This window comes from Brachypodium distachyon, chromosome 2 (assembly GCF_000005505.3).
Source record: "Brachypodium distachyon strain Bd21 chromosome 2, Brachypodium_distachyon_v3.0, whole genome shotgun sequence".
Classification (NCBI taxonomy): domain Eukaryota; kingdom Viridiplantae; phylum Streptophyta; class Magnoliopsida; order Poales; family Poaceae; genus Brachypodium; species Brachypodium distachyon.
This window is the reverse complement of record NC_016132.3, coordinates 8023193-8157036: the sequence shown is the minus strand read 5'-3', so window position 1 is coordinate 8157036 and position 133844 is coordinate 8023193. Positions and strand designations below refer to the sequence as shown.

General features: G+C 45.5%; 23 protein-coding genes and 1 long non-coding RNA gene across 47 annotated transcripts; 12 read left to right on the top strand and 12 right to left on the bottom strand.

Moving 5' to 3' along the window:
• Positions 1 to 12487: 12487 nt before the first annotated feature.
• Positions 12488 to 15136, bottom strand: LOC100824278. The gene is made up of 2 exons (XM_024458189.1): positions 12690 to 15136; positions 12488 to 12644 (listed from the first exon to the last, which is right to left on the bottom strand). The coding sequence occupies exon 1, from the start codon at positions 15023 to 15025 to the stop codon at positions 12719 to 12721; it is 2307 nt and encodes a 768-aa protein (XP_024313957.1). The 5' UTR covers positions 15026 to 15136; the 3' UTR covers positions 12488 to 12644; positions 12690 to 12718.
• Positions 15137 to 18790: 3654 nt separating this feature from the next.
• On the bottom strand, positions 18791 to 22155 carry LOC100838466 (26S proteasome non-ATPase regulatory subunit 14 homolog). Its single transcript, XM_003566757.3, has 6 exons — positions 21926 to 22155; positions 21654 to 21831; positions 19845 to 19926; positions 19554 to 19730; positions 19303 to 19470; positions 18791 to 19187 (listed from the first exon to the last, which is right to left on the bottom strand). Exons 1-6 carry the CDS (start codon positions 22050 to 22052, stop codon positions 18996 to 18998), a joined length of 924 nt encoding a protein of 307 aa, XP_003566805.1. The 5' UTR covers positions 22053 to 22155; the 3' UTR covers positions 18791 to 18995.
• A 3625-nt stretch (positions 22156 to 25780) lies between these two features.
• On the top strand, positions 25781 to 32641 carry LOC100836633. Its single transcript, XM_003566752.4, has 14 exons — positions 25781 to 26067; positions 27050 to 27322; positions 27445 to 27487; positions 28026 to 28052; positions 28136 to 28234; positions 28411 to 28601; positions 28867 to 29038; positions 29116 to 29235; positions 29357 to 29473; positions 29769 to 29789; positions 30771 to 30829; positions 31129 to 31219; positions 31674 to 31795; positions 32190 to 32641. Exons 2-13 carry the CDS (start codon positions 27084 to 27086, stop codon positions 31749 to 31751), a joined length of 1257 nt encoding a protein of 418 aa, XP_003566800.1. The 5' UTR covers positions 25781 to 26067; positions 27050 to 27083; the 3' UTR covers positions 31752 to 31795; positions 32190 to 32641.
• A 1839-nt stretch (positions 32642 to 34480) lies between these two features.
• On the top strand, positions 34481 to 36632 carry LOC100823973 (FBD-associated F-box protein At4g10400). The gene is made up of 3 exons (XM_003565582.4): positions 34481 to 35605; positions 35740 to 35901; positions 35979 to 36632. The coding sequence occupies exons 1-3, from the start codon at positions 34604 to 34606 to the stop codon at positions 36375 to 36377; spliced, it is 1563 nt and encodes a 520-aa protein (XP_003565630.1). The 5' UTR covers positions 34481 to 34603; the 3' UTR covers positions 36378 to 36632.
• Positions 36633 to 40001: 3369 nt separating this feature from the next.
• LOC100823669 (putative F-box protein At3g29830) lies at positions 40002 to 41963 on the top strand. Its single transcript, XM_014898803.2, has 3 exons — positions 40002 to 41084; positions 41168 to 41335; positions 41424 to 41963. Exons 1-3 carry the CDS (start codon positions 40098 to 40100, stop codon positions 41823 to 41825), a joined length of 1557 nt encoding a protein of 518 aa, XP_014754289.1. The 5' UTR covers positions 40002 to 40097; the 3' UTR covers positions 41826 to 41963.
• An 825-nt stretch (positions 41964 to 42788) lies between these two features.
• LOC112271153 lies at positions 42789 to 43515 on the bottom strand. Its single transcript, XR_002964079.1, has 2 exons — positions 43093 to 43515; positions 42789 to 43026 (listed from the first exon to the last, which is right to left on the bottom strand). It is a non-coding gene; the product is annotated as an uncharacterized LOC112271153 (long non-coding RNA).
• Positions 43516 to 47097: 3582 nt separating this feature from the next.
• LOC100832637 (peroxiredoxin-2F, mitochondrial) lies at positions 47098 to 50529 on the top strand. Its single transcript, XM_003566744.4, has 5 exons — positions 47098 to 47372; positions 47493 to 47522; positions 48155 to 48313; positions 48881 to 48975; positions 50179 to 50529. Exons 1-5 carry the CDS (start codon positions 47178 to 47180, stop codon positions 50282 to 50284), a joined length of 585 nt encoding a protein of 194 aa, XP_003566792.1. The 5' UTR covers positions 47098 to 47177; the 3' UTR covers positions 50285 to 50529.
• Positions 50530 to 50711: 182 nt separating this feature from the next.
• LOC100830617 (uncharacterized isomerase BH0283) lies at positions 50712 to 53223 on the top strand. Its single transcript, XM_003566739.4, has 6 exons — positions 50712 to 51281; positions 51391 to 51603; positions 51706 to 51996; positions 52288 to 52449; positions 52567 to 52650; positions 52777 to 53223. Exons 1-6 carry the CDS (start codon positions 51252 to 51254, stop codon positions 52882 to 52884), a joined length of 888 nt encoding a protein of 295 aa, XP_003566787.1. The 5' UTR covers positions 50712 to 51251; the 3' UTR covers positions 52885 to 53223.
• Positions 53224 to 53775: 552 nt separating this feature from the next.
• Positions 53776 to 56749, top strand: LOC100829388 (uncharacterized isomerase BH0283). Of its 16 annotated transcripts, none has more exons than XR_002962865.1 (6): positions 53776 to 53916; positions 54010 to 54225; positions 54355 to 54657; positions 54854 to 55032; positions 55789 to 56279; positions 56406 to 56471. XR_002962865.1 is itself a non-coding variant. In XM_010232451.2 (6 exons), the coding sequence occupies exons 1-5, from the start codon at positions 53887 to 53889 to the stop codon at positions 55864 to 55866; spliced, it is 789 nt and encodes a 262-aa protein (XP_010230753.1). In that variant the 5' UTR covers positions 53781 to 53886; the 3' UTR covers positions 55867 to 55910; positions 56196 to 56242. The 16 variants fall into 16 exon arrangements, 4 of the variants coding, with proteins under 4 accessions (XP_024314114.1, XP_010230753.1, XP_003566783.1 ...); XR_002962866.1 differs by having other exon boundaries at positions 55781 to 56279; XR_002962868.1 differs by having other exon boundaries at positions 56196 to 56279; positions 56406 to 56456.
• A 266-nt stretch (positions 56750 to 57015) lies between these two features.
• On the bottom strand, positions 57016 to 66462 carry LOC100824489. 3 transcript variants are annotated; one of them, XM_024458348.1, is made up of 3 exons: positions 66279 to 66462; positions 57826 to 57940; positions 57016 to 57725 (listed from the first exon to the last, which is right to left on the bottom strand). In XM_024458348.1, exons 1-3 carry the CDS (start codon positions 66397 to 66399, stop codon positions 57644 to 57646), a joined length of 318 nt encoding a protein of 105 aa, XP_024314116.1. In that variant the 5' UTR covers positions 66400 to 66462; the 3' UTR covers positions 57016 to 57643. The 3 variants fall into 3 exon arrangements, 1 of the variants encoding a protein (XP_024314116.1); XR_002962869.1 differs by lacking the exons at positions 57016 to 57725; positions 57826 to 57940 and adding exons at positions 64244 to 65302; positions 65380 to 65480; XR_002962870.1 differs by lacking the exon at positions 66279 to 66462 and adding an exon at positions 58208 to 59244 and having other exon boundaries at positions 57016 to 57940.
• Positions 59262 to 61979, top strand: LOC100827266 (uncharacterized isomerase BH0283). The gene is made up of 6 exons (XM_003566730.4): positions 59262 to 59429; positions 59501 to 59716; positions 59845 to 60147; positions 60342 to 60503; positions 61511 to 61594; positions 61705 to 61979. Exons 1-6 carry the CDS (start codon positions 59400 to 59402, stop codon positions 61810 to 61812), a joined length of 903 nt encoding a protein of 300 aa, XP_003566778.1. The 5' UTR covers positions 59262 to 59399; the 3' UTR covers positions 61813 to 61979.
• On the bottom strand, positions 62444 to 63079 carry LOC100826026. Its single transcript, XM_014899677.2, has one exon. It carries the CDS (start codon positions 62904 to 62906, stop codon positions 62637 to 62639), a length of 270 nt encoding a protein of 89 aa, XP_014755163.1. The 5' UTR covers positions 62907 to 63079; the 3' UTR covers positions 62444 to 62636.
• Positions 66463 to 69629: 3167 nt separating the features above from the next.
• On the bottom strand, positions 69630 to 70940 carry LOC100823364 (E3 ubiquitin-protein ligase EL5). Its single transcript, XM_003565580.4, has one exon. The coding sequence runs from the start codon at positions 70660 to 70662 to the stop codon at positions 70009 to 70011; it is 654 nt and encodes a 217-aa protein (XP_003565628.1). The 5' UTR covers positions 70663 to 70940; the 3' UTR covers positions 69630 to 70008.
• A 2242-nt stretch (positions 70941 to 73182) lies between these two features.
• LOC100821192 (la-related protein 1A) lies at positions 73183 to 82566 on the bottom strand. Its single transcript, XM_003566715.4, has 14 exons — positions 81895 to 82566; positions 79318 to 79885; positions 79067 to 79229; positions 78643 to 78733; positions 78477 to 78548; positions 77842 to 78386; positions 77342 to 77411; positions 76391 to 76492; positions 75117 to 75430; positions 74857 to 75018; positions 74661 to 74724; positions 74219 to 74364; positions 74014 to 74118; positions 73183 to 73630 (listed from the first exon to the last, which is right to left on the bottom strand). The coding sequence occupies exons 1-14, from the start codon at positions 82180 to 82182 to the stop codon at positions 73438 to 73440; spliced, it is 2883 nt and encodes a 960-aa protein (XP_003566763.1). The 5' UTR covers positions 82183 to 82566; the 3' UTR covers positions 73183 to 73437.
• A 456-nt stretch (positions 82567 to 83022) lies between these two features.
• Positions 83023 to 86425, top strand: LOC106865979. The gene is made up of 3 exons (XM_024458203.1): positions 83023 to 83568; positions 83823 to 84026; positions 84754 to 86425. The coding sequence occupies exons 1-3, from the start codon at positions 83275 to 83277 to the stop codon at positions 84850 to 84852; spliced, it is 597 nt and encodes a 198-aa protein (XP_024313971.1). The 5' UTR covers positions 83023 to 83274; the 3' UTR covers positions 84853 to 86425.
• A 4153-nt stretch (positions 86426 to 90578) lies between these two features.
• Positions 90579 to 93871, bottom strand: LOC100845178 (probable splicing factor 3A subunit 1). 3 transcript variants are annotated; one of them, XM_024459084.1, is made up of 4 exons: positions 91663 to 93871; positions 90993 to 91574; positions 90878 to 90902; positions 90579 to 90764 (listed from the first exon to the last, which is right to left on the bottom strand). In XM_024459084.1, the coding sequence occupies exons 1-2, from the start codon at positions 93754 to 93756 to the stop codon at positions 91305 to 91307; spliced, it is 2364 nt and encodes a 787-aa protein (XP_024314852.1). In that variant the 5' UTR covers positions 93757 to 93871; the 3' UTR covers positions 90579 to 90764; positions 90878 to 90902; positions 90993 to 91304. The 3 variants fall into 3 exon arrangements, with proteins under 3 accessions (XP_024314852.1, XP_024314853.1, XP_003566756.1); XM_024459085.1 differs by having other exon boundaries at positions 91024 to 91574; positions 91663 to 93756; XM_003566708.4 differs by lacking the exons at positions 90579 to 90764; positions 90878 to 90902 and having other exon boundaries at positions 90950 to 91574; positions 91663 to 93756.
• A 2947-nt stretch (positions 93872 to 96818) lies between these two features.
• Positions 96819 to 97712, bottom strand: LOC104582540 (probable splicing factor 3A subunit 1). Its single transcript, XM_010232449.3, has one exon. It carries the CDS (start codon positions 97553 to 97555, stop codon positions 97112 to 97114), a length of 444 nt encoding a protein of 147 aa, XP_010230751.1. The 5' UTR covers positions 97556 to 97712; the 3' UTR covers positions 96819 to 97111.
• A 2204-nt stretch (positions 97713 to 99916) lies between these two features.
• On the top strand, positions 99917 to 104923 carry LOC100843762 (translin-associated protein X). Its single transcript, XM_003566704.4, has 7 exons — positions 99917 to 100123; positions 100217 to 100347; positions 101308 to 101387; positions 102049 to 102190; positions 102261 to 102410; positions 102508 to 102709; positions 104566 to 104923. The coding sequence occupies exons 1-7, from the start codon at positions 99988 to 99990 to the stop codon at positions 104667 to 104669; spliced, it is 945 nt and encodes a 314-aa protein (XP_003566752.1). The 5' UTR covers positions 99917 to 99987; the 3' UTR covers positions 104670 to 104923.
• Positions 104924 to 106670: 1747 nt separating this feature from the next.
• LOC100823047 (UBP1-associated protein 2B) lies at positions 106671 to 111112 on the top strand. Of its 4 annotated transcripts, XR_730294.3 has the most exons (3): positions 106671 to 108259; positions 109923 to 110266; positions 110548 to 111112. XR_730294.3 is itself a non-coding variant. In XM_010232447.3 (2 exons), the coding sequence occupies exon 1, from the start codon at positions 106823 to 106825 to the stop codon at positions 108257 to 108259; it is 1437 nt and encodes a 478-aa protein (XP_010230749.1). In that variant the 5' UTR covers positions 106671 to 106822; the 3' UTR covers positions 109952 to 110469. The 4 variants fall into 4 exon arrangements, 3 of the variants coding, with proteins under 3 accessions (XP_010230749.1, XP_010230747.1, XP_010230750.1); XM_010232447.3 differs by lacking the exon at positions 110548 to 111112 and having other exon boundaries at positions 109952 to 110469; XM_010232445.3 differs by lacking the exons at positions 109923 to 110266; positions 110548 to 111112 and adding an exon at positions 109225 to 109546.
• A 1499-nt stretch (positions 111113 to 112611) lies between these two features.
• On the bottom strand, positions 112612 to 114575 carry LOC100822422 (phosphoglycerate mutase-like protein AT74H). Its single transcript, XM_003565578.4, has 2 exons — positions 113676 to 114575; positions 112612 to 113517 (listed from the first exon to the last, which is right to left on the bottom strand). The coding sequence occupies exons 1-2, from the start codon at positions 114223 to 114225 to the stop codon at positions 113054 to 113056; spliced, it is 1014 nt and encodes a 337-aa protein (XP_003565626.2). The 5' UTR covers positions 114226 to 114575; the 3' UTR covers positions 112612 to 113053.
• Positions 114576 to 115753: 1178 nt separating this feature from the next.
• On the top strand, positions 115754 to 119986 carry LOC100822108. The gene is made up of 5 exons (XM_024458719.1): positions 115754 to 115907; positions 116056 to 116344; positions 118342 to 118435; positions 118532 to 118636; positions 119456 to 119986. Exons 1-5 carry the CDS (start codon positions 115754 to 115756, stop codon positions 119780 to 119782), a joined length of 969 nt encoding a protein of 322 aa, XP_024314487.1. The 3' UTR covers positions 119783 to 119986.
• Positions 119987 to 122210: 2224 nt separating this feature from the next.
• Positions 122211 to 126321, top strand: LOC100838581 (probable envelope ADP,ATP carrier protein, chloroplastic). Its single transcript, XM_003566694.4, has 10 exons — positions 122211 to 122764; positions 122864 to 122920; positions 123766 to 123828; positions 123932 to 123988; positions 124112 to 124195; positions 124367 to 124435; positions 124506 to 124618; positions 124731 to 124900; positions 125282 to 125360; positions 125480 to 126321. The coding sequence occupies exons 1-10, from the start codon at positions 122375 to 122377 to the stop codon at positions 125577 to 125579; spliced, it is 1182 nt and encodes a 393-aa protein (XP_003566742.1). The 5' UTR covers positions 122211 to 122374; the 3' UTR covers positions 125580 to 126321.
• A 626-nt stretch (positions 126322 to 126947) lies between these two features.
• Positions 126948 to 128573, bottom strand: LOC100821798 (geranylgeranyl diphosphate reductase). Its single transcript, XM_003565576.4, has one exon. The coding sequence runs from the start codon at positions 128556 to 128558 to the stop codon at positions 127152 to 127154; it is 1407 nt and encodes a 468-aa protein (XP_003565624.2). The 5' UTR covers positions 128559 to 128573; the 3' UTR covers positions 126948 to 127151.
• Positions 128574 to 129134: 561 nt separating this feature from the next.
• On the bottom strand, positions 129135 to 133449 carry LOC100836755 (pre-mRNA-splicing factor SPF27 homolog). 2 transcript variants are annotated; one of them, XM_010232444.2, is made up of 7 exons: positions 133027 to 133449; positions 131034 to 131209; positions 130302 to 130385; positions 129945 to 130014; positions 129731 to 129864; positions 129575 to 129644; positions 129135 to 129491 (listed from the first exon to the last, which is right to left on the bottom strand). In XM_010232444.2, exons 1-6 carry the CDS (start codon positions 133273 to 133275, stop codon positions 129584 to 129586), a joined length of 774 nt encoding a protein of 257 aa, XP_010230746.1. In that variant the 5' UTR covers positions 133276 to 133449; the 3' UTR covers positions 129135 to 129491; positions 129575 to 129583. The 2 variants fall into 2 exon arrangements, with proteins under 2 accessions (XP_010230746.1, XP_003566740.1); XM_003566692.3 differs by having other exon boundaries at positions 129135 to 129479.
• Between the last annotated feature and the right edge of the window lie 395 nt (positions 133450 to 133844).

The following is a 133844-nucleotide window of genomic DNA, read 5'->3' as shown; positions in this document are numbered from 1 at the left end:
CTCGGCAAAGTTGCTATTTCTAAGGAAAATGACCTGTCTATCAATGAAGTATTTCTTGTTGAATCACTTGAATATAATCTTTTATCAGTTGCTCAACTATGTGATAATGGACTAATCGTTTGTTTCACAAGACCATATGTGTATGTTACTTCAGAAAAGGATAACTCTTTTGTCTTCAGAGGGCAAAGAAAGGGTAACCTCTATTTTGTGAATTTTGAAGACTCCTCATACTCACCCCCTACGTGTCTAGTTGCAAAATCCTCACTAGGGTGGCTCTGGCATAGAAGACTCGGTCATGTGGGCATGAAGAATTTGAACAAGCTTGTCAAAGGCGACCACATCCGAGGCTTGAAGAACGTTTCTTTTGAAAAAGATCGTTTTTGCAGTGCGTGCCAACCTCGGAAGCAAATCAGAGCGTCTCATCCCGTGAAGAACGTCATGTCTACTTCAAGACCTCTCGAGCTGCTCACATGGATCTTTTTGGTCCTACAACTTACATGAGCATAGGAGGTAACTCATATGGCTTTGTGATTGTTGATGATTATTCACGTTTCAGTTGAGTGTTCTTTTTAGATGATAAGAGCACAGTAGTTGAGATCTTCAAGAAGTTTGCACGAAGAGCCCAAAATGAGTTTGAAGTATCCATCAAAGGCATGCGGAGTGACAACGGAACAGAATTCAAGAACTTGCAAATGGAAGAATTCCTCGATGAGTACGGCGTGAAGCACGAGTTCTCTGCACCTCATGTTCCTCAACAAAATGGGGTGGTAGAGAGGAAGAACCGTACGTTGATCGAAATGGCCAGGACGATGCTGAACGAGTACAAGACTCCTGACCATTTCTGGGCTGAAGCCATCAACACTTGTCGCACCAGTGGCTCCCGGGGTACCACCGTTGTGCGACGCGTGGGTCGCATCGCTGAGTTCCCGGGAAGGCATTATCCCGGGAAGCAGTTAGCGTGCTGCCCGGCAAGCCACCAGCCCGGAAGGGCTAGCGGGGCTTCGGGGAATATTCTCGCCTGGCCACCTCCCGGGAAGTCGCTTCGCAGGAGGGGGCTTCCTGGGCGCAAGCCCCCATCGCGAGGGCGGGGCCGAGCAGGCAGAGCACGGCGCCACGTGGGGGCACGTCGCGCATCCAGTGCACAGTTCCGCCAGGGCGAGGAGTGAAGCGCACGACTCGTTTAATGAGCCGACAGGAGGGAAATTACCCATCTACTCAGGTAAACAGTGGCTGTCCAGGGCTAATTCTTAGGCCTTAGACCCCTAGCTGAGGAGTTGGCGCCCATGCATGCCACCAGCGCACCGAGAGAGAGTTGCCCTATTTCCCTGCTCGCCACTTGTAATCCATGCACCGTGGCACCTGTGGCATCCCCTTGGCTATAAAAGGAGGACCCTCGCCAATGGTCAAAGGGTTGGTTGGTGAAGGTAGGGTTGGGTTTTTGGTTCATTGGAGTTAGCTTCAATCGACTCACAGTTAGCCTGTAGCATTAGCGGAGAGTAGTAAGGAGCACTTAGCCCAAAAGAGAGCGCACGGGGATCCTTCCCCGTCAACTTGTAAACACTCAGTCTTTCGTTTAATGCAAGCTCAGACAAGCAGGACGTAGGGTTTTACACCTCCGGGTGGCCCGAACCTGGGTAAAAGCGCTCGTACATTTGTTCTTGGTTTGCACGTACCTCTCTTCAGGCTGCATACGCCATCAGCCACGCCGGCGATCGCCGGAGCGATCCCCGACGCCCCTGCCGAACCTAAAAGGGGGTGTGCCAGCACGCCCCTGGCGTCGGAGCCCCGTGGGACGACATCTGGCGCACCAGGTAGGGGGCGCGAGAGGAGAGCTCGCCGGTGACCGCCGGCGGCAGTATCTGCATTGGCGTCAGCTTCGTCTTCTTCACCGACTGAGCTTGACACCATGCCCCCCAAGCGGGTTGGTGATCCTCGGATAGACGCGCGTGAGACCCCAGCGGCACACACGCGGTCGCACGACGCGCTTGAACTTGGGCAGCAAATCGCGCAGCTCCTAGGCGATCTTGAGCAGCTTCGCGGTCTCCATCTTCCGCTGCCCGATTAGCGTGCCATGGTGGAGCCGAGCGGTGACGGCGGCCTTCTTGGCTTTGCTGAGGCGACCCGCCAGCATTGCGAGCTCTGTGGCCTTGGCTGCATTGTCCTCGCCGGTCTTGACGAGCTCTTCCCGGGCAGTGGCTAGCTCGGTCTCGAGCTTGGCCACCTTGTCCTTGGCGGAGCCGAGTTGGAGCTCGTGCCGGGCCGCCACACCCACCGCGTCCTCGGTGGCCTTGACCTACACCTCCAGCTTGACGCGGAGCCCCTGGATCTCGCCGCAGTAGTTTGCGATCAGGTTGCTCTTCTCGTCTAGCCGGGCCTGGCGAGGCGCGTCTCGTCACGCAGCCGGGAGAGCTCTTGCCGCTCCTTCTCCACGGCTTCCCGCACCTCGCCAAGTTGGTTCTTGGCGATGGCGTTGTGCTCCCTCACCTCGTTGAATGAGGTGACGAAGGCCAGCTGCTGTTCCTTGACGGCGTCCAGGAACCGGTGCCCTCGCTCGAAGACGCTTGGATCCCAGGTAAGGGGATTCCAAGCCACCCCGGCAAGAGTGCCGAGGTCGGTGTTGGGGAAGGCCATCGATGATGACGATGCCCCCGCTGCCATCGTAGAGCCGTGCGGGGGGTCATCTGCTTGCTCCGGGGCGTCCGTTCGCCCTCCCCCGGCAACCTCGCCTTTACCCGCGCCCGGGGACTCCCGGGCTGGAGAAGCCACCGCGCCCCCCGCAGGTGCCGTACCCTATTGGCCGGCGGGCAGGCCCTCGCCGGCTGCATCTGCGGGAGCCGGCGCGTCGCCAAGCGCCGTCTCGACAGTGGCGGTGCTCACCGCTGTCGCCGAGGACGGCGCAGCCGGACTTGGTGCGGGAGCCGATGCCGGCTCCCCCGCCGCCTCTGTGATCTCGACATCGGGGTCGAGATTAACCACGGTGGTGCCTGCTCCCGGTGCGGGCGCACTTAGGCCTGCGGCAGCGAGAAGTGTGAGGATTCACAAGTGGAAGAGTTGCCGAGAACAGGCAACGATGACCGGGATAGTTACCGTGCGAGGCCGTCGGGCTTGCGTGGGGAGCTTCCACCGCGTCGCCCGTCCCCGCGGGAGCCTCCGAGAGGCTTGCCGCGGGCGAGGTGCTGCGCACTGAAAAAGAAGGTACGTCTGTGTGGTTAACGGTTAACTGACAACCGAAAAATGCAGCAAAAAAAGAAGGAAGGAGCAGTACCTGGCGCCGGCCCCGCCCCCGTTGTGGGTGGGTCATCGGCGGGTGCGATGACGGCGCTACCGGGTCCCGCGTTCGCGGGGTCAGCGGCGCTGCTGTCATCTGCGCGCGGCCTCTTGCTTGGTGCATCCAGCGGGGAGTCGTCCCTCCCCCTCTTGCTGGCACTCGCCGGTGAGCCGGCCCTCAGGGGGTTTCGCCGGAGCGCGAAGCCCCGGAATACCCCCCAGGCGGGCGGCGCCGTGGGTGCCCGCGGGGTTGCCGCGACCTGGGGCGTCGCGGGAGTTGATGATGAAGCCGCCGTCGGGTCACGGGCGGCCGCCACCGGGGTGGCTGCCGCCGTGGCCCCGGTGACCCCCAAGGACATGGGCGCCGCCGGAGGACCGGCAGGCGCCCCTGCGGCGGTTGCCGCCACGGTGCTGGCAGCCACCGCTGGGGCGGATGTCGCCGCTGGGCCTCCGACGACCCCTACGGGCGTGGTGGCCGCCGAGGTACCGGCAGGCGTCGCTGAGGTGGCTGCCGCCACCTCGCTGGCGGCCGCTGTCGGGGTGGATGTCGCCACTGGGGAAGGTGCTGCCGCGGCTACTGCAGAGGTGGCCCCGGCCATTGTGTGCGCCCTTGACCTCCGCGCTACCAGGGGACCCCGCAGGGTGGCCCGTCTCGTCGTCCATGGACTGGAAGGAGGGCCAACTGATCTCTGACTCGCCTCCGCTCTCCTCGAGCACCTGCTTCCCGCGAGGCATTGGCAGGGGAGCGCGGGGGGCCTGGGTGGGGGTATCGTCCATCAACCCCCACTCGTTGCAGGGAGGAAAGGCGCCAACAATGTCATTGAGCCCCGCAACGCTGGCGTGGAGGGAAATGACTCTCGGCGGGAACTTCGTTGACTGGAAGGTCTCGCCAGAGATCCCCTTCACCGACACCTTGAGGGATTCCAAGTCCGCGCCGTCCTGGCTGAGGCGTGTCCTGTCCCCGGGCCCCGTGTACATCCACGCGGGCCGGGAGCGCAACTGGAGCGGCGCGATGCGCCGGTTGATGAAGGTGCGCGCCACGTCCACGTCGGTGAGCCCCGCCAACCGGAGCGCCTTGATCTTCTCCACGATGGGGAGGAGATCGGCGTCGCGGTGGTACCGGTCCTGCGAACCGTCGTGGGGAACCCGGACCTAGCACCAGTCACCTTGCCGCTCCTTCTCGATCTTCTTCTCCTACCGGACGATGAACTCGGACTTCAACCAGTCGCGGGCCCGGAACACCACCCCCGACGACATCGCTTTCGCGTTGTCCAGCCGGGGGTAGAAGAAGTGGCGGAAGAGCACCACCGACGGTATCACCCCCGCGAACGCCTCGCAGAGGAATTGGAAGGTGGCAAGGAGGAAGAGCGAGGTGGGGTGGAGCTGCGCCACCCGCAGCTGGTACGACTCCATCAACGCGTGGAGGAACAGCGAAAACGGTGGCACCAGCTCGGTGAGGATAAAGTGCCCGAACACCCGAAAGTCATTATCCTGGTGCTCGGCCCGGCAGGGAAGATCCAGGTCTCCCCGTGCTCGTTAAACCCGGAGGCGACGGCGTGCTGGATCTTGGCCAGCGCCTCGCCATTGTAGTCGGGTTGGTAGAAAGCGAGCGATGCCTCATCACCCGATTCTTCTGATCCTTGTCGGCGGCCTTGGCGGCCGCCCCGCTCTTGCTGGCCGCTGGGGCCTTTCCCTTCCTTTTGGTGGGAGGAGACATGGGAGGCAGAAACAGGGGGCTAGCAGAGCTTCTGAGCGCAAGATGCAGAGGAGGTGAAAGACGAAGACTGTGGGGGCAAAGTGTTTTCCCCTTGGAACGGCAGCAAAAATCTTTATAACACCCGGCCGTTTGGTAACGGCCGGTTCCGCACCCTACGGGTGCGCGGGGATAATTCCTAATCAGGGGAAGTAATTCGGAAATTAGGGCGGTTAGGGCGGAAATCACGCACCCACTACTCCCTCCGTAACGGTGGGGAACGTGGGATGGCGAAGAGACACGGGCCCAGGGCAAGTTGGGACCCACGCGTCGGTTGTGGGCGTACCCCGGCAACCGACCAGGGAAAAACTCGTCTGGGAGCGGGTGTTGCCGGCCCACGTCCGGGGGCTACTGTCGCACCAGTGGCTCCCGGGGTACCACCGTTGCGCGACGCGTGGGTCGCATCGCCGAGTTCCCGGGAAGGCATTATCCCAGGAAGCAGTTAGCGTGCTGCCCGGCAAGCCACCAGCCCGGAAGGGCTAGCGGGACTTCGGGGAATATTCCTGCCTGGCCAACTCCCGGGAAGTCGCTTCCCGGGAGGGAGGTTTCCCCCGTCGTGAGGGTAGGGCCGAGCAGGCAGAGCCACGGCGCCATGTGGGGGCACGTCGCGCATCCAGTGCGCAGTTCCGCTAGGGCGAGGAGTGAAGCGCACGGCGCGTTTAATGAGCCGACAGGAGGGAAGTTACCTGTCTAGTCAGGTAAACAGTGGCTGTCCAGGGCTAATTCTTAGGCCTTAGACCCCTAGCTGAGGAGTTGGCACCCGTGCATGCCACCAGCGCACCGAGGGGGAGTTGCCCTGTTTCCCTGCTCGCCACTTGTAATCCATGCACTGTGGCACCTGTGGCATCCCCTTGGCTATAAAAGGAGGACCCTCGCCAATGGTCAAAGGGTTGGTTGGTGAAGGTAGGGTTGGGTTTTTGGTTCATTGGAGTTAGCTTCAGTCAACTCACAGTTAGCCTCTAGCATTAGCAGAGAGTAGTAAGGAGCACTTAGCCCAAAAGAGAGTGCACGGGGATCCTTCCCCGTCAACTTGTAAACACTCAGTCTTTCGTTTAATACAAGCTCAGACAAGCACGACGTAGGGTTTTTCACCTCCGGGTGGCCCGAACCTGGGTAAAAGCGCTCGTGCATGTGTTCTTGGTTTGCATGTACCTCTCTTCAGGCTGCGTACGCCATCGGCCACGCCGGTGATCGCCGGAGCGATCCCCGACGCCCCTGCCGAACCTAAAAGGGGGTGTGCCAGCACGCCCCCGGTGTCGGAGCCCCGTGCGACGACAACACTGCTTGTCATGATTCAAATCGCTTGTATCTTCATCGACTTTTGAAGAAAACTCCATACGATCTCATCTCCAACCGCATGCCCGATGTATCATACTTCAGAGTCTTCGGAAGCAAATGCTAGATCCTCAGTAAGAAGAATAGACGAGCTAAGTTTGTTTCTAAATGTGACGAATGTTTCTTCTTGGGTTATCCCTCGAATGCACATGCTTATCTGCTCTTCAACAACACTACCAAAGTTGTTGAAATTGCTAAGAATGTGCAGTTCGATGAAGCTAACGGCTCCCAAGAAGAGCAATTGCCAATGTCTGTAGATATTGAAGAAATTTCAGGAAATATCCAAAAGATGGCCATTGGCGATATTCGTCCAAAAGAAATCAAGAAAAGTGAATCCGGAAACAACAATGAAGAAGGCGTTTCACAAGCTGAAGAACCTAACCAAACCGGAACTTCTACCCCAGTTGAAGAACGACCTGCTGCTTCAAATGAAGCACAACCTAGCGTCGCTAGTGGTGAAGTACATCATCCGAAGATTTGCAAAAGAATCCAGCAGGATCATCCCGTCGATCAAATTCTTGGAGACATCAGAAGAGGTACTCAAACTCGCTCACGTGTTTCAAATTTTTGTGAGCACTTCTCTTTTGTGTCTTTAGTTGAGCCGAAGACGACGGATGAAGCATTGTCGGATCCGGATTGGGTAATGGCTATGCATGAAAAACTGAATAACTTCAAGAGAAATAAAATCTGGACCCTTATGGAAAGGCCAAGACAAAATGTCATCGGCACCAAGTGGGTGTTCAGGAATAAGCAAGATGAAGACGGAATCGTCGTGAGGAACAAAACACGACTGGTTGCACAGGGCTTCACTCGGGTTGATGGTTGGATTTCGGTGAAACCTATGCCCCTGTTGCACGTCTTGAATCCATTAGAATTCTTCTTGCATATGCTAATCATCATGACATAACTTTATATCAAATGGATGTGAAAAGTGCATTCTTAAATGGTGAAATTAAAGAACTTGTCTATGTTGAACAACCTCCTGGTTTTGAAGATCCAGAATATTCTAATCATGTCTATAAACTGGATAAGGCACTCTACGGCTTGAAGCAAGCACCTCGAGCCTGGTATGAATGCCTCAGAAAGTTCTTAGTCAAAAAAGGTTTCAAAATTGGTAAAATTGACCCAACACTTTTTACAAAGAAATTGAATGATGATCTCTTTGTGTGTCAAATATATGTGGACGATATTGTGTTTGGTTCCACTAACCCTGATTTCATCGAAGAATTTGGGAAGATGATGATGGAGAAGTTGAGATGTCTATGATGGGAGAATTGAAGTTCTTCCTCGGTCTTCAAATCAAGCAAATGAAGAATGGAATCTTCATCTCTCAAACGAAGTACATCAGGGACATGCTGAAGAAATTTGTGATGGAATCTGCTAAGAAAATTGAAACTCTAATGCCCACAAACGGTCATCTAGACCTCAACACCACTGGTAAACCTGTAGATCAAAAGGTTTTTCGTTTCATGATTGGCTCATTGCTTTATCTTTGTGCATCTAGGCTAGATATCATGTTGAGTGTTTGCATGTGTGCAAGGTTTCAAGCAGATCCCCGAGACTGTCATCTCATGGCTGTGAACAGAATCTTCAAATATTTAGTTCACACCCCATTCTTCAGTCTCTGGTATCCCAAAGGAGCTTCAATTGATCTTGTTGGCTATTCTGACTCAGATTATGCCAGTTGCAAGGTTGACAGAAAATCCACTTCCGGCACTTGCCAATTCCTCGGAAGATCCTTAGTGAGTTGGTCTTCAAAGAAGCATAACTCTGTTGCTTTGCCGACGGCTAAAGCAGAATATGTTTCAGCAAGCAGTTGTTGTGCCCAACTTCTTTGGATGAGACAAACTCTCAAACACTTCGGTATCTCAGTGGATGTCATTCCTCTTCTGTGTGACAATGAGAGTGCCATAAAGATTGCCAATAATCCCGTCCAACATTCTCGCACGAAGCACATCGATATTCGACACCATTTCCTTAGAGATCATGTGTCCAAAGGAGAAATTAGCCTAAACCATGTGAGGACAGACAAACAACTCGTAGATATCTGCACTAAACCACTTGACAAAATCAGATTCTGTGAGCTGAGGAGTGAATTAAACATCTTGGATTCCCGGAATGTCTCTTGAAGACTTGCGTACTTGTGAATACTCTTGCATTCATGTTTACTTCACCTGCATTATCTTCAGTCTTTCTGTTCCTCAGTTTGTGTTATCTGTTCTTCGTTGCCGTTTGTCTTCAGTAGGTTTAGAAGCCTGTTATTTGCCTTTTTTTTCAAATTCATCTGCGCAGTTGTTCTTCACTGTTTTTGCCTCTTACTGCCAGATGAAAATGACACTTAAGGACACCTTTTTTCAGTAAAACCGTCAGTCTTCAAAGTTCTGAAGAATACAACTTTAACGGAATCTCCGTTTTAGCCGTAGTCTTCACGAATCTTTCCGAATGGTAAAATCTTATCCCTAAGGAAATTTAAACCGTACGGGGAAATCCTAACGGAAATTTTGGGATAAAAAGATACCGGTGAGATCCTCCTTTTTCACCTCCCTATATAAGGACAACTACCCCTCCTCAGAAAAATCACCTCAGCCCCCAAAATCCACCGCTCTCTCGCGCTCAAAGGTCTTGCGATCTCCTCGCCGCGAACGCCTGGACTCATTCTTCAAGCTCGGATCTTCAGCGCCGCCGCTGTTTCTGCATCGATTCAAGTCGGGAATTCCAGGCAAGCGTCGTTTTCCCCCTCTTAGATCGAGTCCGCGTAGCAAACGCATCTAAAATCCTTGTTTGCTGCAGTAGATTGACTGCTCTCGCCGAGTTAGGGCTTTGCGGTTAGGGTTCGGTGATTCCTCTGATTCTTCACCAAGCTCATCCTAGGTACACTTCAAATCTTCATTAGATGATCCTCACTTCTGTAGATTGCTAAGTTTGCGTAGATTGATGTGCTCCGTATTTCCGAAGTTCTGGCTAAATAGTTCTAGGTTGAAGCTCTCTAGTAAGTTTTTCAGTTTAGATCTGTGTAGCTGTCTTCGTTGAAGAACAGAGCCGTCATTCTTCACAAACGCAGTTAATCTGCTTCAACTAAAAACTCTTTGTCAAAATCGCTTTGTTGCTGAGAATTTGTGTACTTCTTGCCTATTCTTCGTATCCTCTACTTCACAGGTGTCACCATGTCTGACTCAACCCGCTCCAACAATGACTCAGACAGAGAAGAACGGTATTAGTATGACTCAACGCCTGAGCCCTCACCGCCGGTTTCTCCCAGAGTAAACATTGAAGACTCAGACGAAGAAATTGAAGACCCCGTGCCTCTAAGAGTGACACCCTCTCCTGGTGTGCGGCTGAAGTATGCCATAAACTCCCCACGGCCCCGTGAAGTATTGCCCAGCCATGGAAAGAAAGTGGCGTCTAAGCTCAAGGCTAAGAAGAAGGAGAAGGTGAAGAAGTTCAAGGATGTGCCTACTCCCACTACTGAAGAAATATTTGTCTTCTATTCTTCAGAAGAAGATGTGGAAGGGAGACAAGGATGAAGAGAATGCACTGTCTCCAGCACATAATCCGCAAGCACTCCCATGCGCTAGCTGCTGAGATTTGCCGAAGAACGAAAGAAGCAGAGAGTGCCAACTTGTACTTTCCGGCTCCCAAGCTAGGAAACTTCAAGATTGCCCGCAAGGAAGGCGGACCTCACCGTGAGGAATTCAATAAAAGAGCCCTGCAGATCATCAGGGATATCAACTATATTGACCTCTCCAAGAAGCCCAAGTCCAGGAAGACTTCAGACGCTGAAGACAACGATATATTCCTGTTTGAACCAGCCGTTGAATTGCGCGGTCCTGCCAGAGCATCTAGGATCAGAGGTTCTTCACTGCCTCCTCTTGCGCCTCGCAACAAGCCCAGTGAAGACTCTAAGGGCAAGGCCAAGATGCCTGAGAAGAGGAAAGCCGCTGAAGATGCAGAGAAACAGTTCCAGAAGGATCTGAAGAAAGCTAGAAAGGCCTCTGCTGTTGGACCCGGTTCCTCATTCAAGGATGCTGCTGCTGCCACGGCTGCCGCCATGGCCTCTGGAAAAGTTCCATATCCCCCTCAAGTTGTGCACATTGATCCAGTTCTGCTTGCTTCTTACAATGAAGGAATGCTCCCGAATTCCCTTATGAGCCATGTCGAAGGCCTGATCGTTGCCAAGAGTCAGGCTGAGGAATGGGAGAGGAACCACAGCGAGCGTGTTGCCAGGCGGTTAGAAGAAGAAGACCATGCTGAGAAGAAACGTGTTGAGAAGGAGAAGGCAGAAACTGCCTTGAAGGAGAAGAAAGCTGCTGAACTGCAGAAGAAGAAGGCTGAGAAGGAAGCCGAAGAGAAGAAAAGGGCTAACCTCATCGCCCTGAAGAAAGAGAAGGAACTTGCGTTGAAAACTCAAGCTGAGCTTGAGAAGAAGAAAGCTCTGCTCGCTGAGCAGATGAAACAAGCAGCCGAAAGCCTGAAGCTTGACAAGGCTAAGAGTGAAGCAAGGAAGAAAGCTGCCGAGAAAACGCCTGAAGTACAGGGCGGAAATGAAGAAGTTGATCGGGAGAAGACAGAGTATGAGAAGACAAGGGATGCAGCTCGTGAGACCCGTCGTGAGATTGGTCTCAAGGCCAGACATGATCCAGCTACCCCCTCTGACACTGAAGAAAGTCAGGATGTGTGTTGATGAGTCCTCGATGAGGTAATACCCCTACCTCCTGTTTGTCGGATCTGTATTGATGAGTCGATTACAATGGGGTGCCGCAGAGTCTAGATGCACCGAGTCGTCGGGTGCGTCTAGGCGACTTGTATCTAAGTTGGGGTGTCCTCTTGGCTCCCTCTCCTGGTCCTTTATATATGCAGGAACTCAGGTCTCAGGTAGAGTCCAAGTCGATTACAATGAAGAGATACACTCTAATTAATCTTCCTTATCTTGAATCGCAAGACTTGGCATGTAGACTCCTGAAGTCGAAGTAGGCTTTCTTGTGGGCCCCCAGCTGGGCTGTACCAGGTATACTCGAGTCGAGTACGTGGTTAGTCATAACCACGTCAGTAGCCCCAAATACCTGGTTGAGTTGAGGACTCGACTATGGACTTTTCCCCGTAAAGAATGAGCTTATTCTGTTGTTGAGCCAGTTGCATAGTGTTGTAGACTTCGGCATGTTACCGACTCGTACTTCGAAGGAGAAGTATTTTGACTCAGAGGATGTCCGAGCTGATGCTTTAGTGTTTAACTGTTAAATAACAGTTTCACAATAATATCTGATGGTGGATCAATGCGGTGAGTAGGAGTCATAGGGATATATGCTTAATGCGCCCAGATACTCGAGAAATCGAGTCTAGTTAATCGCTCTAGAGCAAATACAACACTAGTTTTCATCAGCATTCGAGTTCCCCGGGCTCGAACCTGGCGACTGGCAAATTTTGACTTAGCCTGCTGGGGTCTTATAAGTCAAATTCTAGTTTTTAAGAACTCGACTCGTTCGTCAAGATTGCTCGAACTGGAAATACGCAGCTGGTACGTTTCCAGGCCCTATAGGAAGCCTACGGGCCTTATCTTCATGTAATGAACATTGTTGCAGGGAGCGACCCTTAAGTAAAAATTGTTACTGGAGGGATGCAGCCGATGCATATCAAGGCCTAATTTTTAGGACTTACCTTCATACAATGAGTATGGATTTGACTGGAAATAACGTAGCTGGCACGATTCCAGCCCCGTAAGAGAACTTTCGGGTTTTATCTTCATGCGATGAGCATGAATTTACTGAAATACGCAACTGGTACGATTTCAGACTCGATGGAATGATCCATGAGGCTTATCTTCATGCAATGAGCATGGGGTTTACTAGAGCAGCGCAGCTGGTGCGGTTCCAGGCTCTTTGGACAAAACCCAAGAAGTTTACTGTTTATGCGAATGAGCATAAACAACTGAGATGACGCAGCTGGTGCGACTCACTTGAGTCGATTATATGAAATCGATTGTTTTGTGTCATGACCATTACCCTGTTTCACCGACAAGTGAATCTCATCTCTTAGAAACGCTACGAAATGTCGAAATAAGCAGATTTGGGTTAATTGAGACACGGCGAGGATTCAGAAAGATGGCATGACCGTACACATACAGAATAACATCAGATATTTCAAAAAGTTTTTTTACAGCAAAGCACCTCTTTATTTCTTAGTAATGATAGTTACATCTTCAATTAAGAGAATTCGGATACTAAAGTACTTGCTTATAATTACGAGAAGAAATGGAGGAAAAAAAAGAAAATGCTTCCCAACTAAGAGATGGGCAGGCTTGCTTCTACCCGCCGTAGTTTCCTTAACCAAGAGAGGGGCATGGAACGGAAAGAAAATTACATTCCCAGATTACGGGATACTGTGAGGTGCCTGGGGCCGATCCGTGACGCCGGCGTGCAGCAGCAGCGCCCAGACGAGCGTGAGGAACTCCCCTCCGCGACCCAAGGCCTCGACGTGGCCCTTGACGTTCTCCGACGGCGCGACGAACACCACCATCTCCGACCAGAAGTCCGCCAGGAACCGCCACGCCGCCGCCTCGTCCTCCTCATACGCCTCCACCAGGGACTTCCCGAGATCTGCTCCACGCCACAACACCTCGTCGCGGGACCTCTTGAGCTCCTTCAAATACCGACCGTACCTCTGCGCCGTCGACTCGCTGGTGGGGCCACCGTCGTCCTTCCCAAGCGCCGCCTTCACGCCCTCCGCCACCTCCTCGTACCGTTTCTCCGTCCACGCCGTGTTGTCCGGCAGCAAGCCCGGCTCCGCCGCCACCAGGTACGCGCAGTAGAACGACAGCTGGCTGGCGGCGGCCATGTCCGCCGCCGCGGCCGCCCCCGCGACGTGCGAGTACCTCATCTCGAACAGCCTCGTGCCGATGTGGCAAGCCAGGATATGCTCCGTCGTGCTGCTGCTTCCGAGCGCAGAGGAGCCTTTCTCGGCCAAGGAATTGCTGGGCCTGGGCCAGGCCCAATCGACCTTGCCGCCGAGCCCGACCCGCCGCGCCCCGGTGCTGATCCCTTTGTTCATCCCGCCGTAGCTGCTCTTCACGGACCTCAGCACGGCGTCCTTCGCGGCTGCCGAGATCTGGACCGACCTCATGAGCCCCGCGCGCCCGTAGAACTTCTCCGAGAAGAGCCCCGACCGCCTCCCGAACCGGCGTGGCTCCAGCACCGAGTTCTGCCCGATCTTGTCGCTCCAGCGGCTCGCCGGCCTGAACCGCAGCACCGCCTCCAGCGCCTTCTGGCCGCTGGGGGAGTATTCGCGTGTGATGTAGTCGCCCAGCAAGGCCATCTTCGTCCAGTTGGAGCACAGGCCGACGATGATCTCCCAGGTCTCGGTCAGCACGGTGGCAAGCAGCAGGAACCACGTGATAACAAAGTAAGCCTGTTGCGCCGGTGTCGGCACCGGGAGATTCGGCTTGCCCGGAACTTCGGGAGCTTCGGTGAAAACGATCACTCTGTGGACTGTAAAAACCCATCCTACGCCGATAGCTACGGCGACGACCAGGACGGAGAGGATGTAGTTGAGGACGGCGCACCACCCGCGGAACGAGCACAACGGGAGCGGGGAATAGTAGAAGTCACTTGCAAACCAGAGCTCGTCCACGAGGACTCTGAACACCCGGTCGGCATCCGCGGCATTTCCTTTGCTGCCGTCGGCGGCAACGGCAGATGATGAGTCCATGCCTCTGAGCACGAAGTCGAGCGCGTTGCTTGACCCTTCCTCGGCCAGGGGGTAACCCGAGAGCCGCCGCCGGAGATTCTTGAACAGGGCGAAGGAGAGGCAGAGGTCCCTCAGCTCCCGCCGCTTGGCGAGGAGTCCGCCGCCGTGATCCGACAGCTGCCACACGCGGCTGAGCGTCACGAGGGAGCTGAGCTTGTCCTTCAGAGCTTCGCCCTTGACGCGAAACCCGTGAGGTTTTTCCTCCACGTGTTCCTTGCTCTCCCCCGTGACGAGGTAAGGAGGCACATGCCCGTAGCCTTCCTCAGCGCCGTCTTCGACGAGCTGGGCCATGTAACCGGAGACGAGCCGGGCGTTCTTGCCGACCGCGTACGAGCCTCTCGCCATAAAGAAGACGGCCACCTTGAGCACGAACTTGGCAAAGCCGAGCACGCAGAGCACGAGGAAGATGCCTTTTCCTGTAACGCCCAGCCAACCGGCTTCCGGAAAGCAGAGGACGATAAGGCCACCCAGGATTACGTACGTGACGACGAGCTCCACGGGGGTCCGGACATTCTGGCCGTCGACGCCGGTGTCGCTGGAAGAAGGGGATACGGAGGTCGCGGCGGAGGTGGCCGCGGCGGTGTCGGCGTTGCCCTTGATGATGAGGATGAGGAGCGTCCACAGGATGAGCGTCCACATGGTCTGGACCTCCGGGCTCCCCTTGCCGGAGGCCACTTCCGGGCACTGCTCTTTGGTTTTGCACAGACTGTCTTTTAGCGCATCCCTCCTCGACAGCAAGGAGGAGATGACGGTGGAGGTGAGGGGGATGAAGGCGGTGGAGGCGCCCCAAAGGATTAGGCGCAGCACCGGGTGGCGGCACCGGCGGCCGTACGTGCTAAGCGCCACCAGCAGAACGGCCAGCGCCGCGGATGCCACCGGCCCGGCAACCTGGGTGAGAAGTTCTTTTGTGGATTGCATTTGTGGCTCCTCCATCTGTGCAGTATGGACTATGGAGTGTGCTTGTTTTCTTTCTCTGTGTATATTTTCTACGCAAGGCCTGTGATCACTGATCAGTAGGCGATCGATGGGACTGAAGGGTGGTGGGAGTGCTCTGAACTGAATTGCTTGCGGCCTATTTATAGGGGGGAAACGGGACGGATGCCACCGTTTCCATGTTCCACACCACACGAGTGCATCCGTTGTGGCCGTTGGATCTCAATAGGAGCCGATCGAGCTTGCTATACTGGAGTTGTTACTACCTTGCATACAAGTTGACTTGGCCTTCCGTGATACTGGAAGACTACACAAGTACACAGCATTCGTACTATATCTGTATACTTTCTCCGTCTCAAAATAAGTGACGTGAATTTGTACGAGAAGCTATATAAATCCTCGTCATTTAGTAGGGACCAGGTTTTGCCTAACCCCGTTAATCAATTGGGGTTAGCAAACTGTCAACGAGATAAGCGAAACTAGTACTCCCTCCATTCAGCAAAGGATGTCTCAAGTTTGTCAAAATTTGGATGTATCTAGACGTGTTTTAGTGTATAGATGCACACGTCTAGATACATCCAAATTTGATCAAAATTGAGACATCCTTTGTTGCACGGAAGGAGCAGTAATAGTCATGCGCGTGAGCATGCACATATGAATGCATGGTAAAGTCAAAACGTAGGGCAAGTCGGCATGCATGAGATTGATGGGACTGCAAACGGACTCATTTTTTAATTGACCCGTACACATCACACTGATGAAATATGTATACAGTAATTAAGTTATGGATTTAAAATCTCTGGCTAGGTCAGACATGTTTCTCTATAGGAGATACATATATGCTGGCAGATACAAGGCAAGTACGTGCGGAGTAGTAATTGAATAACCCAAATCCAGTCATGCTAATGCACGTGTTCGTATTCTTTAAGATCATCTAGAGCTGCTACTTGTTTTTTCATCTGGATACAAGGCAAAGGCATCTTGGTTTTCAGTTTTGTGGTAAGGTGGCCGACTTCGCGGTTGCAAGTGGATATGATGCGCCGAGTGCGCATAGTCAGGACTCACGAGACCTTGACTCATGAGACACACGTGATTGAGCAGGCTCATGAGAGACCTTGTCTCATATTAGCACTGCCAGTAATACATGTGCCTGCCATAACTCAGTTAGTAGTCCAAATTCTTTTGAACGGCAATTAGTAGTCCACATGTGCCTGCCATAATAACTCCGTGGTTTAGCAGGCTCATGAGATACACTCTCTCGCCAAGGAAATCGAGCAGTCCAACTTCTGAAAACCACCTTTATATAGTAAAAACTCTGTAAAAACTATTGTAACATTTACAAAAATCTCCAAAAATTGATATATATTAGAGAAGTGATGTTTTTATACATGTGTAAAACTTCAACTCCAAACTCAATTGCGTTTGAGTAACAACGAAAAAACAAATTTAGCGTGAATAGTGGTTCTTCACTGTTTGGTATTATTTATTTGTATATTTTTCTTTTTAATCCTTTTCAAATGCCTTTTAGTTTTGACTTGAAAGTTTGCAAGTTTGCAGACCATCACAACTTCAACATATGTAATTTTCTCGAATTCTTAAAAAAGTTCCAAGCATCTTTTGTCCTGATTTTTGTCTTTTAACATTATTAGACGGCAAGGAGAGAGAAACATAACGACGTGTTTAATACATGCTGGCCGTTTCTCTTCAATTACAAGCATGGATTTAAGAGATAGTGCTTTCGGGTGGCCAAATTCACTTGAGAAGTTGGGCAGTGTTTTGAGGAGTAATTAACTACGCTGACGTGCGAACACAATCTGCCCGTCAGTGCTTGTTGTGGTCTGTACCGGCGGGTGTTTCGTCCGTAGCAAATACCGTACAATTGAGCTGATAGACAACGAACAAGTTCATACCGATTCGGCCGGGGGTGCTTTCACGTACGCGTGCTTGTTTTTGTAATCGGCGGTTGACTGAACTGGCGAATTGAGCTTGAGGCAGAGGAATCCAACCTGCAGCAACCTGACGACCAACTTGAACCAAAACCTTCTTTAGTTACTACTACTTGCCAGAGGAAGGCAGTACGTGCATGCTGCAAGCAAACGATTGTTTCTGAAGTGATCAGTCACTTAGGTTGTAGAATATTTCTTTGCGAACCCATTGCGACTGATGAATTGTCGCTTGGCTTGTCCGATTAGTTGCTACTACATGCTTAATTACACACACCCCACGTCCTGCATCTTCCATTGGATAAGGATTCGGTCCAACTCTGTTCTCTCCGGCAACTCTTTCTTTCGGCTCCGGTGGAGGCAGATGCATTGCATGCTTGCTTCCTTACTCTGCATAGTAAAATACAGTTAGCGAAGTGCATATACAACGCCCTGGACCCCTGGAGGCCTGGACGGGGCTTTCCTATTTTCTTGGCCAATGACACCGTGGGTTCTCCCCTTGTCAAATGTGTTGAACTGTCGACGCTGTCATACTATCATTACGGTTGTTGGACAGAATAATTTCTTCCGATTATTTCAGTATTGTAAGCTGACACTTGACCGTAATGAGAGCGATTACATAAGATAGGAGTAAGCGTGCGTCACATATAAATGGAGTATATGGTCAAAATTCAGCCGGGTCGACATGACATGGACGGAACTAAAAGTATACCCATTTGTGACGACGCATACACATAAAACTGAGTAAGGATTATGGCCGTCAGTCTTTGGCCGACTTCGCGGACGCAACAACAGCGCCAACGAGCGTCAGCATGCTAACTCAACCCCCGCACGGGAAGAAAAGCATCATCAGCGTGGTAAGTAAATAATAACTAAGCACTCGACGTACGACCGCTTGTCGTTGGTTGACCTTGACTCCAACATAACGTTTGCAGTCATGTCCCAGGTCCGATAAGAGTCCTGCTCCGTTCTGCATAGCAAGATGTGCCTGGTGCATGTTGGTCATTTTCTTGAGTGAGGTTCTGTACACGGCCATCTTTTGAAGAGAGATTTTGCCTCTCTTTTTTGCAGAGAGCAACATTTTTTTTTAAGAGAGCAAGCTTTTGGGAGCCATGGCTCCACTCCTTCCTACCATTAGATGAACAAAACAGCCAGAGTGTTTGAGCGATAAGGTACGAGCACGAGTTTTCCTCGTGTAAGACTGGCTATCAGAAAGTAGTACACCGCGGCGGAGGAGCAGAACTGCACAGGCTAGAGTACTCTTTGGACGCCGGAACAAATCTGCACTAAGAGGAGTAAAATACACTCACGGTAACTGAACTTTAGATTCTCAATTATTTCGTGCATGTATTTTTTGTCTCTAGGAACAGAACTGCACAGGCTAGAGCACTCTTTCTAGAGACATGTCTTTTTTGTCTCTCGACTATTTCGTGCAGGCTAACTTTATCCCTCAACTTATCCTCGGTGTGAACTCAGTCCCTCAACCTGTATTACCTGCTTAATCTTGTCGTCGTAAAACCCGGTTTGGACCACACTTGGCAGGTTACCACTTCAATGAACAGATTTTAATTTCTATGATACGGCAAGTTCCTACTGGCTAGTGCTCCGGCGCAGCATATACCACCACCGACTAAGATGAGTAAACTAGAGCCACTGACTGGGTTATCTTATCAATGATACTAGGACTAGTCTACTAAAAGTTCATGGTTAATTGGTGATACATTGTCAATGACATATCAAGCACGACAGACCTCCCAAGGAAAATAAGATCCCACTGACTCTCAGCAACCACGATAACTCCAGCAATAGCCACAACTGACAATGGACCAAAAGATGCAGCCAAATTAACAACTGGTTAACAACATACAGAAGATAGTGCTACAGGAAAAATAATTAAGTTCATGCAGTAAACTGTTAGTACACGAATGTACCTCACATCAACCTCACTGCATTATGGCAGGCCGGGATAACACGACTGATAAACTGGGTTGGTCTGTATATAGGGTTGGAACAACAGTAGTAGTAGACTAAAAGACAACCGTGTCGAGCATGGTCCCTAGGGTCTGAACTATGTTTGACGACATCAAATTTGAGACGTGCTCTTCTAGATGCTTCTTTGCATCTTGACGTCCCACATTGGCTATCGCTAGTTTCTCAGGTGACAGCTCATCCTCCTCTTGCACTGCTTTGTTGTACTTGATGGCTAGGCTCAGCATTTCCTGCATGTAAGAACATAATTAAACTAAGAAACCACATAGAATTCAGCTTTGCATTATCCACTACAAAAGGATCTTTGATACTCCAAGAAGAAGTAGGAATTTGAATGCTACAAACCTGAACAGTCTGCTCGTTAGTAGTTGAATGTGTGTCAAACCTCTTCAAAATTAATCCATCAGTCCATTTCTTTTTGTGCAAGTTCAATAACATCTTTTCCTCGAGCTCATTTTTGCGGTAATTAATTGCAATGGAGTAGTAGTGTCTGTTCAGCCCATGAATAAGAGCCTGGGCAAGAAACATTTGCATAATTATGTATAAGAATGAAGAGAACAATTTGTAAATGCCTCTCGTGGTAATTAGTGTTTTACCTGAATAGAGGGCTTATTTAGGTGCCCAACATTGGATGTTGTTTGTCGCGGCTCCTGCCCAAGCATCATAGTCTGAGGATTGATGAGACGAAATGCATCAATGACCACCTTCCCCTTGACACTCTGGATGGGATCTATCACAACAGCAACTGCCCTGGGATTTAAAGCTTCGAAACTCTGCAGGTTCAATTTGGAAAATGATAAGACATTCAAGCTTTATTACATATATGTTTGTCGCAAGACAACGGATTCCTGGTAAGCTTATAAAAGATTGCTGGAGCATGCATGCACCTGTTGAGTATTTATGTCAACACCAGATAGCCAGCAACCAAAACCAGGATGTGAATGATACCACCCTACCACCATTTCTGGTCTGTAAAAGTAAATGCACGTGTCAGAAATGTTTGCCTATCAAACAACTGTGTGGAAAACAAAGCTATCATCAAACGAGTATTCACCAAAGAAAAATATGTAATTTCTAAAGCTATGGCCAACATTTTAAACAAAATTCTGGCAGGATAATGGAACTTGATGAGAATTTCTTGCAAAGAATAGCTCTTCTTCTAATCCACATGCAGCTTCCCGAGACTCAAACATAACATTCAGAAGCTAAAAAATAAACATTGTCCTATTGATTTGTTTATTATCCATTTAAATATGCAGAATTAGCACGTAAAGAGTGCACAAGATGTTCATACACAGAAGAGCCACATAGCTGAAATTTGCACAACACTTTGTTGTTCATAAAAGATAACATGTCAAAACTTAATAGACATATGCACAGCTTATCTGAATCGTAAACAAAATTATTAATCTACATGCATCAAGAAATATTGAGTCCTGCACAAGACAATTGCAGGGCTATCAAAAAACATTTGGACAGGACTATCAATAATTTTACCATAAAAACACATGAAGACATACTCCGTATCATACATTCAACTGATCGTACACTTCGATTAATTGATAAAGAACAGTACCATATCCCAAAACTACCAAATGAGTTAAGCCAACCGCACGATGTTGAATAAACAAAGCAACACTAGGTATATGATAAAACTATATATTCACATGCAGAAAATAGTATCCACACTGCAGATTTTGGAGAATGTAATTAAGATGACACTATATGAATTTTCTACAATCACCCAATTATCCATTTGCACAATTATCAATTCATCATGGGAGCAGGAACAAGGGGAAAGACCAAAGCTTCTTTAGTGCCCGAGTCTGCAATCAACCTGCCATCTCCAGAAAAATTCTTTATGAATTCCTTAATGTGCCAATTGTATAAGCCAATACTAAACTATTCCTATTTCCAAAGGAGAGTGCTGAGTAGTACTCAGATCTTGATCAAGAGTTTGATTCTCTTGGATTACGGTTTTGCTCTTGGAACCAAGGTACTCTCTAACTTCTCGTTAGAATACTCCCAGATACTTAAGTTGAAGTACGAGCTCATTTTACCCATTGGATTGGAATGAATGATGATGCATATTCAATTGGGTTGCCATAATATTAACACCTCCTATATGCTATGAAAGAAAATAAATTCCTACTGCTGGTGATCCTGGCAAGTCTGTGAGAAGTATATCAACTAGCCACAAAATTGTTTGCGTGGGTACACAACACACTGCAAGGAAGGAGTCAAATGAACAATCCTCCACTAGACCATTGCCAACTTTCAACTAGACACAGAAAAAGAGTTATGAGATATGCTCCTACCAAGAACACATCCTTCTCATCAAGCATTAATTCCGATATGCTATTGTTTTCTAACTTCATTCTCTGCTCTAGCGAGTAACTAAGTCCTCAGAAAATATGAACCAGTGATCAAAGTATTGAAAGCACTAAATAAATGGAGGTGTAAAACAAGTATGGGATAAGCAAATGAAGTACTGACAATCCCAATAACCTTATGGGGACTGTAGCAACTAAACAGTAATCAAGAATACACGGCTTGCTACAAACTTGCAGCTTGACGACGATCTATTTCAGCTTTATGAACTACAGTAGCATAAGCGAATCACGGGTACCAAATCTGAAGCCAGAGAATGGAAAAACGCGGAACAACAGATCTAAAATCCGGATCGGCGGCCGTACCTGCCGGTCTGCTTGAGCATGTCGAGCATGTTGGTCTGGAAGACGTGGTCGACGGCCTCGACGCTGACCCCGGTCCCGCTCTGCGGCATGGCGAATACGTCAACCACCCTGACCGTGTAGTCGTCGACGAACTCGCCGAGCATGAGGCCCATGACCTCCATAGGCACGCCGGCCCTCCCTGCAGTCCTCCGGCGGAGTTAACCCCAGTTCCAGGGAGAAGGAGGAGGCCACAGATTTGGGGCCGAAAAGGGGGGCTAAGATTAGGGACCGACCGTGCTTGAGCATCTTGAGGAGCGCGAGGGAGGAGATGTAGACCTGCTCGGAGGAATCGAGCAGCGGTGAGTCAGACGGCGGCTGCCCCATCCCGCCGGCGCCGAAGATCCGCTGCAGCCGCTCCATGGCCTCTCTTCTATTTGGTCGGGAAGAGCTTTGGGGGAGACGGCTTCTCTTCTCTGCTGTGCGTGCCCTGGTGTTGCTTGCGGCTTGTTCCTTTCGCTTCTGGCTTCTTTCTTTCTTCGAGGGCACGAAGCTCTCACGCCTATACCACCTGGGCCGGGCCGGTCCAAAAAGCCCACGGACAAAGAGGCCCGGGGAAAAACGTTCGGGGCCGGCTGTGTGAATCTGCATGGGCCGAACTGGAAAATCTCAACTCCTTGGCTGCACTCAGCCTGTTTGTTATATGGGCTGTAGAAACCGTGAAGTGGACCGAAACATGCTCGCAAAGCGCAGCCAGCCATGATGTAAAAAAGAGGCCAAAAATCTACGTGTGCAATCGTCGACGCAACTTTCGGGAGGAAAAAGCAACAAAGTCCCATGATCATAGCCTGAGACAGCTGCTTTTGGTTACGCGACATGGCATTATTGCCCAAGACGGCCACGTTATTAATCCCCAACAAACGAATTGTCAACCAATTCCATATGGGTATGTTTGTTTCCCCCCCTTTACACCACAGCAGGTGCGTTTCTTTATGTTATCCGATCTATCTCCCCTCCGAAAAGAAAGCGGACAGCACTAGCTTTTTTTTTTTCTTTTCTTTCAGGGAAACAGCACTAGCTTCTTATTTATTTAGCCTAGCGTTGCGACACTGGACTTGGCATCACTGAGCATATATCGAGTAGTCCGGAGCGGATATGCTCTGGGTGATTCATCCCTCCGGGCTCTCCGGCGCGCCGTTGCCACCCTTTCCGTTTCGTCCTCATCCATCATTGTCCCCGTCAAATCGTTGTCTCGACTCGAAGGCAGTGCCTACTCCGCTAACTCTCCAAATCGCAGGTGCAACCGATCCATATCGATGGGGCCCGGGATGGAGGCGTAGGCAGCACATGAGAAATCAGGTCTGTGTTCGCTAGTGATTTGTCCTTGTCATGTGGAGCCAGCTTGGTGATGGACATTTCTCATGTGCTAGAGGTAGCTGCCAACGTGCACGAACAAATCGAATTAGGCTAGCTCGACTCGACCCCGGCCCGCTGCAGTGGACGGAGGGCCGCGAATTTCCGGTGGCGCGCCCGGGAGAAAAGCCTGAAGGCTGACACGTAACAGCACGTACGTGCGGTTCTTCCAGGCTTCCAGCCGAGCGTGCAGACAAATTGGCGGCCCAGCCTTGCTGCCGACGTACGTAGTCTAGTCGGTGCTGAACGGTTCTTTCTGAGCCTCTCCTGCCTGCTAGTCCTTCCAGTACCGTTGGGAGACGCGGCGACACGACGCTGCGTGCGCGCCGCGGCGATAAAGCACCGGGGCATGGGGTTGCGTTGGATGACATTTCCGTTCTGAACTAAAGAGGATCAATGTGTACATTGAGAGTCACAAACTTGCAGCTCTACATTTCCGTGTGCGGCCGTGGGCAGGAGATAAGACCAAATCAAGAAATGGGGCTGTGTTTTGAGCTTACGTCGTCGTCTCTAAACATCTCGGTGCAGGATTTTAGTTAATCTAGGTCGCGATCACGTTCAAGATTTTTGATAGTCTGTCGATCGGATCGTACAAGAGAGAGGATAGCTGGCTGGCCACGCTTGGTCACGTACGTGGTACAGCTTTAATAACCTGACAATCCAGCTAGATTAGCTTAACCACACGTTTTTTGTTTCGTTCGTAGTTGACTTAACCATGTTAGTGACCTTATATACGAATATATTAGCTCAGTTACCACGTTTTTTGTTTACTTAGAAGTTGACTTTACAAGACGTACGTACTCTTAGCCGGCGAGAGAGTCAATTCCGTTATGTCCCCTCTTCTCTCTTTTTCACAGTTTTTTTTCCGTTTTGCTATTTCTTAAGCGACTGATAAATAACTATTTCTTAATCGATGATAACAATTTTTTAATTTAATTATTGAGATTTGTGTTAGATTAATGTAGGTCCGATGGATAAAAATTTTTCATTGGATGACTACGATTGTCGATTGAGAAATACTAGTAACTACTCCCTCCGTTTCTAAATACTTGTCGTGGTTTTAGTGCAAAGGAGAGGTATTTCCTATACGACTTAGAAATAAACGCTCTTTTTTTGTTTGGTTTGCTAACTTGATTAATCCAAATCAGCTCTGGGTTCGCTAGCGATATGTCGTTGTCATGTGGAGCCAGCTTGGTTATGACACACTCGTGTGCCAGAGGAAGAAGCTACCAAGTACGCGAACGTGCATGAACCCCGTAGAGGCAGATCAAAACGAATTAGGCTTAGCTCAGACCAAGCTGCAGTTGACGGACGGGACGGCCGCGAGTTTCCGGTGGCGCCCGGGAGAAAGCCCAGAAGGCTGACACGTAACAGCTCGTACGTACGGTTCCTTCTTCCAGACGAGCGTGCAGACAAATTGGCTGCGGCCCAGGCTGCTGTCTTACGGAGTCGGCGTTGAACGGCACTACGTGCTTTGTGAGCCTAGCTCAATCTTGTCATGCCTGCCTGTGCGTGCTGGCACTACTAGTCCTTCCGGTGCGTGCTGGGACTCGGCGACACGCCGCGGCGATAAAGTACGTAATGGGTGTCTCTGTGCGCTGCTGTGGGCGCAGGAGATCAGTAGGCATGGGGTTCCGTTTTGAGCTTACCTTGTCTCGAAGGAGATCGGCGGTGTTATATTTGGGTTATCTAGGACTCTAGGTCGCGATCATCACGCTGGAGATTTACAAGAGCTTCGGCCATCTATCAAATCACATAGTACTATAACCACACTTGTCACGTGTTAGAGTTTTGACAATCTGATTTTGAGCCTAGCTCGATCTTTCACATGCCTGCCTGTGCCATCCTTTTCGGTGCTGGGACGCAGCGACACGACGCTGCGTGCGCGCCGCGGCGATAAACTACCGGATGTCTGTATGCGGCTGTGGGCAGGTTGATCGGTCCAAATTGAAGGCAGGCATGGGGGGTTCCGTTTTGAGCTTTACCTCCTCTCGAAAGATACCGGTGCTGGGATCTGAGTTAATCTAGGTCAACATCACGCTGGAGATTTTAATTTACAAGGTAACAAAGAGTTTTAATAATCTATATATCGAATCACATGAGGGGATTCTTCGCCAGTCGCCACACGATTGTCATGCGGTAGAGCGCTCGAATAAATCTGATTTTGAAGTGGATCTGAAATGGGTGCTAACATGGATGAACGTCTATGAAAAGTCTAACATGCCCTTGTCACGTACTCCGTAGAGTATATACCGAGATTACCTTTTTTTCCTTGCTGGAAATAGGAGAGCTTCAGTAGTACTCACTCCAGATTATTACAGGGTCACTCACAATCAGCAGCAACGTACACACTCCGGCGAGCCATGGAGGCTGTAGCCTGTAGCAATAAAGTTTGAACTACGACTCGATCACTCGCCTTATTACCTACGTCCTGTTCTACAGAGTACTACTTCTGTTCCTAAATTTTCAATGGTTTAATACAAATTTGAATTAAAACTTAGGAACAAAAGAAGTATGTAGTATCTGGAACTGGAAGACACTTTGTATTGATTTGTCGTGATCAATAAAGCAGCGTGTGGTCTTTTCCGTAGAGAAAAGGAAAACGGTCTCAACCTGGGGCGGCTGCACGCAGTATAGCTGCGGCGTGCTCGTCTTGACCACTGCTTGACCACTGCCGCATCCTGACCCGACGCGCCTCGTAAATACTCACCTGCCAACGTACGTGCTACGGTTGAGGAGTCCAGAGGCCGCACGCGCCGGATCGTACACGTTGTCCGGGCAAAGCCGTGCCACGGCTTACGAGTGGAGGAGGCCACAGGGCCGACGAGGGCCCTAAAAAAAAAAACACTCGCGAGAACCAAAGCCATCCGCTCCGCACCGCACCGCACCACAGCAAGCGGCGGCGCAGGTGCGAGCGGAGGAGAGCGGGCCATAAAAGCGCGCCCTCTCTCGCGGCTTCGATTCCCATCTTCGCCACCTCCCCGTCTCTTCTCCTCCGACTCCAAGAGAAGGAAGAACAACTCTGGTACGAACTCGTTTCCCTCCCTCCCTCCTCCTCCTCCCCCGCCGCATCGCGAACGAATTTCCCGGCATTGCCGTGCGTTGGTTTCTCCGGCGCCGGCCTGGCGAGATTGGTTAGCAGCCTCTCGGTTTAAGGTTTCTTCTCGGCGTTCGATTCCGCTAAGGTTGGTTGTTCTCGGCGGCCACGGACGCCGGTTAGTCTGCCAGGTTTGAGACGCGAGCCGTGAGACGTACGTGTCTGTCTCGATTGGGCTCGGGTGCGTCCTCCCTCGATTGGGGCGAAGCGCCGTGGTTATAATTCCCATCTTCTTCAAGTTTCACGTAGTGCCCCTGGATCCCTACATGTTGGTGTGGTCGAAGCTGTGGTGGAGTCAGGATAGGAGGAGTTTGATTTTGTTCACGTTGTTTAGCTGTTTGTGTGGTGTGTGTGTCTTTCGTGTGGACATAGGAGGTCATTAATATCAGTAGGGAGTTTCAAGATTCCGCCAAATCTTTTCCTAAAAAAAAAAACTAATTCAATTCATGTTTGTACTGTTTGCATGCTTGCAGAAAGCAAGCTGCAACATGCGATCAGCGAATCTTCTCTCTGCTCCTCGATCTTTTCTTACCCTCTGTTCCTTTTCTCTTGAATATTCTCTGCCATACTTTTCCCTTTTATATCTTCCCCTGTTCTCTTCGTTTTAGCTCTTCATTACTCCTCTTGATTCTACATGGATGGTGATCAAGTTGCATTGCTTTTGTTCCCTATTTGAGTCAAATTCAAGATACCAGTTCAGTTTTCCTGTAGGCGTTTCAAGTAAAAAAAAAGGAATTCTTTTCTTAGCAGACGCCGGTATGGCAATATTTCATAACGGAAATAAGAAGATGCTAATTCGACCCCCTACAATTCTGGTTGTTATTCAAAATAATTCTCTTCTTATTCAAAAGTGAAGATCAAACTGACAGTCTGTTTACACTTCCCATGTTTTCTGCAATTTGTGCCTCAGGCTTGAAGGCTCAAGCGCGCACACACACACACAAATGGGTATCTTCAGTGGAACGCCTCCTCCAAGCTGCCCCTCGTCTCCACGTTGCGCACAATGGGCCCAAACCTACCTGAAGTACTGTCTGTGCAGCACGAAGGATGGTGTTGCCTTGGGTCTTGGACTGGCTAGTGTCATCAGCTGGGGTGTCGCCGAGGTGCCGCAGATCATAACAAATTACAAACAGAAGTCAACAGAAGGGCTTTCTATTGCCTTCCTAATGACCTGGATAGTTGGGTATGAAGTTTGGCATTTCCCATGTTCCTTTTTTATTACTATCACATCATGACTGTACTGGCAAATGAATATCATGTGCGATGCTCTGTCTGATGTTCTATGTTATTCTTCTGTTCATGCAGGGATTTGTTTAACCTTGCTGGCTGCTTCCTCGAACCTGCTACTGTAAGATTTATTTATTCCATAGTTTCCGAATCATTCTCAACATGATTTTTTCGCGAGGCACATGCAACAGTTAGCCACGTCATTATCCTAGGACACTAGTACTTTTCTCTCTGATTTAATGAACTATCTCACGGACACTTTATTTGGACAATTTAATGAGGTGATATTCGTGGCCATAACAAGCATCCCCACTCATTTCTGCCAGCCTGTACTATACCCTGAACCAGCAGCAAGAGCTAGAATGTTATGTTATATGTATCAAACCACCTGCTGGCACAAAATAGTTGGACATGGACATTCATACAAGAATTGCAGATTTAGTAGTTCAGGGAGAGTTCCAAATATATTTAGATAAGTTGTGTAACGATTTGATATCAGCTGTAGATAAGTCTGAGTTATGCTTGCCAATATATTACTCTAGCATTTATGTATACAACTTAATGTTCAACTGTGACAGTAGAAATTTACTCATGGGAATACATACGAACCTTTCTTTTATATGTGTCATTTAATATTTTTTGTTCTTTTTATATTGCAGCTGCCGACACAGTTCTACATGGCATTGGTAAGAGCACCATTTCCTGGATTCTTTGTTATTCAAATGTATCAGTGGTTTCTTCTAACTGAAAGCTTGACTTTGCAATGCAGCTATATACCATCACAACTGTAATTCTCACTGGACAGACACTATACTATAGCCACATCTACCACCATGTGAAGGCAACCAAAACCAGGGCAACTGGCAAGGTGATTGCTTAAAAATATGACAGATTATTATCATGTTTGCATGAATCACGTGCTGAATATGTAGGAAATAAATAATTGCTGCAGATTCAATTACAATTGTTTGGCACCTTTATCTCCTACCATTTTTCTAGACTATTTTGTCTCACTTCCTTTCGGATGATCACTTACATTTCCAGCCTCAGAAGCATCTACGTAGGGATGCTTCATTGCGTGACAAGCTTCTGGGACATAGGGATGATGAGGCACCCAGAAACAACAGTCAATCAGGTGTAACTATTCCTATTCCAAGCTCACCAATCCAGGTGAGCACAGAGGTATTCCGGCAGCGTCATGGTTCAATCAGCCCCAGCTCAGACTACTACTATGTGTAATGTTTTTGAGCTTCTTAATTTTCATTTTCGTTCAATAAATTTATTGTTCTCTTCTATTTGAATAAATATCATTGGTTTACTTATTCACATGGACTGATAGGACAATGGACTGCAGCCTAGACAATTATCTTATATTTCGAGAATAATGTACTTCTGGAATCTGAATGATGCAGTTTATACTTTTATTTTTATTTGCTGACAAAATACTGTAGCAAGCAGATAGAAGTTCAGGAGAATCTAAATCTTTGGTTGATTTTACAGGTCAGCAAGATCTCTATCAAGGAGCCCAGTTCCGATTGGAGGTGCATGGCTGGGCAACAATCGACAGACAACAAAAACTCCCCAAACGAATGACCAAAATGAATCTTTAGTGGGTGAGTTTGCTCCAGCACAATCTGCACCAGCTACTATAACAAAAAATTCCCTCTCAGTGGTACGTTAACTATTAATCCCTTTGATACTTTGTTTCCTGAGGTTGAAACTGCAAACATATTTATTGATTGAATTCAGGTACCATGGATTTCTGTTCTCTTGGGTATGTGTGTCTTGCATATTTTGGTTGGAACTGCACACAAGGAGGTTTCCAATGGAATTATCATACCTGTTGGAAGGAAGCTCTTGGCTTTAGCGGTAAGCTGTAATCGCTTAAAAGTTTCAGACCTTCGGCAGAGCATCTGGTTTACTAGGCAGTTTGCTTCTATGTTTTTTTTTGTGTTACATACTGACCTGATTAGTTCTTGTCGCACTATAGGATGATCATGCAGATTCATCCCTCAGGCATGGCAGTGGAAGTGAAATTGGGAGCTTTCTTGGTTGGGCCATGGCAATAATCTATATGGGCGGACGACTTCCCCAGATTTTCTTGAATGTAAGACAGCGAACAATTAATTTGTTTTCATCATTCTTTTGGTTACCAGATACTTGTCTGATACTTTATACTCGGTGCTTAGAACGGTACAAATAGTATTGTTTGGTGGGATGTGTTTTGACTTGTGATAGATAGGAAAGGTTTTTGTAAAATGCATTGAAGAAACATCAGTACCGTAGTTACCTAATATTACGAAACAATAGATATTGAGGTTAACCTTGAGAAATTCTTGACAGCAGTAGTGCAATATGTCATGTTCATGGTATATCTAACCTTTCTCTACTATACTATGCAGATGCAAAGAGGCCATGCTGAGGCAAGTTCGTTTCCATCATCGAAGATATTTTCCTATCTCATTTACTGCGTTAACATATTCATTCTGAAAGTTCGTTTTTTGTCTACATTTATTTTTTCACTATTAAAAAAATGCAGAAGTAGGCATTTTGCCACTGAGAGGACACTACACCTTCCATGTTAATATTTCATGAGTTTGCATCCAGTTTACATGGATACAGCTGTTAAAGCTACCACCGATATTTGTTTTCTTCGAGAAAACACAAAACGTTTTGTGTCTCAATTCATTGATAAAAGAAGAAAGAGTTATGCACAAGCCCTAAGAACTGAAACACCCCAATATACCTAAGTGCAAAACACCTCCGGGAGCAGCAACCCGAGACCCGCGCCCCTGCCTTCATGAATTTTGAAATTAATGTTCTGTGAGGTTTGAATTATATTTAGCACTAAGCCAACATCATGAATGTAGTTCAATAGTTCATATACTTAGTGAAAACATAAAAGAAATATTGGCAGTGGTCTAGTTGTTGATTGCCATATGGGAGTATGTAACTCGTGATTATTATGCAACACTTTTTTTTCCCGGGAAAACGCAATAGCATTCGTCTCGTTGTATCTCGTTGTATTGAAAAGGTGACGAGTCCAACTTAATTCTTGCATAAGACGGTTGTGTTAGTATCTTGTATTTATGCCTTAACTGAAGTTTTAATCAAGTTGGTCATTCCACGGCACAGCATTGCTGCGCCCCACTAGTTTGGAGTGTTTGGACAGACAATAACCCTGGCACCCTGCTATCCTATTTTCTGATTAGAGAGGGACGCACTATGTTAGTTTTTCACTAAACAAAAGCATTTTATTCATGTAATGAGTTAAATTTATGTGAATTGTATTTAATCGTTTGCTGTATCACATTTGCATTTACTGCATTGATCACTGTTATCTTTGATCGCTTAAATTATTGTCATATTCTGGCTAACATTTTCTGACTTGTGACTTTATTCAGGGGCTCAGTCCACTAATGTTTACCTTTGCTTTAGTGGGAAATTCAACATATGTAGGGAGGTAACCATGAACCTAACTTCATTTGCTTCATAATATTCTGTAAATTTTAGAGGCATTGGTTGTATAACAATGATTATCTTGTTTCTTTAAGGCATAAAATTTCACACAAACTTGTAGACGTGTTTGGCAGCAAAAGTTTGCAATATAATCTTGCCGTAGCAAGTGCATTCCTCCTTGCTACCTTTTGAAATTTCACACAACCAAGGACACCATCACTGTTTTTTTAAAACTTGAAACCCAACTTTAGAGTCTGTATTTTACTGTTCTCATTCTCATATATACCTTCTTTTCCAATGCAGTATACTTGTGAATAGTATGGACTGGTCAAGACTTAGACCAAATCTCCCGTGGCTTGTGGATGCTGGAGGATGTGTTTTGCTCGATTCTTTCGTATCCTTTGCAACATTTTGTACGTTGAGCATTACTGATTCATAATTATTTTTTAGAAAATGGAAGCTTTATTACCCCTGGCCTCTGCATCTAGGATGCATACAGCCTAATGTCTTACATTATTCATGACAATTTGAAACACATGACACCATGTTCTTGTTCTACAACTTAAAATAGTGTCTTCTGTGCTAACCTGGAGTCGGGAAAAAAAATGTTTGGACTGATTTTATTTTCAGATTCCTTTCTAGCCACCGTCACAGATAGCGTTAATGATTTATGAGTAAAAAAAACTTAGATACTTTAGGATGATGTGTCCTGAGATCATATGTTACTTAATTTAAAATGACTGAGACCCTTGAGTACCATAATGCCATATCACAAACTATTAATGTTCACTGAAGTTACTGAGTTGGATCAACTGTAGCACTGGGGGATCCTTAACCATATTTTACAGATTATTCTTCAGTTCCTTTATTTCCATTATCGGAAGCAAAGCGAGCCTGCTGAACTTGACAATGTGGATAAAGCTTAATGAATGGCAGAGAGAGAATATTATTTTCTTCTTCGATGAAAAAGGTTTGTTTTGCTGCCCCTGTTCTGTTCAGTTTATTAGTACATCACGTTGCACTGCCTTTGTTTTATGTGGTAAGATGAATGAAACAAAACCTGGAATGTAAGGAGACCCTGCAAGTTTTGCCTTTCTAAAGTAATTCTTCGCCCTCAGAATGCTCCTACGATGTACAAGGAAATCTGTCACTGAATTGATAGATTCTTGCAGGTCTTTGAAAAATCGTACTGCGGTTACGTAGAAATAGGATCGCGAACTTGAACCAAGTTCCTTGTTTCGGGAATTCAAAATGCCAATCTGAGAATTGGACTATGAAGGAACTTAATTGGTTTTTTTCTTCTCTTATGGACTGGCGACAGGACATGGCTTGTTGATCAATTCTGTAACATATCTATATTTCAGGCTAGCAGTCACCTCCTATTATCGTGCTCCCTCGTCTTGAAACTGCAACGGCGCATTTTTCTTGGAAGGCCATCTTACCAGGGAGCCCCTCCCTGTGCGCCGCTACAGAGATGAGGACCACACATTTTAATTGGCGTTGGACGGGCAGCAGCACCACATGGAGGAGGGCTTGTCGCCATCTTCTGTGCTAGAGAATACCGGAATGTGTTGCTTCACACTATATCCGTATATCATATGGTGAAATTGTCTTTTCATTCGTGGCATTTCTATTTTTTGGTCTTGTGTACAATCTGTTCTTGTCGTTGTATGCCGAGGTTTGAGTATATGTTGATTCTTGTCTCGATCCCGTCTTCCTGGGCTCATCTTGGCTCTGAATCTTCTTTTTGGAAGACTGAAAGATAAAATGTCCATGCTCAGTTATTTGCAGAGCAGGTATGAAGAGGACAATGCTATAGTACATGTACTCTTTTCATTTCATTTACCAAAACGTCGCACGACGTTGATGTGATGTTTACAGTGGTGAAGCACAGCCTCAGTCCCTCGGTCTCCCCGATCGTGTAAGCATGGTCTTCTTGCAATTCATTTAAAAATAGAAAATAGAGTGGGTCTGATTATAAACAAACGAGCCGAATAAAATCATACAATGCACAGCTTATTCAAAAAAAGTTGCACGAAAATCCTGACTACGAGAGTACAAAGCAAAGCCGACAAGCAATTTGCAAACGCAAAAACAAACCGCCGTCCGCTCCAACAACACCAAACAAGAAGCAACTCCTAACAGTAGAAGAAAGTAGGCAGAATTGGACTTCTTCGGCAACCGGAGCAAAGGTACAGCTCGCGCACCATGAGCCCGCGCTATTCGAAGCCGCAATCCCTGTCCAAGCCTTATCCAGCCAGATCGCAGCACATCCACCGCTGGCAAACAAGGGTTCCAAAGACAACACCTCCAAGGAGAGAACGGCTTCCGAAGCTGCCGTCGTTGCCCGGTCCAGGAAACCATATCCGAGCTTTCGCTCGGAGACACCTTGACTGCCAAGGATGGGTTGTAATGGGGATGCATGACGACGCCTTCAAGAAGGGAAATGACGTCTGTAGACGACGTCGTCGGCGCACCGGCATAATCACCGCTGAGTTTTCACCTGCAATCACCAATAACCCATCGTGAGCGGAAGGAAGCCACACAATGAGCCCAAGAAAGGACAGTTTACCAGAGCCCCCTCCACCACCGCTCCATGGCGCCAACACGACCTGCCACACGCCACAGAGTCAGATACCGACCGACCGGAATGCCACAACACCAGCAGCCACGGATCCCGGTCGTGTAAATTGCATGCATGTGTTGATGTGATCCTCAGCCTCTGTGCCTCACTTGGTCATGCTAGCAGGAGCATAGAATCTCAGGGAGAGCATAGCGCTCTTTGGACAGATGCTAGTCGAAAGTATTAGATCTGTGAAATAATTTCGTGTGAAGTTTATTATAATGAAGTGTAGCTATATCTCGGTCGCTTGATTTTTAAGCAAATGGCTTAAATCGCAATTGATGTATCAGAACCGTTGGATCATCATTATACTTTTTTTCTGTCATCGTTAGTTTTCAATCTTAAAGCACAAACATATCAAATGGTTGAGGAATCAACTTATCTTTAACTAAAAGTCATGCAACTTAGATATAGCAAAACCGTTATTTAATTCGGTTTTGCTATTGATGAGTCACCTGTTTTTTAGTTAGAGATCAATCGACATGTTAGCCATCGGATCTTAATCCACGAATAGCAAGTGGAAGATGAAAGAATATGAGCGACCCTCAGATTTTAATTCAAATGGCTATGAAACGTCGGCTGATATTTAAAACTCATTTCTTAAAAAACAGTCGACCTAGAAACAGCGACACCCTATTTTTTTTTTCTTCAGAAAGTTGCATCCGAGGCATCTTGTCTTGGAAGTAACCGCAATATATATGTCACTCTCTCGATCGAGAGTCATTCCACTTTGTGGGTGTACGGGCTACGGCTGATTGAGTGATTCAGTCACACCTTAGTCCCAATCTTGCAAGAGAAGAAGTCAAGGTGAGTGCGTATTTAGTAAGCTTTGCAATAAAATTGGACGTATAGCACGAATCCTTGCCTTGGAAGTAACCGCAATATTTCACTCTGGACACTCGTCCCACTTTGGCTGATCCTGTCAAACTTTAGATCAATCTTGCAAGAGAAGGAGACAAGGCGAGCATTTTCACGCGGCACAGGCGCACAGCTGGCTAGTAATCGCACGAGTCGTTAAGTATAAACGTCCTATGACAGCGCTCGCACAATTCCACAGCTCGCACTACTGCTACCGTGCTACGCCACTAGAGCGTCGAGACTCTGAACAATTCCACAGCGTCTACGCCCAGAGAGAAGCGAAGCGTGGACTAGTTCATGGCCGCCGGAGCGGCCGAAGATCCGCAGGACCGGCTGAGCGGGCTCCCCGACGACGTCCTCCACTCCATCATCGGCCGCGTCCCGTTCAAGCAGGCCGTCCGCACCAACGCCCTCTCCAGGAGGTGGCCACGCCTATGGCTCCACGCGCTCGCCGCCTCGGGAGTCCTCGACTTCACTGACCGCGGCTTCGTCCGATCCCAGTCGCGAGCGCATATCGTGGCCACGGTGAACCGCTGCCTCAGGGTCCGCGGCGGCGGGGCGCCCATCGACGTGCTCCGGGTGTCCCTGTGCCCTTTCGGCGCGTTCGAGCGGGACGTCGTCGGCTGGATCGCGGCCGCCTTGCGGAGGGGCGCCAGGGAGGTCGATGTGAACCTGACCCAGGGACGTGTGGAGCTTGGCGCGGCGTTCGTCAACTGCCGAACGGAGCTTGAGCTTCCAGGGGACTTGTTCTGTGCCGAGAGCTCGCTGGCCCGGCTCAGCCTCGGCCGGTGCAGCCTCTCCAACGTCCCGCCTGGCGCTCCAGGGCTCGCCGGCCTGACGTCGCTCTCCCTGACCCACGTCGACATCACGGATGACGCTGTCCGGGACACGGTCGCCTGCTGCCGGCTGCTCGAATTCCTGAGCCTGAGGAATTGCCACCTGCTGAAGTTCGTGAGGATCGCCGGCGAGAACCTTCGTGGCCTGGAGGTCGTAGGGTGCCTGGACGTGCGCCAGCTTCAGGTGGCCGCGCCCGCGCTCGAATCGTTCGCCTTCCACGGCGACATCCTCTACTTCAAATACAGAGAGGACGAGAGCCTCGAGTTCGAGCCCGTCGAGTTCATCGGCAAAGGCAACAACACCCAGACGCCGTCGGAAGCCACGCCCCTGCTGCGGGACGCGTACCTGTCCCACATTGGCTTCGGCGTATACGACGATCCTCTTCACGAGTTCGCATTCTCAAACTTGATGGAGAAGGTTGCGCATGCCAAGATTTTGACAATTTGCTCCGTGGGGTTGCTGGTACGTTCCGAGTACCCATCGATCTCATCAATTATTGTGATAAAGATTAATGGCGAATACAATCTTGCCTAATTAACAGTGTAATTAAATTTACAACGCAATGTATTGATCAGTAAGTGCTAATCATCTGTCAGCACATTGAAGAAACGTGCAATTTCTATGAGCTCATGATAGATACTCCGAACCTACAAGAGCTGCAGCTGCTCATGGACTCCATGGACGACGACGATGTCACTCGCATCTCCGGCTTCTTCCATCCCACCCCTCCGCCGCTCCTCGAGCGCCTCTTCATCCGGGTAATTAAGAATCCTGATGTTATAACCCACTTCTTTTTCCACCTCATGACCGGCCAATTCCCGAATCAAACCTGCAGCTCCCAGCTGCCGCTTGCGAGCACACAAACAGCGGCGGCGCGACGGCCATTGGCAATGACGAAGACATTGTTCTGGACTTCGAGATCGCTCTCGACCACCTGACGTTCATCAAGCTGGTCAACTTCCGGGGGACGAGGCGCGAGATGCGGCTTCTCAGGTTCGTCCTGCGGCGAGCTCCTATCCTGGAGCACGTAGTGCTCCTCACTCCAGAAGAAGAGGGAAGAGCTTTGCGTCCAGGAGACGACGACCAGAATCAGCAACTCCTTAAGATCGTCCAAGAGCATGTGTCGGAGATTGGAAAGGCGTTTCTCTGGCGGGAAGCCCACGTCGTGGTGTGCCGGCCGCGAGAGGACTGCAGCCGGAGCCCTGCACACACCAAGTACTACCACGATGACTAGGCAGTCATTTTGAACTTTGAAGGAGATTCTACTGGTCGCAAGAATAACATAACGTCGTGATGCTGCCACGCTGGTAGCGGATCTTCTAACTGATACAGACGTCTAAGTATTGTACTCCTCTGATTCTAAATTCTTGATTTAAATTTGTCCAAATACGGATGTATCTATTCTTAAAAAGCGTCTAGATACATGTAACATTTCGACAACAATTTAAGATCGAAGGGAGCAGTTTTTAAGTCTTGCCCCATTTTGTTAGCTGGTTTGTACATCTAAGCTTTTGAACGTCGCCTAAATAAAATTTGAAATCAAATTAAGGTATGGTGTCACCAAAGTTTGTTAATTAATGAGAAAAGTATATGTTTTAGTCCCCCAACTTGTCAAAAAGTATGCAAATTAATGGTATCTCAACTGCTTTCCGTATAAGTTTTGCCCCTCGTATATCTAAATCGGACAACAATGGTCCCTCCCCATGCAAAGTGGTTATAGTACTGCTGATGTATCATAGTTTTGGCCTCAAAATATCGCACTATTTAGGTTTTTTCTTTCTTTTAGCGGAAACAAATTGAGTCGAGGGATAACACGAAAATTTGGCAGCCTAACATGAGAAATGCTAGAACCATAACCATTATATGATGGCACTAATACTGTTTTGGATGGAGCCATAGACCATTGGTGTCCGATTTCAACAGTTAAGGGATAAAAAGTATACGGAAAAAAGTTGATGGATTATTTGCGTATTTTTCGACAAGTCGAGGGACTAAAAATATACTTTTTCTCTTAATTGTATATAATTCTCATCAATTGAGAAGCACCTCTGTTGAAGTTGTGATCCAAATTCATTGAGAAGGCATTCTCAGGACAGGAACTTCCAGGCTTCCAGCCTACTTCTGGTTGCACGGAACTTCCGCCCAACATCCGGCAATTGCGGAAGTTGGTCCGGAACAAGGCCGGAACTTCCGGTGTCCCCGATACGGATCTATTTTGACATAATTTTCCTATTTTATGTACCCCTTGTAAGCCCCCGTTTTGGGATGAGTTGCATCTGTGAAATATCACCGTCGTTGTGTAAACACTCCCCATATAGTTAAGTTTCGATGGCTAACGCCCGTGGTTTTTCCACTCGTTGTTTGAGAGGTTTTTTCACATTAAATCTGTGTGTCCTTGTGCTGTGATTTCTTTTTGTTTTGCTTGCCGCGTTTATAACAACCTCTTGGTGTGATGGTCGAGTTGTGGGTGAATGACTCCACTCACCATAGTTGAAATCTTGTGCTCACATTTATGTTGTAAGAATTTTGCTTACAGTCTCTCCATAAAAAAAACAATTCTCATCAATTCGTGAATTTTGTAGTGCCATAGGCTGTAGGGGTGGGCCCAAATCAAAGGCAAGGAAAAAGCTCACACTGTGTTTGGATGTAGATATTGAAGCACATAACTGGGAATTGGAATTGTCATGGCTTCAATTCTGATGTTCGGGAATTCGATCTCAATTCCGAACGGCATCGACGCAGTGCGCCCGCTTCGTTAGGCAATTCAGATCTCTCTCCCTCTGTATTCGGCAGAATTCATTCCGGGCTCAATCCCGCAAGTCACTTACCGGTTCAGCCTACCGCAAGAAAATAAAACATAGAGCACATCGGGAGGACGCGCGAGCAGGTGGATCTCCGGCGCCACTCCTTCCCCTGCATGCGGCTCAATTCAGCCCGACATCTGCATCTTCTTAGTTATTGTTGCGTGATGATGCATGCTATTTGCTGCAGAATTCATCCGATTCATCTTGTGGTTCACAGTGTAGTTAGGCGTGCGGTGATTTGTGAACCATGTACACTAGGTAGCCGCAGATCGACACAACAACATTGTCCTGTGCCGCTGCGGCGCCCAACTCCTCCACATCTCTCGATCAAATGTGTTGTTGTTGTTGCTGCTGCTGTTGTTCTATTACATCGTATTGTTTTATGATTTGCGTGTCGCACTAAATTCTAAGTGGGACAAATTGATTGTTGAGGAATGCTGACTATATGAAACTGTAGAGATGCGTGTATAAAAGGATAGTATGTACGACAAACTGTCAAGTAGGCGTAATTAACTTGACAAGTAGACACAGTTAACCCGGCAAGTAGGCACGGTTAATCCGACAAGTAGGTTTAGTTATCCTGCCAAGTAAGCACAATTAATCTGGCAAGTAACCATAAATAATGCCTACTTGTTATTGAATGTCGATCGATAAGTGAGTGAACTCAAAACTAGACATAGCTAACCTCACAAGTAGACATGGCAAGTAGGTATAATTAACCTGTCAATTATGTCAAGTAGGCAAGGCTAACCTAGCAAGTAGGCATGCTTAACCTGGCAACTATGCATGGCTAACATGGCAAGTAGGCATGATTAACCTAGCAAGTAGGCATTGCTAACCTGGCAATTATGCATAGTTAATCTGGCAAGTAAGCACTGCTAACCTGACAATTATGCATAGTTAACCTGACAATTATGCATATCAAATAGGCATAGGTAAACCTGGCAAGTAGGCATAGTTAACCTGGCAATTATGCATAGTTAATCTGGCAAATAGGTATTGCTCATTGGCAAGTAGGCATAACAAACCTAGCGAGTAGACATAGCTAACCTGGCAATTACGCATGTCAAGTAGACATAGTTAGCTTGGCAAGTAGACACAATTAACATGGCAGATGGGCGTAGATAAACTGGCAACTAGGTATGAATAAGCCGGTAAGTACGCCCGTGCAATCTGGCAAGTAGGTACAACTAACATGGCAAGTATACACAATTAACTTGGCAAGTTGGTGTGGACATGCCGATAAGTAGGTCTGGATACACTGACAAATAGTATTGCTATAGGTATGAACAACTAAACTGGCGCGTAGGCATCATAAGCTGACAAGTCGGTACGTAAGCATGTATAAATGGTAGTATATATAAATAAACCGACAAAAAGACGCTGCTTTTTTCGAAGGTCTCCTGTGTCATGGTTAATTATCTACTTCTGCATATTAGAACCGGTCAAATCTTTTAGTAGAAAAAAAAAGAAACACCGAGCGGTTGGGACATGGGCTGGTGGCGCTTGCCGGCTCTCAGATGGGCTTGACCGTTTGATGGGTTGGCGAGCTCCTCCTGCTCACGTAGAGCTTAGATACCGTAGGAAACGTGGGCGCGCGAGAGAAGCGGAGACGCGGGACGCACTGCGCGTGCACGGGCAGCAAGCGGGGCGCCGCTGGGACGTCTTGCGTGGGAACGCCGCTGTGTAGTTTAGTCCTAGAATACTCGATGCATAGACTTGTTATGTTAGGGTTTTTTTTCGGTGCCTGGTTTTTGATTGTACAATACGTGAGTTTGAATTTGTAAACTCCCGCTAGTACTAAACTTTGTAATAAAATTGGACGTATAGATCGCTGGATGAGGAAATAGCACGCATCCTTGCCTTGGAAGTAACCGCAATATTTCACTCTGGACACTCGTCCCGCTTTGGCTGATCCTGTCGAACTTTAGGATCAATCTTGCAAGAGAAGGAGACAAGGCGAGTAAGCATTTTCAGGCGGCACAGCTGGCTAGTCATCGCGCGAATCGTCAAGTATAAACTTCCTATGACAGCGCTCGCACAATTCCACAGCTCGCACTACTGCTACCGTGCTACGCCACTAGAGCGTCGAGACTCTGAAAAGTCAAACCTCGTCTACGCCCAGAGAGAAGCGAAGCGTGGACTAGTTCATGGCCGCCGGAGCGGCCGAAGAGCCGCAGGACCGGCTGAGCGGGCTCCCCGACGACGTCCTCCACTCCATCATCGGCCGCGTCCCGTTCAAGCAGGCCGTCCGCACCAACGCCCTCTCCAGGAGGTGGCCACGCCTATGGCTCCACGCGCTCGCCGCCTCCGGGGTTCTCGACTTCACCGACCGCGGCTTCGTCCGCTCCAAGTCGCGGGGGCAGATCGTGGCCATGGTGAACCGCTGCCTCAGGGTCCGCGGCGGCGGGGCGCCCATCGACGTGCTCCGCGTGTCCCTGTGCCCGTTCGGTGCGTTCGAGCGCGACGTCGTCGGCTGGATCGCGGCCGCCATCCGGAGAGGCGCCAGGGAGGTCGATGTGAACCTGACTCTTGATGCCGCGTTGACCGTTGTCAACTGCCGCGCGGATCAGCTGGAGCTTCCAGGGGACCTCTTCTATGGCGAGAGCTCGCTGGCGCGGCTCAGCCTCGGCCGCTGCAGCCTCCGCAACGTCCCGGCCGGCGGTCCGGCGCTCGTCGGCCTGACGTCGCTCTCCCTCACCCGTGTCGACATCACGGACGACGCTGTCCGGGACACGGTCGCCTGCTGCCGGCTGCTTGAGTTCTTGAGCCTGAGGAATTGCCACGTGCTGAAGTTCGTGAGGATCGCCGGCGAGAAGCTGCGTGGCCTGGAGGTCGTGGGATGCCTGGACGTGCGCCAGCTGCAGGTGGCCGCGCCCGCGCTCGAATCGTTCGCCTTCCACGGCGATATCCTCTGCTTCGGAGAAGACGACGGATTTGAGTTCGAGCCCGTCGAGTTCATCGGCAAAGGCAACACCAGGACGCCGTCGGAGGCCACGCCCGAGCTGCGGGACGCCTACCTGTCCCACATTGGCTTCGGCGAATACGACGAACTTATTCACCAGTACGCTTACTCAACCTTGATGCAGATGGTCGCGCATGCCAAGATTTTGACAATTTGCTCCGTGGGCTTGCTGGTACGTACGAGTGTACGACATATAATCCAAACTTGTTCCAAGTACCTACCGATCGACCTCCGTACTAATTAATTATTCGTCAGCACATCGAAGAAGAGCGCGGTTTCATTGAACACATGATGGACCCTCCTAACCTACAACTACAAGAGCTGCAGCTGCTCATGGACTCCATGGGCGACGACGTTGTCACCGGCTTCTCCAGCTTCTTCCAGCTCACTGCTCCGCCACTCCTCGAGCGGCTCTTCATCCGGGTAACTAAGCATCCTGCATGATGTTATGACTCTCTACTTCCACCTCATGCATGATGCTGCCCCTAAATTCCTGAATCGAACTTTGCAGTTCCCAGCCGCTTGCAACGATACAGAGGAATCCAGCGGCGGCATGATGTCCATTGGCGAGGACGAAGACATTGTTCTGGACTTCGAGATCGCTCTCGACCACCTGACGTTCTTCAAGATGGTGAACTTCCGGGGGATGAGGCATGAGATGCGGCTGCTCAGGTTCGTCCTGCGGCGGGCTCCAGTCCTGGAGCAGCTAGTGCTCGTTGTCCCAAAAGAAGAGGGAAGAACGAATCTGGGTCTGGGTCACGATGACCAGAAGCAGCTCCTTAAGATCGTTCAAGAGAATGTGTCGGAGATTGGAAAGGCCTTTCTCTGGCGGGAACCCCACGTCGTGGTGTGCCGGCCAAGAGAGGACTGCAGCCGGAGCCCTGCACACACCAAGTACTATCACGATGACTAGGCAATTAGGCATTAGTCATTTTGAACTTGTCTTTTGAAAAGTGGTCATATGTTACTCAGCTAAAGTTGTTTTAAGGTTACGCATAATCTGGTACATCGATAAAATATGGTTGTGTGCATAATTTTGATGCAGATGACAGGGATTGAACAAGTTTTTCGAAGAAAAAGAAAACATAATCCGGTACATCGCACAGAAGTTAGTTCGCAGCCTTATTACTAGAATCGGCCGATTTTGTTAAGCTTTAAGGGTTTGCCTACCTCTAAGTGGACTGAGAAAGAGAGTTTCTCAGTCGATGGATGTATGCAGCCGGTGTTGTGTGCGCGCGTATTGTGTATTTTTTCTTTGATCACCATTTGTTGGGGAATTATCGTCTGAAAATTTGCATATAAAACTTCACTTGCAATTTATAAATTTAAAAATTGCAAGTGAAATCTGGTAGTTGTTCCTTTTGTTGCCTTTTTCCTTCCTCACTTTTAAAAGTAAATTATGGTGTAATTGTAAAAAATTAAAGTCGCAATCCCATGCGACGGAGAAAATTGCAGTTGCAATACCATGCGAAGGATTGCAACCCCATGCGATAGGAAAATATACGGGCGCAACTGAAAAAAATTGCAGTTGCAACCCGCACGCTGCCGGAAAAAGATTAGGTTAGTGCAAAAGTATATATTTTGTGTAATATTAATTTAGCATGCAACTTACTCTCTTAACTAGTGTTACATATGAAAAAAAGAAGACAAAATAGAAGGTATAATGAAACAAAAAATAAAACAAAAATCAACACTACTACAAAAACGGTTATCAGTAACGGTCGAAAAAGTATATTAGTAACGGGCCGCCCGCCCGTCACTACTACCCGTGACTGATGTGTACCACATCAGTGGCGGGCATCCCACCCGTTACTGATGTTAGACACATCAGTGGCGGGCAGCAAGTGAGCAACCGACACTGATATGAGTTTTGCCAAAATAAAAAAAAAGCAGGCCACAAGCCTGCATCTTCTATTCAATAATCACAAATCAAACAAATTAATCTAATGAAACAACAAATCCGGCTGCGTACAATCACAGTACAATCTAAAACAACAAATCACAATACAATCTAAATCAGCAAATCACTAGAACCCGTGGCTTTGGCGGCTCATCTCCATAGCGGCAGCGGGAACCCGCGGGCTTTGTCTCCTCGGCGGCGGCGCCCTCGGCGACTGCAGTAGGAGGGGAGAGAGTGAGAGGGAGAGATCGAGAGAAGGGAGCGAGGGAGAGAGACATACCTTAACCCGTGAGTTTACCGACGACGAGCTCCTCCTCTCCACCCGCGAGTTCACCGACGACAAGCTCCTCCTCTCCACCGGCGGTTGGTGGCCACCATATGTGTGTGAGAGAGAGAGAGTGAGGGAGGGAGAGAACAGAGGGGAAAGGGAGAGCAGAGAGCAGGGAGAACGTACCTGCGGTGTGCAGCGGCGATTTGGTCGCCGGATCCGGCGACGAGCTGACGGGAGGCTGCACCCGCGCCCTCCTCCGCGGCGGCTGCGGCAAGAACCGGGGGCTGCACCGACGCCCTCCTGCCCGGCGGCGTCGGCCGGGACCCGAGGTGGCGCCCTATCCCTCGGGATGGAGGCACGCACAAAAGAGAGAAGAGAGGGAGGAGGGAGAAGGAGAGGCAGAGATGGATCCGGCGGCGGCGGCCCGACGGGGCGCGGTCATGGGAGACTGGATCTGCCACCTTCGGTTCAGGGAGGAAGCCGGGGAGGGACGGAGGACTCGTGGTCGGCTGGATGGAGAGGTTGCAGCAGGCTAGGGGCTAGGGGCGGCCTGATCCGCGGCAGCGGGGCAGTTGCTAGCGGGGATGGATCCAGCTGGATGGAGTTGGAGGAGGGCGGTGCAGCGGCTGCTCCTTGGCGGCATGGCGGGGTCCGACATTGGAGGAGGCCGGTGCAGAGGCGGGCTGCAGATCCTTGGCGGCGGCTCCTTGGTGGCATGGACATCGGGCCAGAGGAGATCAGGTGGAGATGGTGCTGTGCTGTATAGGGGGGTGAGAGAGAGGAAAGGAGGAGGAGAGAAAGAAGCCACAGGCAGGATTGGGATGGAAGGAAGGAGATAAGGAGAGAGAGAGAGAGGGGATGGTGCTGTACATGTCATCGATCCGTGACTGTTGCCTTTCCATCAATAACGTGCGAGCCCTCGGATCAATCGTTTTTTCTTTCAGTTTCCAGCGAGCACACATTAGTAACAGGTGATGCTGTTAAAACCGCCACTGGTGCCCCACTTTTGCATTTAGAAAATAGAAAAATATTTGTTTAAACAAAAACGTTGTACACCTATTTGACAACATTGTTTGATACGGAGAGATGCACCTATGTGCAAAAAATTGATTCATTATCGTGATCTATGACGTCCAAATGGAAATGACGTACAAATCATTTTTATAACCAAAATTTTGTAAACCTCTATGCCAATATAGTTTGTCATGACAAGATGCACATATTTTGAACCTAACAATTGTAAGGATTTTTGTTAATATTATTTGTCATGGAAATACGCACCTTTGTGCAAAATATGGACACATTACCATGAACTGTGGCATAGAAATAGACACACTTTGGTCATTTGGCTTAAATAAAACATAAAGTTCAACTATGGGAAATAACAAGATATAATGAAGAATACTTTTTTTAATAAATTTATTTGGCAACCCTTTTTGGCATGGTAATATACACCTATATGCAAAAAATAGATACATTATCATGAATTAGGACATGGAAATGGACAAAACTTTGATTATTTGGCTTAAACCATACACTCAACTGTGGAAAACTACAAAATTGTACTAACAAGTCATTCTTCAAATGTTAACATATGATATTATTATTATACCATCATGTTAATCAAGAAAAACTAAGACTATAGCAAAAAGAATCACATTTTTCCGATTTTTTATGAATTAGTTATGATTTTTTTCTAGGCCCGCCACTAATGTGTGGTTTTCTGAATTTTGTTATTTTTCGCATTGAACAATTAGTGACGGGCCTTCCGGGGCACGGTGGAAGCGACCGTCACTGATGTTGGTCATCAGTGACGGGCACGAAAGGCCCGTCACTGATGTCTCGTCACATATACACCGTTTTGTAGTAGTGCAAGCAAAAGAAGAAAATCAGTGACGGGCACGAAAGGTCCGTCACTGATGTCTCGTCACATATGCACCGTTTTGTAGTAGTGCAAGCAAAAGAAGAAAAATGAAAAAAAAAACAGATAAAAGGACTGCGACGCACGTAGTCGAACCCAGGACCTCTGAAAATGGCTGCCCGCGCTGGACCACTAGCCAGCCAAGAAAAAGTTTGAAGGGCCGGTTGTTTCTTTATTTAACGTCGGACGTCTTTGCACGAATCTTGACGCAGATCTGACGGACCACGCCGTCGACTGAGAAAATCAAATTATCAGGCGACTGCTCCTTAGCAAATCCGTTTTATTTTCTAGGAAAGATGGATATTATTATATCAGAAATGTTACCAGTGTTGACAAAGCTCCGTGAGAAGAAAACTTCCCAATTCTGAATTTACTATTTCTTCCGTTTCATATTAAGTTTCGCTACTTTATCTAAATACACATATATCTAGACAAAGTTTTAGTGCGTATATGCATGCTTATCTAGATAAAGTTGCGATGCTCAATATGAGATGAAAGAAGGAGCACTAAAGAGCGTCACGTACTATGTCGTTTTGAACTGACTTAATTATTTTCTACGTGAAGTACTTTTATATGAACGAGCACGGTGTCCAAACACAAATGTGCAACTTCCAATAGTTTGTTAGTTTATAGGTACATCAAACACTCCATTGACTTTATTATGGGGTTTGCACTATTTTCTCTGTCAGATATTATCTTTTTTTTTCAACACAATGCAACAGGTGACTACCGAAGATACAGTAGACAAAACATATGTGAAAAAAGTAAATAAACATGAACATTTTAACTGGTTATTTTGCAGACACACGAGCATCGTGTGGTCAAATGTTTAAAAGTTACATTGACGCTAACCGTTGGATGGTTATTTTTCAGCTTAGAAATACTACTTGATTTTTCTTACCCAAATCTCTTTGGCCCATTTCCCTTCTCTTTCATGTCTAGCGTGGCGAACCAGAGTAGAGTTGGTGGTACCGCGGAGGCGGAGACAAGGTGAAAAGCTAGGGTGGAGGGTTTCACTAGATTGGAGGGTTTAGAGGAACCACCTATAGTTCAACGACAACGAGGAAATGGAGAAGGGTGACGAGATAGGAGTCATGAGATATGGGGTCTAGAGAAAAATGCCTAATCCGACGGCATATGGAGGCACGTGTAAGATATGGGTGTATTGTTTTACAATCCGAGCCTGTAGAAGAAATGTCTAATTTACTGACAATGTGGAGACGGTTACGAGCTAGGAGTTATGAGTTGAGTTAGGGTGGGATGTTTCACTGGAGAAGGAAGTGGTAGAGGATATGCTTAATTCGCCGACGACATAGAGGTAGATATGAGTTAGGAGTTATGAGTTAACAGTGAGAGATTGCATCGAAGTTGATGGTTCAGAGGAAATGCCTAATTCGACAACATTGTGGAGGTGGAGACAAGATGAGTTAAAGCTAGTGGTTATGAGTTAGAGCAAGGGGTTTCATCGTAGTTGAGAGGATAGATGCAATGATTAATTAAACCGACTTCGTTGCGGATAAAGAGACGAGTTAGGAGTTACGTAAGGATTTGAAGTCAGGGGAGAGACAGAAAACAAGGGCAAGAGACTTTATCCAAGTTAATGCACTTGCTAGGAAACGGTTCATCCAATGACCATGACATGACCATGCTGCTAAAATCAGATACCAAATTTCTCCGCTGTCGTCATTTTAGTTCACGACAACGAATCGGAGGTATTCCCTCTGATTCTAAATTCTTGACTCAAATTTGTCCAAATATGGATGTATCTATTCTTAAAAGACGTCTAGATACATGTCATATTTTGACAATAATATAGGATAGGAAGGAGTAGTATTTTATATTGACAGATGGGAAAACAGTTGATCTATATGGTCTATTTCGGTTGCACCATTCCCGACAGGTAATGGAGTGGATGGGTTGGAAATTAAAGTAAATTTGATCCATTCCCCGTTGATCCCCGCCGGGAATGGTAGATCCGAACGGGCCCAAATGGACAGTCCTGTTTATCCGGAGTTCTCTAGCTGGGCCGTGCGCGTGCGCCTTCTGAGTTCTGACGTCTCAAGCGCCGCTGCGGCAGCAAAACGAACCTGATCCAGCGAGCAGGCCAGCACGGTACCTACCTACTTCCTGTTTTCTGGGAGAGGGAGAGAGAGAGTAGAGGATCAAAAGGGCGATGGCGTCGGCACTGGCGAGGAGGGCGAGGGGCTCCCCGGCGGCGGCGGCGCTGTGGGCCGCGGCGAGGGGCTTCGCATCGGTGGGCTCCGACATCGTCTCGGCGGCGCCCGGCGTGTCGCTGCAGAAGGCGCGGTCCTGGGACGAGGGCGTCGCCACCAAGTTCTCCACCACCCCTCTCAAGGACATCTTCCATGTACGCTGCTGCCTCTGCTATACTCTCCCCCTGTTTGGCTGTTTCCCCTGCTGCTGCTGCTGCTACCATCACCGCGCCCTGTCATCTGACCTCTTCGCGTTTCCTTGTGTCTGCTTGCAGGGGAAGAAAGTGGTCATCTTCGGATTGCCGGTAAGCGCTCTCTCCTACCAAATTCGTTGTTGTCTGCTAGCTTCCCATCATGTGTGCTGGGCCATTTTGGATCCCCGATGAGATTTCACGCCAATTGGAACTAGTCCTGAATTTGCAGTAGGGTTTCTGCGAATTGGTGTGCTTGAGATTTTTGCGGACCTGCCTTCTTGTGCCGACCAAAGACATGTTTCTTTTACCATTGTCGATTTCTGAGGGGTATGAGTTTGATTCTACTGTACTAGACATGATCTTTAGTCTTTCCTGTCTAGGATTTGACAGTAAGGTGCTGCAGCTAATTGAGGAATTCAGTGCAATCTGGTCACACTGTTACCCAAACTGTTTCATGTAAACAACCGCATGTGTCTCTAATTGAACTGGAGTATAATTTCAGACCTCGGTTATGCCTGCCGATTGGGCATTGCTATTGATAATTTGAAATTTCTAGGCAATTTCTGCCTGCATCCATTGGGTCGTAAAATTGTTCCATTGATGGTATTCTTTTCCTGCCTTTTCCATCTCATTGATAATTATATGTTCTAGACTCAATCGCTTCCAAAAAGATTTATTGGTCATATAGTTTTTTAAGAGGAACCGGTTATATAGTTCACAAACATCTTTCTTATATATTTCAGGGTGCATATACAGGAGTATGTTCGCAGTCTCATGTTCCTAGTTACAAGAACAACATTGATAAGTTGAAAGCAAAAGGGATCGACTCAGTTATATGTGTAGCTGTAAATGATCCATATGTGCTGAATGGATGGGCAGAAAAGCTACAGGCAAAAGATGCAGTGAGTAACTACACTTTACTTTTGTTGGAAATGTAGTTTTAGCACAGAATCGCGAACATAGTACAGGTATAATAATGTACATATCCTGATATCCAAGTAATGGCCCATGAGAGATTGGACCATCTGCCTTCTAATCACAACATTGATGCTTCAAGTTACTATACACCCTCGGTCCCTACCCACAGTAATCCTAAATGATGGATAGTTTTCGTGTATTTCTACTTACCCTTCTGCTGGTTTCGTTTGTGAGGCACATTGTGCTCATTCCGAAGCTTGCATTGAGCTTTTTCACCATGGCCTATAAAATTGCATTGTGCAAATTTAGCTCACATCTCTCATTTGTTCACTTGAATTTATATGTGTTCTATGTTCTGAATGTTCAATCTGGATTTTTTAAGATAATAAGGGTCTGAAACATGTTCATTGTGTGCATGCCAGGCTAGATGGTTATTGCATGTAGAGGTCCCATGGAGTCACATACTATTTATGTTAACTTGCTCTTGAATAAAAATCATGCAAAAATTTATATTTTAATCATCTGCCATGATTTTGGAATTGTATTATCAGATTGAATTTTATGGTGACCTTGACGGGAGTTTCCACAAAAGCTTGGATTTGGAAATAGATCTCTCTGCTGCTTTGCTTGGCCGTCGCTCCCACAGGTATTTCTACATTTGCCGACTCTTGAACTATTCTTAAAACTGCGATCTTTGTAATAAAATTGAACTTAACTGACGTATGATATAAATGTAGTCAGTTACATATAACTCTACCTTTGTGTATGTACTTGCAATGCTACCTCTCTTACTGCTGAACTTTTGGTTAGTTGGTTATGTGGTTTTATGACTTCATCATGTAGGCATTTTTATGTAAACGGATATATTATGCCCCGATTTGATTACCATGATATTATGGGGGTTAAATTGGAACTATGCATCTATCGAAAGGATCTTATGCTGTTTCTGGTTGATATTCTTCAGTTTCTGGTAGCTTGCCTTAAGCCAAGATGCAATGGCTGTGTCGCAAAGTCAAGGGGATTGGTGATCACGCCATTCATGTAGGGGAAATGCTAGATTTTGATTACTTTGATGATTGGATGACACACAGTATTGTTAATTTACTCTGGTGTTGAACTGTCATGATTACAAATAAACCCACTGATTAGATCATCCATCTTGCCACGAACTACTAGTCAAGAATCAGGTCTTCCTTTGTTTTCCCATGAACTTTGCTGTTATTCTGGGAAATGGTCACTTCAAGGACTCCCTTAGATGAGTCACGTCCAAATCCTTTTTCGGAGCAAGATTTGCTATAATAATTCTATTAAAGTGTGAACATATAGCAAGTCAGCAAGTTGCATATATGGATAACATGACGGTGCCAAGGTGTGTATATTGCTGTGTTTGGTTCTGGCAGACTAGAACATGCATGCTTCAGCAGCATCCAGCTGTTCCAACTCTCCCGAGTGAGAATTTTAATTGAAATTCTTAGCCACCATTCAGTAATATTTCATGTTTAATTGTTTATCTTTGTCGCTCAGAATGCGACCACTTACTAAGGCCATCTTCAGCATCACATCACTATTCGATTGCTCCCTTTCATAGTTAATTAAAATGTTGGTCGAAGTACTTGTCTGCTGCCCTGCAAAATAATTGTGTGCACTTCACTAGGTCTGAAGTAGTAGGTAGTACCCACCAGGGGACTCCTGCTGTAGTGACTACTACTTGTAGACTGCAGCATGTCTCATCTCCCATCAGGCACTTGTGAAATATACCCAGTTCTAGTGTTCATGATGCAGAGTGGGGTACAGATAACTGATTGATAGGTTTTCTGATTTTGTTTAAAACCCTGGAATCGTTTTTTAGGTGGTCAGCCTTCGTTGACGACGGGAAGATCAAGGCTTTTAACGTCGAGAAAGCCCCTTCGGATTTCAAGGTTTCTGGTGCGGAGGTGATCTTGGAACAAATTTGAGCTACCCAATGAAGTTCTGTTCTCTCTAGTTTGCTCATGCAGCAGCCCACAGCACGAATAAATGATAACTCGGATCTCGAGCACGCGTGTAAAGATTTTGTTAAATGTTGTGCGGCTTCCTGAAGGATCATTTTTCTGTTACAGAACTTCCAGAGTGATGATTTTCTGATACACATGAATGAATGGATCGCCTCCTACGTGACAACTATTTTTCCCGTTTGTTGACTACGACATCTTATTTTTTTTGTTGTAGGTGCTGTAAGGGTCCTGGACGCTTTGACTTTTGATTCTAAATTTTTGCCAAGTTCTTCTAGGGAATGTCTATTCAGGCCTTCACTGTTTTTCAGTTGGCCAACAGTCAAATTTCATCACCACATAATAACAATATAATGCATCAGTGAGTAAATAAGTAGTACTATTATCCAAAAAAAATATCATAGCAAGTTACAGTCAAAGCAAAGTAAAAATAGGAGAACAAGTTACAGTTTGGTCATGACTAAAATTTTGATTCTTGCTTGCATGGTAGCCAATATTTTAGCATGCTATTCTTTCATTTTTGGTAAATATTGGCTAAAACATGGGCAACCAAAACTTGAGCCAAATTGTATTGGTGTTGACTTGGCTCAACGCAGACACACGTTTAGTCCTCTCTCTCTCAACTATCGTTTGGTAGGCATTGGTTCACTGACGTAGACAGAAGACGAACTCAGCTGTAACATGCCCCGATTCCAAATGCTTCGAGCAGAGGTGGACTTGTTTATCCACGAGGAAGGAGGCCTGCAATTTACATGTCGTCACTGCTGATAAGCACAGTACTACTACGTAATACTCTACCTACTTTCACCGTCATCAGCAGCAGATTAGTGCCAGTGGCGCCCTATAAAAACTTGCTCGGCTGTCTGTCAGTTGACACACACAATTCACCCGCACAAGTTCGTCGAGCTTGCTTGCTAGCTGCTTCCTGGAAATGGCCAGGAAAGCGATCCAGTACGTCGTGGTCAGTGCTCCTTGACCTTGACCTTGCTTGTTCCCTTCCTCTCTTCTCGGCTCGCACGGGAACTGACGACGCTGGCGCCGCCGTGACTAACTGACTATGCTCCTTGCAGGTGGATGCCTTCACGGCCGAGCCGTTCAAGGGCAACCCGGCGGCGGTGTGCTTCCTGGAGGACGACGCCGCCGCACCCGCGGGGGACGGCCGGTGGATGCAGTCCGTCGCCGTCGAGTTCAACCTCTCCCAGACCGCCTTCCTCTCCCGCGACTCTTCCTCCGCCGCCGCCGCCCCGCGGTTCCATCTCCGCTGGTTCACCCCCGTCGCCGAGGTCGATCGCCGCCTAATTAATTGATCCGTTAATTGAATCCGCACCGTTTCTCCTCCTCTTCTCTTCCAGTCGATTCATCCGAAGCCACGGTTAAATTTGCAGGTCGCGCTGTGCGGGCACGCGACTCTGGCGTCCGCGCACTTCCTCTTCACGGGCGTCCTCCCGGAGCACCAGGGCGTGGTCGAGTTCGCCACCAAGTCCGGGGTCCTGACCGCCAAGAAGGTTCCTGCCCCGGATCAGACGGAGGAGCAGGGGAAGAGGCTCTTCATTGAGCTGGACTTCCCCGCGAGCGATTTCGTCGGTCCCGGAGACGAGCTGCCGTCCATCCCGGAGACCCTCAACGGGGCGTCCGTCGTCAGCGTTCACAGATCGGCGACCACCAACGACTTCATTGTGCGTACTGCCTCGCCCCCAATCCACTTTACTCTTCTCTTGGTGACTGAAAAACTATTGCTCAAAAAAAGAAAATTATCTTACAAACACGTTCAGCAAAATCCTCCGGCTATTTATCCACATGTTACAAGGATGCTTGTAGTTTCTTAAACTTTTAGAGAACTAAAGTGACACAAAAGAAGGAAGGATTGGCAAAGAGAAAGATGGTAAGAAGAAAAACAGAGTTGAAGCTGGACCTGTTCAGTTACTAGTCCAGTGTGACTCACCAAAAGAACCTTACATGCCTTTCAGGTGGAAGTTTCTTCAGGAAAAGAGGTTGCCGACCTCCTTCCTAACACTGAAGAAATTAGAAAATGTGCCGGCAGAGGTGTTATCATTACAGCACCAGCACCGCCTGGATCTGGCTATGACTTCTTCTCGCGTTTCTTCTGCCCAAAATTTGGGATAGATGAGGTTTTAACCAGCAATCTTTCTGCCATGCAAACTGAATATATTCAGATAGTGAAAGTTGCTTCAGATCCTCTTTCATGCACAAACCATAACCCAATGATCACTGTATTTTGTTGACAGGATCCTGTTTGTGGCAGTGCACACTGTGTTTTGGCACCCTATTGGGGTGGAAAACTGGGGAAACAAAAACTGACCGCATTTCAGGTATGTGGTCGGGCGTATTTTTGACAACTACACTATCATTTGGTGATCTGTTTTTCCTTTTAGTGCTACACTGTGTGCTTAATCAACTAAACTATCATGTTGGTTTTCATTTACATTGATCATCAGGTATCTCCAAGGAGTGGAACACTATACCTGGAGCTGGACGCTGCAAATGGGAGAGTGCGAATTCAAGGAGAAGCTGTTACTGTCATGGCTGGGACACTCTTCGCCTAGCTGCATATTGCCATGTACCCTTCCAAGGGCACCCATTGATGGACATGTACTTTGAACAACAGTGTGGACGATAGTTACGTTTTGTTGTTTAACACTAAACTAGTTTATGGGAATACAGTCTTGATCTCCTCTGTATTATCTGAACATTGCCAGCAAAAACGGACTTGGAACTGTATTACCCCAAGTGCAAGTTTTTTTTCTTTTTCTTTTTTGAAGCAAATAGCAAGTGCAAGTTTCATTGATCCGGGACTCCGGGTTACATTCAAAAGGAGGCAAACTTGTCCTTATCAAATTTGTGACATTTGCAGCCCCAATCCATAATATGGTCGTAATTACATCGGTGATTATTGAGCGTTGTTTGTTTCTGACATAATGCTTTTATAAATGTACGAAGTAGACACACATATGATCCACACTCATCTTCTTCTTTTTTGAAGTGGGGATATATATTGGGATAATTCTATATTACTCGTACAAGGCAACAATAACATGATTACAGAACGCAACTGGGCGAACCGAAACATGCTCCAGTATTAAACAGTAACATAATTCCAATTTAACCCCCATCCCTTCTACCATAACTTGCCAAATCATGAGCAGTCGAAAGTCTCTCTGGTCTCGAGCATACGATGGATACCTTTGATCTGATGGAGCCAGCCAGCAAGCTGGGATCTACTGTAGCTGTCATTTTGGATCGCTGACCGTAGCACCTGGCATTCTGTTACAATCTGAATAGGACCTCACCTTTTGCCAGACAAGGAGGATTTCATGACCTGGCTGGATGTTGCTTTTTTTTTTTTTTGAGCTGAGGATGTTGCTGATGACAGAAAGTAAACCTTGTACTGCTAGCGTAGCGAGAGGTAACAGCAGTATATATAGATCGATTCTGGTTTTTGATTTAGCACGGCAATATTGACACTGTCGTTGACTCCACAGTCCTCGCTCACACAAATTGGGAACCCCGACAGCAGCAGCCCGCCGCCGCCCGCCTGAACCGTGGAAATGGGCAAGAAAGCCATCCGATACGCCGTGGTCAGTTAACTCCCCGCTTTTCTCTTCTCGACCAGTACCTTCTCAGGATGTGATGTTGACGCGGCCGTGCCGGCGTGGTCTCGTCGTAGCCAGGTGGATGCATTCGCCGGGGAGCCGTTCAAGGGGAACCCTGCCGCGGTGTGCCTCCTCGAGGAGGAGCACGCCGCCGAGGTCGCGGACGAGCGCTGGATGCAGTCCGTCGCCGCCGAGTTCAACCTCTCCGAGACCGCCTTCCTCGCCCGCGACTCCTCCCGCGCAGGCGCCGCCGCCCCGCGGTTCCACCTCCGATGGTTCACCCCCGTCGCTGAAGTACCCTACCCTCCTCCTCCCCCATCCATCTCCTCCACAAATCTCGCAGCCCCCTTTTACTGCCACCACCGATCTGAAGAACCCGTCGATTTGCGGTGTTAAATCTTTGCGTGCGCCGTCGTTTTTCAGGTCGAGCTCTGCGGGCACGCTACTCTGGCCTCTGCCCACTTCCTCTTCACGACCGTTCTTGCGGATCATGGCGTGGTTGAGTTCATGACCATGTCCGGGATCCTAACTGCCAGAAAAGTTCCTGCATCAGATAGCACCGGTGTCCTTGGTGAGGAGCAGGCGAAGCCATTTATCGAGCTAGATTTCCCCATGATTGATTTCGTGGATTGCAACTCCTCCGACAAGACACCATCGATCCCCAAGACCCTAAATGGCGCATCGATCGTCAGTGTTCACGAATCGGCGATGGACGGCGACCTCATTGTAATTTCTCTCCCTTTTCTATCGTTTGCTTGCATAATTACATTCGAGAATCAACTTCTAGTTTGTTTGCATGTTGGTGCTACTATACCATCATTCTCCTAAGCTGAACAACCATTCTCTTGGTTACTCTTTATGAATTGGAATTTCTTACTTCGGAGTTGACGGTTAATTCACAAACATTAATTGCTGAATACAGTTTCGCTTGGTTTTCAGGTGGAACTTTTGTCAGGAAAAGAGGTTGTTGATATGCTTCCCAACACCGACGAAATTAGAAGATTGGTCTGCAGGGGTCTTATTGTTACAGGACCAACACCTGCTGGATCTGGTTATGATTTCTTCACGCGCTACTTCAGCCCAAAATTTGGGATAGATGAGGTGACGCCTTTTCGTAGTCTAACGTTGTGCTATATGGAAATCACGAAGCCTGTTTAACTTACCACATCATCAACAACTTCAGGGCCAAAACCTTAGCTAATTATAAGAAAATCGGTGAGCAAATGTCTCTCCCTCCCATATGCTACATCTTCCAATCTGAAATCTGAATACAGTGGTCCTGTAGAGCAGCAGAGTTGTGTACCTCCTGCATGTTTTCAACCTTGCTTGTCCTAGATATCAATGAATATCATCATGAATTCTTTCTTCAGTTAATCGTATCTACATTCATAATATCGGCTAGCACCTAGCAGGGTGAATGTCATGGGCACACACCAAACCCCAAGCACAAGTTATGGATAGATTTTACTATTCAGACGTATAGCGTGTGGTACTGTGCAAGGGATCCTTATCTCATCCAATCAAAGGAAGAAATAAGGATCTCAAGTATAAGATAGCTATAGAAATAGTTAGGAAACATGGATAGTGATAAGATTGTTTCTTTTCAATTAGCGATAGTTCCAAGTTTAGGGGTTAGCTTCTTAGTCATCAAGCCAAAGTGTGCCCTATACTCTAACCATGCCGGGGATTGGTCCTTGATGGCAGCTAGATGAGAGCAATTGCCATATTCCTGGTCACCGGATATTTACCAATTTTAGCACATAACATGGAGCTTCTTTGCAAGATATTTGATCTGGCATTATGTGCAAGATAGCATTAGGTGATATCCGAAAAGATAAATATTATTTAGATCTGCAGGAGATTAATTTAAATAGCAAAGAGATGAAGTTAGAGTTGGAGATCGGAACCTGTGCTCAACTCTGCTATCCCCTGTGACGTGTTGGGCATCTTCATGGCTGTATTTACCTATTTTCTTACAGGTATTGTAGTGATTAAGCTTCAAAATAGTCCCATGTATTGTACAATCCCTGGGTTCTTCAGTTTTGATTCATATGTTTACTGTCTTTGCCTCACTCAATAGATGTTTGTAAACATAGACTGCCACCATTACAGTTATGACGATGATTTTGCCAAAGAAATGGAATCTTTTGTATTGTTAAATAGGACTTGTTGAAAACTATAAAAATCCTCCTACGTTTTAAATTAATCCCTGTGATGCAGCTTCCACAACTCATAAACCCTGATCTCACTATATATCTTGACAGGACCCTGTTACTGGCAGTGTGCATTGTGTTTTGGCACCCTATTGGGGTAAAAAGCTGGGGAAGCAAAAACTGACAGCCTTTCAAGTATGATCTTTGTTACCTTTTCAACAAGTTGATTATTATCTTGGAGATCTATATTATTTAGAAAGAAAATGCTATAAGGGGTCAGCTATCATGTTCGTTTTCCTTCGTATGTCCATGTATCATCAGGCATCTTCAAGGGGTGGAACACTATACCTGGAATTGAAAGATGAAAACCAGAGGGTGCGAATTCAGGGAGAAGCTGTCACTGTCATGGTTGGGACACTCCTAGCCTAGGTAGCATAGCATGACATGCTTTGTAGGACAACCATGGGTGGACCTGTAATATGAACTACGGTGTGGGCAATAAATTATATGGTTAACAGTTAATTAGTTTATGGGAATATATATATATATATATATATATATGAGCCATTTTTTATTTATTTTTTGCTTTGGAGGGGAACCCTGAATTCTTCTTGATACCTGAATTTACTGTTAACCAAAACAAAGGAACTGCATTGTAGCAACTAGCAAGGGCTGATCAGTAGTGGTGTTCAAAAGTTCTTATTGCTGTAGATTTTTTAACCTGAGAAGTGAGTATGATCGACATGGTTTTGCTCAGAAGTTGAATATAAGATTATCAGAAGATCATCATCTGCCGTCTCACTCTCCCTTGTTGGAGTGGCATCTTAAGCTTTTTTGCTCTTGGACCTACCAATGATGGATTCCTGAAGTATTAAATGGTAATACTTTCTTTGGCAGTCGATCCTATCTTTTTATTTTAGGAAAGGGAGAAAGAAGTACACTGATTTTGAGAGAGGTAGTACACTGTACATTGCAAGTTTCTAGATAGCTTAGCCACTGTTTGATGTGTAACCACACATAGTTTATGCCCTGAATAACGATGTTGCCAAGAGCAAGAAGACAGAAAAGGAAGTGTCTGCAAAATAGTTACTCCACGGCCCTCGAGCTCAGTTGGATTACTTTTTTTTTAAGGAAGAAGATTTATATTTCACTAAAAGTAAAGTACAGAGTTTAGCGTGATTCCATCCACTCTTGAAGCATGTAGAGCTTGTGCACAGGGCAACCAGTAGCTCTATATATGAGCTGAGTTCAGTTAATACCGGGCAGCCCGGTGCATGTAGCTCCCGCTTGCGCAGGGTCCGGGGAAGGGTCCGACCACTTTGGGTCTTGTACGCAGCCTTTCCCTGCATTTCTGCAAGAGGCTGTTTTCAGGACTCGAACCTGTTAATACAGGCGAAAGATAAATCAGAGATGTTGCCTGGTCTTCTAGCAGTAGTAGCCAAATCATGTGCCACTGCATTACGGTCTGTAGAGATGTGTTTGATAGACTGGAGAGTGGTGAAAATCCTGTCCAGCAGCGGCCGAAAGTCCCCAGTGTCCAGGGTACGTGTCGCTGAATGCTATGCCTTGCGCCAATGTGAGGTTGTCTGTAAGGAGAACACCTGATTGGAGACAAAGGAACCTGCTGATACCTGGTAGTAGCTGCAAGGATAATATCGCGAAATTTGCTGTAAGGAGAACACCTGCTTGGAGAGGAACCTGCATGGCGCTGAATGGTTAATATCGCGAAATTTGCACCTACAGATTTGAGGAGGGGGAGAAATGATCGACGAAAACAGCAATCCCTGCTTTGACAGAGGAGATCCTAGGATGGTTCTGAGAAAGCTTCCAGGCGGCATCTGCATATACGTGTGTACCTGGAGAGAAAAACTCAAAGCCAAGCCATTAGAGTAATTGCATATACGTGTGTAACTAGAGAGAAAACTCAAAGCCAAGCCATTAGAGTAAGAATAATAGATGAGCTAGTTGTTGGCTATAAGCCAATGCCATGTCACATAAAGCCAGATAGACTGACTGTTAGGTTGGCTCCATAAGTATTTAAACATTTAATGTATGCATGTACTTTGATCCATGAAAAGAGAAACAAGTTATAAAATATTAAAAGGAAAAAAGCAACCACCCACCTAGAGCTAGCAGCAGGCTGCATGCCGGCTCTTCTTTCTTTGAAACCCGTGCTACAACGAGCGACTGTTGAAGCGTCAGCTCCTCTTTCCTCCCTTCTTTTCTCTTCCAAGTATGATTTCTGATGACATGGAAACCTTGTACCTGGCTGATAACGTTCTATTATTCTTGCTCTTAGAGCAAGGCCAATGTGTCGATTCTAGAGACCTGGCAGAAGCACCAGTTCTACAAACCGAAATACTAGTGCAATGTACATGTGCTAAGCTTTTCTCAGTTGATCCCATTAAATAATATAGAATACTACTTTCTAGCAAGGTGGGGAGAAAGAACGGAGGGGGGGAAAGCTGCACATGGGCTCCACCAGAGTCAACCTGCTCTTGGAACCGATGGTTCTACTTGATGCGGATCTAGCAAAAATCTCTTAGCATTGGCATGACCGGTGCTAAATCTTCTTAGCAGCTGTGTTGACCAATGCTGGACATGCTCTTAGACATTTGCTGCTGAGCAGTAGCAGCGGTGGACAAGGTATGATTATATCTCAGCAAGCTGATTTTTAACCAAAATTTTAAAATCTAAGTTGACGAATCAGAACCGTCGAATTAGTGTCTGGATGCTATTTCACTTTTTCCTTTTCAAGTTTTCATACTCCCTCCGTCCAACAAAAGATGTCTCAAGTTTGTCAAAATTTTGATGTATCTAGACATGATTTAGTGTATAGATGCATTCAAATTTAGTCAAAATTGAGACATCCTTTGTTGGACGAAGGAAGTAGTTCGTTTGGAATCTTAAAGCACAAAGCATATCCAATGGCTGAGGATCAACTTATCCCTAACTAAAAATCAGACTAGATATAGTAAAACCGTTATTCTATATTACTATCTCTGTGTTCTAAATATGAAAAGTTTTGTCCTATACATTTGGTCAACATTATAAGAAATTTATATTATTATTTTGAAGAAATATAGGAAATTTTATATTAATCGATGGAAATAGAGTGGAAATATGAGGATTAGTTGGGACAAGCTGAGATGACTTGTACTCCATGGTGGAAGAAGCAACACGGTGTCCACGGTCCACTAAATTCGACTGAGCTTTTCCTAACTCCACTCCACTGCTGGTACGCATGCGAAATTTTTGAAGAGGCTCACGCAAATTTGCAGCAGCAGCAGCAGCTACCGCCGCCGCCGCCTGGAAATGGGCAAGAAAGCCATCCGATATGCGGTGGTGAGTAGCTTCCCTCTTTGTCTCTTCTCTTTTTCAAGACGTGCCGTTGACGCTGGTCACGTCGCACCCAGGTCGATGCCTTCGCCGCGGAGCCGTTCAAGGGCAACCCGGCCGCGGTGTGCCTCCTCGAGGAGGAGCACGCCGCCGCGGCAGCGGACGACCGGTGGATGCAGGCCGTCGCCGCCGAGTTCAACCTCTCCGAGACCGCCTTCCTCGCCCGCGACCTCTCCCGGGCAGGCGCCGCCGCCCCGCGGTTCCACCTCCGATGGTTCACTCCCGTCACCGAGGTAGCCTTCCCTACGGCTCCCCATCCATTTCCTCCGCAAATTTCGCCGCCCACTTTCGTTAGCAGCATCGATCTGAAGAACCCGTTGACATTAATTCCGCGCACGTCGTCGTTTTCACTTCTCCTCAGGTCGATCTCTGCGGGCACGCGACCTTGGCCTCTGCCCACTTCCTCTTCACGACCGTTCTTGCGGAGCATGGCGTGGTCGAGTTCATGACCAGGTCTGGCATCCTAACTGCCAAGAAAGTTCCTGAAGCAGAGAGCACCGGTGCCCCAGGTGAGGAGCAGGGGAAACAGTTTATTGAGCTGGATTTCCCTAGGATTGATTTTGTGGATTGCAACTCCTCCCACGAGATGCCATCGATCCCCAAGACCCTGAACGGCGCACCCATCATCAGTGTTCACAAATCGGCAACCGACGGTGACCTCATTGTAATGCCTCTCCCTTTTTTTTCTTGCATACTTAGTTACTTACGTTTGAATCAACCTCCTGTTTCAAAATTGGAGCATGTTAGTGCTACTAAGGTCATTATCCTAAAAGAGTACTTGGTTCCTTGTTATGAACACTTTGGTCACGTTTACTTCAAAAACATTAATTGCTCAATACAATTTTGCCTGGCTTTCAGGTGGAACTTTCTTCTGGAGAAGAGGTTGTCAATATGCTTCCTAACATTGATGAAATAAAAAAATTGGCCTGCAGGGGTCTTCTTGTTACAGGACCAGCACCTGCCGGATCTGGTTATGACATCTTCACACGTTTCTTCTGCCCGAAATTTGGGATAAATGAGGTGATGACCTCTCTTACTCTAAAGTTGTATATAAGAATAGGTAATTATAGGAAAAATCAGTGTATGATTACCTTCCCCAACACCTAATTGTGGCCATGTCTCGCATACATCTTTCAGTCTGGATATGGTTGTCCTGCAGAGTTCTCTACTTCCAGCATGTTGTCAACCTTGCTTTAGTAGCTATAAATGCATATCATAAGATATTTTTCTTCAGTTAGAATCGTGTCTACATTCATAATGTGGATTAGCAGGGTTGGAGCTTCTTTGCAGCCAAGCCAAGGCTGGGGAGTAATTTAAATAGGAAAGAAATAAGATCCAATCTAGAGAGTGGATTAGTATCCTTTAAAGTTATTGCTTAGGGGCCAAGTAAGCCCTCCTATACAAGGGGCACCACGTCCATCAATTATCAATTGGGTAATGATGACAAGTTAATCAATTTATCTGTTGTCTCACGCTTTTGTCCTCCCTAACCTATGTCCTGCTCTCCAGGTTCCAGTTCTCTATGTCATGTGGTTTGGCTATCTTCATACTCCCTCCGTCCAACAAAGGATGTCTTAAGTTTGTCAAAATTTGGATGTATCTAGACATGACTTAGTGTATAGATGCATTCAAATTTGGTCAAATTTAAGACATCCTTTGTTGGACGGAGAGAGTACTTCATAGCAACACCTGGTTCTTTATTTTTCTTCTAGGTAGTTTAGTGATCAGGCTTTAAAACAGTCCTACCTATAGCACAATCCCTGGTTCTTTAGTTTTTGTTTATGTATTTATTTACAATTTTTACCTATCTCAGTGAATCGTTCGAAATATAAACTGCCACCATCGCAATTAGGACAGAAGTTTCAGCAAGGAATTGGAAACTCTTGTATTACGAAGGATTTGCTGAAAACTATAACATCCTCCTATATTTTAGATTAATTGTGGGCATATATTGGCTATCTACTTTCTCCTGTTATTGCAGCTTCGTCAGCCATAACTCGTAACCCCTGATCACCATATTTTGGCAGGACCCTGTTACTGGCAGTGTGCATTGTGTTTTGGCGCCATATTGGGGTGGAAAGCTAGGGAAGCAAAAACTAAAGGCATTTCAAGTATGTTCTTAACAAATGCTAGTATATTTTTTGTTTTAATAAATGTTATATCTGCGCTCGATCAGCCAAACAATCATGTCTGTTTTACTAATTTGACCATTTATCGTCAGGCATCTCCAAGGGGCGGAACACTGTACCTGGAACTGGATGATGAAAACCAGAGAGTGCGGATTCAGGGAGAAGCTGTTACTGTCATGGCTGGGACACTTCTAGCGTAGCTAGCATATCGCCATCTCCTCTTTGTATCCTTCGAAGGACAGCACATTGATGGACTTGTACTTTGAACCAGTGTGGGAAATAACTCTTTATATGCCGGTATTGTTCTGGATTAACAGTAAATTAGTTTTATGGGAATAATCTCTAAAAATCTTGAGCCTTTTTTCTATTCTCGAGTGAAATCCTCAAGTCTTCTGGACTACCTGAATAATGTCAGCAAAACAACCGGGACTGCATTGTGGTAAATGCAAGTTCGACTAACCATCACAATAATGAACTGTGGGTTTTTCTAGTGAGCAAGTGCCGATATTTCGTTGATCAGATGGTGTGTTCAAAAGTTTGTACTCTTATACTCCCTCCTCCGATCCTAAAGTATTGTCATGATTTTAGTACAAATTTGAGCTAAAACCACAACAATTTAGGATCGGAGTGACCTGCTTGTACTGGTTTTAGGTCCGATAGTTCCCCTGTTTCAGAAGCTAAAAAATGCAAGATCATCAGAAGATCACCATCTCCCGTCTGACTTGTAGTGGCATCTTACGATGTTTTGTTCTTAGCAACCTCCAAATATATACGAAGTACTACCTAAAAATGGTGAATCAACACCCTAACGAACTTCTTTTTTTGACACTATACCTGAAGAAACTTTTGGTTGCTGTCATCGAGGAAAACCCTGAAGAAAGCTTCTGTTTCAGGGAAGCCCCGAAGGATCAACACTTTGTTTAGGACAAACACAGGAGGGGAAAACATCAAGACACTCAACATTTAACCTGCATATTTACATGTTCGAGCAAAATAAACCTCAAACTCAAACCGGTGCACTGGATCAAGGCCACATGACGTCCACGGCAATCCTGGACATGGCGGCGAGATCCTCGAACGACTCCTCTTGCTCCTCCTTGCGCTTGTCCTCCGGGGCAGCGGCAGCCTCCCGCTTCCCTGCAGCCGCCGCCGGCTCGTCCTTGGCCACCACCGCAGCAGCAACGGGCCGGAACTCCCGCAGGCTTTGCCCGCCGGCGTAGCAGTTGGCGGCCAGCACGCCGTTGCTCCCCGCGCCGCCCAGCAGCTCGGACAGCAGCAGCACGATCGAAGCCATCGGGTCTCTGGAAGAAATTATCTGGTCTACCCGTGAACTGGTTGCTGGTACGAAAACCGTAGTGTACTAGCGTTGGTAGCTCGGGAATTAACGCCGGGCGGGAGCTGGGGATTTTATACCCGGGCGCGGGCGGGGGGGCTCGGGTAACGGTGGGCCGCGGGCGGTTTCGTGCGCGCGCCATGAATGGCCGCCGCCTTGTTTGGTCGGGAAGCGAGACCCGGTCTCTTTCGACGGACAGACAGCCGCTGGGTTTCGCCCAAAACGGCGTGCGGGGGAACCCAAGGCAGGCAGCCTCCCCCTACCCGGGCCAACCGCTTTTGCGCTGGCAGTTTGCCAGTTTCGGAAGCACTAGTCTCGTTTTCTTTTCTCGGAGCGACGCGGGACGGCCGGCAGGCGTGTCATGGCTCGCTCGTCGGACGGATCGGTCCATTTTCGTGTCCTTTTGTCCAAGCTCTCCAAAGCGCTGCTCGGCGGATTGGTGTTTGGTGGTGCCGGTACGGCGGTGCCAACAGCCGGCTCCTGATGGATAGAAATAGCACGGTTTTACTAGCAGTTAAGGCTGTGGCTAATTTGTTGTTTCGTCTATTGCGGTTGGGTTTATGCCTGGGCTTGTCACGACATTTCGGATCGTTCGCAGATAGACCGGCACTCCCTCTGTCCTATATTACCCATATTAAGTGATTTTTTGTTGCATGTATTTAGCGCTTTTTAGACATGAATACATTCATATTTAGGCAAATTTGAGTCACTTAATATGAGACGGAAAGAATAGTATAATTGATGACGTGTCTATGCCTTCGGAAACTGTAAATAGGCGAATTTGTATTTGTCTTTTAAGAATGTTCCTCTCTCTTTTCACGTCAGTAATGTGGTCACGCAGTAAGACTTGTGTGCAAGTGCGACTAAGCGGCAGGGCAACAAACAGCAAATTTCAACTTTCTTTTTCCGAGCACCGGAAGAAAAGACATTTCTTAAGTAAATAATCTACTTACTTTATTGATTAATGAAACTAGTTACTACGTGAAATCTTCATCTTCTTCTGTAATACAGTATACAGTAAGACCTAAATTATAATACTATGAAATCTTCATCTTCTCTAGTCTTACATTTTTAATATCGACATTTTTACGTGTTTCTGACAAATAATTTGCAAAAGGAGAACACACATGGGTAGTCTAACCTAAAAGGTTTTGAAAACTGCATGAGCCGCTGACTCCAATAGATTAGAACATGAGATTATTGAAACACGTTATGGCTGAGAACACACCACCCCCCATGGAAAGCCATTGAACCAGTACATCGCCATAACGATGAAGAAGGCTGGAAGCATAGAAGACTGAAGCAGAGAACACAGTCCAAACAAAATGTCAATTTTGAAGCCGTCACCAAAGATTACAAGCTCCATCATGTTTGCCACATTTAGTAGTTTGTAACACTGTCACGGCTTCCGTAGAAAAGCTATGGTCTATCTAATCATGCTTGTCTCATGAAAACTCTCGAAGGAACATAATGCTAAGATATTTCAACACTGTAAATTTCCTGCGAATGCTTGACTTGGAGGAAATAATTAAAGGCCGAGCCCTATTTGGAGCATAGTTTAGTTATGAGATATTAGATCCATGTCGTTTCTTATTTCAGCTTCAACCACAATTTTTTTCTTAACTAGTGAAATCGACAATCCTTTTATCTCATTTTAAAATAACTTAAAACAACATGTAACACTTTGGTTCGTGGTTTCAGAACTACCTCCAGAAAATTGACAATTTCAGCTAATTCATATAATGTGATCATTTTAAATCTAATGCACTTTTGAATACAATCTTTAAATCCATCATTTGAAATCGAACGCATTTTATGCTTCAGTTCTAAAACATTATTAATCTTTTGTTTAGCTATTTACAAAATATTACATAGACTACTTACTTAAGTAAAAAAATAAGAAACATGATGCATTCATTATCAGATTAAAATTATTGTTATATATAACTAAAACGTACTACTCAGCTTAATAAGATCGTTTTTGGTAGCGCACAGACATCTGTTTTTTTGTTATGAATCAGTTAATTTGTGTGTCGTCGATCTATGCATCAAGATCCATGAAAGTTACGTGAGGTTGTATCTATTCTTTTCTTTTGCTTCGGAATCTTCTTTGTTTTGTCTTGTTGTTCATCCGTTGACCACTCTTTTTCTAATAAGGGTGAGAGGCTCCATAGTATGCGATTTCGCTCGCGGCTCGTCGATGAAGTTTTTTTTTCTACTATCTTCCGCGGTGACTGACCGAACAGGCACGTACTGGACACAACCAAACAATGAATACAACCGAGCCGATGTCGACATTCAGACACACCCGTGCACCAATCTTCATTTGCACCTCGCCAAAAAACAGAATTTGCAAACTGACAAAATCAATAGTTAGTCAGTCGAGAAACCTGTGATGGACGAGGATGAGGTATAGGAGGATGCCACCTCGTACCTGCAGCACCGGTTGGTCTTGACCAGCGTGTCCTCGTCGACGACGACGAGACGTGGCGGTATCTCCAGAATTCTAGTGCAGCGACTAATGTCAGACTTTTGCTGAACCATTTATGAACGATGTTTAGTTATAGTAACATCAGATTCAGTTCGTGTATTTATGATATATGGTCCCCGCAAAAAAAATCTCATATATGGGGATTTCCTATCCCATTTGTCCCTCTCAAATCTCAACTCCCTTCGGCAAATTCCCAAATCCCATCCCCTATATTTCACTTGTCTATATTATATTCATATCTTCCAACTGATTATTTGAACTTCAATATTTCAAATGAGTTGATTTAAAATCGTATATTTGAAATGCATATAATTGAAATAAAAATGTTTTATTTTCCATAATTAATTATTCAAGCAAACTATATTTTCAACGGCTATATGTTGAGAATCATCACAACACCCTGTAATTTCATAAATGGTATACAAATATCAATTCTATTTGTACAAAATTTTGCTTCAATTTGCAATGTCATATGCAAGAATGATAAAAATTGCACTGCATTCTCATCTCTCTGTCTCAAATCCAGCCCTAGCCCCCCAGCTCCGCCGGCCCCCAACACCCCTGCCTCGCGCCATGCCCAGCGCCGCCGGCCACCTGCGCCCTTGCCCCGTGCCGCTCCCTCCTCCCCAATCCCCATGCCCAGCGCCGCCATCCACCTGCGCCGCTTCCCTCCTCCCCCGCGCCCCTTCTTCCTTCCCCATGCCCTGCGTCGCCAGCCCAGCGGCCCGACGCCCATGGCCTTTCCACTTCCCTACCGAGTCTCCTCCCATTCCTCTCAGATTCGGGCGGCTATCCACGTGGGCGAAACTAGAAGAGAAGGAGAAGACGGCGAAGGCGCATACCTGTGCGGAGAGGAGGATTCCGCGGGAGGGAGGGTTCAGCATCGGCGGTTGAGGGATGAGGGATTCCGAGCTCAATCCTGGGGATGGGGGATCCCCAGCGGGATATGGGGGACTCCTCCATATGGGGAACGGGACGAGGCTTCTGCTAGAGAGCGGTTTCGGACCGAAATCCCCAAATTTAGGAGTAAAATACACCCGCGGTCCTAATATTATTGACGAGGTTTTAAAGTTAGTCTTAAAATTACTAAACTGTATATTTAGGTCCAAATTCTTTGCTAAGTGTGTCACGACGGATCCTACGCTCGTCCAGGAGCATTTGACCGGCCTACGTGGCGCATTGACCGAGTACACGTCAGCTAAAGAGCCCGCTGGACATAACTAACGTGAGGAAAAATGCATCCGTGGTCCTAATATTATTAACGAGGTGCAAAGTTAGTCCTAAAATTATTAAACTGCATATTTAGGTCCTAATTTTTTGTTAAGTGGGTTACAAGAGGTCCTAAGCTCGTTTAGAAGCGTTTGACCGTCCTACGTGACCGAATAACATCGGCTAAGGGGCCTATTGGCATAATTGGAGCTATGAAATAGTGTGCCGTCTCACCCATCGCCCCGGTTTTTACCGGCAAGTCACTGGAGTTGCGCTAGTGAGAGTAGAGAATTGGGGTGGCTTGCTGGGTTTTAGAGGCAGCTATTGAGTTGTTGGGGGTCCTTGGAGGCTAATAGAGTTTTAGAGGCAGCTATTGAGTTGTTGGGGGTCCTTGGAGGCTAATAGAGGAGGGCTGGCAATGAGCTCGTGTAGCTATGGAGGGCGGTGCTAGGCGGTGGAACCCTACACAGCACGAGGATGGTCGAAGGTGTACAACGACAAATCAAAGCTAGCAAGCAAGGAGTCACGGCTTGGGGAGGCCATTGGCCGAGGCGCTGTACAGCGACGACGCGCAGTGTGCCCGGGACCGCACGCAACGGCGCAAATGTCGTTCACGTTCCCGACGATACAGGACACTCGCGTAGGACTGGCTTGTGGCTCTAGCTTCGGCGGAGAAAGACGGTCAAGACAACGTAGCTTAGAGAACGTGGGGAGCGCGGGTTGGTCGTAGGTGTCATGAAGAATGAGGTTAGGACCTGTCGTGACATAAATATACAGTTCAGTAATTTAAGGACTAATTTGACATCTCGTCGATAATATTAACACCGCGGGTGTATTTTCAATTTAGCTATTAGGGCATGACGGTGGTTCTTTTGGAGTTGCTCTCACTAGCTCTCGCTGGATACTAACAGATCCAATCCAACACAACATGTTGTCCCTCTCTACGGGGTACTCCTTTTAACCATTACTACATGCTGTCCCTGTAAATCTAGGGTGGTCGCTGCCGCGCGCCGCTGGGACGGCGACGCCTCCCTCCGCAGTTCCGCAGGCAGGGGCGACTGGTAGTCGTGGGCGCAGACATCCCACACACATGACTGTACATCCAATCCAACACAATGATCTGAGCAGCGCCGCGCCCGCCTGCGCCAGCATTCGATGAGCGTCGCTCCGAAAAGCGTCGTCCCGCGCAATGAATGCCGATAGAAACCGGTGGTCCGGTGGATGGAATGGGATGGGGTGATTTGATATTTTGATGGATGGAACACGTGCAGGGCAACTCATAACCTCCTGAAATTTACCTACTTGAGAAATATTTGACTAGCAATCTTGCTTGTTCAACTAATATAGTGCGTGTCCGATTCTGAACATCTAAATCTGACTAGCAATTTTGCACAAATAATATAGAACAAAGAACCACTACGTACTACTAGTACACTACATTAAACATGAGAGTGATCATCTTTAGATTATTTTTAACATAAAGTATCTGTAATGTTTATCTTTCAGTATTACTGAGGAGAAATAAAATAAAATTATGTGCCTATGCACACACTTCCTCTGTTCCACAAATTAAGGCTAATATCGCTTCTTTTGACCAACTTTTTGTCCAAAGATTACTTCATTAACATGTGACTTATGTGATACAAATCATAGTCATAAACGAATACTTTTGACTACGAATGCAATGATATCAATTTATTTCAACAAAAACATATATTAATAGTGCAATTTTGAGAATATACTCTTTGTCCACTTTTAGGGGGACGTAGTGCATTTTGCATGGCACAAAAATTATATGATTGTTGTATTCAAATTTCTTTGTTAAATGGTACAATTCTTATGCCACAACTTCCATATTAGCGGTCTATAACCGAATTTAAATCTTGAAATGTGTGTCTCTCTAATACTAAAAGTGGACAGATATTATACTACCTCCTTTTCCAAATGGTAGAAGTCCTAGTTTTGTTCTAATTTAAACTTCCGAAAGTTCAACCAAGTTTATAGAAAATTATATCAACATCTAGAGTATCAAATAAGTAAAATAAGTATATTGTGGAAATATATATAGTGTGATGGATTTAGTAAAACTAATTAAGAGTCGTAGATGTTGGTAGATTTTTCTATAAATTTACTTGATCAAAGTTTAAATTTTTCGAGTTAGGACAAATTAGCAAAGGCTTCTTACATCTAGGAACTAAGGGTAGAGATCATCTTAGTTTTGTCTTCAATCAAGAATTTGAAGTTTCATCACGTTTACCGATAAAAATATCAACGTGCACAATATCAGATCAATATTGACCATAATTTTTTTTATTGTGTATCCATCTGATATTGTATATTTTAATATTTATTTATCAAAAAACCTGGTCAAACATATGGAAATTTTTTACTTAGGACAAAACTAGCTAACATACCTTCCTTCCGTTAAGGAATGGAGGACGTACATGTGCATAAAATTTATAATTTCTCATACTATATTAACTGGCAGGTGTGCCCGCGCGTTGATACGGGTCAACAAAATCACAAACTATTTATTTTTATTTTCTGTGTAGGCAACTCATGTCGCCGTTGAGGTCGGCATGCGGATGTGGTGGCATCGATTGTAAGACGGAGTAGGAGAAATCGTGAAAGAAAAATCGTGAAAAAAACTGGAGGAAAAAAAATAACGAGCAGTAATTTTAACGAAGTTAACCTACTGTGACTAATGTGACGACAGTGGTGACCGTATCATCACCACCAAATCCAATTTAATAGATAGTAATAGAATTCTAACGAAGTTAACCTACGGTGACGACCGTACCATCACCACCAATTCCAATTTAATAGATAGTTCCAATTTAATAGATAGTAATAGATAACGGTATAATTTCATTATAATCAGAAAAAAAAATGTCTCCGATTTTTTCTTAAGGAGATGTAGTGTATAGTATCAATCATTGTGCACAACATATTTTAAGCTCTTATAGAATTGTGCTACATGAATATCATAGTCTTCTGGAAGATAGATATAAATTGCAGTACAATTAAAGGGCACTGGCAATGCCATGATTGAAAGAGTGAAATTAAGAGAGGCAGTTGAGCCATCAGTATCCAGGAAAGCAATCAGGCGAGCATTATTTACCCGCAAGCGATCGAAAGAAAGGAGGACAGCAACAGGAACCACCTACCTATACATCAACTTTTTCGAGAGACATACTGCAGAGATCAACTTACTCAACTTAATTATAAACCGAGCGAAAAAGATATAACAAGTTAAAAAAAGGAAGAAGAGAAAAAGAACACTCTGCCTCTCGCGTAGCAAAATTGGAGCAAGCGGAGCAGGAGTGAAATGGCATTGGTGCTGGGCTATATCTCTTACAATTATTACGTGTGCCATAGGGCGGCGCCGTGGTGGTGGTAGGAGGCGGCGGCGGCGTTGGACGAGGAAGAGATGGCGAAGGCGTCGTCGTCGTCCTCGGGGTAGATCTCGTCGTCGTCGTCGAGGGGGCTGCCGTCGCTGTCGTCGCTGGCGCTGCAGGCGCGGGGAGTGTCGGCGGGGAGGAGGCGGTCGCGGCAGAGCGGGCACGTGGCGCGCGGGCGGATCAGGAGCCAGGCGTCGAGGCACGCCCGGTGGAACACGTGGCGGCACCGGAGCTCCCGCACCTCGTCGCCTTCCTCGATCCGCGACAGGCAGAACACGCAGTCCACCTCCGCCGCGCCCCCATTATCGCCGCCGCCGCCGCGGTACGCCGCGACGGCCAGGTGGTCGAGGCACTCGGGCGGCAGGAGCAGCTCGTCCTGGAAGTGGAAGGCGCCGCTGCCGGCGTTGGCGGCGGACGAGGAGGGGCGCGAGATGCGGTAGCCGAGGAAGGCGGTGCGCGAGGGCCAGGCGTAGGAGGAGGAGGAGGAGGAGCCGTCGCCGCGGAGCGCGAGGGAGGCGAGGCGGAGCGCGGCCTCGGCGGCCACGACGAGTAGGAGGAGGCAGGGGAGCGAGAAGGCGGCGAAGAGCACCGTGGCCAGCGCGCTGCCCACCTCCATTCTACTGTATTTGGTGGCGGACAAACGGCTGCGGGATCGATCGAGCTAGCGAAGCTTCTTCTTCGTTTTCTTTCCTTTGGGGTGTGTCGCCCGCGGCTGGAGCGAAATGGCAACAAAAGCTGACTACTGCTCGGGTCGGAGACCGGGGGATTATTTTACGAGATAGATAAGCGACGGTGCCCGTGTGGTGTCGGGGGTGGGGTACGTACACGTGGTGGTGGGGAGACTACGATCCAGCCTCGGCGGTGACAACAGGTCAGGTGGGTGTAGAGAAAGCGGGATACGGGTGTGGTCAGGTACACTGGAGAGGTACACTACACACACAGACGAGAGTCAGGGGCTGCTTGGACGAATAACTGAGTACATATGCATGGCCTGAAGCTATGCTTGAGAGCTGCCCGTGACTTGTTTGGTTGGAGTCATGAGAACCTTCCTGACGGCATGTTTTGCTTCCACACTCAGGCCTGATGTCGTACCAGTGGCATTCGGGGTACCACCGCTGCACGACGCGTGGGTCGTCTCGCTTGGTCCCTGTGAAGATCGCACCACGGGCGGCAATATGCAAGCTGCCCGGTAAGCTACCGGCAAGGCTAGCGGGACTTCGGGAAATATTCTCGCCTGGGCGCTTCCCGGAAGGTAACTTGCCGGGAGGAGACGTCCCCGGACGCAGGTTCCTGCTGCGAGGGCGGGGCCGAACGAAGAGAGCAGCAACGCCATGTGGGCGCGAGGCAGGCACCCTGTGTGTAGGGTCGTCAAGACAAGGAGTGTAGCTCACGGCGCAATAAATGAGCCGACAGGAGGGAGGTTATCCGTCTAGTCAAGCAAACAGTGGCTGCCCAGAGCTAGTTTCTAGGCTACTAGACCCCTAGTTGCAGGGCTGGCGCTCTTGCATGTTTGACAGCGCACCGAGGGGAAGCTCCCTGCTCGCCACTTGTAATCCATGCACCGTGTCACATGTGATATCCCCTTGGCTATAAAAGGAGGACCTCCGCCAACGGTCAAAGGGTTGGACCGACTCACAGTTCGCTACTAGCATTAGTTCAGAATAGTAAGGAGCACTTAGCCAAAAAAGAGAGTACCCGGGGACTCCCTCCGGCAACTTGTAAACTCTTGTTCATCGGTTAATAAAAGCTCAGACAAGCAGGACGTAGGATTTTACACCTCCGGGTGGCCGAACCTGGGTAAAAAGCGTGTACATGTATTCTTAGTGTGCTTGCATGTTTCGCATCGGTCCCTCCGGCGATCGCCGGAGCAATCCCGTCGCCCACTGCCGAATTAAAAAGGGGGTGCCCGCACACCCCGATGTCAAGGCCCCGTGGCGCGACACCTGGGAAAGAGGTGGCCTGACTCAGACTAACTAACACATAGCAAGAAAACCTGTTTTTTACTCTCAAGCTGTTTTAGAACACATGCCTCCAACCAATACTCCCTTCGATCCTAAATTGTTGTCGAACTATTACATGTATCTAGACGTCTTTTAAGAATAGATACATCCATATTTAGACAAATTTGAGACAAGAATTTAAAATCGGAGAGAGTACTACCCTTGCCTGGACAGACAAAAAGTATTAAAATCTTAAGCTAACTTCAGACGTTACTTTTTCTTAGTCACGTTGGTCAGGACACGCCATAAAAGCCACAGGGCGGCGGCACCTGCGCGCTGTGCCACGGGTACTGTATCACCTTCTGATTTGGACTCAACGAACAGCCACGACTACAAGCTTTAGAGTTACAGTGCATGGAGGGCGTACGGCCCCGGTACATCTCGTTCAATGCGTGTTCATCCATTCCCCTCTCTGTCGCTCAATTGACACTTTTGCCTGCACACACTGGCTAAACCCGAATGGTTTCTCCCGTAAAAAAAAGCTCGAATGGTTTCAAGACGAATGGCTTGTGGTCTTGTGGGCCATACATGCAGTGAAAGGAGAGACGTGGCGATCATCCCACGTCACCAAGTCTTTGTCAAGGTGGCAACATCAACTTTAATCCTGTTTGTTTCACACAAGTGGCACGGAGAAGAGAAATTAGTTGTCCATATGTACCTCGCTCGAGCATTCTAATTCCCTAGAGAATTTCCCGTAAAAGTAAATTCGCAAGAGACTACACCAAAAGAACAAGGAACATGGCCAAGGAGACGAACAATCGCTGGGTCAACTGGCGACCGGGGTCACCGGATATTTCCCCTCAGACCAGGCAAACATATGCCATGGAAATACTCCCTCCGTTCGGCCGTTTCATAGGTCCAATATGGATGCATGTATGCTTAAAAAACGTCTAGATATATGTCTTCCGTTCGGCCGTTTCATAGGTCCAATGCGGATATGTATCTATGTTTAAAAAACGTCTAGATATATGTAATAAAAGGTCAATTAATATGGGATGGAAGGAGTACCTGCTATGAAACTATTGCTAGCCGGATAAACGCCGCATGACATTTTCGTGGCCAGACAGGATCAGGGCCTTTTTAGTACGACAAAAGAAAAACATAAACATCTCGCAGCATCCTAAACAAAGACGGCATCATGTCTTTCAACTCTATAATTTGTCCATTTAATAGAAATAATTATTCTATCTTTATGTACAAATCCCACAATGGTACCATGAAGCATAGGCGAAAAAGAGAGGAAAATTTCATGGACAGCCACAAGTATCGGCAGGGAGAGCAAAATCTGCACAGGTACGAGTCTACTCAAACCCCTAAGTTTCAACCAAACAAAAAGGATGCTACTTTCTCCTCTGTGGGATCACCACCAAAATTTCATGCCCAGATTGGACCTACTTGGCCTCAGCCTTGCTATGGCTTGCTGCCCCCGCCGCAGTCTTGCTGCTACTGCCACCGGTTTCTTTCTCTGCTGCACTCCGTGCCTTAAAGTCCTTCATGGTTCGGAACTCCTCCCTAAGGAGCCTCTCCAACTCTGGATGCTTACTTATGGGGCTGCTACCTTGTTTACGGAAATGGTGAAATGCCCTGGTCCAATTGCCGGAAGAAAAGTCAGTACCAAAGTATGTCAACCTCATAAATGCCAGGTTCAGCAATTCAGCAAGCAAAAATTGTCGGGAGTAATATTTTCAGGGTTTTTTCACAAGCAAGAAAAAAAATAAGGCAATTTGCAGCAGCTCTAGCATGCACATAGTAGATGTGGTATCCACAACAATGCCAGAAGTATTAGAAATTCCGAGCAGTCGAGCAGAGTCAAATTGCTGCAACTGGATGTTCCTTCCCTAGGGTAAAAATAGAACCGTGCCAAGGATTTCACCAGAGAATTTGATATTGCATTTCATTACTATTCACTAGAGGGTAGGGCAGTACGTAACAAAGGAGTGCAAGCAAATAATAAAGCCACCAATTACCAGTATTTCTCAAGTCCATAAAGATCACCCTTGTGGTAGAATTGGAGCGTCAGTTGCTCGAAATCTTCATATACATTTTGTTGGAAGTTTTTTTCCAAGCCATAACTGAAAAAAGAATTTGGTCGTTAACTGATGCTGCTCTACATAAATTGCCAATAAAGATTGGGAAGCTTGTTACTCCGTATTAAACTTTTACATTCTGTACCTATAAAATCTGAAGAGACACTCAAGTCCATATCGGTAATTTGCTGCTGCATCCTCAACCGCAAAGTTCTTAAAATGCTTGTACATGTCTTCATTAAAGTTATCCCTCAGATAGTATGTCCAGAAACGATAGAGTGAATTCATTTCCTGCACACAATGTGATGCACACAACATGTATGAAATACTGAGGATAGATCAAGATCAGAGTACAATTTATCAAATGAAACATAATTGTCTAACACAAAATATGATCATCAAGCGACAATCACGAGAAAATTCCCATCCTACTGAAGGAAAATGAATTTACGAAGATAAACAAATCAGTAAAACATAATAGCTAAACTTGATCAGCTTCATATATTTCTCTACTTGTCAGGTTATGTTTCTTCAAAAAACAGTTACAAAGTAGCCACTGGAAGAGAAGTATATAAGAGAAGCTGCACCTCACTGCAACCAATTGCTGACTTCTTGCGATCAGCAAGGCAACGATTTTTGAACTTATTGTACCTTTATTACAAACAAAGAAACAAAGCATCACTGTATCAATCTAGGCTAAAACAAAGGAATGGGTCACAATGATTAATAATATCAAAAGGAAATTGTTACCTCACATACACTACAAATCATTTATATAATTACCTTTGTTGCTGGAATTTCTCTAAAAGTTGATGACTTGGATGCTGAAATGGAGGGAAAGATTTAGGTACAGATCCGATAGGTGAGGTCCCAGTAGGAATTCCATGTGGAGATGAGCCAGTAGGAATTCCATGTGGAGACGAGCTCAGCTTTGAACTTTTGTAGCTATTAAACAACAAAACAGAGTCAATTAAATAACCACAATATGAGATAAAGTGAGGATGGTAGGTTCTTTTACAACTCCAATTGATTATGAACCTAACCTGTGATTGTCAGGAGTAGACCCATAGAAATATCCAATTGAATTGCTTGGGGGGCTCTCTGATACACCACCATAGTGAGATTGGCTATTGGGACTATTCACAAAATTACCAGCGAAGAACCTCTGCTTATGTGAAGTGTGTGCCTTTCTGTTGCTTCTATTTTGCCGCCTACGTGGGATAGGTTGTCCAGTTTCTTCAACACCATTAGCTCCGATGCTAACATGGTTCCCTTTTGCTCCACCAGATGGTTTAGAATCATCCGCAGAATCAGCCTGGGAACTCCTTTGATTATTAATGCGCCGACCATGCATGCTCTGAAGTCAGAAATAATATTATATTAGCATCAGCAATTCCAAAATATACAACCTGATAAAGTATTGCTATAGTATTAACAAAAACCAAAATGATACAATTTGATAGGCCCGTAGAAGGATTATCATAACAGAATGAGTTTTGAGAAGAAAAAATGAAGAAAACGGCAGCCACACGACGCACAGGCACACAGCTGAGCTCAAGTCTGATCTCAAGCAAGGTTGATTACTTGATTCAAACTCAAGCTCCAGAAGATGTTTGTTCAACACTCAAATCAGTTTCAAATGGTTGCCAATTTGAAATATAAAAAATACAAACTAATGCTTCAACTGCTTAGCCATTCAAAAATTCGAGGTAGCAATTCAAAACAAAATTCGAGGTATTATACCATTGCCTTAATAAAGTTAAATAGGGTAGCCCCAATATTAAAATTCAGCAAGTTAAAAATCTATCAGCTTCTCAGGAATAAATAGTTTGACAACTAAATATTAAAAAATCGTGCTGTTGATCCCAAAAGGCACTGGCTACACATCCAACAAAACAAACATCATTCAAACAAACGAATCTGCTGCAGTTCAATTTGTTACAAAGAACTCTAAATTATCCCATTTACCACAGAACATGTTAAGAATGTGAATCTGGCTATTAAAATGCTGCTCAATATCAGTTACCTAACCTACACAGGTCATCCATAGTAACAGGTGCAGCATAAGATGCAGTGCGAAATACAAAAGCCTTTTCTTAAACACAAGGATAATACTCAAAAGCATCTGCAATAGAACTTATAAACTTGTATAAGAATTAGCATGAAACTTTGCAATAAGTGGGTTGGGGTGGGCGGCAATCCAGCAGCCAACACAGCCTCTCTTCTAAAAACCTTTTAATATTTTATTGACCCCCAGAATGCATATGCAATAATGGTGACTGATAAACTTCTAATTTTCTATAATTTAACATGTTACCTCATAATAATATAATGCCTCATTTATGCGTGATGCTTCCTCTGTTGAAAATGCTTGAGATATACTCGAGCAACTTCTGTCATCCTTTCCTGGTCTAGTATCCTGTGAGCAAATAAATGACAAGGTCTCAGTGCAGTATGCCAGTATTACAAGCTTGCTTAATGTGTTAGACCAATTGATGCCAGCAGTAACAAAAAAACAATATATATGCTTCAAATAATACAGACTGTAGCACATCGAAAAGTATGTCAATCCAATAAACAAAACTTCTAAGAGAATACATCAAAATATAAATGTTTCAGTTAGAAGTTAACTATCAGTCTATCACCAGAAGTCCACAATGACATAACAGTTGCAATTTTAACATAATCAGGTAAATCATCAAATTTAAGTCAGATAGCTGATGAATGACCAGAACATTACAAAATATGCAAGCTAAAAACATGCCAATAGTCTGTAACATTATTGTATTTTACACAACAGCAATTCGATAGGCAGTTTACACTTTTTGTCCCTCGCAGCCTTTAAAAATATTTCTTTAAAATAAAACACAAATTTATTCCTGAGAAGGCACATGAGGAGACCAGTAAAAATATGAAAAAAAGGAGAACAGGCAAAGAACATATTATGTCGTGCACTAAAATATGCCACAAAGTCTGGATTATACTGCAATCTGTACAAACTGTTGGAATTTGAAATGCCTAAGTATAACAAGTCAAACGTGAGATGAAAACAGGTGCATCAAATACAGGAATAATATATAGAGGCTCTACATTCCAATCAACTCCTGATCAGAATTAACAATGACCATTTAAACTTGGTCCATGACTTAAAGGTTTATGGTTCAATTCAAAGCACAAACAAAGTGATAAGTATGCACTCGCAAGAACCTGGGAAACTAGAAACATACAGCCAACAAAACAAGGATCGTACAAAATGTTGAATCCAAACCTGTGTAACAATTATTAGTCTATTCACTTCTTGGTCATCAACAAAAAAATCATCCTCCTCATCATCGACCCTGCTTGAAACAAACATATTGCAAACAAAATCAACTTTACATACATGATTTCCTCAAAACAAATACATAGGACATGATGCATTTCTACAAGCAATACGCAACAATTATCAAAACGATCGCTTGATCTTCTAAAAGAACACAGTATAGCACGAAATATACAGAACACAGCATTTAAGTACTTTTCCATATATGCAATTGGGTTAAACAATTATTGTGTTAACGCGTCATGATGACATTAAAATCAATCTTCTGACATTTATTTAGTTCACCCTTCCATTTTTCACAGGTCAAGAGTAATATATGCTACTGTTGTAATTGATATTCTGGACGTTAACATGATTTCAAATGGTTGCTTAGAAGGCAGCATATACGTTAAACAATCCTAATCCTTGAAATGAAATCACAGACTGTATACCATTCTAAAGTTCACCTTTTGTGTGAATAGAGTGAATGCTCCACATGCTCCAATTCCAATTCCTCATCGAGCATGAACGTGCTTTGATCCCCACTAAAGCTAGGGGAGTCACTTGGCAAATCAGTACAGAAACCTCTTTCATTTTGAGAATTAGGTACTTTGAGCTTTGTGTTTGCTTTCTGAACTTTAGCATCACCAGTTCTAAAAGCAGCTTCATGTGTGCGTGGTTTCACAGAGAATGCGGAAATGCTCTTAGGTTTTTCATCAATAGTGATGGAAGAAAAAAATTTATTCAATGAACAGCTCTGGGCATCATTGGCTAGCTGCTCATCAGCAACTACTGACTCAGTAGAAACACCATCTATGTTGCATTTAATATCTTGAGGAAGAGGGTGCTTCTTTTGATCTTCAGGATGAGCATCTTTATTTGAGAAGCCACTGGTATTGCTCTCAGCCATGCTATTATCTATACTGGTAGTAGATGATGGACTTGGAACAGATGTTGTCCCAGAAAAAGAAACCCATTTTGACCAGTCAGAGCGCCTTCTTATCTTGTCATCCTGGTAATATACATACCGTGGCATCAGATGAACCAAATACCAAAATCAACAAGGGATGTAAACAATAACAGTTGAAATAGACATAACGACCTGAACATCCAGAAGGCTTGAGCCTGCCAATGCATCTACAATCAGATGAACATCTGTTGTGATTCTTTTAAGCTACAAAAAAAAGGCAATAGCAGTCATTTTTTAACACAAGGTGAACAACAAAAATATGATATCTGAAAAAATAAAATCTGCATAGAAGGCATACTCTATTGAAGTCTGCAACTTTTGAAATTGGAACCCAGCCATGCTCATCCATTAAAGATTTCAAGAAACCATCTCGCTCCAGATTAGTATCACTGCAAAACACAATAATAGTAAACAGAACTGGATGATATACATGCTAAAAGCATGTTCAGCCATTGACGCATCACATAGGTGCAAGATTGTATTTAGGGTGGAATTGTAGGGTTTCCACGTATATTGCATAATGACAATGCAACTAATAAAGCAAACAAAACTTCTCATGATCATATATTCTGAGTGCAAATATACATGCACCAAAACTAAATTACTTCACAGACAAATTGAAATTACATGAAACGTTTTTTAACTCAGTCCCATTTGTGTGCATCATGCTTCCTTGAGGGGAAAACCTCAGGATAGAATTTAACAAGAAAATAATACCTTACCTAAAATAGTACTCCACTTGAGCTAATATTTTAGCTCTTAACTCGGCAGCTTCGGGAGATAAAACGGGTTGAGGAGCTGGTTGATTTTGGACAAAACGTGGTGGACCTCTCATCGACTCCATGGGTGGAGCAGGCATGTAATAATACATAGGAGGTATAGGCCCTGAGGTAAAATTAATCTCAAATATTAGACCAAAGATTCAGCATAGCAAACAGAAAAGGAGATGTCATTATAGTGAGTATAGCATTACCGGGGTATGATGGTCCATTGATGTACCCGAGAGTAGGGGGCAGATGTGCCATTGGTCTGACAAAAGCTCGTGGCCCAACACCGTGTGGTACACCCGTGTTGTCTCTCGAACCAAACGTCTGAGGATTTTGCCATGTGTGGTTAAAATGGCCACGGCCTTCAACACCAGAATGAGATCTAGGACCATGAGTACCAACAGCAGGACGCCAAGCATGAGGATCTCCTCTTGTTTGTGGAGGCATTGGCCGGCTAACTTCATTACCACCAACTTGATCAACTGGAACAAAAGGAGGTGCGGTGTTTTCATATCCAGATTTTCCAATATGTGGGTCATGATTTGGGACCGGAACAGCAAAAGGCTGGTACGGATATTCATGTAGCATCATTGGACTGGGGAGAACAGGGTAAAAAATAGGTTGCCCAGGATGTTGGTGATATGGCATAGTGACGGGATATGGCGGTGGATCATTTGCACCAGGAGGACGTCTCTTGGGTCCATTTTTATGGTACGCTTGGTGACTCTTATTGGGATTTCCATGGCCATCAAACTTGTGCATACGATTAGATACCTAAAAGAAGTTTTACCCTTTCCATCAGATTAAACAAGGATAAAATTAGAACAGAAAGGAAAGCTAACTGTACAGAACAGTGGCAGAAAATTTGTTCAAGGAGACATCAAATGAAAATACAAATTATACTTCACTTATTTCTAAATCACCTGAGAGCAAGTGTATAATTGTCCATAACGTGTATGAGAACAACACTCAACCACTTTATTAAAAGAATGCCAAGAACCATATAAACATGTCTTTCTTCAACTAAGTAAACCAGAAAAAACAAGATTACTATCCCCGCAAAAAAAAGATCACTATTTTTGCTCTCCCTTGTAAAGGAAGGATAGAATCAGGGTGAGGTCATAAGACCTATGCCAATACCTACAATCCTAACAGAGTGGTTTTGGGCCAAAGCAGTTTTAGAGATCACCTGCTCATACAATTCAATAAGCAAGATCACGATCCTGCCAACACTGGCACAAATGAAAGAAGTCCAACCTGGCCATGAAATAATTCCCAAAAGGAACAGCCCAAACAAAATTTCATTATCTAACTACACTGTCATAAGAAGATGCTTCGGTGGTTCAGCTAGAGAACCTTACAGACAGGAAACCTGTGTGGTTGCAGTCCAACAATGTTTACAAAGTTACAAACAAGATGGCTACATAAGATGGTTAAGCTAGGTGCAAGAGACATGATGACTACAGAAGCAAGAGACAGATCCAAACAAAATCCAATTCCGGTATAGGAAACGGGCAATAAATACAAAGACATCTTAAATATATCATTCATGCACCACTACGATTCATCAATAACCCTGCCATTGGGACATGGATATTGGTATTGAAAGAGTTTGACCTCAACAAAAGCAACAGATTTCCGTTGCCCATGGAATGCATAACCTAAAGATGCAATAAGCTTAGCAAAAAACACTAACCAGACCAGTTGAAGACAGTCCATACATTCAGGAACCAATTTATGCTTGTTCTGAAAACAGCAGATATTTATTTGCCACCGACAAAACTACTTGTCTTTTCAAATAATAAAACAAAACTACACGTACACAGCGCACACCAATCGCATCAAAACAAAAGGCGAGCTTAGCAAAAAACACGAACCAGACCAGTTGAAGACAGTCAATAAATTCAGGAACCAATTTATGCTTGTTCTGAAAGCAGTAGAAATTTATTTGCCACCGACAAAACTACTTGTCTTTTCAAATAAAACAAAACTACACGTACACAGACTAAACCAATCACATCAAAACAAAAGGCGAGCTTAGCAAAAAAACACTACCCAGACCAGTTGAAGACAGTAAATAAATTCAGGAACCAATTTATGCTTGTTCTGAAAACAGTAGATATTTATTCGCCAACGACAAAACTACTTGTCTTTTCGAATAAAACAAAACTACGCGTACACAGAGTCACAGACTACATCAATCGCATCAAAACAAAAGGCGAGCTTAGCAAAAAACACTAACCAGACCAGTTGAAGACAGTTCACAAATTCAGGAACCAATTTATGCTAGTTCTGAAAACTGTAGATATTTATTTGTCACCGACAAAACTACTTGTCTTTTCGAATAAAACAAAACTACGCGTACACAGACTACACCAATCGCATCAAAACAAAAGGCGAGCTTAGCAAAAAAAACTAACCCGACCAAGACAGTCCATAAATTCAGGCGCCAATTTATGCTTGTTCTGAAAACAGTATATATTTATTTGCCACCGACAAAACACTTGCCTTTTCGAATAAAACAAAACTACGCGTACACAGACTACACCAATCGCATCAACACAAAAGGCGACATATAAGATCCAAAATAAGCAACATTAAGTTCATTCCTTTAATACCTATACTCAAAGGAAAATTTGCCTGATAACACTATGGTACAAAAATCATAATGATATACGAGTCAACTTTCCAATACAAAAATTGCATTGCCTGCAAAAACGAGTTGCGCCAATATAAAGATATAAGCTGTGCAAGCGCATCTCCACACAAACGCAATATTATACCTGCGATGGAGGCGGAGGCGCCTGCTGGACCTGAGACCCCTTTGGCGGGTCGCCTCCGACAGCATTTCCTGTCCAAGGCTTTCCCGCGGGCTCTGCCGCGACCTTTTGCCTCGCGTCCTCAAGCGCAGGCCACGAGTCGGCGCCCATGACCGCCGCCTCGCCTGCCACAGGCGGCGGCGTGGTCCTCCTCCACGGCGACGGGGCGGTGCCAGGCGCCCCTCCAACACCCGGATCCGCTACCACCTCCGGCGCCGCGACGGCCCCTCCGCCCACATTCGGCTCCTCCATCGCGGACGCCGAAACACCCACCAACACGAAACAAAAAAACTCAGAGAAGACCAGTGCAGTCTAGGATGACACGCAGCTTCCGGCGCCGCCGCCGCCGCGGAGAGCACGAGAGACAAACGAGACGGATTCGGATGAGATGGGGGAAGTCAGGTCAGCTCCTCAGCATAGCATAGGCTTAGCTGGTGGTTGGTGCAGCCATGGGGCCGCCGCCGACGCCGCCGCCGTAGGGAGGGTGGTATAAGGTTTTGGCGGCGTAGGGTGACTAGGGTTTTGGAGTGCCGAGAGCGAGAGGGACAGGGTGGGGAGAAGTGTGTGCGTGCGTGGAGCGCGTGAGGTAAGAGAGAGAGAGAGAGAACGGGGGAAAGGCAATCGAGCAAAGTTCCGCTAAGGATGGGGACCTGCGGGGATTTGTTTGAGAAAGATTTTATCCGGATTCGGGAGAAGGGTGGATGGGTTCGGGGGCCCAGGAGGTCGCAGGGGTCTTCTTACAGACATGTGGGGACAGCAGCCATTACAGCCTTGGTAGAAGTAGGGGATGGCTGGCTGACAGGCCTGCCGTGCTGTCACGGACTGTGAAGGTTAGGACTAAGTCTTCGTCCCTCGCTCCACGCACTACGGGTAGTGTCTCTAATACTTATAAAATCATTAATATATTTTTTTTAACTACTAAATGTACACGGAGTATTAATAATCTCACAGTCAGACTCACTAAATACGAATTACTTGCTAACCGTGTGCGTTTAGTATGTGTTTAGTGATTAACTATTCGGGCTGAAATTCCACAGGCAGAGAGTCTTTCAGCCCCAAAACGTTTTTTTTTTTCTCCTCACCTCGCCAGCCTCGAACGCCGCCTCCACGTCCTTCCCTTCCTTTGACGGCCGCCGCCGCCTCCTCCCACCACGGCCCGCCCCCAACCCCACCTCCTCCTTCCCTTCCCCTGCCACGCCCCTCGCCCTCACCTCTGCCAGTCATGCCGTTGTCTACCTGCTCTCCCGCACCTCGCCTCCATCACCGTCTCCCTCCTTCCTCTGCGTGCCGCCGCCGCCCTCCCTCTGCACGAATGCTGGTGCCTCCGCTTGCCAAGATCCACGGATGGGCCTCCGCTGCATCGCTCCCGTTGGAGATCTCCCACCACGCCCTGCCACAAAGAAACACCCCGCCAGCCGTCGTCCCCGCCATCAATCTCCGCCCCCACCTCCCTCATCCCCCCATCGACGCCCCTCTACAGAGCCCTATTATGGCAGAGGAGGAGGTCGAGGAGGAAGCGAACGGCGGAGTTTGGAGTCTGTCTGGGCACTGGCAGTGCTGCTGCTCGATCATTACCGGTGGACGAGTAGGAAGAGATGGAGCATGAGTCCCCGGAGTCCAGCCACGTGTCACCGTCAGGTATACACGATCCATAGCCCAACTGAATCTTCCTTCTCAACCCGTCTCTAAATTTTCCATGGCGTCGCGAGGACCCTAGGGTTAGGAAGAGAAGCATGGGGCGCTGCAGATCCTAAGCAGTAGAGTAGCGTTGTTATTGATTGTATATCATTCATCACTATCAGTCTTGGAGCGTGCAAGAGGTGGTCGGCCAGCCGGACTTGGACCGACCAGCAATCCTTTCTTCCAATCACTCTCAAGCTTTGTTCCTGTAGGGGTACCTCAGCATATTCTACCCCGACCTGCATGAAGACATGGACGATTCATGGGCTGGCACTTTTGAAACTCAGGTTGTGTCTTCTGTCAAATTGGCGCATAAGTTAGCCCGAGACAAGGCACTGATCCATGCTGCAACAGCTCTGGTGTTCCTGGACGGGATGTTCTATCATGGAATTATATATGGAGTGCTAATTGTCCAGGTAAAGTCCAACACTTTATGTTGAGCAAGAATTTCTAATGGCCTGATGTGTCCTATCTCCATGTTTCAAAGTGATGCTTATTAGTTTTGTGCACACTCAAGGTTGTTTCAGCATGCAGTTGATTAATGGCGATGGTAAGTCTCCATTTCATTATGCTATTAAAACTACTACTGTTAGCCCTTGGTACTGCTTTTTGAGCTTTTGTTTTTCTTTTAGACAAAAGGGAGATCTCCGTCTAACTGCTGTTTAGTGTGATAGCTTTTCCTAAGCTGAAACGGAATATTAGAGATGGTGTTGTCCATTATATTGGATACTGTACCTCATTGATTGTGCGATATATTGACATACATCATAACTTGATCTTAATTTGCACAGTTGCTAGCTACAATTGTTGGGCAGAATGAATAGCATGGAAGAGGCGATGTGTTCTTGCGGGAAAATCATTTTTTCTCTCGGGTCCTGCTTTTGATTTTCTGATTTTTGTTTGCTGTAAATACGAGGATTGCAGATATCGGAAAGAAGAGAAGAGGAATAAACCTAGAGTAAATATTTGGAAAGCACATAATCTCTTGGTTCATTTCTCTCACAGTGAACTAAGAATAACTTCATCTGGGTGCCTCTTGGTTGATTTATCTCACATTTTGTTTTGTTTAGAGACTTTTCCAATCCATTTACAGTTCTCGAATTAATAGATGAAATGTTTTCTTGGATGCCTCTTCGCGGCCAGGACGCAGTTCAGACTGAGGTTTTCTGGCTTGTTACTGAGGTAATGGGGCTGGCTTGGGACATGTTAAGGCGGTGGCCTGTGAGCAGAGAGTGCGCCTGAGGCGGCTAACGGCTACTGTCTCAACCTATGGTTCTTGCACGTTAGGGGTAAGCAAGATATCAAAGGAATAGAAATCCTTATTTTCTTGAATTATTGCCTGGTTATCATGTATTTATGTGCAGCTATGAGCTAAACATTTGGTTTTAGTTAACACTTAACATACTCTATATTTGATGGCAGAAAAGCTGCTGAGATTGGATGAATGCTAAAATATACATTCTGAAGTGATTTTGTTTCATTTTTTCTGCTCAGTTTCAACACAGGCATTGATGAAACGGGAACATCAGATTCATATAATTATATGTTGCATAATATTGTAGTTTAATGTACTCGATTAGGCTCTAGGTTGTGTCCTGTCCAGTTCATGTATCCACGTATAATTGATAATCATGCACAGTTGGATTACAGATTCCTTTGAAAAAGAGCAACTGCACTGAATGTTTTGACCCTAAAATTCATCTTAAAATATGGCCAAGATCTGATGATACAACAATTAGTGGGCTGTTGAGCAATTTTTTTTCCTTTGTCTTTTCAGCTCATGCAGGTCCTGGAAGGATGGAATCATGGAACTAACCAAATGTTTTCGGCATTCCCTTTTACTTTGCACTTGTATTATTTCCCTATCTTGCTCCCGAGCTGCCTATTTTGTTCTGTTCAGTCGTGTTGTAGAAAGGATGTCACCCCTAGCCATGTTTTGGTGCCACTAGCTGCAATATAATGTTACAACCAGTTCAGGTAAGTTATCGTTACCCTTATGTATAGACCAGTTACTTCTTGCTGGTATCATGCAAAATGCAAAACATGACTCAAGTGTCCATGCTTCATTTTGTTTTGTATCAAAAAAATTCAAGTGTCCATGCTTCATTTTGTTTTGTATCAAAAAAATTCAAGTGTACATGCTTCATTTTGTTTTATTAAATTAATCTACTACGTGCTGGTATCATGCAACACATGACTTGAGAGCTTTTGTGAGTTCTTTTGGCAGCATGCTAAATTTCAATTTTTTGACCCCTGCTTTTGCTATTAGAATATCAGTCTAGAAATAATCAGTGCACTGTTTCTAGCTTGGAAATGTTCAGGTTTGATGAAAAGGATATGTCTCACTTGAAGCATGTTGTTGTTCTTAAAGAAGCTTATTATTGTTTTTATATCAGGAAAAAAATATTCTTGATAAGATTTGAAGCGAAAAAAAAATATGATCAATAATGTTGCAGATAGTTCTGACAAGATTCGGCCTGATCTTGCCGTGTTCTGATAAAGTTGGAGTTCTTGCTTCTGATGTTAGTTTCAGTTCTCCTCTGCATTTGAAAGTGCATTCAAGACATTATCTCATCTCACAGAACACAATGACAACCATGGATGTTATGCTTGTTGTTGTCAGTACTTGCTTTCATAATTGGATACTTTTGGTCGAGTTTAATATTATGTTTTGCCAAAGGACATCATATTATTTGTTTTGGGGTCTTTTCAAATATGTACATGGATTGTATTATCACGAACATGTATTTCATATGAAATCATTTTTATTGGTAAAATGAAAAGGTTTCACCTATTGGGAAGATTGATTAAAAAATATGTGAACTGTGTGATATGAAATTGATACCATGAAATCCATACTTTGAGTTTGAAATGAGGAGCATAAAATTTGTGGTTTTGGTCCTAACAAATTACTGAAGGCTATGGAATTTGTTGTTTAAGTTTAGCTTAACTGAATGGGTCCTACATTTTCAAAGTGAATGAGTATTTCATTACGGAGTACTAATACAATTGACAGAACCAAGAGAAATGAGATATGATTGGGTGATAAGGAGCGAAAGGAAGAGAGAAGGTGCGAGAAGACATAATTTTCTCATGTAAATGTGGTCACAATAACATTTGTTGTTACCGTAGAAACACACAGGGTATCTAACTATATTTTAACCTTTTTTAATTGTGCTTGTGGATTCTGTCAAATGTGGATTATACATCGCACGTGAACACTTACATTGCTACTAGATCATCACACTTATATAAATGTCTAAATGAGAAAAAGGGTAATGAAAAAACAAATGTCTTAAAAAGAAATAAAATTCGAATGAAATGTTTTATATTGGAACGTGCGTGCACGTGCACACTTACTAGTCCGTTCAAAAAAAAAAGACTACGGGTAGTCATTATTAAATTGCTGTGGTGATTATAAGATCAAAAATAATAAAAGCAGCGACATTTGTAAAATTTTAATTACTCTCTCTCCTGAAATAGGTGACTTGGATTTGCCTATTGGTGTAGTGTTGAAATTGTATCAGACAGAGTGCTGAATTTTGTAAAACTAAAAATAGTTGTAATCCCTGTCCAAATTTGCCAAGATTCTTATTTATGCTATGCAGGGAGTAGTGTATGCAGGGACATTAAATCTATTCATTACGCGTTTAAGGATTTAGCCATCACTTTCTTTTATCTCTTCATATATCACATAGATTCGACGACACAACGCATACAATACCTTATATCTAAAGTTGACTCAGCATATACGAATATTTAGCATTGAATACATAACGCTGAAATAATGACGTTAGTTTCTAAGTTTTCGTTCTTCACGATGAGTCCCCCCCCCCCTCTCTCTCTCTCTCTTCCGGGTCAATACTTGTGGTGACTGTTACTTGAATATGATTGAACGCATCACATATGGTAATAATGCATTCAAACAAGAGCGTTTGGGCTCGTGGACTAGGCATGTAGGAAAGCTTATCAGGTTGTGCACCTTGAGAGGACCCCACAGAATATAGGGTCCAAGGGATTAATTGGTCAAGCTTCGCCAAAAGCAAAAGCGGGGTCAATTTCGACAACCCCAAAATGGATTGGTGGAAGAGATTATTTTTTGCCTTTTTTGGCATGTTTTTTATTTATTATTTTGACTTTTAATATTTTTTAGCTCTTAATTTTTAATTTTGATTTGAAACTTTTAATATTTAGCTTTTAGATTTAAACTGTAAACTTGTAGAAATAAAAAAAAACTCACAAGCGTCGGCAAGGGTGAGCTCTCGGTAGCAGTGGCCTCCTTTCGCCGGAAATTTCATGTGGCGGCAGAGCAACGAAGCAGAACGCAGCAAGACCAAGGGAGATTGTCGCGGCAGCGTGAGGAGACAAGGTGGCGTGGCAGCAGTGCAACATGGTCTTGGTAGGACAGGAAGGGCGGACTTCTCTGTCACGAGGAAGGGGATTAGGTGGGGAGTGTGTCTTGGAGGAAAAGAAAATGGAGCGTGGGGAGTGTGTGTGTGGGGGGGGTGGGGGGGGGGGGTGAGAGCCGACTCATGGAGCCGAACTTTATTGCATTAAATTAAAAATCTCTTAATTTATTTTGTCACTCTAGCCAATCCCCAAATTCTCTTTTCCTTGACCTTTTCTTTTCCCGACCGCAACACAGAAACAAAAGCTCTTGAAAATACCTCACTAGGATTGCCTCTCTTGTGGCAATTTCCTCTAAGTTGGCAACAATCAGTTAGTACTCTCATTGACTATTGGCTATCGGCTTCTTTTCTTCATTTTTTGCACAAACTTTATCATATGAAAAAAAAACTTACGTAAACTTCATATAAACTACGATTAGAACTTTCAAAAAAATCCTACAAAAACATCTTAGGTTGGGGATGTGGTGTTCTACAAACATGCAAAATTTCAACTCACGGTTTCATTTGGAAGAAATAAAAAATATATAAAAATAGTGCAAAACAATGACTAACCACTATTGATGTTGAATTTATTTTTTCCTTGCTGCTAGACGTTAATGAGTTTAGACTTAAATTTTTTGCATCTATATAAAACGTCATTTTGGTAACGCATGCAAAAAATAAAGATTTTCTTGGACATTTTACAATAGTTTTTATGAAGTTTTCACTGCAAAGGTGGTTTTTGCTGTATACATCGCCAACTTAATTATGTGTTCTTTTCTTAGTTATTAATCTCGTATTCTTCAAAATTTCCTCTCCGAGTCTGTTGAAGTTGGAGAATTTTTGCATGAAAATTATTCGACATTTGTATAGAAGAAATTGTATTATGCGTTTGCTCGTTTTTGTGGAGTGTGTACACCACGGAATGTCATCACTTTGGTGGAGTGTGTATTCATCAAAACATCGTCGATGACATGACGAGAACCATCAACATGGTTCGGGACAAAATCGGATAGATAATACAAGTCTTTTTTTTTCCTGAAAGACGTGGATAAAACAAGTGGTACTTTCGCATACACACTAAATACGATTAACAAACCTCCTATCTGCTTGAACAAGTTAAGCACGGGAGGAAAAGGAAAACTTAACTAGTCAAGGTGCTCTCGGGCCAATACCAGACTTCAACGAGCCATGCAAACAAAAACTGTTTCTGGCCAGCAGATCCATCAAATCTGTATTGGATAGGGTTTTTCTTTTTTTGACAGTGTATATACACAACAGAGCAATACGTACGTGATTGTTGGCTCAATGGCATCCTTCCTGAGTTTTTTTTAGGGTGGCATCCTTCCTGAGTGAGGCGGTGCATACGGCATGCACATCTTGGGCTACAGCAGCAGCATGCTTACTCAGATACTCAGATATGTTAAATCGATCCTAGGATCTTTCCGATCACAATTAGTCGCCACTCCTCTCTGGCTCTCTCCATACACCTAACAATTGCTGCTCATTATCCGCAAGAAAAAAAAAATCTGCTCACTGTGCTAGGCTTTGGAGGCCCGTTCTCTGGGAAATCAGCCGAGAGATGGAGTTGGTGCTGTGTGGGTGAACGTGGTACCGGGACTCATCCGGACCATCGCTTGTAGTTATCTGAAAGTTGTTGATTAGCGAATGCCACCCTTCGCATGAAAATAGTTGCGCCGAGCTTAACCACACATGTGTCAAGGAGTTGTCTTTACTTCCACAGGCCGCCACAGCAGCATTTTCTTGACATATTAAGGGAACTAACAGAGTCCGATCCTCCTGCTGCCCTACCTTCGAGTGGCTGGAAGTCTGGAACCAGGCGGCTCAAAAGTACAGACAGGCAAAGGCAAACTTACGTGTAACAGCAAAAGAAGACATAAGATAAATCAGAAGGAAAATAATTCAAGCAAGTATGTTGAGATCATAGGAGTACTAAGTTTCAGCTGTCAAGAAGCTGAGTAGCTGACTAATCATAAACAGGATATGAGTAATCTTTCGGACGGGTCAATAAGTCCACAAGAGGCTGGAAGAAGGAACAAAGCAATCGAACCACATAATCAAGAAATTTAAAGCGTGTTCCTAGTTTTGCAGAATCTCTTGGCCGAGGTACCTAAAAGGGATCTGATACAGGGTAAGAAATTACTCCCTCCCAACGTGCAGCAGAAACTATCTAACTTTTACCGTCATACAGTGAAACAAATCAGTGGTCAAAGTTTTGATCCTGGAGGGCTTGTATTTCATGCCAACATCAAAAAAGACATACGAAGGACAAAAAATCTAGAAGTACCAAACTAATTCCTACATAAAGAAAATACGGTTGGTTGAATGCTCTATCTCGAATAATCGAATTTACTCAACTCAAGAATAGAGGACCAGAATAGTAATACGTATATTGTCATGGTAAAAACTAAGCTAAAAATGTATGTTAACATTATGCAGATGTTACTAGTATAGCCACACAGAAAAATACAAGCATAGGTGCCATGAAAATGGTTAATATCTCTGACTAGAAACTACGCATAGGCGCACAAACATAACTGGGAGTAACTTGCTGAGAGATACAAAACCAAAACGTGGCTAGCATACAACAATTTGTTCTGCACATGCTGATACAAATCTTAGTGCGCCAGACAAAATGAGGATAGGAAATGACCATCAGCTCATTCAGAATTGAGACCATATAAAATGTATCCTACGAGTTAAAAGATACTGGCGGCTGTTATCTCTGATGGATGCCATGTTATTCTGTCAACAAGAATTAGAACATCAGAGACAACACCCACGTTTCTAGAATTAGAACGACAATAATAAGCTTTCCATGGACCTTCACAACAAGAACTTTAAGAGACAGGAAGTACCTTTACCAATGCAGTGCAGAAGCATCTACAATAACACACAAGCATTCATATAAGAGAATGTCTCACAACATGGGAACAAACATTGCACACATTCAATATATCAAGAACATCTTACAAGGCCAAACAGGAGAAGCTATGGCAGGCACCTGAACTCTGCAGTAATATCAAGTAGCCCGCCAAGTAGGTTTCACCATTAGTTCCCTCAAGTAATGATAATTTCAAGGATAAACACCCCCACAATATGTAACCACATTAAGAAATCATAGGCAAGTCGGAAGGTCAAATACTGCAAGTTATAGTGCTGGACTTATAAAAAGCATAATACAAGAATCCAGAAGGCTGGAACCAACAAAGAAAAATCTCCATGATAACCACTAAAGGATGATGGTAAGGATTGGTCCGCAAGTGAGTCTGGATAAAGAGGAGCTCATTTCTTTCTCCCACCACGCTCCCTCAGAGCCAGATTGATAACCACACCTGGACCAACATTGTAATAAGCAAGAGTAAGATTGTCTTTGAGGAAACTAGTCCTCACACTCAGCTTCTGCTTATTAGCAGGAAGCTGCAGCTCTCCGGCGATCTGCTCCTTCAGACTGCCAACTGTGTCTGAGAGTGATTGGATATTGATTTCCAAAACTTGGCCTCGTAAATTTCCTTCATCAAGGTTGGGCACGGAAACCGAAATGCGAGCAGGGCCCTGTAAGAAATACATAAATTAGCATGCCAATACCCAAAGAGAACTAGTAGGTCATTAGATTGAAAATATATAATAAAAGAGACATTACCGGATGCTGAGCAAGGAACTGCTCTGCTGGGATAAGAGAAGCATCATCTGTTCTCTGCCTCTTAGGTTCTGGTTCATCTGGTAGAGGTGGTTGTTCCTCAGCAGGTGGCTGCGGAGGCAAAGGTGGTGGAGGCTGGGGAATTCCCATGGGGCTGACCATGGTTGGCATGGCCTGCATGTGAGATGGTGGGGGCATAGGGAACCGTGGTGGACCAGCCATGAACTGAGTATTATGACCTGGAGGCGGAGGGATATTGTTTGGCATATGAATCATTGGACCTGGCATCCTAATCATCTGCTGTTGACCTGGTGGTGGTGGCGGTGGATGCATGTTGGACATCATATGTGGAACTCCTTGCATATGATGAACTGGGGGTTGCACATGATAAGGCATTTGATTCGGCGTGAATCGGGGAACATTAACCAAAGAAAGTGGTTGAGGAGGCCGGGGCAACGGCATGCCAGCCCGCGGAAGTGGAGCAGGACCTGGAACATTTGAAGCATCAACTTGTTCCTCGCCACCCATAGACATTGCCTGAGTGGCAGTCCGACCAATACTACCCGAATGACCATCCCAAATGACCTGCTTCGGCTGCTCATCCTTTTTCTTTTCAATTTCTGCCTTGACAGCATTGGAAACCTCTTCCTCGGTTGTTCCAAAAATATCTGGCCTAGTACGGGCAAGACCCACAATATTACGAGAGATTTCATCATCAGGAGCAAGTGTAGTCTCCTTAATCTTGGCCAACATCCTCTCTTTCTGCTCCTTGTACTTAGGGTCAATGAGCGAGATGCGCATGTGTTCCTCCATCTCGCTGATCGGAATGAGCTCTCCGGTTATTGGCGAGACAACAAACTTGGTCGGGTCCCTCTCTGCAGGGATCCTCTCCTCAGGCCTCTTGTAGTTCTTGACAATTCTCATAGGCGGCTCCTCGTCACCCGCGACCTTAACTTGTGCTCCCCCTTCATTCTCCTCGAGCCTTGCTGCCTTCATTCCTTCCTCAACAAGTTGCATCTCCTCCTCGTCCATCTCCATCTCAACATCCTTAGCTGGTTCAGCCAATTCCATGGGTTCCTCCTCTCCCAAGGTCTCCATCCTCTTCCGACGCTTCAATTCTTCTAGCGTAGGTGGCACCGGAAGCCCTTCAAACTCATCATCTGCAAACTCAATTGTCTCAACAACAACAAAATCATGCCAATCAATCATGGACATTTGCATTCTCTCCAGTTCAATCTCATCCTCTGCCTGCTGCTTTGCATGCTCCTGCGACCGGTCCCACTCCAACCGGTTCAGGCACCGCTCCAGCACCGTAGTGAGGTCCTTCGACCCCTCCTGCAGCTCCCTAATCAAAGCAGGCACACCCTCTTCCGGCCTCAGCACCCTCGAGTATGCATCTGTTAGCATTGTGAAGAAAGTGAACATGCTGTGCGTGGGCCGGATGAAGTTGAACTGCGGATTGTTGCTCTCTCGCTGAGCCAGGCTCGTCAGAAAGCTCTTCCCATTCCGTGCCACAAACTGCGCGGTCAGCTTGATGATGTCCAGCTCCTCCCCGGTGATCCCTTCAGGCAGCCGCACCGTGTAGAGCTCCGCCTTGGGTGGCACCAGCACCTTGGTCGGCGGCGGGATGCGGAAGGGTGCAGAGTGGTCGGGCTTCGCATCGGCGCCATCAGCAGGTGCGGCGGAGTCGGATGGGAGCTGCTGGCCATCCTCGGACTCCGGCGCGGCGGAGGCGTCGGTGGTAGGCGGCTGGGCGGCGAGCTCGGAGATGCGGTGCTGGTAGTAGCCGTGGTAGGGGTCGGAGGACTGGAGGAAGTTGAACTTGGCGTTGCCCTGGTTGTGGGCGACGATGCGGCGCTCGAACTCGGGACCGTTCTTGGCGACGAAGGTGGCCGTCTTCTCGATAATCACGCGGATGTCGGGCGGCGGATGGATGATGCCGATGGTGCGCGTATGGGTGGCGACCGTCGGCGCGGGCTCGGGCTTGGAGGGGGCGGCGCCGGCGGACGCGGGAGACATCTGCTGTTGCTGCTGGTGGTCGCCGTCGCCGTCCGGCGCGGGGAGGAGGAGCATGGGGGCCACCATGGGGGCTCCCATGGGGAACGGCGGCGGCGGCGGCGGCGGTCTCTAGGGTTTCGGCAACCAGACGGAGGTTTAGATCGGAAAGGATGTGGGCGACCCGGCGACGCGAGAGGACTGGAGGGGTGGGAGAGTCAGATCAACGGGGCCGATTGGGTCGGGTTACGCGTTAAGTCGGTAGAAGTTGGACGGTGGCGATCCATTCCGTAAGATTTACTAGGAAAACGTGACCGTGCGTTGCAAAGGGAAGGGAGGGAAAAGTTATATCTCTAGGCCGAAGTGTACAAAATTCGCCTGTCTCCGATGACCGACATTTCAGCCGGACCACTTGGTACAGGTGCGCCAACGGTTATAGAGTATCCGCATCCCTACTTCTCTCCTGACGATTTTGATGAAGACCGTTGGCGCACATGTAGCAAGTGGTCCGGCTGAAATGACGTCATTGGAGGGAAAAAAATTATGTCTTCATCAAAATCGTCAGGAGAGGAGTAGGGATGCGTATACTCCACAACCATTCGATCATCCTCTCCAACAATGTTATTGAGGTCTTCGTCGTCGAATTTTCATCGAATTCGACCGAGGCCAACAAACAAATATTCAGGCACCTATAATGCTAACCCTGGTGCTAGAACTAAGAACCACATATTTTTACTGAGATGGCAATGACAATAGTGTTTACCATGTTGTGCATCTCCAAGGGCAAACCCATTGGCTTGTTTGGAATCAAATCATGAATTCAGAAAAAATTACCACACATTGTATAAACAATTAATCTCATTAACATCTAAAGATTACTCTGATTGAAGTGTAAATGACTATTGAGTAGATCAATTCACGAGTAAATAAAAATTACATGAAGTTGGACAAACACGGGCAATCAATTCACAAGTCTTGAATTGTGTGTGTCTGTGTTTGGATTGGTTGGTGGAGATGCCAACGGGGAGGGGATGGAGGACGCGGTGTTGTAGGGAGGGGCGCCGTAGTGGAACCCAACAACGACCTTATGCATCTCCGACAAGCGGAGATGCCGGAGGGCTCCCGTCCAGGAGCGGACGTGGCGACCAGGCACGGCGGCGGCTTCGTCGAGGCTCGACGGCGGCTCCATCCAGGTACGGTGCTGGCTGGGCTGGGCCTGTTGGGAAGCCATGGGCAAGCCCACCATGAACGTCAGCGGGGACATACTCGCACCATGGTTTTCCTTTCTAACGGATACCGTGCGATGGGGACGTACTCCCCCGATGTTTTTTCTTTCGGACAAATGATGACGTACGAAACTAACCACGGAAACCTTCCTATTAAAAGGAATGCAACGGAGAGATAAACATGGTTAACAAGAAAATGACAAACCTAAAAGGAATGCCATGTAGTCACTATTTAGATACAATCAGGCATTGTTGTTTGTGTAGAAGTATATTCCAAGTCCTATAATCATTAATTGTGACGGTGTGGACGCAAAACTAGTAATGTAATGGACACGAACAATGGAAAAAAAACATGGTCATGGAACAAAAACATGGTCATGGTCCCTATTATCACAAGTGTAACATCACCTATTTGAGTACAAGAGCATAACAATAAAAAATAGAACAGATCACTCAGTATTATCGAAAAATATGATACCACGGTTGTCAACAATGAATCAACTATTTGAGTACGAGAGCATGGCAATAAAGAAATAGACAGATCACTCATTGTATTATCGAAAACTACTCATACCGCGGTTCTCGACCATTAATTTTAAACATGTCGTTCTGTTAACATAAGACTGATTAAGAGGAGACAATTACAATACTGGAATCGAGATACCAAATGGTTTACATAGTAGCTACTTTAAAGGGGAGAGGGGTTTGAGTTTTTGACTCCTTTCTGCAGCTTCAGTTTTGATTGCCCCGATCTATATACGATGTTCTTGCTGCTCAGCCTTTCATTTATCTATCCTCAGTGCATATTACTTGTTTTTTTTTTGACCGGGAATGTTACTTATTCATAATATATCCATACTCTAATTAACAAAATAAATTATTATTTTTGTCGTACAAGCATCCTCTTTCCCGCAAAAAAGAAGCATCCTCTTAAATCCTAACCAGGGAAGATACGGCTCAACCTTTTTTTGTGGGCTGTGGCTGGAACTCAAGAGTCCTACAGTATAAGAAATACAATTGCACATAGTTATTGTTAGGAATTGAAGCCTCAAGAGTCATGAGAAATACACCCATCATCCTGGCCTGGCCTCTGACTGTCCGCGCGTCGTGCAGTGCCTGAATGCTCCAGTGGCTGACAGATCCTTGCTGGCACCGATCATCAACGAAATTAAAATTCTGTTCGAATCTTTTGTCCAGGTGACTGTTAGGAAAGAAGCGAGAACAGCAAATGCTGTTGCCCATGAACTTTGCTACTCCCTCCGACCGGTATTACTTGTCTATCCATGTGTAAATACGTCTAGATACATGTAATATTTCAACAAGTAATTTTACCCGGAGGGAGCAGATGAATCAGTGTATATTTTTGGACAGCCCTACCTGGGGGCTGGGGCCCGTCCTAGAGAAAATCTATGTCGTATGGTCGAACGATTGTAAGCACTTGTTAAATGAATGAATGTTTTTGAAAAAGATACACTGATTCATCAGCAATTAGCACAATAGAATACCATTTTGCGCACAGACTGCTGTGTAAAATCTCTTCATTGCATTTGGTTCATGAGAATGGCTTTGATCCCTTTTGTGTTTTTTTAAAGATTAGTTTTGCTCTTTCGGCATGTCCTTTAGAAGTAACAGCTAAATTGCTAATATCATAAGGCAAAATCAAATCAAATATTCCCGGCGCGTTTCATCCAATGTAAACAAGACAAAGATTTAAATAAAGTTCTCGCACAAACTACATATGACATAGCACCATGTGAAATAAAGTTCAGATTTGTGCGTAGAGCTCAAATAAATGCCTGACAAAAGCCTAACCTAAACGAGAATAAGATATTTTGTAAATTTGGTCAGTTTTGTGTTTTGTACAAAATGTCAAATTTATTATCGTTTTGGTTAGGCTTTTGTACAAACGAGAACAACCAAAACTGAAACTACAAACCAAATTTTGTAACTGCATTTAATCTTTGACCATATCTTTGTTGTTTTTACACCAATATACATGTTTACATAAGTACTGCAGCCTGAACAAATCCTGTGCATATGATTTTTATTTCAAGCAAATACGAAGCTGCAAGTAAGAAGCAAGTTTGTTTACTCTTGCATTGACAAAAATGAATAGCACACTGGATCAAGATAGCATACGTGCAACCAGAATCAGAGAATGTAGGAGAAACCGCACAATTGGACAACCAAAAAATTTCTCTTTCCAAGGCTACATGTATTTTCATGTAAAGCTAGTTCTCAGCAGCAGGTGCGGCAGAGTCGGATGGGAGCTGCTGGCCATCCTCGGACTCCGGCGCGGCGGAGGCGGAGGCGTCGGTGGTAGGCGGCTGGGCGGCGAGCTCGGAGATGCGGTGCTGGTAGTAGGCGTGGTAGGGGTCGGAGGACTGGAGGAAGTTGACCATGGCGTTGCCCCGGTTGAGGGCGACGATGCGGCGCTCGAACTCGGGACCGTTCTTGGCGACGAAGGTGGCCGTCTTCTCGATAATCACGCGGATGTCGGGCGGGGGAAGGATGATGCCGATGGCGCGTGTATGGGTGGCGACCGTGGCCGCAGGCTCGGGCTGGGAGGGGGCGGCGCCGGCGGACGCGGGAGACATCTGCTGTTGCTGCTGGTGGTCGCCGTCGCCGTCCGGCGAGGGGAGGAGGAGCATGGGGGCCACCATAGGGGCTCCCATGGGGAACGGTGGCGGTGGTCTCTAGGGTTTCGGCCCCAGATGGAGGTTGACCGGAAAGGATGGGGGCGAACCTGCCGTCCCTGGGACGCGAGACGACTGGAGGGACTCCAGCTGGGTCGGGTGCGTGCCGCGTGCGGGCCTGCTGGTGCGAACTCGTGAATTGTGAGTTTGTGATTTCTGAAGCGTTGGCATCAGATATCAGCGGGGTCGATCGGGTCGGGTCGGATTACGTTAAGTCGGTCGCAGTTGGACGGTGGTGATCAGCTGTGTCATAAGATTATTACGGAGCAGTAATACTCGAGGGCCGGCTAAAGATCAAGTTCGGTTCGTTAAGAGGTCGGTTCGTTAAGATTGGTTCGTTAAGAGTTCGGATCGTTAAGATCGTTATCGTTAACGATCTGAAATCATTGTTCGGCTCGGTTCGTTAAGAGCTCGCGAGCGCTCATTAAGCTCGTTAAAAACTTGTTAAGATAATAGATAGTATGTTGATCCAAATTTTTGGACATTACCTGTTTGCTTGGGATAAATTTTGACAACAAACAAAATATATCAAAAGTTAAACAACGCTATAAAGATTGGAAATAACACAACAAAAGATAAATAACAACACAATGCCAACAGCAAAATAAGTTTCACAAGTCATGTACGAGACGAGCTCGCTAGCGAGCTTAACGAGCGCTCGCCGAGCTCACTCATTAAGATCGTTAAGGTTAATGATCTAAAAAAGAAGTCATGTTTGGTTCTTAAGTTAACGAACCGAGCCTTAACGAACCGAGTTAGCGAGCGTTCAATAAGATTATCGAACTTCGATCTTTTTGTCCAGGCCTGCCCACCCCAGCGTGTTTGGACACAGGCAGGGGATCGTTTAGGGGGATTTCGTATGTTAATATTAGATTTTCTAAAATTGATCTTTAGTCTCAGATTTTGTTTGTCTCATATGGAGTAAAGTTTATTTTTAAACCCTAAAATTATAGAACAAATCCAAAATAAACCCCGACTTCTCAATCTCTGAAATCAACAGCTTTATCCATATTATTCACGTTCGATCCCGACCTCGGGGAACCAAATTCTGTTTGGGAGAGTGGAATTGCTGACAAGATAGACTAATCTCGGATTATTCTCATGTGTTTGTGCATTTCTTATTTCCTAAATCATTGTTCTATGAAATGTCTGCAGGAGAGCTTTCGTGGCATTAAACGTGCGGCAACCGTAAGTGTTGACAAGGGTGTCACAAATGTGAAGTTTCTGCAGTTTTCAAATCGTTGGTGAAGTCGGAGGTTTCTTCTTTTTATTGCAGTTATGTGGAGTCATTGTAGCATGTAATTATTTCTGGACACGTGTAGTGTTTTCAACCATCAGTAGAACAATATGTTTGATATTGCATCATATCTTGGTGGCTAATGAAAGCAAAATTGGCACAATGGAGAATCAAGATGATGGTATTGGCGTACAAGTTGCAGCTTCTATGTTTGCGCAAAAAAAATAGTTGCAGCTTCTACGCTTTGAATTTGAAGGGCTCATTCCTCGACTTTGAATAGACATGCACCGACGAAACCAGGAGTATATGCTTAGTGGTAGTTACTCAATAACGGCAAAATGAAGTGATGTGATTTGCCACAATGAGAAGTACAAGATAATAGTTTGTCTTGTCTAAGCGTAGTTATTATTATTCTTGCCCAAGCATAGTCCGTCATAATAACGTATTTTTTTTATCTCCGTTGCAAAGTACGGACACTCTGCTAGTGCTTGTTAAACTCTTGACAAATTCGGCTGCGCGAACACAGATGCATTTCACTCTAAACAATACTCGGTCACAAACAACCGTTGGAGAAGGAATTGTGCTGCCAATGTATAAAACAGTGAAGAATGACGAAATTATGTAATCCCGTAGCCAACTTTAACAAGTACTACCTCCGTTCTAAATATTATAATAAATATTAGATTTGTCTTAAGTCAAAATTATCCAAGTTTATAAAATATCTACTAACATATAAAACTTTAAATTAGTTTTGTTAAATACTCCATCCGTTTCATAATTTTTGTCGAAATATTACATGTATCTAGACGCGTTTTAGGAATAAATACATTCATTTTTGGGCAAATTTGAGACAAGAATTATGAAACGGAGGGAGTATATCATTGTATATAATTTCATAACTAGTAAAATTTTCTACAAATTTGATCAAACTTGTAAAATCTAGACAGTATTTGTCAAGTTTAAGAACCAACTTTAACGGAGCCAATAAACGTTTCCAGAGAGGAAAAGTTCATCATCCGACCGGAATACCGCAAAGTTCTCGATCGAAAAAGAAAGAAAAAAGAACAGCCGCTTTAGCTTCACTTCCACAGTTCCACGTAAAGGGAGTTCCACACGACACGAGACCACAGGAGCACGGGACGTGAAGTGCCGGCCGAAGCGTGGGACGGGCCAGATGGTGCCCCTGCGCGTCTGCCACCGCCTCGTCCACCTGAGCGGCCTCCCCTCCTCCTCGCTTCGGCTTCCGTTTCCCACCTCCATGGCGGCGCCCCAACCCGGCAGCAAAACCCTTCGCCCCGGCATTTCTTCGCGTAACTCCCCGCCATCTCCCCTTCTCGGCCCCGTTCCGGCACGCGTCTCCCCCTCGATCTCCGCGTTCTCACTGTCTGCTGCTCTCTCTCCAGCGTCCCACGACGGTCCGGTGCGCAAGAGGCCCAGGATGATGGCCACGGACGCGGCGGCTCCTATGGCCTCGGAGGAGTGCTCCGCGATGAAGGCTGAGTTCGCCAGGCACGCCGAGTACCTCAACACCCTGGTAAGTACGTACGGGCGCCCGCCCATTTGTTGGCTTCGCTCCTTCCCTGGATCGGCCGCTTATTGACCTGCGGCGATGCTTTTGCGGTCCGAGATTCTCTTGTTTCTGCAAAAAGTGCAATGCCCTGGAAGAGGAAGTTAGTGCAGAACTATATATGTAGGTTAGTTAGTGTAATTTTTTTTTGCCAAGATGTTATGAGTGCTAGGTGTTCGGTGAAATTCCCACACAACCTGTGAGTGACCAGTGGTGCGGTGGTAGCTGCTTCCTACTGTGTCTGCTGAGTGCTCAACTCTAATCAAGCAGGGTTTCAGTTTAATAAAAATGTCACATTGGAGCGAACATTTTGATAGCCAAGAGACCATCAACCATGTGGTGTGGGCAGCAAAATTTGCGTTGAACCAACCTGATTTTCTATTCCTGTTTACCAGGGCTCTCTTTTGCTACTGTGGATATAAGAAACTACATCAATTCCTACATAATATGGAGTCTGTTTGCAGGCAATGCTCAATCTCGACCCAATTGATATGAATGGCATTTTCTTGCCTCTCCCCCTGGTTGAAGTTAGACTTCCTTTACATTTGCGTGTGGATGCCTATAAGATCGTGGCAAAGTTGGAACTATTGTTGCATTCCTTTTTCCTTTACTGAACTTATCGTGTGCAATTATGTACTCCCTCCCTCCCGTATTAAGTGACTCAAATTTACTCAAATATGGATGTATCTATGCCTAAAAAGCGTCTAGATACATGTAATAAAAAGTCACTTGATATGGGACGGAGGGAGTACTACTTTACCGGCATGTCTCTTCAAGGATGCCTGCACTATATTCTAGAAGTCTTAACCAATCTTCTTTAAGATATACTTCAATCCTGCCACTAGTTTTTCCATTAGACAATGTTCCTCCTTAGGTAATATTAACTTCTTTTGCTTTGGTTCTCATCACTTCTCCGTATCACTGTAGAATGATAAAAGGGAAAGGCTTGTGAAAGCAAGTCGGGATATCACAATGAACAGCAAAAAGGTCATCTTTCAGGTCCACAGGTAATTGGTACAGAGCTCTAATTACCTACCAGATTCAAGCATCAACAATTATGCATGTGTGCTAACCGTGTCATGACTCATTTATTTATTTTTGAAGAAGAAATGTATGTTTATTCGCAGAGATTGTGATATTCAGAATCATTTGGATCACTCTTACTTCTTAACCTTAATCTGAATTATTAATTAGTATGTCTCGTCGTGAGATACTAAAATGTCTGTGTTCCAGTTATACTGTAAACATGTCATGCTGGCTTTACAAAACATACCCCAAGCAGTAGGTAACTGCACCGAAAATCAGGAATTCTGCATGAGTAAGTTGTTCAGACTTCTTGTTTGCTCCAAATTGAAGGTGATGAGAAACAGGATATGTGGCCCGTTGCTACAAACAAAGATATATTTGCAAATGATCAACTCATTCAATTTCCAAGGTGTGAGACTGTGCATTTAGTTTCACAACTATCCTCTTAGTAAACAAAACATGAGAACGGCACATACTCATCTCAAAAGGTTCTTTCACCATTACTCCATAGCCGAAGTTCCCTATGTTTTGTAATTGTAAATAGAATAAACCTGCTAAATTATGTGAACCTCAGATGGCTCCATATTTTGGTGTTACACTTCACAGGTATTCTTAAACAGTTAAACTATTGTTCTTTTCCAGGATCAGCAGAAGTAACAAGGAGGAAGTTCTTTCAAAGGCAGAACTTGATCTTGCTGCTGTGGTTAACCAACACATTGGGAAGTTAGTAAAAGAATTACAAGGAACTGACTTCTGGAAGCTCAGAAGAGCCTACACATTTGGCGTTAGTATCAACATTGTCTTTTTACATTTGTTTTGCAGGAGACCTGATATGTTCTTCTTCAATGTTGCAGGTACAAGAATATGTTGAAGCTGCAACTTTTTGTAGATTTTGCAAGACTGGCACTTTATTAAGTCTGGGTGAAATTAATGATTCTTTGCTAGAGCTAAGTGATAAATCTGTCGAACCCTTGCAGATAAACGTACTTGACTATCTTTTAGGGGTAAATACACTAATACAACTATAATTTAGTTGTGCTAATTTTCCCTTTCCTATACTTGCTTGAAGTTAATGCTATTTATGCGCTGCCAATATTCTAGGTTGCTGATTTGTCAGGAGAGCTAATGAGGCTTGCAATTGGCCGTATATCTGATGGGGAAGTCGAATATGCCAAAAACATCTGTACATTTGTACGTGACATTTACAGGGAGTTGACTCTTCTGGTGCCACTGATGGATGACAATAATGAGATGAAGAAGAAGATGGAGGTCATGCTGCAAAGCGTAGTGAAAATTGAGAATGGTATCACCTCTTTCATGCTCAACATTATTAAGCTTACCGGTGACTCTTTATTATGCCATCTACATGTCTATATGATGAGGCTAAGCTTCTATTAGAAAAAGGTAGGACGGCTACGATGGAGGCACCAATTAGGGCACTCAAACTAGAATAGACAGTCAAAGAGGGAAGAGCACAGCAGGACTTATGGATTATTTAGCTTGAGGAACCACCTCATCCTACTATAGGCTGATTCATCATGGGACGATTCCATTCCTCATTTTGCACTAGCCTTGTGTTTATGAGGGATGATGTAGTTGTGGAAAAAATCAATTATGTCCCTCAAATCAAACAAGTAATTAGGCCATAGCTAGGATTGGGTGATACATTTATTGGCTGATCTTTCAAACTAAACAGTACCAAACACTGCAAGAAACAACCACAAGAAATTTCAGTTCCTCCATCTTCTTGCTGTCTTTAAGCTGAACTTTCAGTTACTCCTCCTTGCTCTGTTGCAGCTCATCTTTCAGCTCACCAATCTTGCTGTCACAATCCTCTATCACTTGGTCCTCAAAAGCTAACTCAACAAATAGCATTTTGTTCTTCATCTGCTCTTCTTTCAACTTCAAATTAAGAGTCCAAATCTCAGCTTACAGACCCCAAATCGCTTTCTCCTAATGGCTTGCTTTCACGTCTCCAAATTGTCCTTAGCATTCTCGTGTGCTCCAACATTAATTTTTGGCCTCGGTACATCTAAAAAAGAGGTTTCAATTACAGACAAATTCTATCACAAGAATCGAAATTGGTAAATTTTAGAATTTTTCTCACCTCTTCCCAATGCTTACTGAAATTGTATAAAGAAGCTCCTGATCGGTTGCAACACCTCTAGAAAAGTCTTGTGTGTAAATATTGGTTGGCATTATGCAACTAAAGAAGTTGCTTTATCTTGACTTTTATGAAATGAAGGAAATACAAGCACATGATGTTGCTGCTGTTTTAAAATACTAACTGAAATCCGCTTAATTCAAATAGTTTGATTCTCTGACACAAATGTCTTTTCCGAACTAACTGGCTCAAAAACTGGCAATGTTGAAATTAGTTTATTAAAAATTTCGAACTTTTGCTTTTATTTTGTGGAATCATGTTTCAAAGACACCAGGTTCAGAATATATAGAATAGCTTTGGTGTGTTGTACAGTACTGCAGTGTGCAGTCCACTTCATTAATTACTTTATGTATCTGTTTCAATATTGCTAATGCTGTCCTTATTGTGCCTATTGTTCAGCTACTTTTTGTTTGTTCATATGTAATCATTCGGTGTATCTCTAGTTTGGAACACATTGCTCTCAGACTCAGTACTCCCTATGGGTTTAATGTTCTCGGTACCAGTTTTATTTAGCCTGTCGTGTGTTGAATCAGTGGCGGAGACAGGCCTGGGGCAATTGAGGCTGTGGCCCCAGGCTTAGAGAAAAAACCATGTATATCTGTCTTTTGAAAATCCAAAATTTGATGAAAGTTTTGTGCATGGGAGAATTTAGCCCCAGGCGCAGGCCTCTGCTGGCTCCACCCCTGTGTTGAATTAGTTTAGAACCACCTTCTATTAATACTACTCCCTCCGATCCTAAATTGTTGTCGAAATATTACATGTATCTAGACGCTTTTTAAGATAGATACATCCATATTTGGGCAAATTTGAGTCAAGAATTTAGGACCAGAGGTAGTTATATTCACATTTGTTGTGTCATCATCTTATTGCAGTTGGTTAATGTTGGATTCATACTGGGGCACATCCAATTATCTTTTTGCTAGCATGCATTGTTTGACATAAATCTATTTCTACGTGTTTGCCAACACATAATGCTGTGCACGTATATGTTTCAGCTTGCTTCAGTGTTCATGTCAGAGGATCAGAGTACATTCCTATGCTAGGATCATCAGCTGAACCAGATTACGCCTTCTTCGGTGCAGCAGACTATGACCAATGAAGCCAGACGACCTAGCAGACATGCTATGTATTATGTAACTTATCTCAGCAGATAAACTTAGCGACCAGACTGTCTGATTTGTTGCTGTTTTGACTCACACCGTGGAACTTGTAATCATGTCTCAGTTTTGTGTATCGTTGGCTCGTTGTGGAGCTTCCTTTCTATCGTCTAAATTAGGAGTATGTAGTATTTACTTAATTCTCTAGTGCTCGTTTCTCCTAATATTTATCGAGTGCTCTGATTTAAGAACGTGAGGACGACTGTCTTGCGTTCGTGTGCCCCCTAGTTTCTCCGTTATGCATATAAGAGATAACAGAATATCTAATTTCGTCAACAGAACCATATAACCAATTCCTTTGTTTCGGTATACTGGGCTGATCTCAGTTTTCATCATACCTTAATACCTGTTTGAAAGATGGATAATTTCGTACTCTCTAGTTTCACAAAACACTTCATATAGTAGATTTGTGCATTTGGGCCAAGACATATCTTGTTTCTAGTGTCTGACCATTAATATTGAATTAAGAGTAAATGTGTGTTAGTAGTTATTGGCTGGGTACAGGACCCAAGAGAAAAATGATGTATATTATGGAATAAATGAGAAAAATTTATATGATGCATTCTGTGGAATGGAGGAAGTATCTAACTTGATAAAGGCAGCTCAATTTCCGGGAATTTTAGACCAAGCTTTTGATAAAGTAAGATTTCGCTATGGAAATTTGTTCAAATGAAGTAACATGTGACCTCGATTGGCAATACTCTCGGCACGATTAGTTGGCCTCCCTCTGCCTTAATTGCACCAAGGCCCACCGCCACCTAGGTAACTTACTGATTGGAGGAAAGGGTATGTCCATACGTGTGGCCGATTCTTTTGGGAAAGCTAAGGTTGTTCCATCTTCCCGTAATTAATAACTAAGGAGTTCCCGTTTTATGGGAAGGCACGCACTCGGCCACTTAATACGCGGGAATCTGGAGATGGCCTCTGTTATCTGAAATTAGAAAGCCGGGAAAAATCAGCCCTCTATAGTGGAACGGAGGGAGGCTTATGTGGCCAAAAATTAATGTTAGTGTGACTATGCGACATGCGTGAGGTGCGCATATCTCCTAATTTACACTAACCGATGGTGTCTAATTAGATAGTAGACTAATCATTAATGAAGCATATATGCACACCCGCCCTTTTATTCATTTAAAGCCAGGTATCTAGAGTCATTTAGTCATACATCAAGGATTCCCTCTAGGACAGTTCCTTGGGCTGAAAAATTAAAGAGGCACGGCCGGCTCATGAACTTGCGAGATAAAGTTTGCTTGTTTTCAAGACAATAAAATTACGAACTAAAAAAATTAAGATTTTAAGATAGGCTTTATAAACTGAAAAGGAGTGAGTAATAATATTAGTGTTAGAAAGGGCTGGACTGCGTGTTCTATGATGTTGTTCACATGTTGGTAGATTTTACGGAGTAAAACCGAATGGCCTTTAAAAGTAAAAGCTCCAATCATTCTTTTCATATCTAAACATGTGTCTCTGAACTAAATATGGAGACTTATTCCTTCCGTCCACAAATAAGTGTACATTTAGCTTCAAAATATGTCCACATAAGAGTGTACTTCTCCCTCTTCTAAGCACTTTAAAGTTTAAAAAATGGCTTCTCTCTCATCACACGAAATAAAAAAAATATTTTTCCATGCACTTGCCTCATTGGAGATAAAAAAAATTAAATAGGAGAGAAATGTTGATTATCATATTTTCAATGCATTTTCTACCTTCATAATTTGTCTTGAAATTTTCATACTCAGATCTTTTGTTGTATTTTCTACCTTCATAATTTGTCTTGAAATTTTCATACTCACATCTTTTGTTGTACGGAAAAAGTATCACACTTACTCGTGGACCGAGAGAGTAGCCGAAAACCTAAAAATATGTGCGCATCCTAGACCTGAGCCATTCTTTTGACAATTTTAAGGCTCACAACACTTTCCTCTCGTTTTCTCCCAGCCAGACCAGGCTGCTGAACCCCGACCGCGTGGCGTTACGACAGTACAAGCACTCGCCTTGTCACCTATCGATTCCCTTTCCCCTTCCTCCCTTCTCCTCCCCTCCTGAATTGTCGAAACCCTAGCTCGCTTTCGCCGCCCATCCCCTGGCCGTCGCCATGGGTAAGAAGCGGAAGCTCGAGCCAAAAACCACCATGGCAGCTAAGTCTGCCGCCGCTAAGGTCGCAGCTGCCACTAAGATCGCCGAGCCGGTCGCCCCTTCCCCTCAGCCCGAAACCCTAGCGGAGTACTACGCGCCCCCCACCCAGACCATACCGCAGGTGAGCGGCTCCACCGCTGTGGCCGCGGAGGAGATGCCGCCCCAGGAGTTGGGTGGTGAGGAGGACGAGTGGGAGGAGGTAGAGGAGGAGGTAGAGGAGGAGGAAGAGGAGGAGCAGGCGGAGGAGGTTGAGGAGGGCGAGAGCGACCCCGCCTCGATCCAGTCTCTGCTTGAGTCATTCCCCAAGGAGCAACTCGTCGAGCTGCTCCGCGACGCCGCCGTCGGCCACGGCGACGTCCTCGAGACCGTCCGCCGCGCGGCCGACGCGGATCCGGCCCAGAGGAAGATTTTCGTCCACGGCCTCGGCTGGGACACAACCGTCGATACCCTCAGGGAGGCCTTCAGCTCCTACGGCGAGATCGAGGACCTCAAGCTCGTCTCCGACCGTAACACGGGCAAGTGCAAGGGCTACGGATTCATCCTCTTCAGCCGCCGGTCCGGGGCCCGCGCGGCCCTGCAGGAGCCCCAGAAGAAGATAGGCAACCGCACCACATCCTGCCAGCTCGCTTCCGTCGGCCCTGTCCCAGCTGGCGGTGGGGCCAGTTACCCTGGACTGGCTACATCTCCAGCTCCAGCTCCAGCGGCGTTGATACTGCCACCAGTGTCTGAGTACACACAGCGGAAGATTTTTGTCAGCAATGTTGGTGCAGATATTGACCCGCAGAAACTGGTGCAGTTCTTCTCAAAGTATGGTGAGATTGAGGAGGGTCCATTGGGACTTGATAAGGCAACTGGGAAGCCCAAAGGTTTTGCTCTGTTTGTGTACAAGACCCTCGAGGGTGCCAGGAAGGCGCTCCAGGAGCCACACAAGTCATTTGAGGGTGTTATGCTTCACTGCCAGAAGGCAATCGACGGACCAAAGCCCAACAAAGGAGGAGGATATGGTGCCGCTACTACAAGTGGGAGGAAGGGCGCTGCTGGTTATGGTGCTAGTTCCCATTCTCTGCATGGCAGTGTCAGTGCTGGTTATGGGATGGCACCTCCAGCATCCAGCTTGGCTCCCCTGCCTGTTGGTGGCCCTGGAATGAATCCTGCATTAGGGCAGGCCTTGACAGCTTTCCTGGCCACCCAAGGGGCAGGATTGGGTCTGAACAACATCCTTGGAGTTGCTCCGAATAGTTCAGGGGTGCCTAGCCCTGGGTCTTCTGGAGCTCTTGGTGGTGGTGGTGGTGGTGTTCCTGGGATGCCAGGGGGTTATATGGGTGGCTATGGGGGTGGTGGTGGTGGGTATGGTGGTCCGACAGGAGGCCCAGGAAGAAATTACATGGGTCATTAGGTAAGATTTGGTTGGTGGATGTCCTAACCGTAGAAGTTTCTGATATCTGTTTTACTTAAGAAATTAGTTCCCATGTTTTCCTTTATTTGTTGATGATGCTAGTTTTGCATTTACGCATATAGCAATTTTGTTCTTCTCTCCCCTTTTTGCTTCTTCAAACCTGTTTACAATAGTAGTTATCTTTTGGTAGTTTTGAATTAGAAAATATGCATTCTTGATGATGTGTAGGATGTATCTGAAGGTGTTTCTCTAATTTCTTCTGTTACTATGGTCCGATGAAGCAAACTAAACTAGCATAAAGTTAATGTGTTGTATTAGCTGAGCTAGGAATCATTAGGTTGAGATCAGTGAGATAACTGTGCACGCATAGTAGTAGAATGTAGATAGATCATTGCGGCTAGAGTTAAAAGTTTTGATTGTGTGGTTTGCGCTGTAGTTCAATTTTGCTTGGTTTGTATTTTGGTTTTCTATTACTCCCTCCGATCCATATTAATTGTCGAAATATTACATGTATCTAGATGCCTTTTAGGCATAGATACATCCATATTTGGCAAATTTGAGACAATTAATATGGATTGGAGGGAGTACATTTTTGAGAATTAGACAAAGTTTGAGGTCTATGGTTTTGGAATAACATTAATTGATTTTAATGGTTTGCATTTTGCAAGAAAAGAGCTCTTGCGAAGCCTTATCATTTTCATCATGTCACTTCTACTCTTAACATTCATCCATATGCACCATGTTTGTATGCATCTTTTAAGTGTAACTTCTTAGTGCTTTCGTAAAAAAAGTCATATTCTTGTTTTAACAACTACTACAAATACCAAATTATAAATTTTTTATTTTATTCAACCGATCAAATTTTGTCGCATATGCAAATACTATTTTTTTTGAAGAAATATTTCACTTATCTTCATCCATCTTGCTATTTCACAGGATGCTTATAACTATTTTACTGTGGCCAGATGATTCTACATGTTCCCGCGCTGCACTTATAAACTTGCTGTTTTAGGCTGTTTCTGGCAACTTGATTACTCTAGCGGTCAAAGTTTTCCTGAGAACTTTGATTTCCTCGGTTCTATCTTTCCAAAATTGAACAAAGCTGTGTACAACTATTGAAATTTCGAAAAGTCACCAGTTGGGTTGTGACCCTATTGTAAAAGACTTTGTGTGGATTTAGAGCACCCTGGGATTTTTACTACATTACTATTTTCATATGTTTTATGTATGGAAAACTTTCTGTCAGGTGTCTTGGCCTTTGTTGAAACCTAATTTATATTTTTCTTCCAAAAGTTCTACTTTTAGTTTTTATCTTAATTTTCCTGTGATGCAGATCTGTTTGGGAACAAAAGTTCAATATTACATTGTTCGCCAAGTACTCGTTTGTTTACTTTTCCGAGTTGTCACTGTTCCTAAATAAAGTTGGCTATGGTGGATCTTTACCAGTCCTACGTTTTTAAAAGAAGTTGCTATTGCATTGCTAAATGCATGCTTTGTCTAGTTTGGTTGCCTAGTCTTATTTTTGTTGTATTGGCATGTGGTAGTAAACACTACTGCAGTAGTGTCGTCAGTGATATAAAGTCATCTATCAATTGTTTATTAGTACTTGAGCTCCTAGTCAAGCGACTTGGACTTTGGTTGTCAAATGTACTTCTACTCGCAGCAAGCTAGTTTGAAAGGGTGTCTATGCAGCAAGGCGAAGGGAAGTGGAGATGGAAGCAGTAGTGCTGTTGGAACTTGGAAGGGCCAAAACAAAGGTGTGCTTGCATGGAACAGACGAGGGAAAGAGGGAGCGGGGCTGGCCCTCCTTGTGGTTCCTGGATTTCTTCTATCTCTCACTTTATTACAGTCATTCCTAAGGTTTCCTCTTCATGTCATTGGGAATTGGGAATTCCCTCACTGGTGGTAACTCTAAGGGTAATGGCCCCAGCTGTGGCAAAGGAGGATAAGAAGCGGAAAGAAGGTGTGGAGGCAGAGGGAATAAAACAGCAGGAGGAAAACAGCGAGGTGAGTGGCGATCGAGCATTGGTATATGCACAACATTGTTGTAGATCACTGACTAATGGTCAACATGTGATGCGTCATTTTGAATCAGTGCTTGGAAGTTTTTTTTTTGTCTCAACTAGTATGATACAATCGAAGTTATAGCAAGTTTGGAGTAACATTCCTTGGTATACTGGTTTTATTTGAACCTTCTTTCGAGTGACTTATTTGTACGATCAACAGCGGGTATAAGTTTGTCATCCAGTTTCATTTAATGTTTAGTTGAGTACTGCTAGTTCCTACAGGTGCACGTTGCTACTAGGAATGGGCTAATGCTGCAAAAGCATCAGTAAGTTGTCATGAGCTTGTCCAGAACTCCAGATCCGAAGAAATCAGTCGAAGGACATTTTTCCTGTCCGATACGCTACAAACTGATGTCTGGGGGGTCTGCACTTTTTCCCAATTCAACAAGCTGGCGCCCTTCCCACCAGATGTATCATGCACCCGCCAAAGCCAGTACTTGCAGTCCGCATTGCACAACCGCCGGGTGAGATCGCTAGTCCAAGCATGGAAAAACTCCAGCACTGCTTGACACGCCCTGTCAACCTTACACGCACCCCTGATGACATCGACAAGAATGATAGCTCGGCAGCCGCCTCGGCTCTTGCACAGTTAAACATGTTTCATATCTTCCGGTAGATTAAGTCTATGTAACAACTTCTCAGCTCGACTTGAGTACTCCGTAGTTCAGTTTCCACCGATATTTTACTGATTCTTGTATAAATCCCCATGCTTGGCCAGAGCCACATCTTGATGTGCTAGTACACTTATGACAACAGCGTATAACTACCAACAGTATTTTTTCTGTCACTATGGCAGCAAAGTTTAGAAATGGTCTCTGAACTCAAAATCATGTACATTTGGTCTCTCGATTGTCAAAACCTAATAATTTTAGTCTTCCCAGGTTCGAACTGTTCTAACTCCACCTTGAGCGTTTTTTATTAGATTTTTCACGTCGGATGCCACGATGCACACGTGGACTCTCAACGACCTTCAAATCTAGAAAAGAGATCAAAAGTATCCGATTTTGCCAAATGAAGGACCAAATATATACGCTTTCGAGTTTGGGAGACTTTGCTGCCAGTTGTTAGGAGACCAAGATGTACTTTCTGAATTAACAATGTACTTTCAGAAGTTGTGCCATTTTGCTAGTTTTTCCTATTTTATAGCAAAACCTCTGCCCAACTGATCACGCAAAAGGAACTGAAAGTTTGACCAGCTAAATCTGTTTTTAGCCACTGCTAGATACTCTTGATTGCATTTAGCACTTGCCATATTATGAACAATTCTGCATTTTTTTTCTATAGCTATTGTCTTGCAGGTGTAGGTGCAGCTACAAGCCTACAACTCGATTCTAGGTAACTTCAATGGCAGGTTCCCCTTTAATATTGCTAGAGTGCTCGCAGAGTACAACCTAGGCTTGGAGTAAGGCGCTAGTATGCAGCTATACCGTCAACTCAGTAAGCTCTAATGTGAGGTTACAATGATATACTCCGTATATCTTTATTCTCGAAGATGGTAAAGTACCAGTGTATAGGAATGAGCAGAGTTCCAATTTGAGTTCTGCATTACTCATAGCAGGCTGCACAAAGAGTGTTATGCATATGCTCCTCACTCCATTCCCTCAATCACCGGAATCCCACGGTAGCAAGGGTTTAGAAATCCTAACACCAGATTGTGGCATTATCAATCTATGTCTGTTTCCACTCCCTTCGGCCTTCGCTCGCTTGTAAGAATATCTCTTCCTTGCTTTTAGAATACAGATCCTGTAACATTCTCAGACATTTGCACCAATAATGTACAGTCAACAGTGAATTTTTTTCCTTCGAGGAGGGACCCACAGTCAACAGTGATGATGTCTCACTTTGATCATGCATGGGTGGCTTAAAACCTTGCAGCGACGAGGTTTATATGGAATTGCAGCGTGAAAACACATTTTTCTCGTTTCTACATATTGGGCAACTATGTCATATATATGTCTGGTTGTTCACACAGAAATTAGTTTCTTCAATGTTCGTCACGTCTGAGCCTCTGGTGTTGCGCACCATAATGGTTGGGCTTATTCTGGTGCATGAATTATTGGGCTAGCTCTAGTACCTGCTTGAGTAATCCAATACCTTCTGTGAGCATCGATTGAGTTCATGGTGTATTGTTCGAGTAATCCAATAGCTGTAGTATCAAATAACCTGAATAATTATATATACGGAGTAGTATACATCATGCATTTAAATTGCCATAAACTTGTATGACATAAACATATGAGACTAACAAACTTTGCCAGTTTTTCCACCGTCTGAGACTAACATCAATTTGGAAAAAACTGCTAAGTTGTTTTCTATTCCCTTTTTATATGGCATTGCCAAGCAGAGCACCTTCTGCATTTCCCCAAATCACATCCAAATGTCTAACTCTATGTACAAGAACTACTATTAACAGGTTGTAAATTCAACCAAGGATCAGCATAGTCAAAACACCCCAAATCATTCTCCAAATGCTTTACGGCATTTCCCCAATCATATCTGAATGTCTAGCTACTATGAATAGGTTGCAAATTCAAGAAAAACAAACCAGCATCGGCTACATCCATCCACGGCGAAAGGCACTAGCACTAGCAATATCAATTCTGAAGAACTTTAGCGAAACTAACAGTCGGATGCTTTGGCAGCTTGATCTTGCCAATCTCTTTTTCTGAATCCTTCCAGTCGTCGAGGAGCGTCGCGAGGAACGAACGAGGTGTGCAGCAGTATCAAATCAGAGTAGAAGAAACTCTAATAAGCCTAAAGGAGGGGCGAGTTGACCGGGGTTACTCGAGCGACTTGTTCTTGGCTTCTTGCCATTGTCGTCTTCCTCCGGTGGATCGGTCCAGTCGTCGAAGAAGGTGGCGGTGAAGGAGGAGCACTCGCTGGGGCGGTCGGCGGAAGCGCGCCGCTGCTGGTCGGCTATCATCTCCGGCGAGAGGCCCCATGCCTCGAGCTCCTCCTCGGTGTGGTGCCCGAGGAGGCTGTACTCCCCGCCGGGGCCGAGCTGCATGACCCTGAACTCGCAGTTCTCCATGTTGCGGAGGCGCTCGAACTGCTCCACCGTCCACTTGAACCACTTCATCATGAAGATGCGCGTGGTGATCCCGTGCGAGACAATCACCAGGTTGATCTCGGAGGTCGTGCTCTGAACCAGCCTCCCGTGGTTGATGTCCCTCCACAGCGACTCCATGAAACCTGCATCCCGCACGCGTCAAGCTTCAAGCGGTTGGTTAATCGATTGGTCAGAGACACCACGGATCGATTGGAATTGGATAAGCGGCGAAGAAGACGATCGAATCGAATCGAACTGAATGGAATGGAGTCGAAGGGAAGGGAACTAGCTAGTTGCTTACTGGCGACGCGGTCGAAGACGTCGGCGGCGGACTCGCCCTGGGGGAAGCGGAAGAAGAAGCGGCCGAAGCGGTCGCGGGTCTCCTTGAGGGCGCGCATCCGGTCCTCGACCTGGAAGTTGCCGAAGTCCTGCTCGCGGACGCGGCACTCCTCGCGGGCGCCGACCACGCGGCGGCGGGGGAAGGCGGCGCCGATCCCGCGCAGCGTGGCCCGGGTGCGCTCGTAGGGGGAGACGTAGAAGTAGACCTTCCAGTCGTCGGGGTCCGCGTCCCCGTCGCCATCGGCCGACGTGCCGGAGACCACGTCGAGGATGCGCCTCCCGGCGGCGCGCGCCTGCTCGACCCCGAGGTCCGTGAGCGGGATGCGGGAGTCAGCGGTGGTGGCGTAGGCCGACGTGTCGAGGTTCCCCAGGCTCTGGCCGTGGCGCACGAGGATGATCCGCTTCGGCAGCCGCCGAGCGCACCACGTCGCGTGCTGCTTCGTCATCTCGCAGGAGCCGCAGTAGTTCTCCTCCTCGCCGCCGCCGCCGCCGCCTTGGCTCCCCCTCGCCATCTCGGTCTCTGGTGGTGGTGGTGGTGGGGATGATGACGATGACGATGACAGCGCTGGCGCCAGGGCGTGTGCCGGTGTGCACTGCGGGGTATATATAGACTCAGGAGAGGAGGGAGACGGGGGAATTGGGGACCAGTGGAAGGGATAGAGCAACAGACTCTGTATATGGTCCAGCTGGAGCTCCCTCTGCTTTCCGGCCGCGCTGGCCGACTTACGCTGCAAGGAAGTCTGGAGGTTCCTTGTCAATCTCACTGCAAGCACCGTACACTGCTCCTCCGTTCCCTGCGAGACTCAGTACCATATTAACTAACCAGTCCCGTATCAACTGACTCTGTGGAATGTATGTATATACTAAAATGCGTTTAAATATATGTAATAGAAAGTCATTTAATATGTGATGGAGGTAGTATGCGGCACTTGTGTTTCGATCGTTAGCCAAATTTCATGGTCGAAATTAACTACTCTACATATGGAGTAGTACATATGTATAGCTATGACACGATACCGCACAGAATATATGGTAATTCTGGTGCTCTTTCAGCAAGTCGAGAGTAATTTTGGCGGAGGATGGCCACTAATTTAACTTAGATATTTTTATTAAAAGGTTGAAATTAAGGTACCGCATACATATTGATCTTAAATGCTTATTGGTTATCTCTGTTTATGTAAGGGATAACTTATGTGAGTTTGGTTTCATTAATGAAACCAGAGGACTTCGACCCCGACTATGCATCAGGGATACATGGCAAAGCCCTAAAGGCACAGATCAAAAGCTTCGTCGTTGGTCTTTTGTCATCACCTACGACATGCCATACTATCTCACGGTAAATACAGTTTTTGCCGCGAACCTTTTTTCGGGGGCCAAATGTGCTGCTCTTGGCAAAGTAGAGTAACGGACAAGGAGACAACTGAAACGGTCGGATCATGTGGCTGATGGCTTTGTCGTGGGCCAAACCTACTATCAAAATTTCTACTAACATTTTCTTGAACAATTTCTTAAACATGATGGCTTTCTACTATGCTCCAAAGTTTGTCACCCAATCAAGCAAGCAAGCAAACGGTTGAAGAACTCGATTATTTTATTCTAAGGTAAAAGGAGAGCTCGGTTTGCTTGGCCCATGATTAAGGAGGTGTGGATGGGGCCGAGGCTGAAGTCATGAAACGCGGTGTAACCAAAGGCGCGCGATACGGTGCTTAGCGTATCACAGTTGCGTCGCCGGTTAAGCGCTAGCCGCTAAGCATCGATGATGATACTACTTTCGTCTCCGTGAAGCGTGACCGCATGGCTTGATGGCAGCGTATGATGATCAAGATCAGAAGCAGCCAAGCAATTTGGACCATGGTACAGACCAATGTAGGGACTTTAAGGTTGGTGCGTATAGGAATGCCCCCTACAGGCCTACACGGCATTGATAAACAAATTAGTTAACTCGGTTCGGACGCCTCAGATGGCCTATGCTTTGCGTGTATCTCGAGGGACCGTGACGCGCCGGGAAAGGAAACATGGCAAAGAGCAGGACCGACGTAAATGGAGAAAAGTAAAATCGACGCGCTTGGGGTCTCCGTTGCCTCCGTCAGAAGTGGTTGGGGTCATAGGTTTTGGGTTGGCACAACACGAAAAAGACGTTGGAAGACGAACCCTAGGAGGAGGAAGAAGAAGGGTGTTGACACATGGACAGAAGGTAATGGTTCGGACTTACATCACTGGTCTGATCGACGCGGTAACCGGGTGGCGAATGAAAATATTTGAATTCAAACTTTTTGAGTTATTTGAGTTCGCAATTCAATCTCTATGAACAATTGGCCCTGTCCAATCTTAACTCGGCCTGTTATTATCAAATGACCAGAAGCTTAAGGACCTATTGTTAAAAACACACACGCTTTTCTCTCAAGAAAAATGGAATAAAGGGGGCAGGAAAAAGAAAATTTCACTTGCCTGTCAGGAGACAATTGCGGACAGGAGGCGAGAAACGGCGACTAGGGTGAAATCGACCGCTGGGGACGCCATGGACGCGGAGGCCAGCAGCGCTGGGCAGAGCTCCGCTGAGGTAGCCAGTATGCTCCGCAGGTTCCTCGCCGTGCAGCAGCGCCGCGCCGAGGCTTACTCCAAGCTCCACAGGTACCGCTGCTGCCCCGCAACTTCTGCCGGCCTCCCCGCCCCTAAACCCTAGAGTAAAACCAGGAGAAATTTCTCCCGGCCCAGTTTAACGCGACGCGTAATGGGATGGATACATCGTTGGCGTTTCTAGTGTTGTAGTAGCATATACGATCTCGCGATTTCCTCGAGCAGAGCGGTTTTACCTGGTTAGGCGTCTCTCTGTAATGGTCAAATAACCACACGGATCTCCAACATGGGGGCAAAAACTACGCCATTCTCCGAGTTGTCCATCAGTCGGTCATCAGAGGCTGTGTGCTTTCTGGTACCTAGTTTCTGGTACCATGTTTTGTTCGCGGCATCCCCAGTGGTGGATCAACTGGCCCCATGGGTATTGATGTATCTGCTGTTGCTTGGCAAATTGTGGATTTGAGTGTTCTCGGTGGAAGGTCAGACACATTTTGGATCCTCGTGATTAGAATACGGTTCATATTGTGATTGTCGTTTCTTTGGACCACCTTTTTGGTGTTTTAGTTAGAGCAGTTGGTTGATATCACTTATCTGCGTTCCCAATTTTCACTAGGCTGGTCTCAATCTGTAGCCCAATTAGAGTGCTGAACTTTTGGAAAGAAAATGTTATTTGTTTTTTAGCAGTCACAAATTGGTACAATTTTGGTGACAATGGTTTATTTTTTTGGTAAGATTGCACAAGTTTCACTTGTCATGTTTAGAGCCATTTTTGCTCTGATCTATTTTGAGGTGAACACCTGGTAAGGCGAAGATTCTTGTGGGTCAAATTATATTTTGGATGTAAGCGAGAAATTGCCCTTTGAAGGAAGATCAAATTGTATGTAGGTTAAGTATTGGATCAATTTGAGATAGTTCATTTTCTTTTCAAGTTCATTGTGGCTGATCGGTCCAATGGTCTGAGTGACCCTGGTACACCTGTATTTGTGCATTTCACACGTTTTCCATCATCTACTACTCATCCTACAAATCGGAAGTTCGGAAAAAAATGTAGGGGTTTAAGCTTGATAAATATTCTGGGGCTAGAAATTTTATTTTTGCAATTACCATACCTATCTTTTTCTTTGCAGTAGGGTCAGTCCTGTTGGGAATCTAGATTAAGGCTCATTTTTGTAATCTTACAGTGTTGCTACAAAGGAATCTATCTATTTGAACACAAGCACAATACAGGTTTAAATTAAGATAATAGCATTTTTAAGTTTTAACTAATCTCAATACAGGAATTCTTTCTGCCAATGCACACTGCTGATGACTATTCTATAGATCATTATTGGCTTATAAATAATTTGAAATTAAGATTGTTTTGCAAGAGACCAGCTGGCTTAGGAACAGTGGTTGTTGCTTTGTCTATAAAAGACAGTTGTGCTACTAACAATTTTATGGAAGACGCGGAATGACATGATATTCAATGGTACCAGCCCTCTCTCTACAGGTGCAAAAGGTTGTTTAAGGAGGAACTTAACCTTGTCTTCCACAGAGCTAAGAGACAGACCTATAACAGCTTCAGAGAGTGGATTAGCCATTTTAGATAGTTGCTTCTGATAACAGCGTCTGTTATCTTTATTATGCCTTTGTAGTTAACCTTTTATTTATTGATCATTGATCTACTGTTCTTTCCTAAAAAATCAATTTTATGGAATGTTGTAATGGATCCAGCCCTTTTGTGATGCAATAGCATGTTAACAACTGAAATGTAACAATAGCATGAACTTTATATTATTATGGTTGAATACTCATTTGAAAATTCTTCCAGGTTCAGTGGTATATTGGACGCTGATCTCTATTGTTGTAATAGAGATACCACTTTAGAACTATAATGTTTGGAGTAAACAAAAACTGTCCATTCCAGCATTCCTCAAACAAACAAGTATATCCTCGAAGTGCTGATCTAATTGACCATCCATGCATGTTATATTATGTGTGAGAAGTATTGCATGAAAAACACCTTCCTATTGAAGATCGCAAATTTTGGCTACTCACTACAAAGTTTGTAGGGGATTCTCCGAATATATGACAAATGGAGGTGAATGTGCTTACCAACAACTATGCGGGAATGTTACAGGGGAATTCAATGATTGCTCAAAGCAGGTTAACTATACCTGACTCACATCCTTGTTTCGGGTGATTGCTCATAGCAGGTTAACTATCATACAGAAGTGCACTATATAACATTGTTTGCTACAGATTCTTGAAATGGTAGCCCTCTTATCAGAGCCAAAATTTTGTCATGGTGACCTTGCCAACATATTGAAAGATGTCCAAGCACATGAGAGAGATAAGTTGCAGCTGGTAAGCTATAGTTGACTCTTTTATTGCTGTATGGACTACGAAGTAATTTGATGTTTATGATTTCCTTTCAATAGAAAAAGCTTATAAGAATATCACTGTACCAAATATGTGTCATGACCTATGGAAATTATGGAGGTGCAACTAAACAAGTACTCCCTCCGATCCACAATAAGTGTCGGGGATTAAGTATGAAGTTGGACTAACTTTGTACTAAATCCCCGACACTTATTATGGATCGTAGGGAGTAAGAAACTATGTTAGCTTTTCTGCATCTTCATTCTGACCGTTTTACTACATGCCAAGCTCACCTCTTCCATAGGGCAATTTAAAACCATACCCGAAATTCCAAATGCTTGTCAATTTGGAGATGTACTCGTTGTTTGAATAGCATTGTTCATCGAATATGCATTCAGTGGTTATGCATGGGGACTACTTTGTTTGCGCGTGATATTATCAGCTGTAGTAGCATGGTATATTCCTGTATGATAATTACAATCTTTGTACTAAGCTTGTTTTATTGATGTGGGTGCTTTAACAGATTCTTTTCTGTTGGCGTTACTTAGTTTTGAATTTTTTTCTCACTATTTGCTGCCAAGTTTTGCGATAATTCCATAATTCTTGTCGAAATATTACATGTACCTAGACACTTTTTAGGAATAGATACATCCATTTTGGGGCAAATTTGAAACAAGAATTATGGAACGGAGGGAGTAACTTATTTTGTTATCATAATCTTTCATAGAGTTTTTTCTGCACCTTTTTATTTGGCATTTAACTTGGTAACTTATCAATTTGTTCATCACTCTCTGGTTGTTCCAGACGGCGCAGATCCAGGTATTGAAGAAAGCTGGTCGTCCGTCAGAGCGTCTGGTAAACCATGAGCATTGTAGGTCAAGCGGCATGGCACATGTGTGTGCAAACGTCAAGGAGATAACTGAGGCTGCCGGTACGGAGGACGCAGAGGCGGACGCAGAGTACGATGCCGCTCTCAAGGAGGCTATACAGGGCATTCAAAAGGCAGTAACCAGCATAAACGAGCATATGGAGGAGGTGCGGTACGAGATCGATGCTCTCGAGGCTGAAACGATTGACAGCAGGCTGGCTGAAGTTGAGGAGACCTTCCCTGGTACACTTCTGATAAAGTAGAGTCGTAGGTGCTGAAGATTGGAAGACAGGGAAGGCTTTTAAGCAGAGTTTGGTGCGAAACTAGTATTCTTGAGCTGTTTAGCTGAACATGACTAAAGTAGAACTTTCAAGTATATCAACTTGTGTTGTAGGTTAACTTATCCTGTTCATATTCTTTGGTGAAAGGAAAGTGAAATGGGAGTTCCTGTTTCTACTAACAGAACACACTGCACCTATGGCCTTTACCTGTTCATCAGCTTGCTATCTTAATCAGAGATTGAGAGCGATGCAGGTGAATAATATTGTGGACGAAGGTCACCAACGGCCAGCTGGAGTATACCGACCATAGCTGAAGCACCACAACGGACAAGCTATTTCTCAATGATTTTGGATTACTGAAAGTAGAACCCTACAATGCCAGGTCTGCTAGGTAATCCTACTGACAGTGGCACCATCTCCATCCTGGATATTCTTTTCTGTCATCCCAAGAATCTATCGTAACGTATGAGTGAATGTACTACTCTTACAATCGTACTGCAACATCACTTCATACAACAGATTGCACAATAGATGTGCAGGCATCATTATGGTACAAGAATTGAGTGGCACCGAGTAAGAACCAGCACAAGAGTGTACAATACTAATTATAGCAGATACGCAAATACTCATAGTTGACATTAATTTTGCATACACATCGACGATGCAGGAATGATCGAATAGTTTGGGTCATGTTCAAGCCGGCCGGCAAGTTCCATTACAGCCCATTTGGCAACCATCATTTAGGGACATTACAGTCCATTTGGCACTCATCATTTGGGGATAGAATTGTGAAATTCATTTTGAATTTTGGAAACTAAGTTGTTTGGTTGACACGGAATTGGCTACGTGAATTTGCAATTTCATGGAATCACACTACTACTAACCTCAATTCATTTTTAAAAGCCATCATTTCTTTAGATTGTCTCTCACTCTACAAATCCATGTGGTAGACAAACATGATTTTTGAACTCAGAATTCAAATTCAACCAAATGAAATTCTATCAAAAGTTAGAAATGAAAAGAGGGTCGCCAAACGAGCTGTTAGAGCAAAGCTAGGACGAGCACCCTCTTATTTTAGAGTGAGATGCAGCTTTTCCCTAATAAGGAGAGACCAAGCAACCACAACATCCACCACACACTTGTTGCCAAGGCGGCATCTACCACGAACTATGTTGCTTCGGTGAGGCTTAAACACAACATCACCCGAAGCAACAATGTCACCAGTATACTGGGCAGGCGTTTACAGAAACCATCATGTCTTCATCTAGCTCTACCGAAACAACACGCCTTGACAGAAGAAGGTAACCACCTGCATCAATTACCGGCACCTTCCTAGTTCCATCTGGAAAATCAAGTAGCACGAATTCGTCGTCGTCGTCATCGCCAGGGGCACGGCAAACGACCTGCCATCCATATTCACTAGGCCAGCGGGACGCAGAAGCAACCTGCACGCTCATGATAGTGGCCTGGACCGATCGAAAAAGTCACCTAAAGTGCAAGCTTATTGTGCAAAGTTCATTGGACCATTTCGTGCCGAAAGGACCAACAGAACCGTTGTACGCCAAGGATTTGTGGATCAACGCTTCGTCTTGAGATTCTGACTCTCCCTTTACCTTGAGTTGGATCTCAAAGTAAACAGGGTCAAGGTACACAATTGCACGAGACGGGCCGGTTAGCAACAAGCATGGATCCTGCAAATCAAGCATCATATGTATCATTGTTTGTCACCATCAACAGTTTATATACATACTTAATGGCACATATATACGCCCAATCAAGCTAGCTGGCCCGGTCTAATTAAGTAGGCAAAAGGAAATCAAAGGGAGAAGTAATTTTTACAACCATGGATTGATATGTTGTTTGATCAACAAATTAATATGTTGTTTGATCGTGTATTGATATGTTGTTTTGTGTGATTTTGTTAATGAAATCAGGAGTTTCTTTCTCTAAAAAGTGTTGTTTGATCGACAATTGACATGAAGGCACGCTAGCTGCATGCTAGGCTGCGTTTGGCATGATAATCCATCTTTTCCAAACAATTCTTCATTATTTTTTTTATTTGGCCAACTAACTGTTTTTGTTTTTGTGTGTATTTTTCTACTTACAAAAGCAGATCATAAAATAAACTCTGCAGCTCAGCAATGCCAAATCAAACCTAAGTATTACTCCTTCCCGTTCCAAGTAACTTAAATTTGTCTAAATACGGATATATCTATGCGTAAAAAAATCTATATACATATAATAGAAAGTTATTTAATATGAAACGGAGGAAGTACAACTTTGACTTATGCATATGTACGCAAAGTTAGGAGGGAATATTAGTTTCGAGTAAAGTCTATACGTGCGCACGATATAAATCCTTTTCCAGACATTTGCGAGACCCTTGTTGCTCGTTGGTCTTTGCCACTTGCCACCTACTACAAGCACCGGAGCGGCGCGGGGGTTTAACAATTCGGCGACATTCCTCGTGCTCTCCTTATCCCCTCCCTCCTCCTTCCTCCCTTCCCCGAGTTCCTCCGATTCTCGCGGGCTCGCAGATCCAGGCCGCCTCCGCATAATCCCCACGAGGCCACGATGAGCCACCGGCGAGTGGAGGCATGCGACTCCTGGCGCCCGCCGCCCGCGCACGCGCACGCGACCACGCTCCTCCTCCGCGCGGGTGGCTCCCCGTGGGGCCGCTCTTCCCCGCCACCCGCCTTCGCGTGCCTCTCCGTCCGCCACGGCGGGGAGACCGTCGTCAAGGCGGACGAGGAGGAGAAGGAGAGGCCGTCCTCGGTGGTGGCTGTGGTCGAGGGTTCCGGGAACAAGGGCAAGTTGCCGCCCGTGGCGCAGCTGCTGAAGCACCCCTTGGCAGCGCTGGCGCTGGTGCCCAGCAGCGTCGCGCTCTTCGCCGCCGGTGCCGGGGCGGGCGCCGTCGCCAAGACGGTCACTGCGCCGCTCGACCGCGTCAAGCTCCTGATGCAGGCATGCGGCCTAATTCCGACTCCCACCCCTCGGTTCATGCTGAGTGCTAGATGGATGGCTCGTGTTTCTAACCCGCGTTTCTTCTTATTCTCCTTGCAGACCCATAGCGTTCGGGTGGCGGGTGAGAGCACCAAGAGGGGAATTGGGTTCCTCGAGGTAACAATGCCGCATCCTCTCTTGCTGCGTTCTGTTTAGTGTGGCAAACTCACGACTGAATACAGATGTTGTGAATTTTTGATTTGTTTAATGCGAGCCTTTACAAGTTTTATGGTTATGTGGGAGATTCAGAAATGTAGCTTTCAGATACATCACTGTAACTCAGACAACATTCTTTGCATCAACTCGATAGTCATGAGTAAACTGATTGGAATTAACCAAAATAAAAAATATGGTTTGCTGTACTACAAAGAAATAGGCAATCCAGAACTTGAGATAAAGGCTCTGGTAGAAATAAATTAAGATCAAAAGGCGTACTGTGGCATCACACATGGATGTTTCATAATCACTAAGTTATGTTTCGCTCTATGTGGCAAGAGCTCGAGTTCTTCCATCCTTTAATCATTTGCCTGTGTCTATTTCTTTTGGGGTTTAGCACGGATCATTTCCTTTGTTGAATAGCTTTCATCCATGTCACTCTTTAGCCCTGCACTGGAGATGCCAGTCCTAGTTAATATTGTGAGTGCTACCTACTGACAGAAACAAATATGACATCAGATATTAACAGATTTCAGATGATGCTTTGATTAGTTGAATACAGTCAACCATGGTAGTGTCTGGTTTTCATTTCCAGTTTAACAAGTTTCCATGTTATGTGAGGTTAACTTCCCTTTTTAGACGGAAATACAAATATTAACCATTTCTTGTGGATGAATGAACTTGAAATTTCCAGTGAGAACAGATAGGAGAGGGCGATAGCTTTGTATCACTGCATTTTCTGTAGTAGATACTTGTACTCACATATATAGGTAATCATGTAATCTTATACATCTCCAATTATTTAGGCTATGGCAGAGATAGGGAAGGAGGAGGGTCTAAAGGGTTACTGGAAGGGCAATCTTCCACAGGTGCTTGATATTACCTATCATGCAAATTTTGAATTTGTTACTGATGCATGGTTTATCTAGTGACCCTGTGTTGACTTTGCTTATTCTCCATAAACTCATCCAGGTTATCCGCATAATTCCTTATAGTGCAGTGCAGCTGTTCTCATATGAAGTTTACAAGGTCATAACTACTCCTTGCTACTATTATTCACTTATCTAGCACTTGTCTAGTTTGTGTTCCTATGATCGTGAGTATGTTTATTTATTTATTTATTTATTTACAATGACGCTGGTCTGTATTCAGAAATTATTTCGGAGGAAGGATGGTGACCTTACTGTGTTTGGGAGACTTGCTGCTGGTGCTTGTGCGGGCATGACATCTACACTAGTAATCTATTTTTATATTTATTAATTCTCGTGTATTTTTAGTTTTATTGCTTAGGTAGTATGGACATAACTGGTTGTGTTTTGCTCATTAGGTTGTAGATGTTCCTCAAGAATTTCAGAACTCGTTCATTGTTTATCATTTTCTAAATTTTCTATGTGTACTTGCTGATAGGTGACTTACCCACTCGATGTCCTACGGCTTAGGTTAGCTGTTCAATCTGGACATAGTACTATGTCGCAGGTAACAACTTTTACAAGAACAGATTTCTGTATCTGGAATTTGGCATTACATGACGACAATGACTTCGTAGGTTGCTCTTAACATGCTGAGAGAAGAAGGTTTAGCTTCCTTCTATGGAGGCCTCGGTCCATCACTGATAGGAATTGCACCTTACATTGCTGTAAACTTCTGTGTTTTTGACTTGTGAGATTCTTTCTTCTACATCTTACTATGATATACGAAACAATCTCAGGTTTAGATAAGATATTTATCTCACATTTTTTTTGACATCCTACTCATCATATCTGTATGGAAGAATGAAGAAATCTGTACCAGAGAAGTACAAGAGTAGACCAGAGACATCTCTAGCAACTGCTCTTCTTTCAGCGACATTTGCAACTTTGATGTGCTATCCTTTGGACACTGTTAGAAGGCAGATGCAAATGAAAGGCTCGCCATATAATACAATTTTCGATGCTATTCCAGGTAGCTGATTTGAATTTCACTAGTCTTGTGTATGTCACAACGCAGCAGCTTTCGCATATTACTACCTCTGTTACTAAATATAAGAGGTTGTAGCTTTGTCTTAAGTCACACTAGGACAAAGCTAGAACATCTTATATTTATGAACGGAGGGAGTTTTACAGAGCAGCCTCAATATGAACTATCTTATTTGCCTCTCCTTCCATGCTATGTACTCCCTCCGTTCCTAAATACTTGTTGTGGTTTTAGTGCCGTGGTTTTAGTGCAAATTTGCACTAAAACCACGACAAGTATTTAGGAACGGAGGGAGTACTCATTTGCCCCTTTAGCCTGTTCTTTATGGGCTAAAGTGACACTGTTTGACTGCTTTAATGCTGAATGTAGGCATTGTGGAGCGTGATGGTCTAGTTGGATTATACAGAGGTTTTGTGCCAAACGCGTTGAAAAATCTACCAAATAGCAGGTGCCCTTTTGTCACTATGTGAAAAATAGTTTATTTTGCTACAACAGCACTGTTTGCTACCATCAGATTTAAATTGCTATATAATGATCTTCTCTCACAAGTTTGTTATATCCATGCAGCATTAAACTCACTGCATTCGACACTGTGAAGATACTGATATCTACTGGGCAAAAGGAACTGGAAAAGTTAATGCAAGAAAATCAGGAGAAAACAAGCTAGGAAAATAATATTACTGAACCTTAAGGCTCGGGGAGCTAACACACTACCTCTTTTCATGCTCCACTTTTCTTTGTTCTGCCTTTCCCAGGTAGTATTCTAGGGTTTAGATGGCACATTTTTTAGATTGGTCCTAACTTGCGGTAGAGGCATTAGAATCAAGTAAGGCAGTCAGTTGATTTCTTTAGTGGCACCACAGCTTTAACTAGATTTAGTACAAGCATTCACCTTACAAGACTTTATTTGAATGGAAGCATATATTGACCTCACAAGTTCTCCAAAAGGTTTACCACTATGCTATAGACAGATCTGTGAAATATAATGGAGCTCCCCCGGTTACTGCCTGCCCAGTGACAGGCTCTCCTTGAAAGAAATACATCCTAGTTCTACAGATTGGGGTGATTACTACAACCGTGCTGACACCGTAATTTCCAGGCTGAAGAAAGATTTGGATTCACCATTGAATGATTAGCTTCAGTTCAGAGAACATGACCTTATGGACTGTCTTTTTGGTAATTTGTATTTTTATTTCAGTCTGTTTTAGATTAGGTGATGAATGGGAATAATGAAATACAGTTTTGGGAAGAGTGTACCTAGTTTTTGTTTATTGATGAGAATATATGTATCTATTTGTCCTCGTTTTTAGATTGGTAAAATGTGTTGCACAAATTGTACTGTACTTCCAAGGTCTAGATGTGCTTTTGTGCCTGGAACCTGCAATTATCATGTGTGCGTGCTGTTGAAATTGCATCATTCCAGATTTCTAGTTCAAACTGTATACGGCTGGACTAGGATGCCACTGGTCCTGTAAATTTGCATATTTTATCCAACTGTTCCATGGCTGCTCTAATATTTGTGCAATGATTTATTTGTGGCAAGAAACTGATGTTCTGAAACAAAGGAGAACCATAACGTGTGGATAATTTCGTTATAAAGCAGTGGTGTCTATTCAATTTTAATCATTTATGGTTTACAAGAGATGTAAAACATTTACAAAGTGTAAAGTCAACAGCCAAGAGTTATACCATTACATTGACGTAGATAGCAAATTTGCATAATTTTAGGTTGTATGGTACTCAGCTCCGTCCGAAAATAGGTGACTTGGATTTGTATACATGATCTAAGTCACTTATTTTCGGACAGAAAATAAATCAAAAGATCTGAAAGCAAAATGCTGAAGCTTGCCACTGCTTAGACATCAGAGACGATAGAGTTTTCATCTATTCGGCTATTCCAGTGGAGTGACGATATGTCCAATCAGTATCACATCGTTCAAGCTGCATTACATTACATGTACCTAGTGGCCAGCAAACGCGATCAAACTGGCCATTCGCATTCGCAAGGTAAAGTGGGTGACAGAGACGAAAAAAATACATAGGGTAAAGTAGTGGCCAGTGGTTGCATTTCATAAAAATTCCCCATACCAAACATAAAAGGGCCTAAAAAAGGCTACCCCGATTACCAAATTGAGACTCGCATGCTTGCATTACATGCAGCCAAACAGCCAATACAGATCAGAAATGCTACACAGCACACTCACCACGTTATTGCTCAAGTACACAAGGATTACACATTTCAGGTAGCCTGCTGCAGCATCTCGAGCCGGCGGAGGCGCTGGACCTCCTTGCCGAGTACGCTGCAGCGCACCATGCTGCCGGCCGTGCGCCAGAGCAGCTGGAGGTCGGCCCACGGCTCCCCCGGCGCCATCCGCTTGTTGAGGTAGCAGTCGAACGTCCGCCGCTGCACGTGCTCGTCGGCGCACATCTCCACCAGCGCCTCCCGCCCCGCGTTGCCCCCGTAGAACACCCGCTGCAGCAGGTCCAGGAACCGGAACGTCAGCAGGAACTCGTCGTCCCAAGCCCGGAGGTACCCTTGCCTGATCCCGCCCTCGGTCACCTTCCCGGTCACCCGCCACTCATCCGCCATGGCCTGCCCGCAGAGCCTCCCGGACTTGGCCGCGAAGTAGATGCCTTCCCCGGAGCACCGGGTGACGTACCCCGCCGCGTCGCCCACGAGCGCCACGCGGCCGACCACGCGGCGCGGGCGCGGGTGCTCCGGGATCGGGTGGGCCTCCACCTTGATCACCTTCCCCCCCGCGATCTTCGGCCCGGCCCGCGCGCGGATGCCGGCCTGGAATTTCTTGATGTCTGGCTTGGCGGCCACGGTGCCCGTGCCGACGGCCACGTGGTCGCACTTGGGGAACACCCAGCCGTAGAAGTCCGGGGACACGTCCCCGCCCACGTACATCTCGGCCAGGTCGTCGTAGTACCCCATGGCCGCGTCGGGGAGCCGGATGCGCTCCTGGAAGGCGATGGCCGTCGAGTACCCGCCGGCGCCGACCTCGCGTGCGACCCGGCTGTTGGCGCCGTCCGCGCCCACCACGGCGTCCACCTCCAGCACGCTCCGGCCGTCGGCGGCGGCGGAGGAGATGTAGTGGACGAGGTAGGGGTCGGAGGGCCCCGCGGGGAGGGAGAGGGAGGTGACGAGGCCCGGGACGAGGGTGGCGCCAGCGTCGGCGGCGCGGCGGCGGAGGAAGGAGTCGAGCACCTCGCGGCGGAGCATGGGGATGTGCGCGCCCGGGGGGAGCGTCTTGGAGAAGTCGGCGGCGAGGTTGGAGGGGGAGAGGACGCGCATGCGGGTGACGCGGCGGTCGACAAGCTCCAGAGGGATGGAGAACTCGTCCAGCATGCAGAGCGGGATGGCGCCGCCGCAGGGCTTGGCCCCCGCCGGGCTGCGCTCCAGGAGGAACGCCTGGGCGCCCGCGGAGGCCAGCGCCTCGGCCGCCGACGCGCCGGCAGGCCCGCCGCCCACCACGGCCACGCGCAGCGGGCGAGCCGACGAGGAGGAAGAGCAGGAGACTGAGAGGCGAGCTGGGGAGTGGCAAGCGGCGACCATCGTCGCCATGGTTTGGGCGAGATTTGGGAATGGGGGAAGCTTGGAGTGTAGCTTCGGCCGTGTTGCGGCGCTAGAAGCTAGAACCATGTCAGGGCTCGGGACGATGTGTCTAGGGCCCAGGTGGCGCTACATTTGAAAAAGAAAATGTGGACCCACATGCCAGTGAGGAGAACAAGGACAAGGAGCAACAAGACACCTAAAATATATTGGGGAAAATACCTTTGAATATTTTTTCTGCAGAAAGGAACAATGCCACGTCTCAGAAAGGGACAAAGTATACAAATCAATATGTCACCCAGATTCTGATACACTGATATGTGACGCCTCATTGCACTAATTTTGCTTTTAACCACGTCTAAGTCATGAAAGAAAAATATTAGCAGTCGCCTAAAGAAGACAGAACTGACGTATGTATATATACGGGTGCTAGGACATACGGTAGGAAATCTGGACGGCAAAAGACATATTCCCGCGGTCCAACAAAGGATGTCTCAAGTTTGTCAAAATTTAAATGTATCTAGACATGATTTAATGTATAGATGCATTCAAATTTAATCAAAGTTTAGACATCTTTTGTTGAACGAAAGGAGCATGAAACTACAAATGCAGACAATTAGCACCAGCCTATAAACCCCAGAGCAAGGCAATGAAGTTTAGACAAGATGGCTGCAAGGCGCAGTATAATTTTCTGAAACGAGCAGTGCTAAATAGGCAAAAGTTTCGGCCAATACTTAATGTTAAGGTACAAATTTACACCCTGAAAAGTCGACACCCATTTGCAATCAACAGAAAACTAACACTCTACCAGACAACAAATACATGGATTTAAGCTGTTTCTCTATCGGGTGTCCCCCAGCCGCAGCACATGTTCTCACGTGACATAAAGATCACACAGTCCACAAATGGGATTTGACATGGTAGCAGCCTGGGTAGGTATCTGGAACTGAGTTGCAGGTCTAGCTGACATCTCATGGGAGTGCCAAAGCTTCTTCCATCCTACATTTGTATCTGTAGAAAGATCTTAACTTGTCAAAATAATTAAGGAATTCTGCTAAGTGGAAAGCAGACTGAACAATACTGCAATTTTTTATAACAAATGGTACCTCACAATCTCACATGATCCCTACTGATGCTTGTGGGTTATTTTCAGTGCTATCATCCATTGGCATTCCCCTGTCGAAGAACTTGTCATGACACAAGAAGAGAGGGAGAGAGTGAGGGAGGGCAGGGGAGGGGATGGGAGGGGAGGGAGATCATACTGCTCTTTAGCTTCAAGTTTAAGCTGATCAATCTGATTCTGCAAATCAACACAGGCGGCTTGAATAGCTATATTTTTCTGACAAAGCTCCTGCCATTCTATTGTCAAGGCATGGAGCTGTCCACCAGTGTTTTGCTGAACAAAAACGGATTATCAGTTTCCTGTACAGTATGGGCATGATTCAAATTTAGAAGCATGGGCCAACGGTTAATTACCTGGTGGAATTTCCTCTCGCGGTTGACAATTTCTATCTTCTCATTGTATTCCACAGCCATTTTTTGCATCCTACAAAGTATCAAGTTACCACATAGTGCTGGAACTACAACTAGTATATCAACTTAAAGCATCTACAAATAATCAAGCAGGTGCCTCAGAATCCAGTGGATGTCTAAGCTGCACTAACATTGATGCATCACACATGTGAGAGCTACAGATACATTCTTTTTGTCACCTTCGACATGGGACAGTACTGATGACAGTCCAAAAACCAAACTTGAGTCTCGAATGAAATGCACAGTTCTGATATAGAAGTGATAAAGCACTGTCAAAGACATATGATTAGAACAAATTACCTGGACAAAATTGATTCCATTTTTCTGTTCTGCAGCTTCCAAACCTCAACACCATGCTTGAGCATAAGCTCCAAATTTTCAATCCTGTAATACTGACTTCATATCAAAACTAATAATCGAAGTACGTTTGACATCAGTAGCAGACAATACATGATGAGTACCATAGGGTCAAATGAGAAGCAGCACCTCCAAAATAACATCTGAAGGCTGAGATATTCAAAGTCTTACATGCGACAACCAAAATCATATGACTAAACCTGGAGCATGCACTGTCAACGAAATGGTTATTATAGTGTGTCTAATATAACTAGGAGCACTATGCTGCCTTCCATTCTACCAATGATTATATGTATAGAAGAGTCAGCTGTTGCATCGCAAATGATATTAGTGCTTATCATTTCAAATAGGCTGCAGATCTCTTTTGTTATACAGTGTCCTTTTTCATTTGATTTCTATTTGACTATTTTATTTTTAATTGACACCTACTTAATGCAGTTTTGAGTGTGGAACAGTCCCGTGGATATCCTGGCCACATCACTCTAAGAATGACTATAGCAGCTCATCTCCTTAGTATGAATTCATAAATACAAAACATTCATCTTCACAACTTGAACCGTTACAATTAACAAAGAAGCTGTCTTAGTGCTCACAAAAAGGCTCTTAATGTGTATCTCTATAATAGAAATGCCGATTCACAGGATGTAATTCCTCAAATGCAGTAACCAGCCTTACCTTATAATTTGATGCTGCAACTGACTCTGAGCATTCCGTAAAGCCTGCCTCCAAGCAGCGACATCATTCCTCTTGTTCGCTGGAGGTGGCTCCAAACCATACCGAGACATCTCTATGGTAGCAGGTGGCTTGCCAGCTCGAACACGATCGTACTCTTTTGCAAGCATCGGATTGTTCTAAGACAGAAAATGCTAAATGAGAACATGAAATACATCGAAAATATTATATGCTAAATAATCAAAGCACGCAAGTTGTAAGTGTCCATGTATACACTATTACCAAAACATGTCACAAGAAAATCTTTAGGCATTTAACAGATTTGCAAATGTGCATACTGACCATCTAATATGGAACAAAATCACAGGTTACAAATACTTGTCTATATTAAGTACCATCAGACATGCATTTTATGTTGGGCATGTGACCTCATCTGCGCGTAAGAAACATAACAAGTCAACTTACTCAACTGTTAACCAACATCAGGTGCCACAAACAATGACAAGGTTGTTGTCTGAACACCCAACTACATAAGCTAATCGTTACTTCTGTTGAGACACAACCAAGAATGTCAGAACTACTCAATGAGGTTCACATGTCGTTCAGAGCTGGTTTTAGTTTGAAAATATACTTGTTAGATTTTTACGCAGCATTTCCAGCAAAAGAATGTATTAATTGCTTACTGGTAGTGACATTAGAGTAGCAGACACAGAGTTAACTGCGGGCGAACTATGTCAGAAAATAAGGTATGAACCCACCTTGTTCTACAAGCATGTATCCCTCCGTCCCAAAATAAGTGACGTGGATTTGTATAAGAATCTATACAATGACTAGGTGCTCACAAATTTTGGGACGGAGGGAGTAGTTGAAACAACATATTAGACAGGAATTAACAGGATGCGTCTAGTCACATAAGAACTCTTCCTTCAATGTGAGAATGCCCCTCCAATCTAGTTGTAGTTCAGCTAGTACATGGCAGGTTTTCTGAGATACATTGGTCACTGTATTCCTCATGCATTGAACTTGGCTGCCTCTAGTCATACTATTGAATTGTGCAAAATAATGTGTTAATTTTGGTCCAGATTATTTGTAGTTTTAGCTTCTGGCGCAACAAGATTTTCACATATTACTACTCCCCCCGATCCATAATAAGTCTCAGATTTACAAAGTTAGTACAAAGTTGTACTAAATCTGAGACACTTATTATGGATTGGAGGGAGTACATACTAATTTATCTAACACCACTGACCATAATAAATCAGTACTGACATTTGGTGGAGAATGTTGCTTAAAAATGCCAAATGTTGCAATCCAAAACCAAGTCCCTAAAATGATGTCTATCTTGCACTGGATGAAGTACTGTTTGCGATGCAGCTGTGGTACAATACTTCGTAAGTACTTCAGCAAAGTCAAAGGCACAGGAAGCCAGCTTATTAGTGAAACCATGCAAGAACCGGAAAATATTTTCAGCAGGTCAATATTTTCCTCTAGCATGAAAAATGAAGCTAATAGTTATACAGCTCTCATTGATTGGTTGAATGGAAACAAAAGATATCAACACCATTAGCTCACAAGTAACCTCGATTCATTGAGAAATAAACATCAACAACATAAGATCGAACCAACATAAGCGAGTTCTTTTTTCAGGGCTAGTGAATGTGGTGGTCTGCTATGTTGTTCCCCAAGCACACATCCAACAATGAAACCTTGTCCTAGACATGCCTCAGCTCCTATTAGCATACTACACTTTCTAACAAGAAACGTAATTTTGCAGACATAATTTGTGACAATACCCTAAAGTTCGAGATATTAACACTATGTTGAAAAGATAAAATGACAAAAAAAAAACGAAAACCTCAGTGCATCCCTTTGAAGTATAGAACTATATAAACCATGGCCCCAATTATCTCCTCCTTAGAACCCTAAACGCAGATCGCACTCGAAAGGGGAAAATGAGGGTCTCGAAAAACCAACGGAGTGGGGCTGAGGAATCCACCTCGAATCCAAAGGCGGGGACGGGGGGCAGGTCGCGGAGGAAGTCGGCTGGCTTGCGGTGCGCGCGGCGCATCTCTTCCTCAACGAGGCGGTCGACCTCGCGCTTCACCGACGGGTCGCCGTAGTCACCGTCGATATAGGGCAGCGCGTCCACCACCTCCGCGTCTGGCGGCGAGCGCCACGGCACCCCCGCCGCCTCGGCTGGTGGCGCCTCAAGCATGAGCACCTCCCTCGTCGCCGACAGGGCCATCACGGCGGCCGCGCGCGCGCAGGTAGCCGGGGAGAAAGAGAGAGAGGGGGGCGCTGGGGTAGGGTTAAGCTCGGATGTCGCGCCGCTCGGAGCAACGGGAGTGTTCCGAACTTCCGATGGAGGAAGAAGCGCAGGACGCCTGGGCCGTTTGCTTCTCAGCACAGGCCCTTGAGAGCCCTGAGATCCACATGAGCATAATTCGGCCTAATTGTACTAGCCTGGTTAGCCCATATAAGCTGGCCTGCTCGAAGCCAGGTTTTTGGGCCTCGCGCCCATGGGTGTGAGCTCGTCATTCCATGCTTAAAAAAAGTTAGTTTTCGCCTCAAAGAAAGGTCAGTTTCCAAACTAAACTCAGGCAAAAATGTACTTTTATTGTTTTGATATATCTAAGTTGTCCGATTTTTTGTTAGAAATAAACTGATTCCTCGGCAGCTAAGCCATTAGATAAGATTTGTGCTTTAAGATTCGAAACGGATGATGAAAAATGAAGGATAAAGTGAGATCTGTATACTAATCCAATGTCTCTGATTCATCAACTTATATTTGAGTCTTTTGCTTAAAATCATGCA

Excerpts from the sequence above, each read along its gene's own strand:
- LOC100824278 (XM_024458189.1), bottom strand. The coding sequence starts at position 15,025 with ATGGAGGAGCCACAAATGCAATCCACAAAAGAACTTCTCACCCAGGTT.
- LOC100838466 (XM_003566757.3), bottom strand. The coding sequence starts at position 22,052 with ATGGAGCGGCTGCAGCGGATCTTCGGCGCCGGCGGGATGGGGCAGCCG. Across the intron at positions 19,731-19,844 it reads TTGACATAAATACTCAACAG|AGTTTCGAAGCTTTAAATCC; the intron begins GTGCATGCATGC and ends TTGAACCTGCAG. Across the intron at positions 19,188-19,302 it reads CTAACGAGCAGACTGTTCAG|GAAATGCTGAGCCTAGCCAT; the intron begins GTTTGTAGCATT and ends TCTTACATGCAG.
- LOC100836633 (XM_003566752.4), top strand. The coding sequence starts at position 27,084 with ATGGGTATCTTCAGTGGAACGCCTCCTCCAAGCTGCCCCTCGTCTCCA. Across the intron at positions 29,039-29,115 it reads CAAAAAATTCCCTCTCAGTG|GTACCATGGATTTCTGTTCT; the intron begins GTACGTTAACTA and ends GATTGAATTCAG. Across the intron at positions 29,236-29,356 it reads GGAAGCTCTTGGCTTTAGCG|GATGATCATGCAGATTCATC; the intron begins GTAAGCTGTAAT and ends GTCGCACTATAG.
- LOC100823973 (XM_003565582.4), top strand. The coding sequence starts at position 34,604 with ATGGCCGCCGGAGCGGCCGAAGATCCGCAGGACCGGCTGAGCGGGCTC. Across the intron at positions 35,606-35,739 it reads TTTGCTCCGTGGGGTTGCTG|CACATTGAAGAAACGTGCAA; the intron begins GTACGTTCCGAG and ends ATCATCTGTCAG. Across the intron at positions 35,902-35,978 it reads TCGAGCGCCTCTTCATCCGG|CTCCCAGCTGCCGCTTGCGA; the intron begins GTAATTAAGAAT and ends TCAAACCTGCAG.
- LOC100823669 (XM_014898803.2), top strand. The coding sequence starts at position 40,098 with ATGGCCGCCGGAGCGGCCGAAGAGCCGCAGGACCGGCTGAGCGGGCTC. Across the intron at positions 41,085-41,167 it reads TTTGCTCCGTGGGCTTGCTG|CACATCGAAGAAGAGCGCGG; the intron begins GTACGTACGAGT and ends ATTATTCGTCAG. Across the intron at positions 41,336-41,423 it reads TCGAGCGGCTCTTCATCCGG|TTCCCAGCCGCTTGCAACGA; the intron begins GTAACTAAGCAT and ends CGAACTTTGCAG.
- LOC100832637 (XM_003566744.4), top strand. The coding sequence starts at position 47,178 with ATGGCGTCGGCACTGGCGAGGAGGGCGAGGGGCTCCCCGGCGGCGGCG. Across the intron at positions 47,523-48,154 it reads TGGTCATCTTCGGATTGCCG|GGTGCATATACAGGAGTATG; the intron begins GTAAGCGCTCTC and ends TATATATTTCAG. Across the intron at positions 48,314-48,880 it reads AGCTACAGGCAAAAGATGCA|ATTGAATTTTATGGTGACCT; the intron begins GTGAGTAACTAC and ends TTGTATTATCAG.
- LOC100830617 (XM_003566739.4), top strand. The coding sequence starts at position 51,252 with ATGGCCAGGAAAGCGATCCAGTACGTCGTG. Across the intron at positions 51,604-51,705 it reads GGTTCACCCCCGTCGCCGAG|GTCGCGCTGTGCGGGCACGC; the intron begins GTCGATCGCCGC and ends TTAAATTTGCAG. Across the intron at positions 52,651-52,776 it reads AAAAACTGACCGCATTTCAG|GTATCTCCAAGGAGTGGAAC; the intron begins GTATGTGGTCGG and ends ATTGATCATCAG.
- LOC100829388 (XM_003566735.4), top strand. The coding sequence starts at position 53,887 with ATGGGCAAGAAAGCCATCCGATACGCCGTG. Across the intron at positions 55,033-56,195 it reads CAAAATTTGGGATAGATGAG|GACCCTGTTACTGGCAGTGT; the intron begins GTGACGCCTTTT and ends ATATCTTGACAG. Across the intron at positions 56,280-56,405 it reads AAAAACTGACAGCCTTTCAA|GCATCTTCAAGGGGTGGAAC; the intron begins GTATGATCTTTG and ends ATGTATCATCAG.
- LOC100827266 (XM_003566730.4), top strand. The coding sequence starts at position 59,400 with ATGGGCAAGAAAGCCATCCGATATGCGGTG. Across the intron at positions 60,148-60,341 it reads CAACCGACGGTGACCTCATT|GTGGAACTTTCTTCTGGAGA; the intron begins GTAATGCCTCTC and ends CCTGGCTTTCAG. Across the intron at positions 61,595-61,704 it reads AAAAACTAAAGGCATTTCAA|GCATCTCCAAGGGGCGGAAC; the intron begins GTATGTTCTTAA and ends ATTTATCGTCAG.
- LOC100826026 (XM_014899677.2), bottom strand. The coding sequence starts at position 62,906 with ATGGCTTCGATCGTGCTGCTGCTGTCCGAGCTGCTGGGCGGCGCGGGG.
- LOC100824489 (XM_024458348.1), bottom strand. The coding sequence starts at position 66,399 with ATGGAGGAGTCCCCCATATCCCGCTGGGGATCCCCCATCCCCAGGATT. Across the intron at positions 57,941-66,278 it reads GAATCCTCCTCTCCGCACAG|GTACACACGTATATGCAGAT; the intron begins GTATGCGCCTTC and ends TTTTCTCTCCAG. Across the intron at positions 57,726-57,825 it reads TTCTCCCCCTCCTCAAATCT|CTACTACCAGGTATCAGCAG; the intron begins GTAGGTGCAAAT and ends TTATCCTTGCAG.
- LOC100823364 (XM_003565580.4), bottom strand. The coding sequence starts at position 70,662 with ATGGAGGTGGGCAGCGCGCTGGCCACGGTGCTCTTCGCCGCCTTCTCG.
- LOC100821192 (XM_003566715.4), bottom strand. The coding sequence starts at position 82,182 with ATGGAGGAGCCGAATGTGGGCGGAGGGGCCGTCGCGGCGCCGGAGGTG. Across the intron at positions 78,549-78,642 it reads AAGTTGCAGACTTCAATAGA|CTTAAAAGAATCACAACAGA; the intron begins GTATGCCTTCTA and ends TTTTTTTTGTAG. Across the intron at positions 74,365-74,660 it reads CAGCAATTGGTTGCAGTGAG|GAAATGAATTCACTCTATCG; the intron begins GTGCAGCTTCTC and ends CATTGTGTGCAG.
- LOC106865979 (XM_024458203.1), top strand. The coding sequence starts at position 83,275 with ATGGGCCTCCGCTGCATCGCTCCCGTTGGAGATCTCCCACCACGCCCT. Across the intron at positions 83,569-83,822 it reads CAGCCACGTGTCACCGTCAG|GGGTACCTCAGCATATTCTA; the intron begins GTATACACGATC and ends TTGTTCCTGTAG. Across the intron at positions 84,027-84,753 it reads ATGGAGTGCTAATTGTCCAG|GACGCAGTTCAGACTGAGGT; the intron begins GTAAAGTCCAAC and ends CTTCGCGGCCAG.
- LOC100845178 (XM_024459084.1), bottom strand. The coding sequence starts at position 93,756 with ATGGGAGCCCCCATGGTGGCCCCCATGCTCCTCCTCCCCGCGCCGGAC. Across the intron at positions 91,575-91,662 it reads AGTTCCTTGCTCAGCATCCG|GGCCCTGCTCGCATTTCGGT; the intron begins GTAATGTCTCTT and ends TATTTCTTACAG.
- LOC104582540 (XM_010232449.3), bottom strand. The coding sequence starts at position 97,555 with ATGGGAGCCCCTATGGTGGCCCCCATGCTCCTCCTCCCCTCGCCGGAC.
- LOC100843762 (XM_003566704.4), top strand. The coding sequence starts at position 99,988 with ATGGTGCCCCTGCGCGTCTGCCACCGCCTCGTCCACCTGAGCGGCCTC. Across the intron at positions 100,124-100,216 it reads TCGCCCCGGCATTTCTTCGC|CGTCCCACGACGGTCCGGTG; the intron begins GTAACTCCCCGC and ends CTCTCTCTCCAG. Across the intron at positions 102,710-104,565 it reads CGTAGTGAAAATTGAGAATG|CTTGCTTCAGTGTTCATGTC; the intron begins GTATCACCTCTT and ends TATATGTTTCAG.
- LOC100823047 (XM_010232447.3), top strand. The coding sequence starts at position 106,823 with ATGGGTAAGAAGCGGAAGCTCGAGCCAAAAACCACCATGGCAGCTAAG.
- LOC100822422 (XM_003565578.4), bottom strand. The coding sequence starts at position 114,225 with ATGGCGAGGGGGAGCCAAGGCGGCGGCGGCGGCGGCGAGGAGGAGAAC. Across the intron at positions 113,518-113,675 it reads CGTCTTCGACCGCGTCGCCA|GTTTCATGGAGTCGCTGTGG; the intron begins GTAAGCAACTAG and ends TGCGGGATGCAG.
- LOC100822108 (XM_024458719.1), top strand. The coding sequence starts at position 115,754 with ATGGAGAAAAGTAAAATCGACGCGCTTGGGGTCTCCGTTGCCTCCGTC. Across the intron at positions 115,908-116,055 it reads TGTTGACACATGGACAGAAG|TATTATCAAATGACCAGAAG; the intron begins GTAATGGTTCGG and ends AACTCGGCCTGT. Across the intron at positions 118,436-118,531 it reads TCAATGATTGCTCAAAGCAG|ATTCTTGAAATGGTAGCCCT; the intron begins GTTAACTATACC and ends TGTTTGCTACAG.
- LOC100838581 (XM_003566694.4), top strand. The coding sequence starts at position 122,375 with ATGAGCCACCGGCGAGTGGAGGCATGCGACTCCTGGCGCCCGCCGCCC. Across the intron at positions 122,765-122,863 it reads GCGTCAAGCTCCTGATGCAG|ACCCATAGCGTTCGGGTGGC; the intron begins GCATGCGGCCTA and ends TTCTCCTTGCAG. Across the intron at positions 124,901-125,281 it reads AATTTTCGATGCTATTCCAG|GCATTGTGGAGCGTGATGGT; the intron begins GTAGCTGATTTG and ends TGCTGAATGTAG.
- LOC100821798 (XM_003565576.4), bottom strand. The coding sequence starts at position 128,558 with ATGGTTCTAGCTTCTAGCGCCGCAACACGGCCGAAGCTACACTCCAAG.
- LOC100836755 (XM_010232444.2), bottom strand. The coding sequence starts at position 133,275 with ATGGCCCTGTCGGCGACGAGGGAGGTGCTCATGCTTGAGGCGCCACCA. Across the intron at positions 131,210-133,026 it reads TCCCCGCCTTTGGATTCGAG|AACAATCCGATGCTTGCAAA; the intron begins GTGGATTCCTCA and ends TTTCTGTCTTAG. Across the intron at positions 130,386-131,033 it reads TTGCAGCATCAAATTATAAG|GATTGAAAATTTGGAGCTTA; the intron begins GTAAGGCTGGTT and ends TCAGTATTACAG.